Source organism: Dromiciops gliroides, chromosome 2 (genome assembly GCF_019393635.1).
Source record: "Dromiciops gliroides isolate mDroGli1 chromosome 2, mDroGli1.pri, whole genome shotgun sequence".
Lineage (NCBI taxonomy): Eukaryota > Metazoa > Chordata > Mammalia > Microbiotheria > Microbiotheriidae > Dromiciops > Dromiciops gliroides.
In genome coordinates, this window is record NC_057862.1 from 155,183,645 (window position 1) to 155,327,823 (window position 144,179).

Genomic DNA, 144,179 nt, shown 5'->3' on the forward strand with positions numbered 1-144,179 from the left:
CAGCACAATGCCTGGCTTGTAGTAAGCACTTGTCATGACTTGAAGTAAATTGAATTTAAGTGAAGCAGGGCTATGCAAAGTCACCAGTCTCACTCTCTCCTCCAGAGCCATCTGGGTACAGTGGCAAGAAATAGATCAGAACAGCTGGAGATGACCCTGGATGTTTTAAGGTAAGTGGGGTTAAGTGACTTGCCCAGGGTCACACAGCTAATAAGTCTGAAGTGAGATTTGAACCCAGGTCCTCCCAACTTCAGGGCCAGTGCTGCACTTAATAAATGTTTAGGCAGTGCATCAGATAGAACACTCTGCTTGAAATCAGAAAGACTGATCTTCATGAGTTCAAATAAGACTCTGGGCAAGTCATTTAACCCTGTTTGCCTCAGTTTCCTCATCTGTAAAAATGAGCTAGAGAAGGAACTGGCAAACCATTTCAGGATCTTTTCCACGAAAATGAGGTCACAGAGAGTCACACACACCTGAACAACAAAGGTTTATTGATTGATCCACCATCTTTTAGAATGCTGTAGAGGGGTCCCTCTGGACTTCCTCCTGACTCTTAGGTTCTAGGATTCTATGATGATGGAACTGGGGATAGGGAAGGTAGGAGGTCATGTGGAGTTGTGAGAACAGGCCAAGATGGGGGAGAAACCCAGAACAGCGAAGCCAGGGCCACACAAGAAAATGAACATCACAATTTTGCCTAGGTGCTACACCCACTGCTTCCTCCTTCATACTCCCTTTGACTTCCACTAGAGACAAACAGATTACAATCATCTCTCTCTGTCTCGCTGTCTGTCTCTCTGTCTCTCCCCCCCCACCCCCCCCACCTAAATGATTTCTTATGTATAGACCAAGATCCAATTGGTGAGTGTTTATTTTCCTTCCTGAGAAAGTTTCATTTTGTTCAAACACTCACATTTGGTTGAATGGGGGTGGCTTTGGGATGTGGGATCCAAGGCCCCTCAGACCTCTACTTTGACACTGATGATACAGAATGAAATGAAAAATCAAGGACAAGACTCAGAGAGCAAAAGATTAAAGGGCAACTGAAAAAATGAGGAAATAGAGCTCCCTGGCCAAAGGGTAGGCGTTACCAGCTTGTTTTATTTATATTTATATGTTACCAGCTTGTTTTATTTATATTTATATATATATACACACACACACATATATACACATATATGTGTGTATGTATATGTGTGTATATATGTGTATGTATATACACATATGTGTGTGTGTGTGTGTAAGCATCAGACCTCTGAAAGAAAGAAGGAAAGAATGAAAGAAAGAGAGAAAGAAAGAAAGAGAAAGAAAGAAAAAGAAAGGAAGGAAGGAAGGAAAGAAGGAAAGAAAGAGAGAGAAAGAAAGGAAGGAAGGAAGGAAGGAAGGAAGGAAGGAAGGAAGAAAGAAAGAAAGAAAGAAAGAAAGAAAGAAAGAAAGAAAGAAAGAAAGAAAGAAAGAAAGAAAGAAAGAAAGAAAAGAAAGAAAGAAAGAAAGAAAGAAGGAAGGAAGGAAGGAAGGAAGGAAGGAAGGAAGGAAGGAAGGAAAGAAAGAAAGAAAGAAAGAAAGAAAGAAAGAAAGAAAGAAAGAAAGAAAGAAAGAAAGAAAGAAAGAAAGAAAGAAAGAAAGAAACCAAAGCACCCACCAACTTCTTCATAAACTGCTCCTCTGAATCAGTAGTGGGGAAGATGCAGCAGAGGTGAAGACAAAAGGTAGATAGTCCTGATTTGTCTACCCTCGGAATAGCTCTGTCAATGCCTAGAGCTCAAATTCCTTTCTTATGAGGATAACCAAGTTTGGAGGTGGGAAGATGGACCAAACTTTCAACTTTGAGTAGGAGGTTAAGGGAGGGTGGTGGTAGTAGAGAGGGTAGTTTGCTCACCTGCCCAAAAGAAGAACCACCAGGTGTGGTGAAGAAAGAGGAGGGGAGGGGAACAGCTTCGTTAATCTGACCTGGCCCAGACAGCTGCTTCCTGGCTTAGTTTCCATCCACAGCTACATTCAGTAAGCAAACACTAAGTAAGGACCTACATTCCATGTGCACTTCCCCCAGGCTTGGTTCTGGAGGCCATGCAAAGAAGAATGGTTGGAGCATCTGCCCTCAAGAAACTTGACAGTCCAATAGGCAGAGTTTCTTCCTCCTTGAGAGAGGACAGTATTAGTGGAAAATTCTAAGTCCCCATCCCTATCTCCAAACACTTCCCAGCCTAATGCCTGAAATTCTAAAGCCTTAGGCTGTGAGTACTGTCAACATGGAAAAGCCGAATGGATCTCAGATGCCCCAAAGTCCAAGTCATACCTGAATAAGAATCTCTTCTATGACATACCTAACAAAAGGTCATTAGTCTATGCTTGAAAAGCTCAAGGGAGGGGAAAGCCACCACTTCCCAAGGCAGCTCATTACAACTTTTCAATGGTGGGAAAGGCACATCTACTATGTGCTTGGCATTGTGCTAAACATTTTGCTAATATCTCATTTAATCTTCACAATGCGATTATTAGCCCCATTTTACACTTGAGGAAACTGAGGTTAAATGACTTGCCCAAGGTCGCATGGACAATAAGTGTCTGCGGGGGAATTTGAATTCAGGTCTTCTTGATTACGGGCCTAGCATTCCATCTGCTCTATCAGTTGGGCCACCTAGCAGCTTCTTTTTTTTTTTTTAAGTGAGGCAATTGGGGTTAAGTGACTTGCCCAGGGTCACACAGCTAGTAAGTGTTAAGTGTCTGAGGCCGGATTTGAACTCAGGTACTACTGACTCCAGGGCCTATGCTCTATCCACTGCGCCACCTAGCTGCCCCTACCTAGCAGCTTCTTTATGATTATCCCTTCCATATTACAACTTTCCTCATCGCAATTTCAATATATCTTGATTTGGCATAAGAAATTAAATGGGAATTTGGGGGGAGTTTTGGGAAAATTGTAGACAGCATGCAAAGGCCAGCAGATGACACAAAAAGTTTAGACACTCAGAAATGAATAAAATATATGTATAGTGTTGTATAATGTCAATATAATTTATCTTTTTATATCATAATAATTCAGACTTCTTCTCTGATGGGAGGGGTCAAAAATTTTAAGTAAATTTTCCAGATTGCAGGAGTACCACACCCCTAACCTCCATGATATGGAAGGGATAACTATAATTGTTAGAAAATCTTCCCTTATACCTCCTTTCCAACTTCAACTTTCCTTACATATGTAACTTAGGTTCATAGATTTAAAGCTAGAAGGGACTTCTCTAGGTCTGTTTCCTCATTTGTAAAATGAAAAGGTTGGATTAAGATGACCTCTAACATCCAATTCCCCCACTTTATGGATGGGGAAGCTGAGGCCCAGTGAGGCAGAATGCAATGCCCAAGGTCACACTGGTTTTAAATGACAGAGGTAGGATTGGAACCCAGGTCACCCGACTCCAGACTCTGCCCTCTGGGAATAAACAGACCATATCAGCTTCCTCTCCTACATGTATGTCAGTCCTTCAAACACTTGAAGAAAGTGATCATGTTCCCCACCTAAATCTTATCTCCTCCAGATTAAATGTCTCTAGTTCCTTCAACTAATCCTCAAGAGGCCTGATTTCCAAACCATTTATCATCCTACTTACCTACTTCTCTGGGCATCTGCCAATTTATCAAAGGCCTTCTTCAATGTGGTCCCCAGGACTGAGCAACAAAACCACTACTCTGTGCCCCGGAGGTGCTGGACAGAAGCCAGTGGGACAGACAGTCTTCCTTCCTTTGAGTATGCCTCTAAAACTTTAGTGCGCCATAAGCTCAGAGTGGTTTGTTTGTTTTGCCTGCTGTTATAACTTGCAGGTCTCCCAAACTCTCAGATCTTTGCTAATCACAGCAATTATTAGGGAGACCTACTGTTTTCCTAATAAACAGAACAGAACACAAAGATATGATCTTTCTGTAAGTATACTTTGCATCCAGCCAGGAAAGGACACAGAAGATAGTACAAGCTAAGGGTGCCAAAGCCAACACTAGAGAGCAGAGTTTTGCAGTGACCTACAGAAAGGCCAAGATATTAGACTTTTCTACCCTGTCTTCAAACTAAAAGCTGATCTCTTTCCGAAAAGGTAAAAGGGCTGGAGGGTTGTCCAATCACTCTCCAGACTCCTTCAAATAACTGAAGGGCTTTGAGATAAATGTAAAGTGTAGCACTTGATGCTTTTATACTTTAAGTAGGAAAGGAAGATCTGGTTTGGGGTGAGAAAAGGAGGGAAAAATCAGTTGGCATCTGTTAATTTATTGTATTACAAATACAGTAGTGCTGTTACTTAGTACAATGTTTGGCACATAGTAAACACTTGATAAATACTTGTTGATTGATTGATTGATTGATTGATATGAGTGTCCTGGGTGAAGGGAGAGGAGAAACAGCACAGAAAGGTAAGGCTGTATGTGTCAAAGGCTCACTCCTCCCCTATTTCCTTTGGGACTTTGCCTAAGTCACTTTTTATTTCTCTGAATTTCAACTTTCTGACAAATTAGAAAGTTGGACTAGGTTATAGCACGTAGCTTCAGAGTTAGAAGGGACCCAGAGTACAGAATAAATGATTTCCCAAATCTCTTCCATTGTGATTCATGGACTGCCATGGGATGCTACTCTCGTTCCAAGAACTTTTCAAGCTTCGCCCATCCTTTTATCCTAACTGCCAACCCAGTGGGTATTCACTGGTTGTGCTGAGCCATCCACCCCCTTGCTGGGTGATCACCTTTGAGAAACTGTTGGCTCAGGGTTAAGGGTACAGTATCCAGAAAGTACAGCTAAGCTTACTGGACCCATGTGAGATTTGAACCATGTCTTTGATTTTATTCACGCCATGCTCTAGCCTCCTAGGATGTGACTGAGTACAAAGCAGGTACTCCATAGACTGATGGGTCTACTCTGGAGCGAAGGGGAGAATGAAAATGGAACCTGGATGAGGGAGGGCCAAGACAAGTGGGAGGTATCACCACTTCAAATGTTCTTTCTAAGTCAGTAGTATCTAAACAGGATGCTCAGCAATACTCTACCTGAGCACTTAGCCAGAGAAATGAATAGAGAAATGTGTGTGAGAACTAGGCCAGCCCCAGACAGGTCACAAACTCCAACTGTGTGTTCTCACCGAGCCTATGTTTAGAATCAGAAACAGTTTACAAACATCTGTCACAGGAACAGTAAAAAGGTTGGCAGTCTTTCTTCAATATCTAATTCCAGGACAGGGAGAATGAGAGAGGGGAGAAGGGAAAAAGAGAAAGTAGAGTAGAGAGAATAGAGAAACCTGAGCCAGTACCAACTCCTGCCTCTGCCTATTTGAGGCATGTTTCAGCAGCCCCTCTTTGGTAGAGATGTCACCATAACACTAAGACCCCAGAGTCATGCAAAAGAGGAAAGAATAACAATGGCTCCTGCCCCCAGTCTGCCTATCTCACCCTCATGGCATTTGGGATGGTGATGCCTCCCAACTTGGATGAGCCAAAGCTGGCCACTCATAATAAGAGATCTATTAATGGATGGTCACGTAAGTGAGAATAGCAACATTTCCCCCCTCTGTTTTGAGATAAATAGTCTAGGAGGAAAAGTTGCAAAATAAGACCAAAAATTGCCATCAGTGGGCTGGTAAATCTAGTCCCTTTCCACAAGGTTTTGTTAACTCTTGAGTACAATTATCTCCAGAATTTGAGGGTGACATTAAATGCAAATTAATTTAAAAGGAAACCTAATTTTAATTTAATAATTACATAAGAGGGCTTTAGCTGCATTTCTATATCATATGCATGAGCAAAGGACCATGCTTGTGAATTTTTAGGCAATTTTCAATTTCAAATGTTACCACTCTTCCCTTGGAAGTTAGATACATTTACCTTCTTTTTATTGTGCTTGGACTTGCAAGTCCCCCCTCCCCTCCCCTAGCATTTATCTCTATGGTCTCTAATTTAGCTATGCTTTAGGGCACACAGTGGTGCTGGCCTTAGGGGTCAGGAAGACCTGAGTTCGAATTTGACTTACGCATTCACTAGCTGTGTGACCCTGGGCAAGTCACTTAACCTGTTTGCCTTGGTTTCCTAATCTGTAAAATGGGAAAAATAATGCCTACCTCCCGGGACTGCTGTGAGGATCAAATGAGATAATAATTTTAAAGCACTTAGCATGTGTCTGGCCTAAAGCAGGCACCATATAAATGTTAGGTGTTATAACTATTATTAGGCAGAATCAGCCTAAACTGTTGGACAAAGAACCAGGCCATTGAACCAAAAAGATCTGGTTTAAGCACAGCTTTTGACATACCAAGTTACTAGAAGTCACAGGGAAGTCATTTAACCTTTAAGTACTTCCAGGCAACTAAGAGAGATTAGATAGTTTTCCAACTTCATCCATGGTAAGTTTCTACTCACAAGATGTCTTTCTTTCCATCACTGCTTTTGCTTACAGTATCACTTCAGTGATGGGTTTTCAATTGGTCCCTTCCATTAAATAGGAATGATCTTTGAGGTGACTGATAGAATCCATTTTTATTTGGCCCTCTGGTTCTAATGGGCCTTGGCAAGTTTTCATTTATGATTTCTTCAAATATGGTATCTAGGTTTTTCTTTGATGGTTTTCAGGAAGGCTGATGAATCTTTAATTCTTTATTCTTAAACTGTTTTCCAGGTGGGCTGTTTTTAAGTCAATACCTTACACTTTTATTTTTAAAATATTCTTTTGAGTTTGTTTTAATATTTCTTGTCTCCCAGAGACATTGAATTGTTTGCTCCATTCTAATTTTCAGGGAGTCTACTACTTGCGTAAGTTTCTACCATCTATTCCAAGTTATTTATTCTCTTTTCAATTCTTTCCTCCATTTCTTATTCACTTAAAACTTCATTTTTTAAAAAAAAGTTGCAACACTTTTTCTAGCCACTCTTGGAATTCTTGTGGTTAAATCATCCCTGCCCTCCCCAAGCCTCTGCTCATATTTGTCACGGAATTACTCTCTTCTTCTAGGTTTACCTCATATCCCCCAACCCTTAGTATATGTTCATTGTTTTCTTCTGCTTACTTCTTATCCCCTCTTACTTCCTGGTTTGGCACTTTGGGTCAAGTACAGGCTCTGCTCTCTCCCACAATCCTATTTCCTGGACTCCTGCTCTTGACTCCCACTTTCCCTGGTGTGCCTATGATCAGAGGGCTGGCACATTCCAGGCCCCCCATGATTTTTGGTCAGAGCACTACTGCTTTCTGCCACCTCTAGAACATCCTTGAGAGGGTGGTTTTCAGTCCCTGGAACATCATGTGGGAGTGATGTGAGCTTAAGGCCCCTACCCCCTCAATTATCACTATCAGAACACTGCATGTTTATCTGTGCTCATTCTGACTTCTCTAGCAGTGTCACTCTCCCAACACCTGCAGACTCTGGGCTAGCTTTTTGTGCAATCTTGTGCTGGATATAGGTGCTTACTATCATTACCTCTTTGGATTTCTTAGTCATCATTTTATCCCTTTTAGATCTTTGCTGTGGGTGTATAGAGAGAAGGGAGCCAGATGGAGGGATAGGACATCTTGGTAATAGACATTATATACATTGATATATTATATAGACATATATTAAAGACAGATGTAGACTATATAGAAAGATGAAGACGGGCATTGTGGGTAAGACATCATTATATATGAGGTATAAGACATCCATATATGTGTGTGCATACATGTGAGACAGAGACACACAGAGGGAGGGAGAGACAGAGAGGGAGAGAGGAGGAGAGCGAGCGAGCACTCTTCTTCTATCACCAATTATTTCAACTAGTGATTAGTATGACCTTTGCCTGTTCCACTAAGATATCAAAGAGGATTCAAAGTAACATCATCCTGAGAGGTAAAAGGGCCTCTTCCAGCCAATCTGGGTATCTAACTCTAGCTTCAACACAGACTGATGGCATAGTGACAGGCAACCAAGTCTTCACATGCATGTAGCAGTTTAGTCACCTACTCAAGCTTCTGAATATTTCTGAGGTAGGCAGGCAGGAACTGAGGTAGCTAGCTAGGTGGCACATTATCTAAAGCACTTATGTGAGTTTCAGAATATTGCCTTAGGCATCTACTAGTTGTAGGATTCTTAAGCAAGTCACTAAATTGCTCTGTATGTACCTCAGTTTCCTCCACCTGTAAAATGAGGGGGTTGGACATGGTCTCTAAGGTTCTCTTCTAGTAGTCCTAAATCTATGATTCAGTGATTATTGATGTATAATCAATAATAAATTGATGTAACTGAAGATGACTAGCGCAAAATCAAGCAAGTTGGTAGCAAGTAGGGATTACTACATCCTGCCTGGGTGCCTGGATTTGGTAAGAAACCTATTCTCCACATTCCTCTCTTACCTGGGGTGTCTTTTCCTTTTTTTGGCCCCAGATCCTCTTCCTGGGGGCCCCTGGTGGCACACACAGCTTAGTCTCATACAGCACTGGTTACCATAGATATTGCATTTGGTGTTTCATAAGAAACTCCCCCAGGTTGCTCCTTCTCAAGCTATTGTCCATTTTATCAACAAAGGAAGTTGCCCTTTTAAGGACTTAAAGGACCCATTTTTGTTTTGTTTTAATTTTAGAAATTCATTAAGTTGTTTGGCAGAAAGGAAAGGCGAAATCAGTGGCCCACTTCCCTGAACTTGAGGGTTCATTTTTAAACAACTTGTAGGTTTTTAAGAGATGAAGCTTGAGTTTCACTTTAATTTCCATTTAACCTTTCTTTTCTCTAACCTACCCACACCCAACTCCCCCAATACAGTTGAGTTATAAACAGCTCCACACAATCTGCTGCAGACTTGTATTGTAGTCACATTACCTCTCCTCACATCCAGCTACCACCAGTTTTTATGGACACCCTCTTTCCAAAGGAAATGAGACTTTTCCTAAGTGTCGGTAACTTCAAAGCGTGGGTTTAAGTAGCCATGGGTTTAATAATATGAACTAAAAATGACACCCTTTGCCCTAAGAAAATGATTTAAATCCTAACTTCAAGTAATAACCATCCTTCTCACCCTCCATAGCTCTGAACCACACCCCCCTCCCAAAGTATCACAGGAATTAGTGTCTGGAACCCAAACTCAGAGATCTCTTTTATGACAAAGGTCATTTCTTGGAGCAGACAATGTGTATAGAAAATATACACACCGTGAAGGCAACTGGAGACACCTCCCCAAACCACCCCACAAAAAACACCATTCTGGTTTCAAGCACTAATTGGCACACAAGGAAGTCAAGTAAAACACAAACCAACCTTTAAATATTAGACTTTTAAAAATATAAAAACAGCTCATTACAATTACTTCTCATTTTTTCTCCCTTTTTTTTTTTTTAAGAGTTGAGTCCCTTCCATTCTCTTCCCTCCCTCATGGCAAACACCATAGTTGAGAGGCAATGGCTAAACATTTGGGATACAGAGAGACGCAGAAAGAAAAGCTCCCCCTTACCCCAAGAGAGAAAGGTCCATAACACCCACCTCTTCATCCTTTTTATTATATATAGAATGTTTTTGCCCTAGAAAGAACTTTTAAGACAGGTAGTTTTCATCATATCCCACCCCCTCGTTCCTTTTGACCAGATTGAATCAAAAATTTAAAAATAATCCATAAAAATGTAGTATAAAAATTCTCTTCCATATGCTACATCACTGGGTGAGCCCGTCCTCTACACAAGGACTCACAATGGCCATTAGCTTCATCTTCATTTAAAAAAAAAAAGAAAAAGAAATTTTAAAATGAATCAAAATAAAAATGAAAAACAACCAAAACTCCTTTTGGTACAAAAAGTGGCAATAGTAGGCCCGAGTCAGGCTGTTTCCAATTTCAATCTGTTGGAGCCAGTAACAATTGACTGAATGCCAGGAGCCTAGGTTGACCAAAAGTAAAGTGACCCTTCCATATGTACTCCCAGGCCAACAAACTCCCCCTCCCCCTTTTTGAGAAGTGGAAGAGAAAGAACAGTGGATGGGAGAGGGTAAGAAGATGCCGTTAAAAAGACCATCCATTCTAATTCTTGATTTTTATTCAAATACAAAAAAAAAAAAAAATAAAGGAAAAAACCCACACATTAGTTGCTATTTTCTCTGGTAGCTCCCTGAGCTGAGTTTGCTATGCTTCCTTTGAGATTATTCCTTTTATAGGCTGTGTCCAAAGATGAAAAGGGGCTGGAGCAGGAGTTTGCTGGGACTTTCTAGTATCTCCAAAACATCCAAAAAGAAAGGAAAAAAGAAAAAGAAAAGAAAAAGAACAAGTCCATAGAAAATCGGATTGTTTCTGCTGATGCTCTATTGGTAGCTGGCATCCCGACCCACATCCTGTCAGCCCATACAGTGTTCAAACATTTGACTCACACACTGAACAATTCACATGTACAACAGGAGGAACAATGCTGACCAGTGGATGCCTTTTGTTCAATCTGGTAAACCAGCTGTGGGTCCAAAAAGGCTATTTTTTTCCTCCCCAACTGGTCCGGTTTCCCACCCCCAAACCCCATCTCCCACGACCCCTCCCCTCCTCCCTCCCAGATAAGAACTTCTTTAAAAAAAAAAAAAAAAAGCCACCACCATCAGTGGATTACAATTACAGCAGACAAAATACACAGCTAGTGTACCCAGTAGGAAGGAGTCTCTTCCTTTTCCCTCTTGTCCAGTCTTATTTATTTGTCCATTATTTACATTTTTCACAAGTCTTGTGCACTGCACAATTGGGGGAGGGGGAGGAAAGCATCCCCTCCAAAAAAAAAAAAAAAGGCCATCCACTATAGTGCCACTGAAGCGTAGACAAATGAGAACTGAATAAAAAGAAAGTGAAAGAAGGCATAATTTGTGAGGGTTTCCTTGGGTGCCAGAGCCGAAAACATCCAAAGAAATCCATTTGCATCATCTGCCAGGGTTTTTAAGAGGGGAGGAGGGGGGAAAAAAAATCTATCCAAGTTGCTGAAACGTATCAATCCATGCACATTAGTCCCAGACCGTGACGTGGCACATCCCCTCTCGGCTTGCCAGAAAAAAAGGTTCTGAATGCATGACTGCCTACGCTTCATTCTCCCGACATCCTTCAGTGAGCCCTTGCCCATTGTATTGTCAGAGCTGGGGTCTGTTTTTCCCAGAGTTTGACAGCCCTGTTAGAATCCTTGTTTAGTAGATGACCTCATAAACTGTGGCCTTCTTGTCACCAGAGCCTGTTACAATGTATTTGTCCTCTAGCTGAAATGTCACAATCAAGACAGATGAGGATTCTTTAGACTGGAGAGAGGAGAAGGAGAACAAGGATTAGCAGGGAGGAGATGAAGAATAAAAGGGTGGTGGGGGTGGGGGGGAAATCAGATTACACATTATTTTCTCTCTTGTCTCAGTTTCAATGTGATTATGAATTAAGACAAAAACCTCTCTGGAGGCCCCATTCTCTATCATTTGAAGGAACTCAGTAATGTCAGTAAATTTTTAAAAATCCACCCAGAAATAGCTGTAATGATCTGAGGGCCAGATTCATCAGCTAATGCTTCTTACAACACACCTTCTAACTCTTTTCATGCAGAAATGGGCTAGCTCATTAATCAGGAACAATATGATCTTTAAAATTAAGGCAAGAACAAAATTAGAGAGGGTTGCTAGCTTTCATAACAAGTAGCTTCATAAAAAAAGGTAAAAGATGTAAAAAAAACTGCTTCCATCTTAACCAAACTTGTCTAAAACAATTTTGCTTTGATTTTGAAGGGTCCAAGGCATACCCAAGGTCTTAGGTTATGTTGTTCGTGCCCATGACAGATGCTTAACTACTTGAACCTTGCCTAGTATTGTTCCAGAGCAAGGAGGTCTGGAGAGATTTTTAGGGATCCGTGAAATTGGTCGGGGGGGGGGGGGGGGGAGGAGAAGAAATATATATATACATATATATATATATATATATACACACACACACACACATCTCAAACTGAAATTTATTATTTCCTTCAATTATGAATATTTAAAAATGCCAAAAGAGGCACGTAAAAATATAAAAAAGGAAGAGCCCCTGACCAAGAAAATTTCAGGGACAACTCCAGATAAATGGAGCAGAGTTATAGGGCACACTGGCCTGCCTCTTTGCTCTCAAAAATCTTAAGGTGGCCTTTGGCCAAGAGCAATACGGTTTTGGCTATTCATAGGGAAGTCCAATCTCATCATTTTTAGGGGCTAAGAGCCTCCTAAGTCAATAAAAACCCAAAAGGGACACTGCTTTAGGATCTATCAGGGATGGAATGCTGGGGGAGGAGGAAAGGTGTATTCAGGGGTCCTCTCTCCAGATATCTACATGCACAAGTCAATTGCAATGGCACTATGTATCTTGAACCTGGATCCCTTTTTTGCCCCTGCTTTCATCACACTGACAGGTAGGATAAGGAAGTAGGAGGATCACCATACCTGGAATATGCTAGCACCATACGGCGTTCTCCAGGCATTGAGAAGATTGTCTTTCCCCGTGCTTACAAACCATTTGCCTAAGTGACAAAAAGTGAGAGATGAGTCAGTTTGTAGTCTATCGTCTTTAGAGGCAAACCCATATACCTTGCTCCTCCCCAGTGCCTGTTCCAGAGGGAACACATACCCAGTGAGTAGGAAACTTCCCATGCAAAGTGTATGTAAATAAGAAAATGAGACACCAAGCTATAGTTTTCTCTTCAACAAGAGAAGGTATGGGTAGCTAGGTGGCACAGTGGATAAAGCCCCAGCCCTGGATTCAGGAGGACTCTTCAAATGCAGCCTCAGACACTTGACACTAGTTGTGTGACCTTGGGTGAGTCATTTTAGCATCACTGCCCCAAAACAAAACAAAACAAAACAAACAAAAAGACACAAGAGAGGGTAGACTAGGGTGGCTGGGGAAATGAGACTGTCAAGACTTATAAGTAATTTTTGGCAAATAGATTCATAAATTTGTTTTTTGTTTTTAAATATCAACAAGGTCAACTGGACCAAAGTCACTGTTGAAACTGGGAAGGTATGAGTTACCCTCCTCCTCCCACAGTTAGCTGGGACTGTTGCAAGCAAGGAATTCCATGAGTATCCTGTCCTATAACATCCAAACTTATTTCCTATTCCTAGGAGAGAAAAGGTAGTGTTGTAAAAAGATCAATGAGCTTGAGAGTGAGGAAAACTGCGAGCTACTTTTTCTACTGACAGTTCTGCTGCTGAGCTCTTTGCAACCACCCCTTACCCCAAGGGATACCCCCTTTTTAGGCCTCAGTTTTCTTATCTGCTAAATGACAACTCTAAACCTTTCTGACTGTAAAATGCTAGGATTTCAATATTGTTGCTGTTGTCAGCCTTGGGATGCCATCCATCCTCTTTGAGAACAATGGATAAGCAACAACAGGGATTCCTCTATGAAGATTACTTAAAGTTGTCTTTTAAAAAAACTTTTATGAACTTAAACATAAACATTCTGATATTTCAAGAACGAAAAGGATTATGCAAGAAATCTTCAACTTCTTTTGTAGTATACAAAAAGTATAAATTAAATACAAGGTAGTAATAAGTTACCATTTGTGTCTCCTTCTGAATATTTTGTTTCCTTTTCTACTATCGTGTTTATTTTTTGTGTTTTTTTCCTTTTAAGTTTGTGTTTCCCTGAGTTTTCCAAGGATGTGTTATGATTACACATACTCATGTGTGTATGTAAACAAACACATGTATGCACACTTTAAAAAGAGGAGGCAGCCTCGGTCTTCATGCTCTTGACTTTAAGATTAGAGTGTCAGAGAAAGAAGGAACTTCAGTGGCCACTGTCCCAACCCTTTTCATTTCAAGACAAAGAAACTGAAGTGCCCAAGTCACCCAGATATAATGTCTCAAGAGCTGGACTTGAACTAGGGCTTTCTAACTCTAATGCTAGTCGTGCTTTCTCCGCTGACCACAATGATTTGGTCACACAGACCAAATCTAGCCAACAGCTGCGGTCTAGGTCTTCCTCTTAGCCAGGCCGAAGAGCTAACTCTGGGTGGAGAAGTCTTTTCCCTGCTAGAGTTGGTATGGTGGGTCAGAGGAAAGAACTGACAGCCAAAGAACCTCAGGAGCATTTTGGGGGGGATGGGTGGAGAAGGGATGACTAAAGTGATACCCCCTCCCCCCATCTCTTACCACAGTAGGCAAATTTCAAGGAGAGCACACAGCTCTCATGCAGGTGCAGCTGGTATTTATCTGGTTTGGTATGATGCAACACTTCCACATTGCTGCTTTCCATGCCTACAGCCAGCCACTCCCCAGTGGGGCAGTAACCTAAGGAGAAGATCTTTAAAAGGAAAAAAAAGGCATCAACACTGAATATGAACAAGTCTGTTGGCCCCCAACTAGGTCATAAGGAGTCCCCTTTCACCTCAAGTCCTTCGATCTTATTTCCAAACACCACTTTACATCTGGAATCCCTGTTACTCCCTCCCCCTACCCCAAAACAGCCACCATTTGCCAAATAGACATTTTTCTTACATTTTGCACAAGGCTGGCTAAAAAGCATCCCCCCGCCCCTTCCTTAGGTTTTGTAGATGAGATGAGATGTTTGGATTAAGGCCCTCCTTCCAAGATAATCCCTATTATGAGGATTGGTTGAGATTATGCTTTGAAAGGTTTCGAGCCACATCATATTCAAGGGGGGAACCAAAAGCAAGCTAATGCTTAGTCTGATTTTCCTAAATTTGGAGCATAAGGAGAATAATTCCCAGTGCCAGGGCAGACAGGCAAAAGTGGAAGAATGGGGGCAGGAAGAAAGGGGTTAAGAGCCTTTGGTGGCTCACTGAAGCCAATGCTACAAAACTCAGACCTAGACCTTAGCTTGTTAGAATCAGAAACAAGATTTTAGCCTAATTTCCAAAGAGCTTACCACTGTAACATGCATAGAGAAAAAAGATCATAAGCTACTGGCCCCTGCCCCTTAAGGAACAGGGGATAAGTTTTAGATATGGTTTTAAATACAGGGGGAACACTACAATATTGGAGCCAAATTACAAGCATTTTCAAAGGGCAAAGAAGAGCTGATATTTGATTGGCACAAGTAGGATGCAGTGTATTTCCATGACCTATATTCAAGAAGGGATCAAAGGGAAAGCTATCATCAAGGAAATGTGTGATTGAAAGGTGGAATGGTGAGGGGGAGATATTAACATAAAGATAGATCAAGGTCAGGTGTTCCACTGGTACAAAACAGTTTGATGTATACATGTTTTCTATATACACATTTACAATTTCCTAGTAATGGTGATGTCACAGGCATGAAAGGTATGTACATGTGAATATGTATGTGTGTATGTGTGTCAATGAGACTGTGATCAGCAGCTCTATCTACCTTTCCCAGGTACCACTAGACCAAATGACTTGTTTATCTCTTAACTATCATTTATACCCAACAACAAGCCTACCACCTTTTCCAACAGAGGAAATAGCCACCTCTTTTGAGATCAGAGATCACAATCTATTCAACTTGTCATTAGTACTAGACTCAACTTGCATGTAAAACTCAACTTGCATGTAACATCACCAGTCTGGAAAAAAATGGACCCAGTATGTATGATCAACACACAAGTCCATAGGTAAGAGACAACTTGAAGGGTCGCACAGACAGAAGTCTTTGCCTACTAAAAGCGAAAACCCTGTGAGCTGCCTGAGGGGTTTGGATACTTACCTGGGAAGTGAAATCATGTTGCTGTAGCTGTCTGCCTTCCCTCAAGTCCCAGGATCGGACTGTGTTATCTAAGCCGCCTGTCCACAACTTGGTGCCATCGTGAGAAATATCTATACAACTGGCACCATCTGTGTGGCCCTGAAATTGCCTGAAGTAAAGAAAGAGAAAGGGAGAGAAGTGAGGAAGAGGAAAGAAATCAACCTTGGGTGGGGGGAAGGGAGAATCACAGAAGGTTAGACCTTGAAGGAGGGATAGGGATGATCATTGAGTTCAACCTCCTCATTTCACAGATAAAGAATTTGAGGCCCAGAATGGGGAAGGGAATGGTCCAAGACAAAGTGATCCAGATAAGACTGGGAAGTCACCAAACTCAGGTTTCCTAAGTCTAGTACTTTATTCTACTTTACCAGCTGACCAAGTTAGCTCTGGTGCCTCTAGGACACAATGCCCACCCGAGGCAGGTCATCTGCAGGTTATCAGTTGCACACAAAAGGCCAGCCCCGAAGGTACTTCGTTTTACTTCTGATTAGCTCTAACTTTTGGTACGCTTTTCCTTACATTTGAATACTATCAGGATCACAGATTTAGAACTTGAAGGGATCCAAGAGGCATGCAGTCCAAACCCCTTCACTTTACAGAAGAGGAAATGGAAGCCCAGAAAGTTTAAATGAGTTCACACATGATAAGTAAACATGTTTTCCTTCAAGAAGAATCTCTCTATATGGAAATTCTAAGTAGCCTCCAAAAACAAAAACAAACAAACCAAAAAAACCATGGATCCCATGTAATGCCATTTGACCCAGGGCTTCCCACAGAGTAAACACTTGATAAGGAGGAGGGATAGGAGGAACTGAATAACGTACAGGTTGGATGGCCAGAGGAAGGAAAAGCTGGCTCCAGGACACAGTGCCTGGAGGATAAAATGGAAGCCCTTCCATTTCCTGAACCTCTCAATGCAGTGTTTGAGGCTCTCTCTGTCTTGGTATAGTGTCAGCTTATCATTCCTACCTTATTGCCTACTATTGTCCTATACCGGGGGTTATTACATTTGGAGCCTTTGAGCTTTTTTTAAATTGATAACTGTATTTCAAAGTAACTCAATTCCTTCATGATCCTATCCATTAATTTAGGCATTTTAAATAATATTGTGAGGAAGGGTCCAAAGGCTTCAGCAGGACAAAAAAAAAAAAGGTTAAGAACGTGCTGCTTCAGCCAGCTCTATCTACTCTATGTACCCAGAACACATTGCATAGGAATTATGGCCTCTGTACCGAGTATGGCAAAGTGACGTCACACACTATCCCTCCCACCCAGAATGCCCTTCCCCACCCCCCCACCTTGCTCGGCCAGAACCTCAGGCCCTTGCTTAAAAAATCTCACCTTCTCCAGAAGCCTTCTCTGATCACCCCAAACTTCCTTTCAGTTGCAAACAGCATTTTACAATAAAAATCTGTATTCATTTTTTGTGTGTGCATTTGGTTTACCTAAGACAGTTAAGTTCCTTCACATTTTTAGAGTCCCTGCTATAATTCTGTACAAATTAGGTCCTGCTACCCCTCACAAAAGAAAAAAAACATCAGACATTATATAAATCACCAGATATGGTACCCTAAAACCAAGAACCCAGGTGGTGAATAGGTTTTGGTTTTTGTGTGTGTTTCTGCGGTGGCAAATGGGGGGAGGGGGGTTATGTGACTTGCCCAGGGACACACACAGCTAGTAAGCTGTCATGTGTCTTGAGGGCAAGATTGAACGACCCGGCTACTCCTGAATCCAGGGCTGGTGCTTTTTAGCCACTGCGCCACCTAGCCGCCCCTGGTTTTGTTTTTTTAATGAGGAAAAGGATGGGGGTGGTAGGGCCCATTTCTCTGTGCTACCACAATCTAGTTCCTGTCCTTACCTGACCAGAGTTTGGTTGTGAAGGTCCCAAACAGCAATATTCCCATCACTGCAACAGGAAAAACAAACTTTGGCATCAGGGCTGATGGCCAAAGCATAGCAGGCTGGGGCAGAGGATGTCAGCTCAGCTTTGATTCTAGGTGTTGGTGATGCCAGGTCCCAGATGGTCAGGGTGCTGGCTTCACCACCCACAATGAGCGTGCGTCCATCCGGAAGGAGCTTACAGGAGCGGATGTAGTTATCTCGGTTCTGGAGAAAGGAGGGTAGAATGTCAGCAGTCTGGGTTCCCCTACTCCAGGCTCAAAATATTTTAAAAGGGAAGAGAATTCCTATCACCTCCACAAGATGCTTTCTATGTTCTCCCACCCTACCCTCCACCACCAGGACCTTTAGTCCTGAGAGGACCAAAGACAGGCAGCTTTTTTCCAAAATCAAAATAGAAACTCCTTCGACCAAGATTTCTTCCCTTTCCTTCCTCCTTCCTTCACTCCCTCCCTTCTTTCTTTTCTTCCCTCCCTCCCTCTCCCTTCCTTGTTAATTAACCACCTGCCTATACTAGAGATTTAAAAAAAAAAAAAAAAGGAAAGAAAACAGAAACAGTCTCTGACCTCAAGGAGCTTACTGAGGAGACATGATAAATTTCTGAAGGATGAGGAGGGTTTGGATAGGAAAAGGACATTCCTAGCTAGAAAGAGCCATGAATCAAAGTACAGAGAAAGGAATGAGCATGATAAGCAGGCTGGGCTGACAGAGCAGAGGGGAATGGAGATGGAAAGGGGTTGTGTGTTCCCAGCCAAAAGAAGAGAAGAGAGAAACATAAGCCCCAGTTACACTAGGCTTATACACAAGAGTCCCTTACCAAGCAATCAAGCTGGGAAATGGGGCTTTTGCTCCCTGGTTGGCTGATGTCCCAAATTTTCACACATCCTTTGCCTCCAGTGTAGACATGGCGGGTGGGGTTGCTGATGGTCACAGCACATACCACTTCCCCATGGCTTAGCGTGTTGATCTGTCGTGCATGCCGAGGAATCCCAGGCCCAGCCAGGGCATCGTGGGGAAAGGGGACTGGCTGCATCTGGCCATCAGCACTCACATGAAAGGAATAGGCCCTGAAAGAAGAGGGCACCAGGGAGACAGGGGTCAGATCGAGATCAGAAATTGACATAAAGCACTGGCCCTGGATTTAGGAGGACATGAGTTCAAATCCAGCCTCACACTTGACACTTACTAGCTGTGTGACCCTGGGCAAGTCACTTAACCCTCATTGCCCTGCCCCCTCCAAAATCGGCATGACCTTATTCTCCCCTTCTGCATCTAAAAGTCAACAATGGAAAGCAGCAGGTTTTGGAGGTATGGTCACAGGGTGGTAGTAGAGGAAGGGTGATAATTTCTCTTCTAGGTGGTTATGTATAGACACATAGACAAAACATAATATGCTGATTTGTTTCAGATAAAGTAAAAATTAAAAGTAAATAAAATGATTTTAACCACTCATTCTCAATTAGCTCAGTATAAGTTATTTATTCACTTTGGGAATTATCTATTGCAGAATTTTTATGTTCCCCCTCCCCCTTGTGCATGTATTCCCCATGTTTACCCATACTTTAAAGGCCAACTCATCCAGATAAGCTTTTCATTCCTCCCCCCTACTTGTCCCTACTCGTGTGGGAGTTCGTAATGACCTTTCCCCCCAACCTTTTAGGTTTTATATAGCATTGCTCTGTACTATTTCTGTCCCTTCATCACATCATATTAAATATTACAGTCATTGGTGCCTTTATCTTTTTTCCATTACAGCTTTTCAAACAAAATAAAACACCAAAGCTCGGAGATGCTTCTCTGTGGACAGATCAGAGATTTTCAAACCCCTGGGCATCTGGAGTGAGCTGACCTCTGAGCACTTTTGGAGTCTGGGTTTATTCTAGACATTTTTTCTGGAGCTAGAGACAAATTAACCCTATGGCCCTTTGATGTTCAGAGGAAGTGCTGCTCAAGAAATGGGGTTAATAGGATCCTAAATAAAGACCCCGCACCTCCGCCAGCTGGTTTTCTAGGAACAAAAAGTAAAGGCCAATACCTAGATTCAGACCCTGCTCCTTTTTCTACCCACAGGTGGGATTTGGAATGGAGGAAGTCAGCAGTGTGGGGGGGGTGGGAGTGGGATCTTTTAAAATTGGATGACGGCATGGAGGAACAGCAGGGTTAGGCAAAGAGTGAGGTGATCCAAGTCCCAGTCTCAGCTAGGTGACATGTGTACATGTGTGCGTGTATATGTGCATGTGTGCACATATATGCACATACAAATGTGTATGTGTATGTAAATACATGTGTGTGTTTGGGCATATCACTCACTTCTCCTTTCAGGTGTTTGGTTTCCTCAATTTTAAAATTATCAGATGACTTCTGAGTTCATTCCCCAAATCGTTTTTTTTGTTTGTTTGTTTTTTGTTTTTTGTTTTTTTTTAGTGAGGCAATTGGGGTTAAGTGACTTGCCCAGGGTCACACAGCTAGTAAGTGTTAAGTGTCTGAGGCCGGATTTGAACTCAGGTACTCCTGACTCCAGGGCTGGTGCTCTATCCACTGTGCCACCTAGCTGCCCCCCAGATCGTTTTTTAAAAAAAGTTCTCCAGTTTGTAATGGGGTGGCCCAGTTTTTCATAATACTGGCTCATGGTGCCCTGATCAGAGTTCGAATTCCACCCTATGCCCAATGGGATTTAGTAAGAGTCAGAAACTTACGGTTTTCCTCCAGGAATGGAAGCAAGGCTTGAGGGCAGTCCAGTGGCCCTCATTGGGGGGTGGGGGTCAAAACCGACCTGTGAAACAAACATAAGGCATTAGCCTTCAGTGAAAATTACAAAAACAAAAAAGCACTTTTTTGTACATTATTTAAACATTTCAAGTTCCTTTCCACATTTGTTACCTGATTGGGCCTTGCTTTGTAATCACCCTTGGAGCTGGATGGGACATATATTAATGCCCCTGTTTGGTAAACGAAGAAACTGAAGCCCAGAAAGTGGGTGACTTACCCAAGGTCACACAGCAAATTAGCAGTAGAACTAAAACCACAACCCAAGACTATGAACCAAATGCCTTTTCTAGTTAATACCAACTTGCCTTCCTAACTTAAGTGAAAAACACCTAGGGAACAAAAAATGGTACCACGTATAAGGGATGTTAACAGAAGAGCTATTAGAGAACCAAGTTCACAGAGCTCTTCCCCATACCTTGTTCTCCCTTCCTTCATCATGGCATAGCCTGGTGAACATCACTGAGTGCACACTCACTCCAGGTAAAATGTAATTGGGAGACAAGAGAGCCAATGTTCTCTAGATAAATTCCCCTTCCTTTCACTCAATCGATAAGTATTTATTACTTTCAAAACTGCCCTCCTCATCTGGGCTGGCCTTCTGCCAGGCACTAAGGATACAAAGAATGAAACAATCCTTAGTTTCCAGGAACCTACCCAAATCTAACCCATCCCTCGAGGCCAGGCTCAGGTCTGACTCTTGCAGGAAGCCTGCCTTGACTAGAGTCTACATGGAACTGTCCTTTCTCCAAATTCCTACAGTACTTTAGTTCTAATACATACTCCAATACTAACATCATCACCACCACCAAGTTGTTCTTCGTATGAATAAATAATATGATGTCTGGTCTCCCCCAAAGTTTAAGACGTGCCTTCTTTCAGTAGGATAAGGGCACGGCACACAATAATTAATAAATACTTGATGACTGTCTCCTGTTTAAATGAGAAATGTTAAGACCCATCCCCCCAAGCTCATTTGTCTAATGGGAAACAACATTAATATGATATAAACATAAATGATGGTTATAATCGTGTTAGACTTACAGTTTACAAAGTACTTATAAATTCATTATCACATTTCAATAACCTTGGGGTGTGCTGCTATGCACAACTTACAGGAAAAGAAATTGAATAGTGTCTTGTCCAAGGTACTATTTATTATCTCATGCACCCTAGATGAGATCAGGTATATTTTAAGGACTGGAGATATCATACTTAAATATTCTCTATAAGGCATAGCCCATTACATGCACATAGATCAATACCTCCAATACAATTTCCAATAGCTCCTAACCCTTCCTTTAGAAAACACCTCTTCTGTAATCTAGGGTTGTCAGTTTACTTAAGTCATATAAACCTTGGAATTGCAGGGAACATTAAGACGTCATTTTATCTATACTTGCCAATCTACAAAATTCCACAAGTTCTCCACATGCTCCCTACAGTTCTAATCCCTAAACACCAGAAGGACTGAGAACAGCCCAAGGTTGAGTAGTGATCTACCCAATCAATGCTAGCCCAACAACACCCCACCCCCATTGAAAGGAGCCAAAAGTTCTACGTACAGCTCCAAAGCTCACCATTGGTGATCGACCATAGGCAGCAGCGGCCGCAGCACTCATTTGAGGTGGGATTTGGTGTAGGCCCGCATAGGCCCCTGGGCTGGTGAGCGACCCATTCATCTCATGATGGCTCATCATGGCAAATGGAGCTGCATAGGAGCCAATAGAGATGGGAGTCCGCAGAGTGGATGCTGAACAGAAACAGGAGAGTATTCACATTAGAGGGCTTCTTCACATCTCCCACCTTCTTCTAACCATTTTGATAAAATCCTCCCCAAGAAGCAGAAAAAGGACCCTGGAGTCAGGAACATTTGGATTCAAGTGGCAAGGATGTAAACAGCAGAGCATTTAGCAAACCCAGGTCACAGACCCCTTTCCCATCCTCTTTCACTCCCTCCAATAGGGCATAACTTGGTGGATTATCACTAGGTAACACACTCGCTCCAGGCAAAATGCCATAAGTGTAAGATCCTAGAATACTATTTTGGGCGGGAAGGAACCTTAAAAGTCCAATCCTCTCATTTTACTGATGAAGAAACTGAGGCCCAGGAAAGTTAAATTGTCCAGTGTCGGCATCAAATAGTGGCAGAGTCAGGATTAGAACCCAGTTGCAGAAAAAGGTACAGGGCCTGCACTGATGGCTTCCTCACTTGGGAGTACCCTAAACCAATGAAATCAAAAGTCCAGAGTTCCTTTCCCTGGTTAGACTTAATGGTCTCTGAGGTCCTTTTGAGTCTATAAACCTATGATCTCTCTTTGAAAGTCAAGGCCTCCAGGAAATTTTCTCTGGTAAAATCCACTTGACTTTAAACTATGAATGACTTTGGAGATCAGCTGGTTTATTTTATAATTAAGGATATTAACGTATAGAAAGGTGAGACCTACAACCACATAGGGAATTAACTGCCTATTGGAGCCACAATCTAGCTTTTCCAATTCCCAGTCTTGTGCTTTTCCTACCCACAACCCCTTGATTTACAATCCTTTGTACTTGTTGGCATATTCCTAAACTACTCATTGTGAAATATTTCAATGTGTCTGTCCTGGATCTCCAACTAGAGTTCAGGCTGCTCAAAGGAACAGAAGCTATGACTACCTTCTCTGAATTTTGTCCAGAGATACTTTATATATGAGTCACTGTAAAACAAATCAAATGTTAGCTGACCCATGCCTTGAAAAATCCTCACCCTTATCTCTGTCAGGACCACAAGGACAGGGGAGAACACCCAAGAAAGAAGACTCTTATCATCAGTGACTACCCCCCCACACACACATACACACATCTCAAACCCCAAGGACCCACATCTCTACCTAGGGGATCCATGCCAGATGGTTTGCCTGGCATCGATCGGAGCCCCGGAGTCGTGCTTGTTCCAGGAGTTGGGGCATCATTCCTTGGAGTTGGTGTGTTTGACTTGAGACCAGGGGTGGAGGATTTATCATTCTGGAATCAAAGGGAAGAGAAAAAGGAAAACATGAAGATCCCCCACTCCTTTGACAGCAACCTACAAGAGCCAGCCTTTTCGGACAGTGCATTACGTTCACCCTCCCTTTCCGCCCAACACAAAATAAACCCAAGAGTCACTGAAGCTCTTTTGGGTTACTTGAAAAATCTACATCTACATCCCTCCTCCCGCTGCCAATCATCAGCAAATAAGGAGCAGCAAACACCACCTACGTGACCAAGGTCTTTTGTCTTAGAAGAAGGAGTGCTACTGGAGGAGGCGACCGAGGCAGGGCTATTAGGAGCATCCTTTTTCAGTCCTCGGGTTTTATCTATCCCATTTTCAGGAGGGGAGTGGGCTGGACTGACCCGGGGTGTGGCTGGATCCTAAAAACACAAGAAATGCATTTATAGCAACTGCTATGGTCAAATGTTCAAATTTATAGTTGCTGGATGGGAGAGAAAAATAAGTAATTGATTTGGACTTGGTCAAGTCCAGACCCTGCAAACAGACCAGGTTCAGGGATCTCTATGTTCCTAAAGACATTTTGGAGGTATAACAGAGATTTTAGAATACTAATTAGAGCTGAAAGGCAGCTAAGAGTCTAACCCCATCAGTTTACAGATGAGAAAGATAGAGAAGTGAAATTATTTGTCCAGGGTCATAGGATTAACTAGCATCAGATTTGGGATTAGAATCCAGATCTCACAACTCCAGTGGCCAGTGCTCTTGCCGTGATCTCTAACCTGCTGGGACTGGTTTTATGGAAGAACGTCCACACCTTCCTATAAACTATGGGCAGGAGCCTGGGTTAGATGGACCAGCAAATTAGTCAAGTATGTTTTCCCTTTAGTACATATTTTAGTATGATTTTGGTTATCTATTTCAGAAGAGGTGGCAAAGCTACCCATCCCAGAACCTTCAAAAAACCCCACTTTTAATATATCTAAGAATCACATTCTTCCTTAGAATGCGAACAAGAAGCTTGATGGGGATACAACTCTGCTGATCCAGATATTTAATAGGGGGCCATGAGATTTAAGGCCCCTTTTACCTCTATTCATATATGGTCATCTGTCTCTGCTATGGCCTTGCATCAGCTAAGGATTCTCAGAATGGATTTCTAATCTTAGTCCTTTGTAAAACAAAACAAAACAAAAACTTCGTTTTTCTTTTAAACATCCTATTTACAACACAGTCCCTCACTCACCTCATTGGACACATCTACCACAAGGTCATCACTCTTGTCACCATCGCTATCCTGCAATGTAAGAGGAGGTCAGGTAAGAATTGAGAATACCCTCCATGCTTACCTCTGAAACAGCTGCCCTTTCCTTCAAAACACAGCCCATTTCCAAAGGACAACTTACCTGAGTAACTATCCATCAATTTGATCACTCCTACTCTGCAGCCTCTCTTTTAAATTCAGTTTGCTGTACACCAATCTGTAATAGTATTATGTCTTTCCCTGCCTTAGTAACAGTTAACATGTCCTGCAGCCTCCCCTAACATAGAACACAAATAACCCCAGGGATTGTATATAGTAACTACTCAAAAACGTTATTGATGAATGACACTTTTACTCATCTCTTCCTTATAACAAGGGGTTATTAGACACAAAAAAGATAAGCCAAAATATAAGGCACCAAGTACTACATCCAAAGTAAGAAGACCAGACAATCAGTGCCACTGGAGCTTAGAAAGGAAAGAGATAAAAGAAAGCAGTCTGTGAGCAGGGTGGTGAGAAGGGTGGGGCTTGAATGGAGTCCTGAAGGATGGGAACAGAACACCTGAGTAAATGAGCAATGTTGAAAATGAGGGCCAGAGATCTGGGAGTTCCCTCTTTGCAGGAAGGAAAAGGAGGCTATCACTCACTATCTGAATAGAGGCTTCAAGACCACTAAAATAAAGGACAGCTTTTAGATAGTTTCCCTCACCCACTCACTTCCTCTGCTAGAATATATTAGAGTCTCACCATGTTACTGTATATGTTAGTCTAGGAACAAGGTCCTTCAGTACTTTTTGTCCCATAAAAAGGACCCATCTCATACCCACAGGATGTGTTGTATTGTCTTGAGCGTCAGTGAGGTTCTATTATAAATGACACCTATTGGCACTGGTCTTGGATTGTGTGGCTGGCACCTCTACACTTTGAGATACAGGTTAAAACTATCAAGGTTAGGGGGCAGCTAGGTGGCACAGGAGATAAAGCACCAGCTCTGGATTCAGGAGGACCTGAATTCAAATCCAGCCTCAGACATTTGACACTTACTAGCTATGTGACCGTGGGCAAGTCACTTAACCCTCATTGCCCTGCCCCACCCCCCAAATCTTAAAAAAAAACCAAAAGTGGAAGAGAGCACTTCCATACATGCAGAAGAATATATATAAAAAAAAAATCTACACAAAACCAGGAATGTCCATTTCATCCTATTTGTTTTGTGTTTTTTTAAAAAAATATGTATTAAATTCTACACATTACTTTCAAAACTGCCCTCCTCATCTGGGCTGCCTCCTGAACTTCCTGATGTTTCTCTTCTTTGAATTATTTTGAAAAGAATGGTATAATGGCTGGGTTTTTTTTTTATACCATCACTGTTGTCACCCCTTCTTTACCCCACGCCATTTTGCATAATTAAAAATTAAGAGGAAAAATTAATGTGTGTGTGGGGGGGGAGACCCTTACAGACAAGATGGCAACATGGAGTTTGAGGGCAGGTGTATGGAAATGGAGGTGATGCTGGTCAATAGTCAACTGTAGTCTCATCTACACTGATGGGCAGTTGGAGAAAGGGGTTTTGTGTAGGATAAGATTCATGAAAACTTTAGCATATGAACTTTTTATCCTTAGTGGAGAGAGTCAGTTGTATCTTCTGCCTGCTGCTCTTTTCTAGGAGGTCCTGTGGATCCCACTTAGTTGCCCAATCCTCAAAGTAGCAGAGCCTAAGGGCTACACTGCCCTTGGGAGAGGGCCCTAGGCCTTCTCTCCTCTTAGTCTTCCCACTCCCCAGAAGATGACAGTCCCACCCAATCAGACCTACATATCGACTCATGCTGTCTTTTTCTTCTGCTTTTCTCTTCTTGGAGTCGATGCCATAGTCAGTGGAACTTCGATGCTTCTCGCTAGCCCTCAAGCTTTCAGAAGGAGACACGGAGTTATTCTGAAACAAAGAGATTGATCCTGCCATTAGAAAACTTTTTGTGCCTACTAGGCAAGTCCATTTACAGAATGCACTGGTGCACATTCCCACGGATTCACAAACACACGTATACTTTTTATCTTCCCATAGAAAAGTCAGAATTAGAAGTCTCATCTTACAAATACTCTCCCCAGACTAGCCTGCTAGCATTTTAATCTAAATATCTGGTGGGAACACTGCTAACTTTGTCCAAGCTATCCATATAGAAATACTAGTGAGAACACACACAACACGCTCTTATTCCTAAAGAAATCCAAGTTGGCAGACAATCATTCATGTTTTAAAGATGGAAAACTGGGGTCCCAAAAGGTCAAGTGATCTGCCCAAAGCCACAGAGCAACAGAAAGAGACAGGAAACAGAGCACTGGTCCCCAAAACACCTCATGCTTTCACCACTGAAGGAATCCAGGCTTGTAAGACCAGCACTTGGAATTGTGGGGTCAGAGGATAGAGAAGATGTAATGGCTAAAATGAATGTACTGCTCCTGAAAAATCTATTCTTTTGCTACAAAACAAAGAGGTGCAGTGTGGGAAAGTCTTTAAGAGAAAACACATGGGGGACATGTTTTCAGGGAAGATCTAACTAAATCAGTACATCATCAATGGCCAGGAAGACCTCTCCATGGTGATTAGAAGAACTCTGGGAGCTGAGCAGTGGGAAATCGATGGGAAGTGACATTAGCCAATGGATTATTTTGCCTGTACAATAATGTTATACACAATGTCATTCTGGGGGTAATTTTGGTGTTTATATTTCATGCCCCTCCTAGATCCAGACCCCATGACATTTCTTATGACCCTGAGGATAAGTCAAATCTTTCTTGAGATTGAGTAGGTATAACAACAACCCCAATAAATAGCAGATCACATTTCTATATAGAGTGGACAGAAATGGTTACTTGAGGGCAATTCCCATTCACCCCCAAAATTTAGTAGCAGTGCCCCAGGCCTGTGTTTTCATTTGTATGGGGGAAACTCCCTGCACAGATGTAAATCAGCGACTCGTCTGTAATTTATCTTTTTAGAGAGTTGCCTGGGAACAATGAGAGGTTGAGTGACTTTGTCCACAGTCATAAAGGGAGTATATATCAAAGGTAGGACTTAAGTCTTCCTGACTCCAAAGCTTCCCCCGACTTTACCTTCTGCTAAGGACCCACATCCTGGCTCATATATACAGAGAGAGGGGACAGTGAGAAAGGGAGGGGTGTGTGTGTGTGTGTGTGTGTGTGTGTGTGTGTGTGTGTGTGTGTGTGTTGGGGGCAGCCCAAACGATGCTGTGGTAACAGGAGCAGCAGCACAACGAATTCATTTCCTAAGCCCGCTTCTGTGCAAAGCCCATCCCTGCCAAGTTTCTGCCTGGAGCAAATTAAAATGGCAGAGTTATAAAGCCTTGAACAGAGAGTGGAGGTTATAATGGAAAGTGCAACTCAACCTTAACTACAGCAGTGCGAACGGGCAATGCTCGAACACAGATGCAATTCAATTAGTTCCTACAAGCGCCGGCAGAAATTACCATCATTTCAGCTCTTCTAACAGTGGCTGCCACCCCATGCTAAGTAGAAATGTTTTTAAGCTCCTCTGCTTCCCTTTTCAGATGGGGAAGAAAGGGAGAACGAAAGCAGCTCATGTTTCTCCTCAGTACCCAATAAGTAGCTTTGGATAACACGGAGTCCTTTCTTCTCAAGCAGTCAGGCTGAAAAACCTTGCAACTACCAGAGAGTCATGTCAGGCATTTAGAGGCATCGATCCAGTCCGCCTTTTGTCGGCAGGCGGCCAAAATACTAAGTATTTTTTATTGCTTAGACTAGGCAAGGAAATATGAATGAATCTATCTGTGATTATCCTCCATATTAACCCCCATCGGGAAAACTTCCAGGGGCCAACCCCTCCACACACCCTCTTTCACCACCACCACCAGCCTCCCCCTCAGCTGAAATATTTTCTTTTCCCTTTTCCCTTCCTCCCTGGATGACCTGCCCTTTCTTGATGACCTGGCTGCCAAGGGACAGATTAATGCCCTTCCCAGCCCCACCCCAATGCACATCAACCCCCTCTCTTCCCCTTTCCCTTCCCTTCTCTCCCCTTCCTCCCCACCCCCCACCCCCCCCCAGCTCATATGGCATTTTGATTCATCTTCATCTGATGCTCCAAAGGCTCATTTGTGGCCTCTCTATTCTGAATGCCTGAAGTGCATGGATGACAGGAGTTCCATGCAAAGGGAAGAATTTTAGTAGGGTAGAGTTTTTTTGTTTTTTGGTTTTTTTTCCCCTTGGGGGTTTTCTTTTTTAACAGAAAGCTTTCATCTAACTGGGCATGAGGCCCAAAGAAAAAATAAATAAGTAAAATAAAAATAATAACAGCAAAATAAACAAAAAAGGAAAAGGAGGGGGCTATGGGAGGGTAGGTTTGGGGAATGCCAAGAAGTTGGATTTCATTAAATCTCTAATACATGCAAAGCACTGTCATGCACATTTCATTTGTGAGACAGCATTGGTGCACAACAAAGGGTGGTACCCTTGGAGTCCATGAACCTGGGTTCTAATCCCAGTTCTGCCTATGTGACCACACAAGTCACCTCACTCTTCAGGCCTCAGTTTTCTCATGTGTAAAATGAAGAGCTTGGACTAGATCACCTCCAAAGTCCCACCAATGGCATAATCTATGATCCTGTGCTCTTCACAAATACCCTGGGAGATAGATAGCAGCCAGGGTCATATGTTCTTATTCCCCTTTTATAGATGGAAGAACTTGAGGCCCAGATGGGTAAAATTACTCCCTTCAATGTCACACAAAATACTGACAGAGCTAGGACAACTGATTCTTTGGCTGCCAGTGATTTTCCCCATGTACTACACTACTTCCTCCTTAGGGAGGGGGTATGGGGGTGGGGAGTGTTACAGTTGATAGAGGGTTGATAAATCCAAACATTGTTCCCTAGCCAGGTTACTGAAATGTATTCTTTAAAATGTAACCAAATGAAAAAAAAAATGTAACCAAATGAAAAGACAACATGAACACAGAATGCCTAGTACAAAGATGAAGAGTTCTTTTTTTTTTTAAAAGGATGGGGGTGGTGGGGAACCTGCCCAAAGGCAACAATTGCCAGCAACCAATGCTATTTAGATGGTTAGTTAACTGCTTGACCTTCCAAGTCCTACTTAACACAAAGTAATAACCAAAGCCATCCCAACAGATCAGATGGCCCAAGATAAAAAGAACAGTGATCAGAAATTAAATAGCTTTGCTAATCACTGGAGGGTTTTTTTTCCTTATCCACAGACTCTAGTGCATTCACTCTGGAGGTTTATTCACTTGAAATGGAATCTCAGGGCCTCGGTGTAATCAAAAAGATTTAAAAGGAACCTTAGAGCGAGTAGGCCTGGCACCCACTAAAAGGCATCCTGGAAAGACAATGGGGGTTTGCTAAGGTTCCTTTCAACCAAACTGAAGCAGAATTATAGGAGGGGCGGTGGTGGTCATGCGCCCTTTCTCAACAATCAAACGAAGGCTGTTTTCTCCCTTCAAGAAACAGCGGGTAAGAATCCAGAAGATGGCCTTTGAAGCTTGCAGAGCAAGAAAATAGCACTTGCGCACGCGTGCGCGCACACACACACACAAACACACACACCCATAACATAGTCAGAGGCAGGTCACTTACCGCGCTAGATTCTCTCTCTTTCCAAAATGAAGCCCAAGTCAGAGGCAGGGTTGTGAATCCAAGATAAAAGGAAGACAGGAAAAAAAAAAAAAGAAAACAAGTTCAGACTGAGCCTAACATAATGCGAGCTGGCCTTTCGCTTTGCTGTTTTGTCTCCTTATTAATAGGTGGCAGTCCCAGTTCACTGAGTTCCTTGGGGGTTGACATAGTAATGGCCTTTCTGATTGTCTGTTTAAAAATTAATCTTTCTGGGCTCGAGTGCTTGCACTGGCCCTGACCAACTCTTGACTCTCAGATACACCAAGAGGAGACAGAGAACTGAACAATTGCCTTTTACTCTTTAAGAATTAAGTTCTAAACTTGGGCAAGTTACTTGACCTCCTTTAGTCTAATTTTCCTCATTTGAAAAATGAGAGGAGGGGGGTGTACTAGATGACCTCTAGGGTCCTTTCCAGCTCTAAAAGTAGGAATTCTCTGACCTCTGACCTGAGCCTGAGAGCCCAAGTTACTCAAAAGACATCTACCAGGTTAACAAAGGAACTGTAAGCAGACAGAAGGGGTGCTGGGATGGAAAAAGGTTTTTCACATGCTTCCCACCTGGCCAGAGAAAGCCTAGGAGCCATTGCTCCCAGGGAGCCAGGCAAAACACCAAAAAAACAGGGAAGCCTGCAGCCAGAGCTAATCCAGACATGCAATATAGGCTGGAGCCTTCCTGCTGTTTGAGACCAAAGACTGAGTCAGTGGCCAAAGGGTTAAATTGAGGGCTGAAACAAAGATTGCCATTTTCAAAGCAAATTCTGGGGCAGAATTTGCATTCCCTTCATCATAGTCCCTAGGTGATATAAAACAGGAATCAACAGCCTTTTCAAAGGAATATTCTATGGGGCTACCTTAATCTTTGGAGTTTTTTTTTGGGGGGGGGAGGGTATTGAGGGAGGGCACTGATTACAGACATTTCCTGATTCAAATGAGTGGGTACTGAGAGGAAATGTAGTTCTATCTGCAAGCTCATTTCTAAAGAGAGTACACAGGTCATCCACCCAGCAAGGTAGAAATAAATGGGTGTCTGTTTCCAGGGGTAGCAACATCATGCATTGACTCAAATATTTATCAAACACCTACAACGTGCATGATTCTGCTTGGAAGAAACTATGGGAGATGCAAAGATGAACTAAGATACGGTCCCTCTTACCCTGGAGGAATTTATAATCTACTAGGCAGCACAGAAAGCACACAGACCAAAGAACTATAAGTTCTAGGGTGGAAGTGTGCAAATAAAATACCAGAGGGGTTCAGAGGTTAGAGAGATCACATCTCATTAGAATGGAATATCTAGGAAAGCTTCAGAGGAGGTGGCATTAGATATGGCCCTTGAAGGATGGATGATTCTAACAGATATGGGGAAGCTAGGGAAAAAAGCCAGAGGACTCCACTCCAGGAAACATGAATAAATCTGTATATAAATGACCAACTCCTTAAAGAGAGAAAGAGTAGGCAAGACAGGTGATGTTTTACCTAGTACCAAGTATATTCAAAAGAAACCAGGATCCAAGAGTCACTGTCGTTTAGATGGGGAATAGAAGATAGAACTCCTTAAAATGTCATTTAAAGAAAAGCAGAAGCAGAAGAATCTTTTGGGGCCATGCCTAAGACTTGTGAAAAACATGGCAGCCAAGACCCCTAAGAGTGTCAAGACTATTCCAATTCTGAGCCCACTGAGAAAGGGTGAGGGAAAAGGAAGAGCTAGTTTTAATAGGGTAACAGGTTCAGCTCATTAGGTTCCTTGGGAATAACACAATAATGGCTTTTGTATAAGGTTTGTCTGTTTAAAAATTAACCTTTCTGAAATCAATTGCTTCAATTGGCTCTTGCCAACCAGGAGGTTAAAGTAGAGACCACCAGGATCTGTTGGGAAGGAGAAGAGAATGGGAACCAGGCACCTTAAGGGAATTACTTGTGCTTTTATTCATGGTAGGGTTGGGAGTGTGGGAAGAATGGGACTTTTAAAAAAGCATCTCTCCCTCCTAGATCTACCTGAAAGGGCGGGAGACAAACTCCTAATTGAACTCTATAAGCCTGTCTGGTTCACTGAGAAGCCAAGGGCTTGGTCCCTACTCCACAAAAGATTGTGAAACCCTGTGGTTCCAGTGCTAACTCTTTAATCCACATGATTCCAAAACCCAGGAAGGGGAAAAAAAAAAAAAAGGGGGGGGGGGGGGAGAAGAGAGGCTCAACTGGTCACGCCTCCAAATTCCTTGCTGGTCTCAGCCAGAATGGAAAGAAGCACACTTCAGTGCAAGCTGAAGAGGATGGGTGTGTGCATCATTGGGGTGAAAGGTACAAAGGAAGAGAACAGAGGATGTGGTTATGGGAATAGTTGAAGGAAACAAATAGGGATGGCTGGGCAGAGAGCCCAGCTATGAATAGACCTAAGGATCAATCACATCTCCAAATCTCCAAAGAGAGAGACTTAGAGAGCCACTCTCCAGGAAGCAAGATGTCTCCTATCTCATTTGTCTTGGGTCTGCCCTACTCTCCCCACTTCAAAGTTCATTAATTAATCAATCAATCATTCATCCATTCAAGCACTGATTGAGCCCCTACTCTGCATACCTAGCATCATGCTAGATTCTGTGAAGAATTTGGAAATTATAGGAGGTCCTTGTCCTTTGAAGAAACAGTTACCTATTTGGGAAGACAAGACAAAGATGTCACAGAAGAGCGAATACTGATTTAATTGTGTTGGCTAGTGGGATATGGGGCTGGATCAGGTAAGCCAAGGTCCCTTTTTCAACAATGATATTATATTCTATGACTAATATAGTCATGGTTCAGAAAAAGGCAAGACTTTTAAGGGCTGAGGGTGTGGTGGGGAAGTTCATAGAGGAGGACGGTTTTATAGAATCATAAATTCAGATCTAGAAGGGACCTTAGAATGCTAAATCCCAACTCCTCTCATTTTATAGATGAGCAAACAGGGGCACTGAGAGGTGAAGAACTTGCACAGGTTGTAAGTGTCTGAGTCAGGACTTGAACCTGGGTCTCCCTGACCCCCAAGTTCGATGCCCTTATGCTACGCCTCATTCACTGTAAATTGATGGGTGAGTTTTAGATAGGCGAACGTAAGAGGGAGAATATTATTCCATAACAGACTGTCAAAGTATGTGGAAATTAACATAGCATGTTCATTGATTACCGAGGAGCTGCTTCTGAGCATAGCAGAAGGTATGTTTTTTGGAATAAGAAAAGTCAAACTCACACATGATTCCAATTACTTTACTGTCCTGTTGGTCTTAAAAGGAGTAGGATAAATATACAGTTCTTAACAGCTCAAGAGTAAAAAACTGTGGCTCCTGTGTCTCTTCCCAACCCCACAATAGGACTCAGCTCCTAAAGGAATCCTCCTTCCTCCTCCCCACCCCCTCCTCCTCTCCCTCCCTCTCCCCCCTTTCCCTTCTATGGCCTTACCTCTGTGATCCAGCTCGTGATGGTTTTTCTCATCTTTCACAGTCAAGTGGGCTTGACTGCCAAGGGCACCAAGCGCTAACAGCCCTGAGCTGCTTCCTGTGACTGGAGGGATGCCTGGTGGCTGGAGGCCCGAAGGGTGAGGCGGCAACTGGACAGGGGGACCATGAGTGGCGTGGGAGAGGTGCTGGGCCTGGAGCTGCTGCTGCTGTAATAAAGCCAGCTTGGTAAGTAAACTGATGGGGAAGTAACGCATCAGGAAGATGTTAGAACAGCAACATCATAATACAAGTGAGTGGAGAAGGGGCAAATCCTTTTTCATGCGCTCATAATTGGGGGGGGGGGGAAGAACAACAGAGGGAGGGGTCAGGGTAGAACAACCCGAAACCTTTGACCAAGGCTGAGACAACATATTCTTCTCTCTGAAGGAACATCCTGAATTAATGGACTTCAATTTAGATAAGAGATTTCTACAAACACTCCACCACATAGATTCAGGACAGTATTTTCAATGCCTGTTTCCAAGACAGCAATAAATAATGCATGCTTTTTAAAGAACAACCCGAGTTCATCAAGGACTCCCTCTTACTTCAAGGGAATTCATTTTAACTCTTCAGGTATCCCAGTTCTTAGGCCATAAAAAAAACAATGCTGGCAGCCCAATATAGTGACATTCTTAGGAAAGCCTGTAACCTTGGAGTTTTTGTGGCTCCCCAGGAAGGTTCATGTCTGTAGGGCTAGAATGAAAACTTAAGAGTTATACAGACTGAGGGAAGATTGTCTCCTGTGCAGGGCAGGGTCGGGGTGGAGGGAGATGATTGGAGGTGGGGGGCCAGGGGAGAACCTAGATTCACACTGATTACCTAACCCAACATCGCAAAGGAACCATCCTAATCCCATTCCAATCTAGGCTACATTCTACCAGTTCAGGCCCACCCCAAAACTTCTAGGAAAGATATCCATTGGAAATGCAAACCTCCCAACCCCATGCCCATGGTGAATAAGCCCCTTGATGGCTAGCACCACAACTACGGTTAGAAACCGTCACAACACGCTTGGCTATTCATCAGGACTGCACCACAGTCCATCACAGCTTTGTGGACCAGGCCGCACAGCACTTCCTTTTGAATAAGGACTGAAAAATCATCCTGGGCCTGGGGAGAGATGGTATTATTGATGACCTGCCCAGAGCTCTTCCCTTTCAAGAGATTTTTAATGTCGGAGGGAATGGAAGGAGCGAGAGGGGAGGGAGAGAATACAGAGTTCAGGTGGTCAAGCAATCAATAGCATTGAATTCTTGTCGGACTGGGATTCATTTTTAACTGTGAGGCGGTATCCTGATGGGCCACTGATATGCTGCCTCCTCCCCCTAACTCAATAAAAAAATTTCCATCACGCAGGCTAGAAATGATAAGGGTTCAGATATTCGGCAATCATGATTTTTAGGGTCAAGAGCCAGAGATTTTCATTTCCTCCCCAGTGATGACTCTAGGTTGTGGCTCCTATTCCTATCATAGGCCTCAAGCTTCTGTGTTAAATTCCTTAGGCAAAGGTCTGATCATGTCACTTTCCCCATTCAAAAAACCTCAGTGGATAGAGCAGCGGCCCCAGATTCAGGAGGACTTGAGTTCAAATATGGCCTCAGACACTTAACAATTACTAGCTGTGTGACCCTAGGCAAGTCACTTAACCCCAACTGCCTCACCAAAAAAAACAAAAAACAAAAACCTCAGTGGCTCCCCACTGCCAACAGAAGTATAAAACACCTCAACCTGGCATTTAACATTTAATGTCCTCTACAAGTTGGTGCCAATCTACCTTCCCGAATTAATTTCCCATCACTCACCTTCATGCACTCTGTATTCTGACAGAAGTAGTCTATTAGCTATTTCCTGAACCCTATATTCTGACCCCCACCTTCATGCCATAAGACAGGCTGCCCCGGCTCAAATGGGGCAACCTCCTTTTCCTCCAACTTTTAGAATCCTTGGCTTCCAGAGCATAGTTCAGGTGCCCCCTCCAGCAAAAAACCTTTCTGGTATTTTCAAACCTCAATAGGATCTCCCTTTTTTTAATTGTCTAGGTACGTGTTCTGCTCTACCCTTAAAATGTAAAACCCTCTGAGGACCATGATGTCTGGTTTTTTGGTCTGTCCCCAGCACCTAGGCATAGGGCCTTAATTAAAGTAAGCCCTTAACAGATTAATAACTGGATACATCCACATGCTACATGTTCCCCAACATTCCCTTATTTCTTTTTTTTTTCTTTTTTTTTCTTTTTTTTTTTGCAGGGCAATAGGGGTTAAGTGACTTGCCCAGGGTCACACAGCTTGTAAGTGTCAAGTGTCTGAGGCCGGATTTGAACTCAGGTACTCCTGAATCCAGGGCCAGTACTTTATCCACTGCGCCACCTAGCTGCCCCCTCCCTTATTTCTTTTTGTTTTGTCGTTGTTGAGTCATTTTAGTTGTGTCCGACCCTCCATGTCGCCATTTGGATTTTTTGTTTGGTTTTTTGTTTGGTCTTGTTTTTTGGCAAAGATGCTAGAGTGGCTTGCCATTTCCTTCTCTAGCTCATTTTACAGATGAGGAAATAGGGTTAAGTGGCTTGCCCAGGGTCACACAGCTAGTAAGTATCTGAGGTGGAATTTGAACTCAGGTCCTCCTGCAGGATATTAATTGTCACTCAATCAAGAAATCTTTATTAATTGCATACCATGGGCCAGAATGTGCTAAGTGTTGCAGATACAAATGCAATGACTGAAGCAATCCCTGATTACAAGTAGCTTGCATGAGCTAATGGGAAAAACACTCACAAACCATGCTCAATGACACCTGGAATGAGGGAGGAAGGGCCACTGTCACCCTTAAGGCCGCAAAGCAGCTGATGGGCTTGTAGTAGAAAATGCACCAGACCTGAGGGTAGAAAAACCTCTGTTCAAACCTCAGTATGGCCACCTAACTATAACCCTATGGCTTTGAAGTTCAATGTCCTCATTTGTGAAAATGGGGGTAATAATAACTACATTGTGAAGTTGTGAGGAGATTGCTTGGTAAACTAAAAAGTTCTACTGAAATATAAGCTAGGGGGCAGCTAGGTGGCGCAGTGGATAGAGCACCGGCCCTGGATTCAGGAGGACCTGAGTTCAAATCCGGCCTCAGACACTTACTAGCTATGTGACCCTGGGCAAGTCACTTAACCCCCATTGCCCCGCCAAAAAAAAAAAAAAAAAAAAAGCTATCCATGCTGATTTCAGCAAAGAAACTTTGTGCCAACTTACAGATATTCTGAGAGGATGAAATGAAGATACCTAAAGCTGTGTAATCTGAGATTAGTAGGCAAGTCTACCTCTTCCAGGAAGTTTTCCTTGACTAATTAGAACACAGTTGAGGGATACTCTTGGTTCATAGCTAGTTTTAAATGCAGCTCCTGTCATTCCATCACAAGAATTTCCTTCACTATTTACATATAATTACAATGTGGTTTTTTTCCCCCCAAATTAATTAATTGGTTTAGACTTGATTCCAGAATTAGTTCAATTTTGTCACAGGTGTTAGCACATCCCTTTCCTTTCACAGTCTGTCCATGGACAGGAGCTAAATTAAGTCCATATACTCCCAGAGGGGACAGGGACCATGGCTTTTAAATTCACTTTTCACATGGGCGATCTTTCAAGATAAGGGTAGAATAAAATTATGCCACTTTATGCACACATAATTCTTTCCTTAATCCAACACAGTAGTAACTGATATTTATGTAGTGCTTTCAAATTTACCAATGTATTTTACAATCATCTTATTTGACTTTCTTTACAATATTAAAATGAAAATCTTACAGGTATTTTCCCCACTTAACAAATGAGGAAACTGAGACCCAACAAAGTTAAATGATCTTTCCATGGTTGTGTCCCACAACTATCAAGTATAAGAGGCAGGATACAAACTTTTTGCTTACAACTCTGAGTCTAATAAATTTTTCCACTCTACGCTGCTGCCTCTAGAAATATAATCAAAACTTCCTTTATTCAAGAAGGGCAGAAGGTAAAGAGGTCAGCAGCCATCTCTTCTTCTCTCTTATTTTTTTTGGCCTGGTTCCAATTTAGACAAAGCATTAGAGGTTTAAGACTGACATCCTCTTTTCCTGGTCCAAAGTGGTTCATAGCTAGTGTGGATCCATTACAAACAATAACAACAATCAAAACAGGAGACTTGTTCTAAACTTTGTGATCTTCCATGTACCAAAGAGCCTTGTAATCCCCCCTTCCCCACCCCAACCCCAAGCCACACACATGCACACACACACACACACACACACACACACACACGCGCGCGCGCGCGCACGCACGCCATTCTTCAAGTCAGGAATTCAATGCCCTCGAATGGGAACCAGCTGACTTGTTGAATTGCACCTTCACCCTTCCCATCTCTCCTTTGCAAGCCTGACCATCCACTCTCACACTGTCCGTAACATAGGCAGACCCAATTGAATTGTAGGCCATTTTGACACATAAGATGGAATTAGCAGTACACCTAAGGAATGAGCAGGATGAATGTGCAGGAAACTTGCCCCATCTCTGATTTCAGCTGGGGTTCTTCAATCGGGGAAGATCATAAACAAAGGCATATACTTTCAGAGGGGTAGTAACTGTTTGGGGAGAAGAAAAGTTTTTAAGACCAGCACATTTCAGAGACAAAGGGCATGTAATCCTTTCACATTCCTAAATGTCTGAATGGCTATGTCCTCTTCACATGTCTAAGGAGATCCGAGCTAATAAAAGGTACTAGACACAAAGTGGATTGTTTCAGTTGTCCCTATGAGGGGAATATAGACATAGAGCTGGAAGATCCCATCCTATGTGTGTCTAGACAGCTGAATCAGAATTCAACTAAGCAGAATCCAAATAAAGATGGCAGGCAAAGAATTCAGTCAACGTATACAAATATTCAAAACCCAAGAACTTCTCATTGAAGCAAGACCACATAAAAGGTAGGAGTTGGCAGATGGCTGGTGGGAGAGGCAACTCTGCCTTGTCTTTCGATGGAAAGGCCTTGTTGCTAACTCTTTGGTTTCAGATCTTATTGTTGTTCAGTTCTTTTCAGTCGTGTCTGATTCTCCATGACCCCATTTGGCGTTTTCTTCATAAAGATACTGGAGCAGTTTGTCATTCCTTCTCTAGCTCATTCTACAGATGAGAAAACTGAGGTAAACGGTGAAATGACTTATCCAGGGTCACACAGCTAGTAAGTATCTGGGGCTGGATTTGAACTTGTGTCCTCCTGCTTCCAGGGCTAGCACTCTATTCACTGAACCACCTCGCTGCCCACTGAGATCTTCTATGGGTTGCCTTCCCCCTACACAATGAGTTAGTAGCACTTAACATGGCTAAGACACTAAGCTAAAGTCCTCTCTTGGCTGGGAGCATGTAAGAAGTCCTCTTCTCTTCCAAGAACTTGCATTCCTTGAGGGTGTAGTCTTCTATTATTGGTCATAGCTTCAAATAGCTCTAGAGTACCAGGCAATAAGGAAATAGTTAGCTGGACCACCTTACATGCCCCCTAATAAGGGCCCTAAAGAAACTTGCTTCCAAGAGAGTCAATGTCCATCTCCATCAGGGCTTCTCCATTTCAAGTGAGGCAAGATCTCCCATAAACTTCAGCCAGATCTCAAAGGTACCCCTCAGGTGGGAGGATGGCTTGATAGACAAGCCAAAAGATCTCAAAGCAGAGCCGGTTAAGAGAGGAACGGGACATAGATAAGTTTTCAAGAGGTGGGAGCCTTTGCAGCACACTAGTATAAATCACTTCAAGAACTGCACATGGTTCTCCCCATAGCCATGTTGCAGCTTCCAGTCTCCAGTTTCCCCTAATCCTTAGAACACCAGGATTTTCCTACAAGACAATAAAGATACTGCAAAAGAAAATCGAAACCACCCAGGCATCCTGGCCCCAAACAAGGGGGAATGTGTGTTAGAAATCAGCCACTGCTGGTCTAAGAAGTCGGGTTCTCCCCCTTCCTTCCCTGTTTCACTCCAAACAAGAGAGATCTTGGGAAGCACTGCCCTCGCAGAGCAGACATGTTTTCCTTCTCAGGTGTCTGGTGAAGGTGCCAAAGAAATATGGTTCAAGAGAAGACACTGAAATTGATGAGAAAGAAAGGTCTGGCGGAAGATCTTGCATGTAGAGTGTTTAATGGGATTATGTACATCATGCTTCATGCCTTTGTTAACAGATTTAATGCTTCACCACTTTAAGTCACCACTTGGGTTAAATTTAGTAAAGTAGTCTAATCATTTCCAGAGCTCTGACCAAATCAAGGGCTCCATTTCACAGGAGAGCCAAAGACAATGTCCTAGATGCATAAAATTAACAGTTCTTGACCTCAAAGGAAAGGAAGAAAGATTACCGACTCCCAGTGCAGGTTACAGGGGCCCTTCTTTCCTATCCAACATTTTTGAGCAAACAACTCTCACTTCCAACTTGCTTGTTTGTGCTTTAAAAAAAAAAATTTAATCAGTTGGATCTACTTCATTGCACTCCTTAATAATGCTCTGTATCATCCCCTTATCCCAATACCACATGAGGGCCAATAAGCTAAATAAGGAGTCTACCCTCTCCCTTTAAAAACTGATACTGTACAGTGGGGATTTTTAACCTATTTTGCATAGTTGACCCCTCTAGTCTAGTGAAGTCTGTAGACACCTGAGAATAATTACTTTAAATACAAAAAATAAAAATACAGAAGATAACAAAGCAAGCCAGTTATATTGAAAGTTATCAATATATACATACATACACACAGATTGATAGATAGATAGATAGATAAAAAATAAAAATACAGAAGATAACAAAGCAAGCCAGTTATATTGAAACAGTTATCAATATATACATACATACACACAGATAGATAGATAGATAGATAGATAGATAGATAGATAGATAGATAGATAGATAGATAAGTTCAGACTCCAGGTTAAGAACTCTTGATCTATCATTAAGAATCATCATCCAGGTAACATTTTAAAAGAGAAGAAAGCCTCTGAGGCTAAGAACCAAGGGAAAAAAAAAAGAAGTTTCAGTTGTGAGCGGTCCCAGGAAAAAACTGTGACCAGCGAGTTAAAAGTAAACTTAGAGGCTGGATTACGAATAATTTGGCAGGGTCTCTAACCCACTTCTGGAAATACAAGCATGGCCTTTAAGTCACTAACCAAGGCTAAATTGTCTCCTGAAACTGCCCCCACCACCCCCAGGCTCAGGCTTCCTCTAGGAAAGGGTTTGAAGCTGGGGCTCAAGGAGAAGGGTGGAGCTACGGCTTACTGCCATCAGCCAAGCCTCCTCTCCCCTCCTTCCCCCCCCCCCTCCCCAGTTAACTAGAACAGATGCAATCTTCTGGCTCCAGATTTGTTCTTAGGACACTTGAGTCACATGTGAACTGGGCAAAGTGGGTGGGGCTGACAGCCCTTGCCCTTCCCCCCACTCCTACTTCCTAATAGAGGCCCCTCCCTCAAAAAAAATGCAGCAACAATAAAAGGAACTAGCCCTCCAGACTGGGGGGACTCCTGTCCTCCCACTATTAAGGCCAAGACCTTTCCTATCCACTCCCCACCCTCTATCTCCTCCCCTCTAGCTGATGAGCTTCAGATATCTTCACTGGAGTCTCTGCTCGGTCTGGGCTTCTTCTAGAAGAGATAAAGAACGGCTTGACTGGATTAGCTCTCCTCCTTTGCTGGAGTGCAGTCAAGCACAGCCCCCTCAGATCAGGCATGCCTCCTCTGCCCGTAATTCCTGCCTTGTGAGACTCTGTCAGAAGGAGCGATTAAATGGCTGCCTGCTTAATGACAGGACTATGGCTGCATTCAGACAGAGCCGGAGAAGCAATTACCTTGAAAATGGGGGTCACAGGCCCCACTCGTTGGCTTAATTGAATTCCAATATCTGCCTCTAGCTGCCTTGACCTAACTTGTAGCTTCCTAAATACTACTTAAAGGAAGCTCAGCTAATCAAAGCATACAGTCTCAATTTTATTCTGTTCTTTAAAAAAAAAGTAATATTCACCAAGCTGTCCTTATTCCAAAAAGGAAAGAAGGGAGGAAAGATGGGTCAAAAGGCAGTTTTGGGAAAGAAGGAACAGGGGAGGGGGGGGTGGAAATCTGCCACAATATGAGGTGTGACTACACTGAAAATGATGGCAGGAACAAGGAGCAGGTCTGCTTTTAGAAAATTGGAGTGGGTTTAGGAGCTCTAAGAGCAGAAAGACACCACACCAGAACCCCTGCCCAATCAGTTCCCAAAATAACCTTCTCCCCTTAGATCCCCAAACATTTCATTGCTTGACTAAATGAAAAAGAGAATACATTATGCAAACACATCACTCTGGGGTCAGCTGGATGTCCCAAGACTTACTGTTCTAATCCTAGTCCTGTCACTAACATGCTGAGTGGAAGCAGGCAACCATTTCCCTTTCTCTGGGGCCCAGCATCATCATCATCTGTAAAGTAAACGTGGTAGTCAGGCAATTTCCTAGGTCCCTTCTGGGTTTAACAGTCTATGCTTCAGGGGCAGCTAGGTGGTACAGTGGATAAAGCGCTGGCCCTGGATTCAGGAGGATCTGAGTTCAAATTCAATTTCAGACACTTGACACTTACTAGGTGTGTGACCCTGGGCAAGTCACTTAACCTCAATTGCCTCACCAAAAAAAAAAAGAAAGAAAAAACAGTCTATGCTTCTTTCCTTTGACGTCCCCAGCCTATGCCTCTGAGATGTAAGGCCTAGGAAGTCTTTTAAGTATTTCCTCACATTCTTGCATTTCCAAGGTTCTTGGGCTTTCTGTTTGTTGGCCCAATTATCTGTCCATCCTTCTCTTTGCCCTCTCCATGATAATTAATAAGGTGAATATTTACCCTAGCCACAGCATTTAGTAAACTCCTGGCTAAGCTAACCACCACTCATCAATGGCATTTAGATACTTCCTTTTGGGGAACGGACCCTAAGTACAAACTTGTTGGGTTGGTCATGCAGACAATCACTCAAAGGATGAGTGGTGACTCAGTCTTCTTATCCTAAGCAAATAGTCAGCAAGCCAACATCAAAAAGTTAGTGAGAGGCAGTGTGGTAAGGTAGAAAGAATACAAAATTTGCGAGACCCAGGTTTGAATCCCACCTCAGATACTTGCTAGCTCTATTGATCATGGCTAAGATCCTTTGCAAACATCAAAGTACCACATGCGTGATTGCAGTAGTGTTACAACTGAAACTGTAGCCTCAGAATGAGAACTCAAGTGTCCTACATCAGGTCCAGTGCCTTCTAACTATACTATACTAAAAACCCAAGAGCCATAAAGAGGCTTTTGCTAAACATGCGAAAATCGTCAGTCTTTTTCCCTGGCTGAAAAAAAGACCGAGTATAAATCAGTAAGGCAGCAGCTTAGTAGGGTGGCTAGAGGCCAAGCCTCAAAACCAGAAAACCTGAGTTCGAGTCCCACCACTAAAATATGTGAGCAGTGGGACTCTGGGCAAGTCGATTAATTTCCTAGTGCTCCAGGCAGGCTCTAATTTGCAGAGAAGGTGCCAACAGTTTCTTTGTAAAAGCTCCAACACCAAAAAGATACATCTCCTATCCCTATAAGACTGCAGAAGGGAGAGGGGGAAAGATTTTTTTGGAATGAGCAACCTAAATATTTTTAGGCTCACATCAAACTTCGGTACTTAGATAGGAAGCAGGAAAGATGATACAGACATCTGATCAGTCCAATAGGTGAAAATTGGCAATCCATCCCCCCACACACACACACACTGGGCAGCTTGTGTAGCACAGCAACATTTACATGCATAGCCCAGATTACAATGTTAAGACCTAAAGGACCTTCTGTGCCAGCTGAGTCTGCCACCTCTAGGCCAAGAATCCCAGGTCATGGCTGCAACATAACCAACATTGACACAGGCCACTTGATGCATGGAATATTGAAGCAAAAACCAATGTTTCACAGCACAGTTCACATTAACAGTACAACAGAGACAGTTCTGATCCAGGTGGCTAAAAGAAGGGTGAACCTTGCCTAGAGAAATAGCATTGAATGCTGCCTGGCCCCCCAAAGGCAGGAGGATGTGCCATCTTGCAGCCAGGGTCTAAGTGTGAGGACCACTTCTTTAAGTCCCACTATGCAAAGGCTTTTGCAGTGTATTTGTTTTGACTGGTCAAAAAGATGACTACAAGGGGCAGCTAGGTGGCACAGTGGATAGAGCACTGGCCCTGGAGTCAGGAGTACCTGAGTTCAAATCTGGGCCCTCAGACACCTTAACACTTACTAGCTGTGTGACCCTGGGCAAGTCACTTAAACCCAACTGCCTCACTTAAAAAAAAAAAAAAAAAGATGACCACAGGCTCCCTTCATTCACCTTGGGTCATGGCCACTTTGAGGAAGTAGGGGGAACCTGAGGAAGCAATCAATTGTCCTCCCCTTGAAGGCTAACAGCCACACCAAATGAGAAAATTTAGAGGCAAGAGTGAGATCCAGCTGTTTTCAGCTACCTCCCAGACTGGGGACTGGGAAACAATTTGGAAAAACCAATTAGGAAATCCCTAGTGGGGTCCAGAGGGAGGGTTCAAGCCCACCATTCTTTGAGACCAGCTGAGTTCAGGGTTGATCTCTGCCTATGGTAAATGAGAGGAATAAAAGGGATATACACACGGTGAGAGGCAGATTGGGGAGTCCACGTACCCCGATGATGGCATTCAACTCCGTCATGGTCACCTGCTTGGCTCGTTCCACAGCCTGTGCAACTTGCTGTTGGTGCTAAAGGAAACAAGGGTATATGCACATCCATTAAAACAAGCCTTAGAATACTAGATGGTCCCTACAAGTGACAGGAAGAAATCCAAATCAAAGACTTTGGACACCAAGTTTACAAGAACCATCACTGTTTCCCAGTACCTCTTCACCTTAAAAAAAAAAAAAAGCTTAGAAATATATTGCTAAGATGTTCCTAATTTGCTCACATCTCTTTTTTCATTTTCTCCAAACCTATATAGAGCTAGAGTTTGTAACTTTCCTTATATGTGTCACAGACTCTTTTGTCAGTCTGGCAAAGCCTATGGACTTCTCAGAATAATGTTTCTAAATGCATAAAAATTCAATATGCAAGATTACAAAGGAATCCAATAATATTGAAATATAATATTATTGATTCCTTTGTAATTTGTGTACGTATATATATATAAAAATAAATACAAGTCAGATAACCCCTGATATAGAACATAGAATTTACCACCTCCCAATCCCTCACCTCAAACTCTCTTCTTTCCTACCTACCCACCCTATGCATGAAAATGACAAGCAATTCATCCTACAAGACACTGTATGCCAGTACAAAACAGAAATCCATCTGTGATTGGATCATGAGGCAGTCCAATAGGACTAAGAAGGGACTTATCCCACCTCTTCACTTTACAGAAAAACAATAACCACCACAAGCAATACTTTAAGATTTTTAAAGAATTTCAAATGTTATCTTGCTTTCATGTTGCTAACTTTTGAGGCCAGAGGACAAATGTGAATTGGAAGGAGGAGAAAAGGTGCCATTTTTAAGCCCCAAATGCATGTAGTGTGGAATATCTATGGAAGTCTCCCCCAGAGCACAGCATCCCAGCATGAAATTTGGGATTGAAGAGTTTTGAAGCACCAATCCCACAGAAATATGCCTAACAGTTGACAATAAAATACATGTAAGACCCAAAACAAGAACCAGGATAGAATGAGAACAGAATTATATGAAGTGACTGCTTGGACAGCTAGATTGGCGCAGTGGATAGAGCACTGGCCCTGGAGGTCAGGAGTACCTGAGTTCAAATCCACCCTCAGACACTTAACACTTGACCCTGGGCAAGTCACTTAAACCCCAATTACCTCACTTAAACAAAAAAAAAAAAAAAGTGACTGCTCTTCCCACCAAACAAATCAGTAACCCCCACACTGGGAGGCGGTGTAATAGTCTGAGGTCAAGAAGACTTGGGTTCAAAACCCCAGCTCTTCCACTTACCTACCCATGTCACCTTTTGCTTTGGTTTCCTCATTAATAAAATGGACTGGGCTGGATGAAGGCCCCTTCCCAACCAAAATCCAGTGACTTCTATAAACTAGAGTCCAGACGAGTGCACCCAACAAACTCGCCTTGATCTAGGCTGGCCATTTATTGAGGTCATTTTGCTTGACAGAATTTGTTTCTCCCCAGAGATGACATGGATTTACAACTGGGATGAGACTGTGGAGGTCATCTAATTCAACTCCTTCATTTTTATAGATAAGAAAACAGATCTACAACCCATACATCTTCATAATTGTGGGCAAGGGTTGCCATGAACTGGCAGGGAGTAAACCAAAGGCAGCCAAATGCCCCAGTTGACTGTACACCAAAGCACAATCAATTAACCAGGAAGAGTACAGATGGAAAGAACTTCCTCTGTGGGAGGGCAAGAAGGAGCCCATTTGCCCCAGTCATTTAAACCATGTACTTTTGCAAGTGCCTGTCCCTTGAAACTGCTTCAAGTCTCTTCAGATCCACATTCTCAAAATCAAGACAGTGACTTCTGCCGCCATTCAAGAAACAGTGACTAGGAAATTCATTAGATGTTTTTAAAGGCAGGAAAGAATGGGGAAGAAAACATATCTTTACCTCTTGTGACAGAAAAGGCATGATCTGAGCTAAAATTGTGTTCAGTCTCTTAGCAATCTCTGTCTAAAAAAGAAAAGGAGATCACATTAAGTTTCACACATCAACTTAGGAGCATAAATCAAGTCACTAAAATGTCACAGGCAAGACTAATTCCAGACTCCCAAGCACAATGTAAAGCTGCATTCTCTTTTAACAAGCAATAGCAGTAGCCCTTCCCTCTGAGTGAGCCAACCCGAGGTTGGGTAGAGGGAGGTATCTGTAATAGGAGTTCAAGTTGGAAGGGACTTTGAGAGATGATTTGCTCCTCCTCCCCTCCCCTTGTACTTATATTCAGAAGAACAGGAAGTCAATAGGCTGGGTCTGACCACCAGGATTCCTCTACCTACATTTCTTGAGAAGCTGATTTCTTATCAAAGACATTCTATTGTTTTACAAGAACACACAGTGGTTGTTCTTAGGTAGATTTGTTCAAGGTCTCAAATAAACTAGAAGATAATACAGTGAAATTTCTGCGTACGGTTGCCAGGGAGCCTGGCAATTACGAGGATTGCCAGGGGTGACCTTTCCAATGAGGCAGAACACATGACCACCTGACCAGCAACACAGCATGATCTTCTAAAGGCAAAAACAATCTCCATACACCCACACAAATTACCTCCTCAAAAATCCAAACCTTAAAATTCTACCAGGAAGGGGGCAGCTAGGTGGCACAGTGGATAAAGCACCGGCCCTGGATTCAGGAGGACCTGAGTTCAAATATGGCCTCAGACACTTAACACTTACTAGCTGTGTGACCCTGGGGCAAGTCACTTAAACCCCCATTGCCCTGCAAAAAAAAAAAACAAAACTACCAGAGAGATTTTTTTTTCCCCGTTAGATTAAAAATACTTACAGGGGCAGCTAGATGGCACAGTGGATAGAGCACCGGCCCTGGATTCAGGAGTACCTGAGTTCAAATCCGGCCTCAGACACTTAACACTTACTAGCTGTGTGACCCTGGGCAAGTCACTTTACCCCAATTGCCCCGCCAAAAAAAAAACAAAACTGTACCAATTTTAAAATATGCCAAGGTCTCAAAAACATCCCAAATAAAATAATCCCTGAAAGTAAGGAAACTGAGGCAGACAAATTTAATCACTTGCCTAGGGTCACACAGCTAGATTTGAACTCTGGTCCTAATTTCAGGTCCTTCTCCCTATCTCCATTGGACCAGCCAGTTGTGCTTGTTTAATCAAGCTAGTGGGAAAGTTTTGTCTTCTGTTGATGGACAACTCCTAGGCCTTTCTGATTGCTGCTTATTATTTTTTTTAATTTCCATATAAATATTTTATTATTTTCCAGTTACATTTTAGAGATAGTTTTCAAACATTTGTTTTTATAAAATTTCTAGGTTCAAATTTTTCTCCCTGCCTCCCCTCCCTCTCGATTTGCTGCTATTATGAGGAACTGGGCCAAGAATTAACTTTAAAAGTACTTATCAGAGGGAATTCAACAAAACAGATTCAATTCAACAACATCTATTAAGCTTCCTCCCACCCACCCTACCCCAATCAGGTTTGACTATCTCTACTTAATCAGGGTGTCAAGATAAGACCTAACTACGGGATAAATTAAATGAGCATAATTTTAAAGTTTTCAAGTGCTTACACAGGCACCTGGCTTTGCCCCTATTTCATGCCCTTCTTGCTCTAACCAGATGTGATTTCTGGCCTTCCCCTTCTATTCCACGGTAGGTTATTATCTTTGAACCGTAAAGAAATAGAACCTCTGGCCCTAGAGAGAATGATGGGTAATTAAATCTAGAGAGATTTTAGCTATTGAGGAGGCCCAATTTAGGTACTTATTTACAGGCCTAACCTGCATAGTTTTCTTTTAAATCAAGTTTTTATCATTTTGTTGTTATTTAGTTATTTCAGTCGTGTCCTGATTCTTTGTGACCCTATTTGGGTTTTCGTGGCAGAGATACTGAGTGGTTCACCATTTCCTCATTTTACAGATGAGGAAACTGAGGCAAACAGGGTTAAGTGACTTCAACAGAGTCACACAGCTAGGAAGAGTCTGAGGCTGGATTTTAACTTGGGTCTTCCTAATCCCAGTCTTGGAATTCTATCTACTGTACTACCTCTTTGCCCTTTTATCATTTTATCTGGCTATTATTTCTGAATCTGTGCAGTCTATTTTCCCTGCTAATTGACACCCTAGAAATAACACTGATGGGGGCAGCTAGGTGTTGCAGTAGATAAAGTACCAGGGGCAGCTAGATGGCACAGTGGATAGAGCACCGGCCCTGGAGTCAGGAGTACCTGAGTTCAAATCCGGCCTCAGACACTTAACACTTACTAGCTGTGTGACCCTGGGCAAGTCACTTAACCCCAATTGCCTTACTAAAAAATAATAATGATGATGATGATGATAAAGCACCAGTCCTGGATTCAGGAGGACCTGAGTTCAAATCTGACCTCAGACACTTGACATGCACTAGCTGTGTGACCTTGGGCTAGTCACTTAACCCTCACTGCCTGCCCCCCCCAAAAAAAAACCCGAAAAGAAAGAAATAACACTGGTAAGAATGGCATCTTCTGCACTGTAATAGTCCCAAACAATTTTTAAAATTTCCCATGTAGGCACTATGGATCAAACTCACTGGGCCCATTCTACAACCCTTGGTTAACTCTCAGCCAATAAGGAACCTTTCCTGATTCATGGGGTTGGTGCAGGAGAATCATTTTTCCCACATTTCCACTTAATTCTCCACCAAGTGAGAAAACAAAGAATACAATATTCCTGGAACCTTATTCAAAGTTGACACATCTCTTTCCTTATACAAGCCAATCTCTGCATGAAAGAAGTATTGTGGAAGGAGGGAGGGAGATAGAAGGAAGAAAGAAGAAAGGCTCACACTCCTCGTGGTATTCCAAACAGTTTTCTCTTAAGATTTGATGTACTAGGGGCAGCTAGGTGGCGCAGTGGATAGAGTACCAGCCCTGGAGTCAGGAGGACCTGAGTTCAAATCCAACCTCAGACACTTAACACTTACTCGTTGTGTGACCTTGGGCAAGTCACTTAATCCCAATTGCCTCACTTTAAAAAAAAAAAAAGCTGTGTGACCCGCAAGTCACTTAACCCCAATTGCCCTACTAAAAAAAAAAAAAAAAGTTGTCTTTAAGATTTGATGTACTGACATCCCTGTCCAGACAACTAGAAAACTTCTTAGCAATGAAACCAACCTAATTGGGAATCTTCACCCTTTGGTGGGTGAAGGGAAGAAAGTACAGACCCAGCCAAGGACTGCAGGGTGCAGTCATCCAAACCCTAGAGCTCCTGCCAACAACACATGCCAGTGGCCCGTGGTTTGAGGAGAAATGTCTATTTGTGGGCAAGTCCAGGGTGAGAAGGAGTGATAGTAGAAACAGGAGGTACTACCAAGTGTTGACATACCAACATAAGGCTAAATAAGCCCTTCATTAAACAGAGAAATGGCCCCAGCCACACCTAACCAACCTCAGTGGGACCTCTGGCAGCTGCTGCTGCTGTCTATACACCTCCTCTTTGGGAAGACAGCAAAGAACGTTTCAAAGTTTTCCAGCTGGCCATGACCTAGCCTGCAATTAAAGCACTCACTTTTGTGGATGAAACATTCTCCCTGTTGCCAGTTTCCTTTGGCAAGCCAAACTAGACTTTGAACACAACTGGTCAGTGTCAGGGGCCTTAATGCTTTAATAAAAAATGAAAAGTATTCCCTTCCCCACATCCTTCAGAGAAAGAACAAAGGGAAGGCCACAGGAATTTAAGGCTGTAGCCTCCCTGAAGGCTGGCCATCCAATCTTCTCTATATAATTCTGTGCCTCAACTCTTGCAGTACCTGGTGTGGTCCCCAACATCAGCGGATTACCCAAAGGGTAAAAATGACTTCAGCAAGCTCTTATATCAGCCAGTTGAATTTGACTCTCCATTGCTGAGAAATCAGCTGAGGTTGTTTGGGAGACTTTCATAAGCAATACTAATTCTCTCTCTGCTTCTAACCACTCAAGGAAGCAACTTCTGACCCTCTTCCTTCCTTCCTTCCATGATCTTCCCCACCATCACTCCAACACAACTCTTCCAGGAAGACTGCTCATTTAGAGTAATTCGCATACTTGGTGTCCTGAGTTTCATGGTACTCAGGCTCAAGGTTCAGACAGTTCGAAAAGGGAGAACCACCTCTACTAGGGACAACACCATAAGAAAGAACCCCTTTGTTGACATCACAAAGGATTTGAGTTGAAACAACAACAGGCTCAGCTAGGTGGCACAGTGGATAGAGCACTGGCCTGGATTCAGGAGGACCTGAGTTCAATTTTGGCCTCAGACACTTAACACTTACTAGCTGTGTGACCCTGGGGCAAGTCACTTAACCCCAGTTGCCTCACCAAAAAACAAACAAAAAACCCCCAACATAATAGGACTGCCCAGGGGGATTATTCCTGAAACAAGAATAATCAACATTCTCCTACACATTATAGGTTTCCTCTCCTCTGCATAATGAAATCCCTGTAATTGAAGGGTAAGGGGGTGAGAGAAGGAGAGAGGAGGCAATCAGGGTTAAGTCATTTCAGTAATGTCTGACTCTTTGTGACTCCATTTTTGGGGTGGCAAAGGTACTAGACTGGTTTGCCATTTTCTTCTCCAGCTCATTTAACAGATGAGGAAAACTGAGGCAAACAGGGTTGAAGTGACTTGCCCAGAGTCACATAGCTATTAAGTGTCTGAGGCCACATTTGAACTCAGGTCCTCTTGACTCCCCGGCCACCTAGCTGCCCGTCTGCCTCCATTTTTAAGTCTTTTCTTTTTTTTTGGTGAGGCAGTTGGGGTTAAATGACTTGCCCAGGGTCACACAGCAAGTAAGTGTCAAGTGTCTGAGGCCGGTTTTGAACTCAGGTCCTCCTGAATCCAGGGCTGCTGCTTTATCCACTGTGCCACCTACCTGCCCCTCTGCCTCCATTTTTAAACAGAAAATTTGAATCAGAAAATCTGTGTATGAATCCTGATTCTGCTATTAACCAAACCATGTTGTGCTACTGAGGAACCTTAATTTTCCCCATTTGTAAAATGAAAGGTTTAGGGGCAGCTAAGCGGAGCAGTGGATAGAGCACCGGCCCTGGATTCAGGAGGACCTAAGTTCAAAACCAGCCTCAGACACTTGACACTTACTTGCTGTGTGACCCTGAGCAAGGTCATTTAACCCAACTGCCTCACCAAAAAAAAGAAAAGAAAGAAAGAAAGGTTTAGGACTAGACAAAACTTCAGGTTCCTTGTAGCTCTAGAACTATAACCCTAGCTTTTTTGAAGATTTTTTTTTTAAATGATGATGTTTGAGTGATTAAAAAACCCAAATATCTAATTCATTTCCTGATATATCTAAACCCAAATCCACAAAGACAGTGTATGCAATACTCCATATCAGTAGTTTCCAAGTCTCTAATGAAAGGAACCAACCACTTTCTCTTCTCTAATGCCAGAATCGATCACTACAGTTATATCTGGTGTTCATTTCAGGACACTCATAATTATCTTGTCATTAAGCTACTGTCTCATGGTTATTGGTGCAACTATTATCAGCCCTGTCTTACAAATGAGGAAATTATAAGCCTAGAGAGGTTAGATGACTATCCCCAAGGCTAGAGAAGGGCAGGGTCTGAGTCTGAATTTGACCTCAGGATCTCAGACTCCGAGGCCAGTGAACTTTCCCACAGTACCATGCTTATCTCTAAGGGATTTTTGTTTCTTTGTTGTTGGTTTTTTTTTGGGGGGGGGGGTGTTAAGAGGAGCTGAGGAGGAAAATGTCCCCTGGAGTTAGAAAGCAGTACTTGATAGATTGATTGATTGATTGATTGATTGATTGATTGATTGATTGATTCATTTATTTATTTTGCGGGCGCAATGGGGGTTAAGTGACTTGCCCAGGGTCTCACAGCTAGTAAGTGTCAAGTGTTTGAGGCCGGATTTGAACTCAGGTACTCCTGAATCCAGGGCTGGTGCTTTATCCACTGCGCCACCTAGCCATCCCAGTACCTGATTTTTTAAAAAAGAATCTCCCAATTTCCATAACATTGTTGTTCGGTCATTTCAGTAGTGTCCGACTCTGTGACTCCATTTTTGGGGTGGCAAAGGTACTAGAATGGTTTGCCATTTTCTTCTCCAGCTCATTTAACAGATGAGGAAACTGAGGCAAACAGGGTGAAGTGACTCGCCCAGGATCACACAGCTAGGAAGTGTCTGAGACCAGATTTGAACTCAGGAAGATGAGTCTTCCCAACTCCAGGCTCAGCACTTTTATCTACTTCACCACCTAGCTGTCCAACCTCCATGATACCAAGGTTCAACTTTTAATAAAATGTTTAATAACTTAGAATCCTTTGGAAGAGTGGCTTTTGAAAGAAAAATTACCACAAGGGTTAATAACAGTGGCCTCTCAGATTGAAACAGCTGTTAAAACAGCCCTTGATCCAACTCCAACAAGTTCTGAACATCAGCTCGGGGAAAAAATAAGAACTGCTCCTTTGACAATGGAGACTTGGTCAAAAGCACAAATTGGAAGGAGATCAAAGGGTTCAAAAATTCCTTTTGGTAATTCAGAGCAATCTGTTATCAATAGAGTGCACACACAGGCTTCATTAGGTCAATCGACATCCTCTCCACCATCTTCTTCTTACAAATTTTGACCTTTCAACAAAACCCATCAGAAATTCGCGGGAAAGATAGAGTTAAGGTGTCTGAAAATCAGCTTCTTTGGGAGAGCACTTTTAAAAAGAACACTTTGGGATTCTACAATCTGCCTTTCCCCCTTCCCCATCTCTAAGATTTTTTTTCCCCCATGTATAGTTTAGCTTCAAGCACTCAACTTTTCCTGGTGGACAAACCACAGGGACTCCCCTAGGAACAATGGAGATCCCTCCTCCAGTTAGAGGAGGTAAACCTTAATCTGTATCCCTCCACTGGACTTAGGGAACAGACTTTTTGGAAGTCAAATGGCCCAATTCTGCCTTTTAATAAAGGCAACTAGCATTTATATTCTGTTTCAGCAACTACAAAGCATTTTTCTCACACCCAGCACTAGAAGGTCAGTAACGCAACTATCATTTTTCCCTTTTTACAGCTGAGGGAAACTGTGGTACAGGGAGTTAAACAGACTTCCTCAAGGTCACACAGCTTAATGAGTAAATCATGTATTTACATTGGCAAGAGGTCTTTAGAGATACCAGAGAGATGTTTCCATCCTGCAGGCCCCTATTCCAGTGAGTTCTTGCCTGAAAGCTCTATGAGATGCTCACTGTCTTCGCCATTAGAATATCAACTTTTTTACTAGGCCCCCAAATCTATTGAGCTGTGCGTGCCTACCCTTTGACCCAGTGATACCTCTACTACAAAAAGATCAAAGGAAAAGGAAAGGATCCACGTGTACAAAACTATTGATGGCAGCTCTTTTTTGTGGTAGCAAAGAATGAGAAACTGAAGGAATACCCATCAATTGGAGAATGACTAAACACGTTAACAGTATGTGTATACATACATAGACCTTTTGTGTGAGTGGGATGGAATACCATTGTGCTATAAGAAAAGTTGAAGGGAATGGTGTCAGAGAAACATAGGAAAATTTGTATAAACGGATACAGAGTGAACAGAAAAAACAGGAGAACAAGTTATGCAATAATAGCAATATGGTGAAGACAGACTTTGCTGATCAACGTAATAACCAGCCACAATTCTGGAGGATCCAAAAGGAAACTTCCTATCCACCTCCTGAGAGAGAGGTGATGGACTTGGACTGCAAAACAAGGCATATTTTCCTCAAAGTCAGGGCCAATGGGGGAATTTGCTTTGTCTGAGCACCCGTGTTTGTAATGGAATTTGTTTTCCTTGATTTCTCAAATTAGATGTGGGGGTGAGAGGGAGAGAATGTGGATCTGGAAATAAAATAATTTTTTCCCCAAAGAATAGAAGCCTTTTGAAGGTAGAGACTATTTTTTTCCTTTTTTTAAAATTTTTTTTTTTAATTCCCAGTGTTTATTCCAATGCCTGGCACATAGCAAGCCCTTAAGAAATGCTTTATCTAGACTTTCCCAAAGTTACACCAGTATTAAATTCCAGAAGCAAGGTTTCAGATTCGGTGTTCCTTCCACAACACCATCTCATGAAGTCTTATCAAATGAGATAATGTATATACTGGGCCTTGTTCACCTTAAAGGGCTCTAAATGGGCTAGCTGTTATTGTTGTTATCGTTATTAATCATCATCATCATTATTGCCACCCTTACTAGCATCCTAGCTGTGTTTGCAGGATCAGTAATCAGTTTCCATTTGAGTCTAGAAAGCTCCAGGTGAGCCGTCTTCATCTTGAATTGAAAATATGTTCAGAAAGAATCGGGGCAGCTAGATGGCGCAGTGGTAAAGCAACGGCCCTGGATTCAGGAGTACCTGAGTTCAAATCTGGCCTCAAGACACTTGACACTTACTAGCTGTGTGACCCTGGGCAAGTCACTTAACCCTCATTGCCCTGCAAAAAACCAAAAAAACAAAAATAAAAAACAAAAAAACCAGAAAGAATCATGGCCTCCAATGCCAATGTTACTGACAACCAGGTTGCCAGAGATTAGCCAGCAACAGTCAGATATTTGAAGATTTCAGAACAGTATGTCCTGGGTAGCTTTACCTTAAAGTATTCAATTACATATGTTAGGTATTTCTAAAATGATAAGTCTTTGATAGAGCTTGATTATTTATCTCTAGGATAACCTTTTTTCCTTCTACTCTTGGGCAGCCAAGTGGCAGAAAGCTGGGCCTGGGGTCTTCCTGAATTCAAATCTGGCCTCAGACACTCACTAGCTAGGTGATCCTGGAGTCACTTCACCCTGTTGGCTTCAGTTTCCCCATCTATAAAATGAGCTGGAGAAGTAAATGACAAACCACTCCAGTATCTCTCCTAAGAAACCTCCAAATGGGATCATGACTGAAAAATGACTTAAACCTTCCTTTTTAGTTAATTGTTCCTCAAACCAAGGGTTGTTTTTTGTTGTTGTTGTTGGGGTCTTTTTGTTTGGTTTTTTCTGGAGGGGGGTGTGGGAAGAAGCAAGGATGGAAATAAAACTGGCCCTGCTGATTTGGCAGGACCTGGGCTAAGAGGCAGAGGCAAAGTCAAAAGGACTTGAACCTCTGAGGAATAGTACTGAGGTGTGGGTGTTGGGTTTGGGTTTGGGTTTGGGTTTGGGCTCAGCCTTCCAAGAATGCATGTCACTTGGGCTGTGGGCCTGAGCTCTAGTAGAAAAAAACAGCATGGAAAGTTGAAGGCTCAAGGTAAATAAATGATCCACTTAGCAGCAGCAGGAGATAATGACCCCTGCAACTCATGGGGCTGGTGAAGGCTTCCATCACAGATTGCTAAATGATAGGTGATCCTCCTTAAAACCCCTTTTAGCATTGACATATTGATCAAATTATATATAACTACAACTCCATTAAATATTTGTCTTCCAAGGGAACCTATTGAATTCTTTATGCAAGGAGAACTAAATGTATTAGGCCCTACAGCCTTCCAATGTTACTGTTTACTGAGGATTTCTGCCCACCCCCACCCCCACCCCACCCCCAACCTTTAACCAGCCCTAGAGGCAGTAAACTAATTGGTGACAGAAGTGATCCCAGCAATTATGCCCTTAAGGCAGAATTCAAAATTTGGCCCCTTGCAAATTCATACTGGTTAAGGATTATGGTTAGTGAGGGAAGGCTGATGCCAGTTTAACACAGACATATTCTTCCTTGTCCTACCCCATTTTTACATTTAGGTTCAGTGAGTCAAAGGAAAAGCCTGAAAAATGAGTCTAGGGTTTGCGCATTATGACCGTGGGTAAGTCATGTTCCCTATGTGGGCCTCAGACAACACTGTCAAAGGAGGGGGTTGGCCCAATCGGTCTGTATAAAGTCTAGCCAAACTGGACCCCTCATTGCTCTCTCCATTGCCTGGTCTCTCCTAGAATGCCCTGCATCATCATTGCCCGTTGAAATCCTACCCATCCTTCCAACGCCTAGCTTAAATGTTGCCTCTCTTCCATGAAATCTTCTCTGATGTCCTTAGCTAGAAATAAAATTTCTCTCTTCCAAACATCGTCGGCACTAGTTCTGCCTTACTCACTCCACATGAACTATTTTTATTATAATTAATTGTGCATACCCCATCTTCTGTCCCTTTTAACTCCCTGATGGGTGGGATAAGGACCTAGCACGGTGCTTTGTACATAGTCAGCATCAAATCATTTGTCCCTTATGGCTCTAAGATTCTTTTGATTCTATTTCTATTTCTCCAAAAGTTTACAGGCATCGGGGCTTCCTGTTAACAAGATGCAATAATCTTTAAATATTTGTTCACTTTAATTTCTCAGTTCCCAAACACATTTAAATCTGCTTGCCTCTCACCCCCTACAATTCTCCCCTCCCATACCCCCATTCCTGCTTGAGGTCTATCAAGCTCTCAAAGAGCTCGCTTGTATAACCAGAAACAGGGGAAGCTTTCATAGGATATACTCCCCCGCCCCCCCCCCACACACACATACATACCCCCAAACACTGCCCATTCATCCGGAATCCTAAAAACCAATAGGGCCCTCTCTGACAGAGCCTCCTGCTGCTACCCACCCCTTCAACATCTCCCCCTTTTAACTCCACCCCCCCCCCCTTAGCTTAGCACCATCAGCCAACTCCTGCCACAAAAAAAAATCTCAATTCATCACTATGGGGTTGCCATGACAACCCCCAGCCACCTAATCCCCTTAGAACATTATGCAAATCTCCTTCTCCCAGCAACAGGCTGCTTTTTTTTTTTAAGTAAACTACACAGAGGTAGGTCATTAAATTGAATTTTGGGGTCTCTCTCATCAGAAGTAATGCTGAGGTTTTTTTTTAATTATGGTAGCTCCCCTGGGAGAAGGAATTTGGCGGGGAGGGAGGTGCCCAATTGTGCTGCAAAGAGCAGGGGGAAAGGGAGAAGCAAGTGTATTAGCTATTAGTGTAGGAAAATGAGAAGCAAACCAAGCCACCCTTATTTGGCATACCCTTTGGCCAGCTGCCCTTCCCACTTTTTTTTTTTAAATTACAACCTACCTCAAAGGGCTATTATGAGGAAAGGGCTTTGGAACTTGTCAAGTGCTATATAAGTGTGAGCTATTATTAACTATTATCATTGTGAAATGAAAAGGGCAAAAGACTCCCCTAACTCTCCCCAGTCATGTGCTTCAGTTTAGCTATTGTATTCACTTATAAAAACATGCCTTTTTTCTCCCTTGAAGGTTTATCCCGTGCCCATCCTCAATGATCAGGCAATATGAATGAGAAGCCCCCAAATCACAGAGCTAAAAGGGACCACTAGAAGTCACCTGGGACAACTAGGTGGCCAGGTAGACAAGTGCTCAGCCTGGAGTTGGGAAGACATATCTTCACAAGTTCAAATCTGGCCTCAGACATTTACTAGCTGGGTGACCCTGAGCAAGTCACTTCACCCTGCTTGCTTCAGTTTCCTCATCTGTTAAATGAGCTGGAGAAGGCAATGGCAAACCAGTCTAGTACCTTTGCCAAGAAAACCCCAAATGGGGTCAACAGAGAGTTGGACAGGACTGAATTAACGAGTCACCTGTTCTACCACTTGCAAGGTCACAAAAGACACAGTGCCCAGATGCTCAGACTTCTTCCATGCCACATATGGCAAGACACTTTTACTTCTTGGCAACTAGGTAGTGCTGGAATGGGTATCAGGAAGACCAGAATTCGAATCCTGCCTCAGACATTTTCTAGCTGGGTGACTCTGGGCAAGTCATATATCCTCTCTCAGCCTCAGTTACCTTATCTGTAAATGGGGGATAACAATAGACCCTACTTTCAGAGGGTCATTTAGCAATGAAAACAATGTACGTAAAACAGTTTGCAAGCCACGGTAGGTGTTTGTGTGTATGCATATATACATACACATACACACACACACACACACACACACACATAAAGTTATTATTGCTATTACTTCACACCTTGAGTCCTAGAAGTTCCAGGCCTTTGTCCCAATTCACTTTAATCCTGGTCCAGGAGAATCCCTAAAATTCCCATCTCCTCCCCCTAGAAGCCTTTGTAACTCAGTCCCCCATATGGGTTCCTCTCAACATCCAGGTATACATATACTTTTTTAAAACATTCCCCAGGGGGCAGCTAGGTGGCGCAGTGGATAGAGCACCAGCCCTGGAGTCAGGAGTACCTGAGTTCAAATCCAGCTCAGACACTTGACATTTACTAGCTGTGTGACCCTGGGCAAGTCACTTAACCCCAATTGCCTCACCAAAAAAAAAAAAAAGAAAACATTCCCCAGTGACTCCTGGAAGAGAAGTCACTTTTCTTGATGTGGTTTTATCGGTGGGAAAACTCTAACCACTTTCCTCCCAATCTGTCTTCCTAAGACATGCTTGGGAGGCCTGGGATAGACCCTTCTTTTCTTCCAGTTGAAGGGAGATAGCCTATAGAGAGGGAGAACTGGGCAGAGTCCTCAGATGCCTTGGGCTTAAGAAAGTCTCCCTGAAGAGCTCCAAACCTGCAAAGGTTTCTAAAACGCTGAGCAGGATTATCTGGATAGATTCCTTGCCGGATCACAGCTCCCTGAGAAAATACACATGCTGTAAAGCCCTACACACAAGTACCAGGTATCACCGAGCACTGACAGAGTTCAAAGCCAAGAGTTTGTCGAAAGAACAGCAAAGCTGCTTTTGAGAGTCTTAAACACAAGTCTTCTTCAAACCAAAGCAAAAGTCAGCTCCCTCCCCACCCCCCCAAAGTACTCCAGGTGAGGAAAAGAAGGGCTCAGCTTTTCTAAAGACTTAAAAATATTTTTTTGAACTAGGATAGAGGAGAGATACCACAACTATATATGGGCACTGAGGAAATATACTTAGTGCTGCAACAACTTTTCTTGGGGTTTTTTTGTGCTTTTGGGCAAAAGACAGTAAGATAATCACATGACTCAGTCCTAAATGTCCCCTAGTAAAATGTGGACCCTTGAGTATAAGTATTGTTTCCATTTTTCTCTTTGTATCCTAGTGCATAGCACACAGTAGGGAATTAATGAACATTTAAAGAATTAGACAAGCACCCAACATTACATTTCCTGAGCTTGGGAGAAATTCCCGCCCCCCCCCCCCCCCCCCCCCCCCCCCCCCCCCGCAAAGGAAGAGCAGTTAAGAATTTGTAAAATTCTGGATTCAAAACTCTTTCAAGGCCTTTCTGAAGTCTACCACCAGTGAAGGGATGCCCTCACAAATCTCTGGCTTGTTCAGAGCCCTGAAGCTTCAGTCCATACATCACTTGCCACATCCTATGTGTGGTCCTATAGTATAAACTATTTAATGTAATTAAGTCTTGTTTCCACTACTGCTAGAATGAGCTTAAGGAGACCACTGATTTCCCTTGTATCCCATGCAATAGCACTGCACATGATTGGGTACATATGTAACGATTGGAATAACGCCACCTGCTGGATACTTACTGTAGAGGAGTTCTGCCCATGAAGGGAAGGTCTTTGAGGGCAAGACCAGGAGTCAGGAAGTGACGCGGGCTAGTGGGAGGAGGAAGGAAGAGACTGGCGCTCAGTCTCGCTCTCTTTCCTCTGGACTCTGGCGGAGAGCGGAGCTAGAAATGTGCTCTCTCTTTAATAGATAGGAATCTAGGCCTTTCTCTCTCTCTTTACCAAATTCTTATTCTCCTTAATAAATGCTTAAAAGTCTAACTCTTGCTAAAGCTTATAATTTATTGGCGACCACTCATTAGATATTTTAGACAGACTAGCTAGAATTTTAACCCTTAACAGATGGCTGACCACGAAGAGGAAAGCTAACCCTCAGTCTTCTGATCTGCTGGTTGGGTAAGAAATTTCCCCTCCCTCTCCCTTTAACTGCTAAGTACTGGCGCACTGGCTGTGTTTTCCTTTAAATTTTTTCGAATGGACCTTTTAAACTCCCTAATTATCCTATTTTTGATTTTAGTCTGTTTAACCAGACAAATGGGAGATAAGATCATGTTAATGCTTTGTTTTTGTGGATTTTCTATTTTTCTTTTTATTTTTGTTAAAAGAGCCAGCAACTTACTCACACAAGGAAATATCTCTCCCTCTCCCAACCATGCTTTTTCAGAGAAACCTGAAGAGATTCCTGCAGCTTTTCCCAGTTCTAACACTAATTGTTGCTTTAATTTTGCATGCCTGGAGGCAATGACCCACCCTCTAGAAGCTTTTAATCCCCTAGCACCTGGAGGCAAAGTGGGGGAAGAGGAATCCAGGCCTGAGTTCAAAATCAAGTCTGATTCAAATTGCTCTGGTCCCTCCCCTCCTCTCCAGACCCCACCCTCTACTCCTCCTATGGCCAAGCCCATAGCTTCCCCTGCCTGGGAAGTCCAGAGATCTGGTGCGCATGCTCAACTTTTTCTACCTGCATTTGCAGCTTCAGGCTCAGCCCTTCCCCGGCCTGGCTGTGCTTTTGAGACAATCTTAGAAAGCTCTTTAAATTCCAGATATGCTCGTTTTGTTCATAATTTTGCTAACCTGCTTTTGTCTTTAATTAGTAATCTTATAAAGCATTTGTATGGTGAAAAGGCTGACAGACAATATAGAGGGGTTAAAGAAGAAAAACTTAAACTGAATAAGAATGACAACCATCAACATAGTTCAAGACTCTGCTTCTTTTGCCATGGAAGGGTATATATTTTAGAGAAATGTAGAAGTAAGCAGCAAGGTATTGATGCGAGTGTTGGGGATTTTAGATATCGGAATCAAAAGTGTTCTGAATTCACTCAGAGTATTAATGTCAGTTCAGAGGTTACATAGGATTTCTATGCTATTACACCTACATTTTGAAATTAATGGTATGGGTTTATTTTCATAGAGATTTTCATGCTTTTGAGATCGTGTCTTATACTTAGTTTCTAAAACAAGGAGAATATTTGTAAAAGCTTTTTATAGTCATGCGATCAAGTTTATATTTTGTAATACTCTTATTAATATTAAGTTCATATTCATTTAGATTTCCCTAGTTTGAATTTCATTGTCTTTTATTATTCCACGTGTATTTTCTTCTATTCATTCATCTATCTAATTTTGAAACATGGTTTTGATTTCATAATACAATGTTAATTCTAGGAGTATTGTGCTCCCATATTCTGAGTTGTTTGTTTTTGTTATTTTTTTTCTCAACTGATTATTTGATCAAACTCTTTAAAGCATTTCCCTGGCAAATTGTTTGCCATGGCAAGTGTAAATTGATTCTAGAAGTATTATTTTTGATAAGCATATTCCAAAAAAAAAAAGAGGGGAACATTTGTAAAAGTTGTCTTTGAGATTGTGTTGTGCTTTAACTTTTATTTAAATATGTTCAGATTTTTCAAAAAAGTAATTGTATACTAAGTAAAAAAAAGGGGTATTATTTGAAATTGTTGCATAATTATATATTGTGTTCTGAGTCAAGATGTATTCACATTTTTTGCAATCATTTATTATCCTCAATTTTTAAATCCATATGAGACTTGGATTATGGGAACTTATCATTTAAGACATTAATTGCCTTTATTCTGAGTTATCAGATGCCAGTTGGCCAAGATGCCATCCAATCACAAGAGGAATACATGCAAGAGTAGACACTGAACTGTCACATGAGGGGAGACATGCACGAAGTCAAGGTATGGCCAAGGGAACGGCTTTTGACAAATGTTGAGGTTGGATTCTCTTGGTTTAATATTTTATTTTATTTTTCCCCACAATATTGTACAGATGGCTGGAAGTATTGATCCCACCCATCTCACTTCTACACCTGGCTTCTATGCTCCCTCCTATATGCCCTGATGCCATGGACCATCTCAATCCCATGCATCTGATTAAGTCTGACTCAGTTTCCTCCAATATGTTCGGTGGCATGGACGTATATTCCATCCACCTATTTTAAGCCTGGCATACTGTATGGGCAGTACATATTGCTCAAGTGTGGGAATGCTCATATCCTATCATTTCTCTGTTCTTTTATGGTAACCCCCATAATTATCTCAGGTGTCATGATAAATACAGTGTTGAATTTGGCCTTGACACCTGTTACCAATTATATTAGATTTTTTAATTTCTCATAATGGCATGAGGATAATTAGGCAGATGATGCAAAAAGTGATGAAACAAAGATAAAAAATTATTTTTAATAATTAATATCGCAGCAATTGTCTTCTCAATTACCCTCCATAAGGGGGGGACTATAGTAATATTATAATTTTAAAGAATGGTTCAATTTTTGTTTTATTATATGTTTCATGTGTAACAACTAAGATTCTGAATTCCCTTAGACATGTTTTTGAGAACTTTCATTGTTTGATTTGATTATTGACAAAGCTATTTTAAAGTTGTGTTAAGCTCAATTTTGTAGGAAATTTTCCTGGCTGATTACCAGCATCCACACATCAACCCCTGAAAAGACTTCCATTCCACGACTACACCTAGAGGACATCTGAGAAAAGACTTTCAGAGACTTTAAATGAACAGTTTTGATTTGTTCTTTTTGTTGGTTTTTTTTTCTCTTTCTGTTATAATATACACCATCTGTAACATGTATTCTCTGCAGAGGCCCTCCCTTTGCAAGACTAATGTCAAAGCGTCGGTTCATGAGGACAAAAAAAAATTGCCCCTCTGGACAAAACTTTCCTCTCTTCCTTTTCTATATTGTTGTTCACATATTATTAGTTAGCAATAGTTATCATATTGTTTTTACTGTTCCGTCAAGGAAACATTTTGTTTCTTGAGGAACAACAGGGGGGACTGTAACGATTGGAATAACGCCACCTGCTGGATACTTACTGTAGAGGAGTTCTGCCCATGAAGGGAAGGTCTTTGAGGGCAAGACCAGGAGTCAGGAAGTGACGCGGGCTAGTGGGAGGAGGAAGGAAGAGACTGGCGCTCAGTCTCGCTCTCTTTCCTCTGGACTCTGGCGGAGAGCGGAGCTAGAAATGTGCTCTCTCTTTAATAGATAGGAATCTAGGCCTTTCTCTCTCTCTTTACCAAATTCTTATTCTCCTTAATAAATGCTTAAAAGTCTAACTCTTGCTAAAGCTTATAATTTATTGGCGACCACTCATTAGATATTTTAGACAGACTAGCTAGAATTTTAACCCTTAACACATAAAAGGTATGAAAAGGGTATTTTAAACAAAGACCAAAGAATCCCCCAAGAAACTGACTCCTGTCTGTCTACAAAAATATCTACCTGAGGACAGCTAGGTGGCACAGTGGATAAAGCAGCAGTCCTGGATTCAGGACCTGAATTCAAATCCAGCTTCAGACACTTGACACTTACTAGCTGTGTGACCCTGGGCAAGTCACTTAACCCTCATTGCCCCCGCTTAAAAAATAAATAAATAAAAGGATAAGAAGAAAATAATTATTTCCTACTCTTCAGGTTCTGGGCACAAAAATGAGAGCAGGGGTGATTCGGGCTGCTCTGGAAAGGAGACAAAATCTAAAATTGGAACCAGCAAGATCAAGAACCCACTTTTCAACTGGACTTCTACTAAGTGTGCAATGAACCCCATTATGAGCCATTACTCACATTGGAGAACAGTTGAGCTTTAGGGTCTTTGCCTCAGCAGGGCAAAGATTTTAAAAGCTAGAAACTGGGTCCTAGTTATCCTTCAGTGAGAAGAAAGAATGAATTCTGGGTGGAGGAGAGTCAGGAAAACTTGAGAAGTGATCCTGGCTCTGCTACTGACCACTGTGTGCAAATCACTTTACCTCTCTGAAGGAGAGGGGAAGAGGGAGGGATTTGAACCAAATCTCTAAGGACACTTCTTCCTCTAAAACTTTCAGGATCTCTAAGATGGGGGCAGCTAGGTGGCACAGCAGATAAAGCATGGGTCCTTGATTCAGGAGGTCCTGAGCTGAATTCCAACCTCAAACATTTGACACTTACTAGCTGGGTGACCTTGGGCAAGTTACTTAACACTCATTGTCCACAAAAAAAAAAAAAAAAAGAGAAAAGAAAAGAAAGGATCTCTAAGGTGGCCCAGAACAGCTGGAGCTGTGCCGGGCCCAACAAATATGAACTGAACTGCAGGGCGATAACCACATGGAAGGGTCTTCCAGAGGAAATTCTGTAGGAAAAGGAATGAAATCAAATGAGGGATAACAATAGCTCATAATTATATGATGCTTTAAGGTTTACCAAATGCTTCCCCCACAATCCTGTGAGGTGGCAAGCATCGTTTATTCCCATTTTACAAATGAGGAAACAGACTCAGAAGCTTGCCCATGGGCACAGAGCTAGAAAGTGTTCTAATTCTGAGTCTGCCACTTCCTGGATGCCAATATAGTGCTTTTTCTCCCATGTCAATACTGTCCAGGAGAAGAGAGGTCCCGGAATGACAGGATTTCTGAGCTGGAAGGGGAACTCAGAGATCACCAAGCCTAAATCATTCATCTTCTTCCAAAAGCATTTATTACATTTTCATCAGGCAATTTTGCCTTAGCTGAGAGCTGGGCATACAGACATACTCAGTGAGACTTGGAGCGATTTGTCCAAACCTAAAGTTTGTAAAGTCAGCAAGGATAAGCAAGCAAATTCTGAAAATTCAGTCCCAGCTCCCAAGAGATTTAGCATTTATTATGGATGGTGTCTTTAAGGTCCCACTCCTACCCAATAACCACAAGGCATGGATGGGCCAGCCTAATCTTAGTTTCCCCCAACAGGCACTCGGTCCAGATAGCATTCCAGATCAATGACACAGTTTATCCTCTGGGGCCATACATGCAAAATGCATGCTTTCCCTTCCTCCCCACCTGCCCACAAATATATATATAACATATATAATACACATACACATACACACACATCCCTCCTCTGAAAAGCCTATCTCCACTAAAAAAAAAAAAAAAGACCAAAAAATGAAAAATGGAAGAGGAAGAGGAAGGGGGAGGACATGAGAAGAAACAATCTTGGATGTAAGTCACTGGAAGCATTTGTTGAAAACAAGCTATTGTCCCTTTAAGCATATGAAAACAAGGCCCTTGAGTTGGCAGTTCTCACTGCGGTACACAATTATGGGTACTTTCAGCTGTCTAGCACTCTTTCAAGAGCTCTCTTAAACCAGACTGTCAATGGCATGTTGAAAGCTATTCTGCTGGCTGCTATCATTAATAGCAAAGTGGAGAGCTATACTGATGAGAATTAAATATGAGGGAGGGGGGTGGGTCACAACCAGTCATTACAGAATTACCAGTATCAGAAAGGAGACACAATACCACACTTTGGGGAATAAAGTCCCAACTAGTATATTAAGTCCTGGGGAGCTGGGACTTCCACCAGCCTGCTGCCAACTCAGATGACAGGGAAAGAAAAGAATTTCGACCCCAATAAGGCTTCAGTAGATGGAGTGAGGCCAGACCTGGATGGTTGGATCACCTGGATTCAATTCTCTCATTTGCGGATGTGACTCTGACAAGGTGGGAGCTTGGCCCAAGGGCACAGTTAGTAGATTCTCAGATCAGAGCTAGAACCTAGCCTGCCCTCTTCACTATGTCACTGGACCATAATTGGACAATTATCAAATACCTAACATGTCCCTCGCCCTATACAAGATACTATGAAAAATGTCCTGACCCTAAAGTTTATGACTTAATTGGAAAGACAGGCCTAAAATACATAAATCAGAAGGATTATAAAAGAATATACTTGAACTCCAACTGTGTTTAAAAAAACAAGACAAAGGGGCAGCTAGGTGACGCAGTGGATAGAGCACCAGCCCTGGAGTCAGGAGTACCTGAGTTCAAATCCGGCCTCAGACACTTAACACTTACTAGCTGTGTGACCCTGGGCAAGTCACTTAACCCCAAATGCCTCACACACACACAAAAAAACAAGACAAAATAAACAAACAAACAAACACCCTGGGTTACTAAGGAAGGCAAAGATTTTAGAGTTTGGCCTGACTCACTCAAATACTTGTACTTATTTAATCTTTGCAGACAACCTTAAGTGTATTTTTTCAAACTATCTTGGACTCAAATCATATTACCCAAGGTTCTCCTCATCCCCCTCAAAAACAAACAAACCAATCAACAAAGCCTTCTCCAAATTGGATAACCAGAATTAACTCACTCTAAACATATCAACTATTTATCCATCATCTATTTGAGGCATCCAAAGAGTATCAATAATGTTTGTTGTTGTTGATGCTTCCTGTCCCTTCCTAACTCCATTTTGGGGGGTTTTCTTGACAAAGATACTGCAGTGGTCTCCCATTCCCTTCTCCAGATCATTTTACAGACCTGGAAACTGGGGCAAATAGGTTAGAGTAAATTTCCCAGGAAGTGCCTGAGGCCAGATTTGAACTCAGGAAGATGAGTCTTTTTTACATCAAGCCTGGCACTCTATCCCACTGCACCACCTACCTGTCCCTCAACATATATATCCTACATTCAGGGTCATAGGGCTCATGTAAAGTATCTCCCAGGAAATCCCTATGGTCCCTTTTCCAGCACCTGAATGGCAAAATATTGAACCACAGAATTCTGGGGGTAGAAGCTTCAATCTACGGTACATTTCACTTGAAAAGAACTGAAACCTAGATCCAGTTAAGTGACTTGTCACATAGCTAGCTAGCCAATGGCAGCAAGGTGCAGGACTAGAATCCAAGTCTCTATCCTCCCAGGCCCCAGACAACCTGATGTGCTAAAACTTTATCCCCTTCCCAGGGGAAGTTTACAAGCTATCTTCACTCTCTGCAGGAAATCTACCTAGGATAACTAGTTAGATACATGGAGATTACTTTTAATGCACTTTTAATCATTAGTTGTACAAATATTTGAATCTAACTAGCAATTCAAAACATGATGAGTGCAAAGAGGGCAAGCTGACACAGTTATAAAACTTTAAATGAGGTACTCAGCACTTCTGCATGCTAAGTTGATAGCCTCAACTCCTTTAGATATTAATATAAAAAGCCTGTGGCAGTCTAAATACTTGGCTTGCTAACAGCCAAGGAGTGAGTCTTCGATCTTTTTCTTCTGTCTCACTAAAAAGCCCTTTTACTGAAGTCTGGTGGTTTATGGAAGAACAACATTTTCCTCTGAGCACATAATGTTGCTTTGAAACCAAAATGCCTTAAATCTCACTCTTAAAAATGACTCAAATAATGAAGTTGGATTTGTGATGTCCTCAATGACAGCATATCCCCAATGAGAGCAGATCAGTCTTTCCATGCCTACCCATCCTGTAAGACTCATTTGTCTAGATCCTCAAATAACTTTTGCCAAGGGGGTGGGGGAAAGGGTGTCCATCCAAAGTGCTTAAAGCTTTCCTTCAATTTTCCTGATGTGAGAATACCAATGAAGCATGAATTGTCCCTAGGTTGTTCCATGAACCCCCCACCCCCACAAACACCCCCAAAAAACTACAACTAAATAAAGGATGAGTGATAACAATTGACCAAATTCAATACCCTGAAGTATCAGTAACCCAAAATATGATCATTATCATCACCATTGTCCATTTAAGGAGGAAAAGTTCATCAGCTTTCTGGGATTTGTCCCTCAATTAGCTTTGTTATTTCTGGATGCTACTGGAAAACAACAGGGAACAAGAAAGATGGGAACTGGTAAGCTCTCAGCTCTCCTGAATCATCTTTGACATTCTGCCTGAAGGCTGGGGGTTGGACCAGATGACCTCCTGAAATCCTGGCAAGGGCAGCAGGGCTAGGCCAGCCCTCCAGATTTTGTAATTTACACTTTGACATAATTAGGGAGGGAGGCAGAAGAGTGGGAGGGGAAAACCATTTATTAACCTCCAAATAATCTGAAGATTAGGAGAGAGGAGGAGAGACAGAGACAGAGAGACACAGAAGAAACAACCAAATCCACATGGAAGCTTGTAAATAAAACCAAAATAGACTGAGCTCACATCATTGGCTGCCCGTGTCAATCCTTTAGGGCCCATCCAGCCAAACGTGTGTTTCCTACCTAATTGGCATTTCCCAAGGAAACATGAATGAGCATCCTTTTTTTTTTTTTGTCCAATTTGAAAAAGAATCTAGTTGTGGTGGGGGGGAGGGAGGGCATAGGCTCTGTGGATTGAAGATCTCAACACTTGCAGAAGGTGCTATGTAGATAATGTATTATATAAATGTACAAGACAACCCCCCTCCCACCCCTCTACTTAAAGAAGTACCCAGCCAGTTTGTTCCAGGCAGATGTAATCACACGAACAGTCAAGTCTAGAGGGCAGGACACTGCATGAATAATTCAGGCACTCCAGTCACTTGATTGTGTGTGCAGATAAAACACCAGTCAACCGCTAAACAGGTCAGCTGATAAACTTGTTTGCTCAGGCCTAACCACCATCCACTGAATGCACCCAGTACCCACACTACAATTAGTGGCAGGATTTATTTTGCAGAGCTCTCACAAGCCAGGGGAGTGACAAGCCCTATTAGCTTATGGTTGCATTTATCATCACAGTGTTTCCTCACCTCCTTATGCCTTTGTTCTTGCATTGCCACAGGGCTATTTCACCCAACTTAGAGATTTGCAAGTTAAAGCTACAAGAAGTCTAAGAAACAGAAAATACTCATCCCTGATGGATTCTGCAAAACCCAGGAGCCAGTTCCGGTGGAGATGGGGAGAGAGAACTTCACTGGGGCAATGACTCACAGGTAGAGTGAATTCCCAGATCAACCAGAAAAATTTGGAGAAGGCTCTTTTAACCGAGAGGCTCTTTTTCTCAAAACCATTGCAGGCCAAATGTGTTAAGATTTTGAACTAGCATTTTTCTGGACCTGGGATTGTTACAGAAGTGATCACTATGTAGACATTATACACCAAGCAAAGCAGGATTCATTAGGCCAAAGGGCCATCTTTTTTTATCCACTCCTACTGGGACCACAGGAGCCCAACACAAAGCAGAACTCAACATGCAACAACATATAACGCCTTAATTATAAGGCTCTTAGGATAACTGCTGCTATAAATTTTAAACTTGGGTGCAATTACCCTCTTTAAACACACCCAAGAAACTCAGCTCTTGGGGAAAAGGGTGTGAAGGGAGACAAGGAGTCACGACGATAGGACTTCAGTTTCCCTTAGGCCTGGGCCTTTGCTTCCCCACCCCCACTTCCACTAACACACTCAGGCATTTTTATTGCACCAGCATCTAGTCCAATCTTACCATTTTACAGATGAAGTCTAGAGGTGAATTTGCCCAGTCACATTAAGTAGCAGAGCTGGAACCGAACCAAGTCCAGCCCTCTTTGTTATACCACACTCCCACAAATGTTTCCCACATTATTCCCACAAATGTTAAACTTTTTCAAATAATCCCATTACAAAGCTGTATGGTTGGTTTTAACCTTCCTATCTAGAAGCAGCATCCTAAAAGGGCTCATTAAAATGTTACGCTAGTCTTAAACTTCACTGCCTACAGCCTTCTGGTTAGAATCACCAAAGGAGTCTCTACCAAACTACTCAACTGCAACCTTTTAGGATTTTACAGGCATATACATGACATAGGGGCAGCCAGGTAGCAACAATGAAGAGAGCTGAGCCTGGAATCAGGAAGACTCGTCTTCCTGAGTTCAAATCTGGCCTCTGACATCTACTAGCTGTGTGAACCCGGACAACTCACTTGACCCTATTTGCCTCAGTTTCCTCATCTGTAAAATGAGCTGGAGAAGGTAATGGCAAACCACTCCACTATCTTCACCAAGAAAACCGCAAAAGTTAGTCAGAAAGAGTTGGAACGAACTGAAACAACTCAACAACAACAAAATACCAGGCCATCCACTTGGGAACCATTAAAGAGGTATCTAGATGTGGTAGAAAGGACAATGGTGCACTTAGAATTACAGGAACCCTGGTGTCTTCTCAAATAGAAGGGGTTAGACTAGCTGACCTTAAGGTCCCTCCCAACTCCAACATTCCAAGACTCCCTATTATCCTCCTACCTGTGACACCTTGCATAACCCGAACAGAATTTAAACCTCATAGCCAAGTTAAATTTCTAGTAGAAAGTCCACTCTAGCAGAGTTGCCAAAAGTCAGTATTAGCCAACAACTTTAGAACACCAATTGTGAAAGAGACCAACCAGCCTTCATTATCAGTATGGGCTCAGTCAATGCAAATCATTCCAGAGGCCAAATTACTGGCAGCCTCTTTCCTCCAAATATAAATATACCAATGGCCTCACCCTTTACCCCTCCCAGGGACAGTGCCAGATTACAGATATGCACTGAGATAATGGATATTAGTATTTGTTCAGTTTGAGGGGTATAGTAGTTAGAACAGGGACCAAGTAAGATGGTTTACATATCCATTAAACCATGTCCCTACTAGGGACACTGGTTTAACTTCGGAATTCCAAAGTGAAGCACAACCCTAATGGAGTTTCTCCCTTAATTCTGAATGAGGAGTGCTTTTAGAAGTAGTAAGTAGTTAGGGTAAATAACCAGGCTTAATCTCAGTGGCTTCATTCCTGTAAATTTTACACTCCTGTGCCTGGGGCCTTTAGGCCCCTTCCAGTTATCTTATCAAGGTAGAACATCACTTTCCCTCCCCCCCCCCCCCACCAAACCCTCCAGCACTTCCTTTAGAGAATTTTACATAAAAGCAGATAAAAAGTTGCAAGCCACCCCACACACACACTTTCAAGATGTAAAGGAGATAGACCTAAGGAGTGCCTCCATCTTGTGTACAATTCCTCAATTAGGTATGGCCTAAATGTTAAATCAGATGCCTCGGACGATTAGGTAGCATTCTCTGTAATGAATTAGAGAAACCCAACTCAGCAGTTTAAGAAAACTAGGTGGCCTACAGTCACCACTTCAAGCAGTAGTTGGAGTTTCGTGTCCTCCTAGATGGGAGGGGGGGGGTGTTGCTGAGGGAGCTAGCTAACCTCACTTCCCAAACTGGAGGTTAACTCAGGAAATTCCACAGACACTGCAATTCAACCAAGTTTCTCTCTTTTAATGTATTCTTTTCACAGATTGGGAACAATCACTTACCTGTTTGTGCATTTCAATGTTCAGACCATAGGACATTTCATAGTACTGTTTAAAAAAAAAAAGCGAAGTGTTCCCATTAATGATGAACCACACAGAAATCTATTCATTCTTCAAATGCTGCTAGTGACGAGGAAGGTTTTGGGCCAAACTGTACTTATGATAGGTTTGCCAAGGAAGTTTTAAATCAAAACCAATAGCCCAGCCTTAGAGGCCCCAGAAGCCAACAATGAACAAGTGTTTCTCCTACCACTAAATGGAACATATATATAGTAAGAATAGCGATCACCCTCCCTTCAAGCAGTAGTACATGTGCCACATATCCTGTTGATACAAGGTTCGAGGTCAACAGAGAATATTATGTACACTGGGACACTGCTACCTCTTTTCCTCTAAGAATTATTTATTTAGCACAGTGTCAAAGGCCTCTTATGTGGAAAGCAGTGTGGGGGAGAAGAGCTTAAGTGCCTTCTATGGTCACTTACAAACTGAAGACTAGACTTGCTGTGATAATTTCAGAGATATTAAAAGAAGAAACATTCCACCTACTGCCCCCGAAAGAAGATTGGGTGAAAAAAGATTTCTCAAGTTTTGTTTTGGCTTGGTTTTTGTGGGGAGGACAGGGGCTGACAGTGGGGATGTAATAAGTATGGCTATCTACAAAAGCAGTTCATTCCTCTTTAAAAGGGGGCTGCTGAGGGAAGGAGGTCAGAATGGTTTATAAGGGCTTTGAAGGCCAGACCCGACCCTGAAGGCCAGACCCCCTCCCCTGGCTTTACCAAAAGAGCAGTAAAGTTACCGAACAGATTCCAAAGTTCGGACTTTACCCAACACAAAGGCAGACTGACCCTGGATATAATACTGGATTGGGTCAACCAACCACTGGAGAACATCTGGGAAGTGTCCAAAGTAAAAATAAAAACAAAACCAAAAAGACACTAGAGAGAGGTCCAGTTTGTGGGGCAAGTTCTCCTTTTGATTCTAGCCTCAACAACTGGGAGCTAAAGTGTTTCCTTTATTAAAGCAGCATTCCCCCTTTAATGTAGACAGAGGGATTTTGCTGCAGAGGATCCTAGACAGAACCCAGGAACCCTGGGGTGACAAGGATAAAAGGGGCAAAGAATCAAATCGGAGACAGAAGGTTTGTTCTCAGTTCTTTGCCAAATGCCCACCTTCCTCTCCTCCTCCTCCTCCACACACACACACACACACACACACACACACACACACACACACACACACCGTTTTCCTCTACACAGTCCCTAGCTAGGTTCCATGTTTGGGCTCCAGTCTGACTTCACCTCTGATGTCCACCCCACACCACCCCCACTTACTCCTTCGCCCCCTCCCCTAAACTCTCTCACTTCCAACTCCTGGGCCATTCGGTAAAGCAGCTCTTACCATAACATAATGGCGCTGCATTTCAGTCTTCTCGTTCGCCAGCTTGTCGTACTCCACTTTGAGACTATAAAGACCAAAACCAGATAATTTTCAGAACCTACCCACAGCCATAGAGTATTTTAGGGGGGTGGGGTTGGGGAGTAGAAAGGATTCTAGTAAATGTGCAAGGCGAGAAAGAGGACTTTCCAAGTCACTTTTCTACCTGCCCAGGACCCTGTCCAATTTCCAGTTTGCATCTGAGATGCAACTCATCGACATCCGACATCCGTCCCCCCGTCCCCCCTTGCAGGGGGCAAGGAGGAAGAACGAGAGAAACCTGCCCCTCCACTCAACCCTGCCAAAGAAACTGGAATATTCTCAGAAGGGTCAACTTTCTCAGAGACTTAGGGCTGAGGGAGGTCTGTCAGTAAAGAAAGTGGTGCTGAAGAATCCTAAAATCAAAACCTGGTAATGAAGCAGGGATTGATCTTCACCCTTGAACCCCCTTTAAAAATTACCCCAAACTCCTCTGGGAATAAGAGGATGGTATTGAAGGTAGAGAGTGGGTCCTCCGGGTGACAAACAGTTAAAATGGGGCTGCTCGGAAACGGGAAATGAAAAATTGCACCCCAAGTCTCTTCTCCGCGGGGACTTCTGAACCCCTAGGTAACAGGGAAAGAGTGTGTGGAGGGACCCTAGGGACCTACCTAGCTCCCAGACTCCACCTCGGACCTTACCTGTGATATTGAGCTTGTAAGAACTGGAATTCGTCTTTGATTCGATCACAGGATTCGGCCACAGTAAATTTAAATCCCGGCTGCCCGGGTTGATGGGGAGCCTAAAGTCAGGGGAAGACAGACGTAGCGAGAGGGGAGTAAAGAGATCAGCGAAGAGATCCGCACAGGCAAAGCAGCCACCATCTGCCCCCTAGTCCTGCCTCCCTTGATTACTTAGCCTTGGAGATTCCCGACCTCTTACCCTCCATCCGCGCGGCTGCTCCGGTCTACACAACCCTCCAAACCAGATCCTCCCCTCAGCTCCAAGTTTCTTAGCTACCGTGAGAAGAGGCGCCCCAAGCACTACCCCCCATTAGAGGGCTTCCATCCCGGCAGCATCCCAAGGAGGGAATGGGAGGGGGATGACACTGTTTGTTTAGATGCAGAGGCAGGGGCGAGTGGGGGGCAGAAGGCGTGTATGTGTGAAAGCACTTCATCCTACACCAGCCGCACCAAAGCGCACCAGAAGGCTTTAAACCATCTCGGTCCGCCAGTCCGCCAGCCCTCCCCCGCCCTCCCCCCCCCCCTTTCCTCCCTCTTTGTGTTAGAGCGCGCACACACACAGACACACACAGACACACAGACACACGCGCGCACACACAAACCATAAAGGTAACAAGCAAAATGGAGGTGCAAGATAAACAGCTTCATTTACCCTCCAATGATAGATGATTAAATAAATCGAGTTACAATTACTCACCGGATGTCTGCCTTGCGGATACATCGCAGGGAGGGGTCGTGATTCTGCGAGAGTAGGTTGAAGCACAGAGACCTGAACCCGGGGAGGTGAGGGAGAGGGGGGGGCGGGGAGAGCCGGACCAGGGGGCGGCAGGGAAATTGAGTGGTTTCCCCCGCCCCCCCCCACCCCACTCTCGGAACAATATCCCAGGCTCGGGAACCAGACACAAGTACAAACAAAGAGCCAAGGAAAAATTAAGGGGAAAAAAAGTCCTTCCAGAAAGCGAATGGGGAGGCCGAGGCCGAGCTTGCTGGGGGTGGGGAAAGGGGGTCTCCTTGTCTTTGTCTTGCTAGGGCTCCGCCGCCAGCAGCCGGCCGGTTTCCCTCGAGTGCGAAGAGGGAGTCAGACTCCGGGGGTTCGTAGACATCCTTGTCCTCCCCGCGGATTCACCGGGGGAGGGTGCGGTGTCCTGCGTTGGAGTCCCAAGACCCGTGGATGCTGCTACTACTGACCTCCTCTACCCCCTCCTCCGAATCACCGCCGCCGGGCTGGGAGGGGGCCACTACCAGACAGCTCCACCAACCGGAGCGCTCACAAGATCCCCAACGTATCCGGGGCTCTGGGCTAGCTCCGAAGAAAGCCCTCCCGGAGGAAGAAAGGATGAATTAAGAACGACCAAGGTGGCGAGTTGAGGCGGTGAGAGTGCCGAGGAGTGAGGACAGGAGAGCTCAGTTCAGGCCGTTTGACCACCCCCCCCCAACCCCCCTCGGAGAACCCAGCTGCTCCTCCGCGGTGGCTGTGGCTTCAATTCCCTTCCCGGAGCTGGAGAAAAGCCGCTTCTAAGTAGATTCGATTCAACTGCTTGGCATCCTAACTCCACCAGGCGCAGGAAGGAACTAACCAGGGTCCACTCCGGGGAGAAATTCTCTCTCCTCAAAGCCAGAGAATGGCAAATCCCGAAGACAAGAAAGCCCTCTTGCTGCTGCCTCGGAAGACGGGCAAAGGGGAGACGCTCAAGAGGAAAAGACCCAGCAAGACAAGAGAGCTCTGTGGCTTTCCACTCGGCCCCTCTCCTTTCCTCTTTCCTCTACTAACCCCCAAAACACACACTCACACACACGTACATACGCTCACACCAAAAAAAAAAAAAAAAAGTGCCCCGGACCTTGCGGATACCACACACAGACAGAGGCTAGGGGGACAAGCACGAGGTCTGAACTGCCGCGAGAGCAGTTCCAAATAGGGACTGAAAAGTAACAAAATAATGTGGCAGCTTTGCCCGGCCTTGGCCAATGGGAGCGCGGAACCCCCACGTGGGGCGGCCGAACTCGGCCTGCGAATGGGTGCTTGCAGGGGCGACGTCACAATGCCCTCTTGTGTCTAAAACTATGCACGAAAAGTAGCAATCAGCCTCTACCCGCTGGTGACTTTCGCATGGGAGTGAAAAACAGCGCTCCTCAGATCAAGAATTAACCGAAAGACATATAATAAATAGATATATATTATGGTCCTGGGCTGCTAGGGTGTTTTTCCCCTCCTCTTTTTTTCCCACGTTCCACTAGCAAATAATTATTTGGCGGGAGGGAGAAGGAAGAGAAATAACAAAAGAAAAAAAAAGGCATCTTCTCTACAATTCTAAAAAAACCTGTGGCTTGTAATAATGTATCAGTTTATTCTGCAGCGGCAGCGAACGATTCCTCCCTCTAATCTCATTAGGTCTGCAAAGCAGTCCAATTAGATACTATAAAACAAACAGAATCGCTTTGTCACTTTTATGTTTTCAGTTCACAAGATTTAGTGCGGATAAAATGGTTGTTCCCAAAGTTGCTTCTCCCCCCCCCCACCCCCATTTAAAGATGTGTTCAGAATAGCCAGGAGGCCCTTTCTTTTCCTCAACTTACCACCCCCCACCCCCGCCCCATTTTCTCTTTCATGCTCCAGTCTTTTCGCTAAGCAAAATAAACACCCGCTTTGATGTGAGACGGGTAGTGAGGAGGTCTGAAGAACTCCTGGTTGGCGGCTAACAAAAAATGGAAACAACCCGGTTCCACCCGGACTACCTGTTTCACTCACATATCCCTGAACTCTGGTCTCCTTTCTAGTCTGAGCAGTCCTGGTCAAGTACTTGGGTAACCATCATTAAAGTTACACACTCACCAAACATTATTTGAATATCTCTGGATTCTCACTACAAAGTAGTGCTTACTGTAGCGTCTATGGGATAGTAGGAGACAGTCCCCCCCACACACACACACACACACACACCTCTCCTCAGTCAGAGAAGCTATCCACTCTCGCAGCATTTTATTAAGCCTATTAGAGAGGAGGACTAAATTTACTCCATACCTATAGGATTAGAATGCTCTAAGACAAATACAAGACTAAGGGTTTGACCATGCACCTCCTAGTACAATTTCGCGCTAAATTAACCTAGAGCGTTTTCTGGGTGTACAGTAACAGGGTTCTGAGTGGGAAAGACCAACTATCTCCGGGGCTAGCCTGTTGCTGCCATTAGTTGGGGGGGCGGGGGGGGGGGGACGGGAAACCGTAAACCCATCACCGATAGTCCTTTATCACTAAATCTCGGGGTTACTCCAGGCCGGATATGGAGAGGAAAAAGAGAAGGCCTTTAGTGTGTGTGTAATTAAAAAGAAAAGACACCGTCTTACACCCCCCCACACTTCTTCCCTCCCCACACACAAACCCTTCTTCCTCCTTGTACAAAGGAACAAAAACCTGGATTCTCAAACATAGAACCATCAGGGTTGAGCAACCAATTGTGGCCAGGTGAAAGCCAATAACTATTCTCTCAATCTTTTCCCCAATCCTCTCCTCCCCACCCCCACCACCTCTTCTTTTATCATTTCTGTAAATCATCAATAAACCATGTCAGCTCCGGGCTAGAGGAGGAAAGGGCTGGCGGGCAGGCGGACAGGCGGGCAAGCTAGCAAAAAGGATCTTCCCCAACATGTTGGCGTGGTGGTACAATTGGAGAGAAAGAAGAACCGGAGAGGACACGCGCAGCGCAATCGCGAGCTTATTTCCTCGGCCTGGATCTATATTTTCCTCTCATTAAGAGCGGAGATTGGCGCTTGCATCTTAATGAGGAGGATGCGATCTCTTTTCCAACACAGGGAGTCCAGGGAGGGAGGGTTGAAAAGGGAGTTACACGTGAGTGCCTCAGTTTCTTAAAGAGTTAACACTTGTCTCTCTGCTACAAGGACCTGCCAACACCACATTTTAAAATCTATTTATTTATTTACATAAATATAAAAATAGTGTATGGAGCTGAAAGAGAGAAGTGGAGAACCCGGTTCGGCAGATGCAAACATCTGGCTACAGCATCTATTAGACACAAAATGGCTCCTCTCTCTATCTTCTTCTCCTCCCCCCCCCCCTTTTCTTCCCTCCCCCTTACGTCACGGGTGGGCTCACCCTCCCCGTCTCACCCCTCCCTTCCCTCGCCAGGTGCCCCACGTGGGATTCGCCGACTCCGCCCCCCGTCGAGGCTCCATGAACCAATCATCGAGAGCTGAGATAGCTGCCCTGCGCCAATTGGTGCAGTCGGTGGGGACTGTCTTTCTCCAGCAGGGCTTGTCAGTCAAAACCACGCGGGGCGGGGAGCGCTGACAAATGCCTGGGCTTCTGAGCCTCCCGCTTGCAAATAGTGCTTGGAATGGCTGCTTAATTAGCTTTGAATGGCTTTTCCTTCCAGCTCAAACAATCTGTCACTACCATGTGGTATAAAGGAGCCATGCATAAAAAAGTAAGCAGAGGCTAAATATCAATTTGATTTTGTGTATCAAAGGAATATTTTATTTTTCTCCCTAGTAATGAAACGTATCAATTTAAATAATAAAAGGTAAAAAAATACACACATACCAAAAAAAAAAAAAAACCCTCAGTCGTCCTCATCTCAACACACATGAAGCAGGTAGTTTCTTCAACCCACGAAAAAGGAGCCTGACTCTCGTTTTTGTTGTCGTTCAATCTGGAAAAGGAGGGGTTGGTTTGGGTAGGATGGGTTGGTGTGCTCACAGTGGAGACAGGGCAAGAAAGATAGTGTTGGGAGAGGGGTTAAATGAAAAGGTACCCTTTGAAGATCGCTATCAAAGTGAAGATTGTTAAGGCCTTGTAAAAAAAAAAAGAGGGGGGATACCACTCTAGATCTCTATTTGGGACGAAAAGAACTAAGGGATAAAGAGGGGAATGTAAGGGAAGGGGAGAGAAGTAATGCAAGTCGCACGTTTATTAAATATAATGCCTTCAAGATGCAGTGTCCCCCATGAGGGTGGAGGGAAAAGACTGTTGTGGAAGAATACTACAGAGCAGGGCAGCGGTGGGGGGAGGTAGGGAGTGGGGGGCTGCTCTGGGCTGTAAAGGTAGGTGGAGAATTCTGGCTTAAAGGAAAAACAGGCTTTGAGCTCTAGCCTCTGGTTCTTGATGAGGCCCATACAGGACTATTCTTCGTTTTTTCTGAAACCAGCTTCAGTTCATCTTGTTGCTCTTGGGATAAACCACCTGAGAAGGGTCAGAAGTGTTTAGATACTGAGGTTTCCAAAGCTCCGATCTGAATTCACCTCAATCCGTCGCCCTAAAACAAATCCTCCGGTTCTGGGATTCCTGTCTTTAAGAACAAGCCATCTTCTTTGGAGAAAGGGAATCGAGGAAAAGCTAAGGAGTACAGAGAGAAGAGGTCAGGATTTCTTTTTAAACTTCACCAACCCTACTCTACCCTATACCACAAGGCAAGTTGAGCCAAAAAATAATAATAATACATTTTTAACCTTGGTGTTTGAGAGAGGAAAAAGAAAACATACACACAATCCAAGGCGCTTGACAATTATTAAAAAAAAAAAGTTCAAACGTCTCTGTCTCCAGTTCTAATTGGAAACGTTTCAACTGTTTATGTTACAAGAAGTGTCAGGGTCATTTGCTACTGGAGAACTGACTTTTCATTGGCTGACTAATTGAGTACCTTGGAGTCCACCCCACGTGGGAGAGGAATTCCTGGCTCACACAGGAGTCACCAGGGTAAGAAGGAAATCCAGGCCTGGATTAAAGGAGAGGCAAAAACATTTTTTTTCCATGGGGGTGGGTGGGGGCTTGCCCCAGACTTGAACTACTACTGCTACTGATTTTGTGACTGGCGTCAGCAGATCTGTAAGGCTCTGGCCTTTTATTTTCAGGAGTGATCACAGCATCCATTTTTATTTTAGTTTGCTTGTCTTTTCTTTTCGTTCTTTCTTTCTTTCTTTTTTTTTTAAAACCTCTCTCTCCTATCCCTTCCCGAAATAGAGCTGTCTGGCTTGGCAGGTTCAGGGGTTGTAGACTGCCTGGTTACTTTGATTTTTTCAAAGAGCAATGCTCAGATGTCCTAAAGAGGAGAGATTATCTCCTTTAAAAAAAAATTCCAGGAAATCTCTCCCTTGGTTGAAAGCTTGGTCATTGTCTCCTTTATTGTTATTAATAATAAAGGGTTTCCCTTGTTATTACTGTTATCTTCATCTTCACCACTACCATCAGCCTCTTACTACACACTAACACCCCAAAAATAGATCCAGAGGAAGAAGCAATTGACCCTGGGAATAATTCAGAACAACCAAGCATCCGGATTCCACCCCACCCACGACCCTATCCCAACCTTACCTTTTAGTGTATTTGAAGGATCTTACTGCCTGTGGCCTATGATTGAGTATCTTTTTTTGGGGGGGGGGGGGCAGCAAAGGAGATGCCTAAGCCTCTTCCCAAGATGCTCCAGGGACTCTTTTTTTTTTTAACCGGGCAATGAGGTTAAGTGACTTGCCCAGGGTCACACAGCTAATAGGTATAGAGTGTCTGAGGCTGGATTTGAACTCAGGTCCTCTTGAATCCAGGGCCAGTGCTCTATCCACTGTACTACCTAGCTGCTCCCTCCAGAGGCTCTTTATCCCCTTCCCACTACCTTTGCTTTCTAAAATAATTTGCCTTATTCATCTTTTTTTTTTCTAACCATATGGAGATCTATAGCTTTGCTGTTTGTGATATCAGTAAACTAGAAAGAACTTAAATGAACCATAGGATTTGCAGATGGAAACAACTATAGATATCATCTAATCTGGGGTTCTTAACCTTTGTGTGTGTGTGTGTGTCATAGACAGACTCCTTTTCAAAATGTTTTTAGATGCATATAATAAAATATATAAGATTACAAAGGAAGCCAATTATAATGAAATGCAGTTATCAAAAAGTATTTTTAACAAGTTCAAGGACCCCAGATTAAGATTAATGTTGATCTAATCCAACACTTTCATTTGACAAATAAAGGAAACCAAAACTAAGGAAAGGACAGTGATTTGCCCAAGGTCCAGAAAATAATGAATTGCAGGACCAGGATGACCAAAGGTTGGGGGAATGTTGGGAGATTCCTTCACTTACTCATTAATTTATTCAACAAAACAATTATTATGTATTTATAGAGTTTAGGTAAACTGATCTGTGCTCTCACTGAGTTTATTATCTATTAGGGTAATAAAACACTAACAGAGATAACTATAATTCACCATATTACATTATGCATGAATCAGAGAGGTGAAAAACAAAGTGACCCATGAGATCCCTGAGGGAAGATCCTCTAGAATACTGGAAAAAGGGACCTTTGATTTGACCTTTAAAGGATGGGTAATTCAGCAGGTAATGGGAAAGGGGCACCAATTGAGTAGTCTAGTTTGGCTAGAGAGTGTAGGGAACTGAGGGAAGTAATATGACATGACTGGAAAAGTAGGCCAGTGGCAGATTGTAGGGGTCCTTCAATACCATACAAGGCATATTGGTGCTGTGAAAAGTGCTTACTATCAAGAATGACATAAACTTAAATGTGGGGAAATGTAAAAAAGTCTATACAAAAATGACATAAAGTGAGAAAAGTAGAACTAGACACCTTCTATACAAATCAAAGACAGTTATGAAAAAATCATTCTAGAACCAGAAGTTATGTTTATTATCAATAAGCTGCAGTAAATCTATGTATATTTTATTTCTTATTGTCAAGCTGATGAACATAAAATTTTAGAATTAATATACCAGGACTTTTTTTTTAATCCATAGGAGATAGCTGAGTATCTCTGGTATCCCATGACTGATATTTATAGGAGAGGATAATATGTATGGAAATAGCAATCCGACTTAATAATTTAACAAGTATTTGTTGGGTACCTACCAAATTTTAGGTGCTTCAGGCCATATTAAGAAATAGGGCACTATTCTTGACCTCAAGGACCTTGCAGTCTAGGTGGAAAATAACATATACTAAAAGAGATAATTATGGAAATTAAGGGAATGCCTGTCAGTTGGGGAATGGCTAAATAAGTTGTGGTATAGGATTGTAAAGGAATATTGCTGTGCTGTAAGAAATGAGCTGGTTGATTTTAGAAAAACATGGAAAGACTTGAATGAAATAATGAAAATCAAAGTGACCAAAACCAAGAGACCATTGTCTATAGTAATAACAACATTGTTCAAAGAAAAATTGTGAACAACCAAGTTATTCTGAAAACTATAAATAAGCAAATCAACTATAAAGGGCCAATGAAGGAAGATTCTATCTGCCTCCAGAGACAAAACTGATAAATAGAAATACATGTAGTTTGGATTTACATATATTTACAGATCTAGATGGGGTGGGGAGAGATGGAAGAAGACAGTTCAGAATGCAAAATGTAACAAAAAAATTAATTTAATTTTTAAAAAGAGATAACTAACAACAGAGGAAAGGATGCTGAGACAACATAGTATAGCAGAAAGAGCAAAGACCCTGGGATTGGACCTTGGTTCAAATCTTGACTGACATCTGTGTGATATTGACCTTAGGTCCCCACCCCCATGCATAAAAATCAGTAGAGCTAGATCACCTGTTGCTAATTTTTTGTGTGTATGTAATAAATCCCTTTGGTGGTCTGAAGAAACCTATAGACCCCCTTAAAAGAGTCATATTTTAAATGCATATATTTTTTTAAAAAAGGATTGCAAAAGGAAACAATTATGTTGAAATACATATATACTCAAGTATCATTTAAAAAAACAAAAACAGTTCATGTACCCAAGTTAGGGATCCCTGGATTAAATGATCTCCACATTCCCTTTCTTGCATTAAATTTATTATCTCCTGTAAGTGCAAATGAGAGATACAGATGAGAGATAAGTGTAATCTTTGTTCATAGGAGAGAGACAAAGAAAAGGGGGGGGGGGAGGGACGGGGACTCTTCCAGTCATGTCAGGTTACTTCCTTCAGTACACTCCACCTTCCAGTCAAACTAGATTACTCAACTTGTACCCCTTTCCCATTACCTGCTGAATTTGGGAGCTCAGGCAAGGTTCAGGAGTAGATGAGAGTTAAGTTAAGCCATAGGTAATGGGGTAGGATTTGGATAAGGCAGAGAAAAGAAGGGAAGGCATTTAAAGTAAAGGAAAAGTTGGAAAGGTAACAAAGTTAAAGGAGGAACAATTGATTTGGCTGAAGTCAAAGATTTACTTGCAGAAGTAGTTGGAAGTAAGAATAAACTTGCTAAAATATGTCCCTCAAACCTCAAGTAACATTCTCACTTAACTAACTAGCTGTCCCCAGTGCCATTACTCATAGTAACACCTTGATGATCCTTCAAAGCTTCAGCCAGAGAGGAGGTAGTGTGTAAAAATTGGGAGGAAGGCCCATTGGATGTTTGCTCATTTTCCACAAAGAGGAAAAAAACCAGAAGAGCAGACTCCCTGTTGAAGGAAGGTGAAAGTTTCAGAAGTTATGTATTGCTGACCTTTATTGACAATTTTCTAATTTTCCCATCTTTGATTTCTGTAGTGGGGTCAACACTTATTGAAGTGATCTGGCTTCCTAATTAAAAGATTTGTGAGGTTTCTTTCCTTCTTAAAAATTAAAAGTGAAGGTTTAGGAGATTAAGAGATATTTCCTTGTTAATGAATCTGACCTCAGCTTTATGCTGATGATGGACGGGAGGTTGTGTTCAAATAATTCAAGGGAACAACTCAACTTGGGCCAGGACAACCTGGGTGGGAATGCCAATGTACTCTGTCAGGTTTGGTTTGGTTTTGGGGGCTGGAGGGAACCTACCAAGGAGTTTTGATTGATAACACTGAAAATGATTTTTTCATTGTCTCAAGTACTTGGTTCTGTGGAGAATATCAGAACATGATTTAGCTTAGAGTCTAATTGGGAAATAAGCATATTCCTGGCCCATGGCAGGATAAATATTCAGATATGCCTTATAAAAATAAGGCTTCCAGGACCTAAAGAAATGGAGGTACATGGTTCTTCCTTTTCCTATTGGACTCATTGTCCAGAGAAGGGAGGGGGATCTCTGAGTATGTTGGTGACCCTTGAGAAAAGGAGGAGAGTAGAAAAGGATGAAAGAAGACTTTAAAAGTGGAGTTAAAGTGAGAAAGCAGGAGTTACTGGGATATGTGACTGCCAGGCCACTCCAGATTTTGCAAGCCAGAGAGAACTTCTGCAGAAGAGTCATTTGGAAAATCCACTCAAAGAAGCAGGACAGTTTTGTTTCTACCATCTTTAATTTGATGTCCACTTGAAAAAAATAATCAGACTATATAGTTTCATGCATAATTCTTTTTATAATCTTTTTTGTCTATTATATTTTGTCTTTTTATCATCTTTTTGTCTATTAAATTTATGTTTGTTATGTTCATAATTTTTTAAAAAGAAAAGAAAAACATGAACTCAACTTTAATATGTTACCTTAGATGTGGGCATGATGCTTCTAAATATGTTAAAAGCTATACCTCAATATCATCTGGTCCTTACATTACTCCTCTAAAAGAGACTGGACAAAGATCCACGATCCTATGGTTATTTTAAGGCCACTAGGTCCTACAGCGGATAGAGTACTGGGTTTGCTACCAGGAAGACTCATCTTCCTGAGTTCAAATCTGGCCTCTGATGCTTACTAGTTCGGTGATCGTGAACAAGTCACTTAACCCTGTTTGTTTCAGTTTCCTCAGCTATCAAATGAGCTGGAGAAGGATATGGTCAACCACTCCACTATATTTGCCAAGAAAATCCCAAATGGGGTCATGAAGAGTCAGACATAACCAAAATAACTGAACAAGAACAACTTGATTAATTTGGTGGGCACCATGGGTATTCAGTGAGGTGGAAGAGACTGGGAAGAAAATTTGAACTAAATTATATATAAACTTTGATCCAATGACACTGGTCTCCTTTTCCCCAAACAGGAAGCTCTGTCTCTGGTACTAGTCTCTGACTGTTCCCTCCCCTCCCTCCCCCATGCCTAGAATGTTCTTCTTCCTTCTCATCCCCACCTCCTGGCTTCTCTGGCTTCTTTCAAGTCACAACTAAAATCCCACCTTCTGCAGGAAGCTTTTCCCAAGCCCTCTTAATGCTAGTGCTTCCTTCTGTTGATTATCTCCTATTTATCTTGTATATAGCTTGTTTGTACATAGTTGTTTGCATTTTGTTCCCTCTACCTTACCCCTATTAGATTGTGCACTCCTGGAGGACAGATTGTCTTTTGCCTTTCTTTGTATCCTTAGCACAGTGCCTAACACATAGAAGGTGCTTGATAAATGCATTTTGACTGACCTACTGGCTGGTCCAGTTAGCAAAGCCTGACTGTCTCCTTAGGAGAAAAGCAGGGTAATAATATAAAAAGTCCGTTGCCTCTGGAGTCAGATAATTTTTACCTCTGTCACCTTGGGTAAGTCACTTAATCTTCTAGTGCTATAGTTTCTTCATCTGTAAAACAAAAGCACTGATGGTCTCTGAGGTCCCTTCCAGCACTATTTCTATGATCCTAACATTTGTGTGTGGGGGGGGGGATGGCAATGAGGGTTAAGTGACTTGCCCAGGGTCACACAGCTAGTGTCAACTGTCTGAGGCTGGATTTGAACTTAGGTCCTCCTGAATCCAGGGCCAGTGCTTTATCCACTGCACCATCTAGCTGCCCCCTCCATGACCCTAAAATGCCAACATCACATACAATCCATTGATAATTCACCATGCTCCATTCTCCTAGCTGTAGAACTTCATTTCCTCTTAGTAGGCTTCTGGGACTCAGCTAATGCTTGAGAGAAGCTCTCATATCCTTTTGTAAATTTGGTTCTCATGTTGGGAAGTGCCTATAGATTTTGGGGGATTTCCACCAAGCCATTGGCTTATAGCCCTACCTAACTAACATTAAATGACATACAGCATGGTCTTCCCACCCCCAGTATATCAAGACTGACTCCCTTCTAGCAAATGTGTATTTCTTGATATTTCAGTATAAAGTCTAATTTAAAGAAAAAAATAGAGACCCCCCCCCTGCCCTGCAAATGAATAAACATCAGTCACAAAGACAATATAAATGCCCCCAACGACTTATAGTCATAGAGGTGAGAACCTCTCTGGCAGAGGTCCCTTCTCCAAGCACTCTGATCTAATCAGGTGATGCCCCCCCAAGGGCTTGGAGTAGCAGGAGAAAAGGGGAGCTGGTTGGGGGAGTTTTTTCCTCCTTTTTCTTGCTGTTCTGAAGAGCTGTCCCTTATGTCTGTGATGCTCTCCTTCCTCACACTTGCCTGGCTTTCTTCAAGATTTGGCTCAGATGTCCCCTTCTGCAGAAGGCCTTTCTCATCACTTGTGCTAAAGCCTTCCCTGCTAAGATCTCTTCTCTGTTTCTTGTATCTATCTATGGCATGTTGGACCTCTATTAGGAAGCTTCTTGGAGGCTTCCCCCCTCCCCCTTTGCATCTCTGTTCTTAGCACAGTGTCTGGCACATAAGCACATTAAAAATTCCTGTTGGGGGGTGGCTAGGTGGCGCAGTGGATAAAGCACCGGCCCTGGATTCAGGAGTTCCTGAGTTCAAATCCGGCCTCAGACACTTGACACTTACTGGCTGTGTGACCCTGGGCAAATCACTTAACCCCCATTGCCCCCCAAAAAAAATATTAAAAAAAAATACCTGTTGACTGTCTGACGAATGAGGAGACAGGAATAGAGGCAAAGACCCCAGCAGCAGCTATATTTGGATAAGCGATCCTATAGACACATCAATTATAATGATGGTTACCATCACCTTGTTTTCAATTTCTACTCCCAAGATCATTCATTTTCTTGTTTCCCTTACTTTGGGGGTTTCTAACATTTATCTTTCACATCTGCTATCATGTACCTGACAGATGTGGGGCAGGCCCTAAAATTGGGAGGACCCAAGTTCAAATCTTACCTCAGATACTTATTAGCTGTGTGACCCTGGGCAAGTCACTTAACCCTAATTGCCTTAAACATCTGGGGCCATCTCCAATGACCCTGTTATATATCTTGCCACTGGACCCCAGTGGCACTGGAGGAGAGGTTGGTGACCTTGCACAGAGCCTCCCTCACTTAAATCTAATTCATCGCAAATCATGATTTCACACTGATGTCATGGTCCTCTTTGAGAACAACAACAACCTATTTAGTGTCTTTGTCTGAGAACCCTATATTTTTATCTTGTTTCAAATCAAATATTTGGGTTTAAAATTGGTTTCTGGCAATCAATATTTCTACCTTTTGTAATAATATACATCTATTTACACTATAACATGCTTTAGTTAGACAGTTCAGCTATGGGAAGAGAGTTCTGAGCTCAGGGAAGAATAACAGATTCTCCAAGTTGGAAGAGACCTCAGCAACCATCAAATCGAACCCTACTTAAACAAGGAACTCCACCACAACATGCCTGACAAGTGTCCATCTAGTCCTAACCTGAAGACCCCTAGTGATGGGGAGTCTACTACTTCTCAGGGCAGCCCTCAGATAGCTTTGATAGGAAGTTTCCTCTTACAATGAGTTGAAATCTAGTTCTTTACAACTTCTACCTATCACTCCTAGGTCTTCCTTCAGGAGCCAAGAAGATAAGGTCAGGTCTCTCTTCCAAAGGAGTCTCTCAAAACTTCAAAACCTGCTAGGATGTCTCTCCGCCATCTATTCTTTTCCAGTGTAAACATCTTTCTTTCAATTCACCCTCATATGGTAAGGTTTTGAGGCCTTTTCCCACCTTGGTGGCCCTTCCGTTGATGCTCTCTAACTTAACCAATGTCCTTTCTCAAATGTGATCCTCAGAATGGAACAGAATTCCCCAGATGTGATCTGGCCAGGATAGCAAACAGTAAGACTGTCACTTGTTCAGTCCTGGCCGCAATTCCGCTCTTAATGCAGCCCAAGATTGCATTAGCTTTTTTGGCTGCCATATCACACAGAAAAGTGGCGTTTGTTTTCAGAAAAGCTAGAGAGCTTGTATATTTTTTTTAAAAGAATCCAATGTTTCCTTATTCACATATTCCAAAGTGTTATATTGAGTGCTTACTGTGTGCATAAAATACTATGCTAGGAGTGAGGAAAAATAGAGAAGAGATTTAAGAACTCATTTCTGCCCTCTGAGAGCTTACAGTCTATTTGGAGAAACAAAACTTGTAGGAGTAGTTGAGAAACGATCCAAAGTAGAATGTGATTTTATGAGAAAATCAGTGATAGAGAAAATATACCCCATAAAACTTACGCAGTGGGCCAACAGCTAGATGGTACATACAGTGGGTATAGCCTACTCTTCATGCACAGTGTGACCTCCAGTCCCTTTGACCCTTGAATTCTCTCCCTGGCTATCTACCTTGTACTAGATACTCTTTCCTCTTTTCCTCGTCTTGACCCCTGGGTGAACCAATTCAATTCTACACTGTCCTCTCTTGAATCACTAGCCACCTTATCATATCACTGATTATGCCCTGTCAAGACTCAGCCTTGGATCACTCACACTATTCACCACCTTTGCTCCTATACCCATACTGCTGAACAAAAGTGGGAAAATTCTTGCCACCATTATGACTTGGTCCATTACAAAATTTGTGTTATATAACCTTAACTGGATCTTTGTTGCTCTACCTCTCTTGTCAACTCACTATCTCACTTTCCATAGAGTATCTTCCGAACCTTTTCATCCCTTCTCAAATTTCCCATGCCCCGCCCCCAGCTGAGATGATTGTTTTGTATTTAAGAAGGAAAAAAGGGAGCCATTTACTGTGAGCTCCTTCTTCTCCCCTCCTCCTCATCTCCTATCACTCATATGCCCTCTGCAACTATCTCCTCTTTCACTGCTGTCTCACATGATGAAGTGGCCTTTTTCCTTACCAAGGATAACCCCTCTACCTGTTCAAGTGATCCTGTTCTATCTCCTCTCTTCCAACATCCCATCTTGCTCTGTCATCCCCACTCTATCATTTATATTCAATCTCTTCCTGTCTCCTGGCTCATTTCCTGCTGCTGACAAACATGCTCATGTCTCCCCCATTCTGAAAAAAAAAACCTCCCGCACTATTGTCCTCTACATCTGCCCTTTGTGGCTAAATTCCTTGTAAAGACCATCAATAGATGCCTCCACTTTCTCTCCTCTTGCTCCTTACTTAACCCATTAATTAATTAATTAACCCTTTACTTAATCCAGCTCCCGACCTCATCATTTCACTGAGACTTGTCTTTTCTCACTCTTCATTCTCCTTGACCTCTCATAAGCCTTTGGCACTACTGATCATTCTCTCCTCTTCCTCTTCCTCCTCCTTAATACTCTTTTCTCTCTAGGTTTTCAATGCCCCCCTCTCTTCTGTTTCTCCTCCTACCTATGTGAGCACTCCTTCTCACTCTTCTTTGCTGGTCCCTCATCCAGATCATGCCCATCAGCCACAGGTGTCCCTGGGGCTTCTGTCCTGGATCCCCTTCTCTTCTCCTTCTATACAACTTCACTTGGGGACCTCACCAGCTCCCATGGATTTGATCACCATCTCTGTGGTGACAATTCTCAACTCTACATATTCTATACCACCCTTTCTGCTGATCTTTGATCTTGCATCTCCAATTGCTTTTCAGATATCTCAAACTGGATGTCCAGGAGACAATGGAAACTAAACATGTCCAAGACAAAACTTAATATCTTTCTTCCTAAACCCTCCCTCCCCTTCCCTGTTACTATAGAGGGCAACACCAGCCTCCTAGTCCTTCAGACTCGAAACCTAGGAGTCATCCTGGACTCCTCACTATCTCTCATTCATATCCAATCTGTTACCAAGTCCTGTTGATTTCACCTCTGCAATATCTCTTCAATATGTCCCCTTCTCTCCTCTGACACTGTTACCACTCTAGTGCAGATCCTCATCACCTCATGCTTGGATTATTGCAATAATCTGCTGGGAGATCTGCTTCCCTCCCTTCTCTCCTTACTCCAATTTATCCTCTATTCAGCCACCAAAGTCATTTTCCTGGAGCATAAGTCTGATCATGTTACTCCCCTACTTAATAAATTCCAATGGCTCCCTATCACCTCAAAGATTAAATACAAAATGCTCTCACTGGCACTCAAAGCCCTTCTTAACTTAGCTCCCTCCTACCTTTCCATTCTTATTAAACCTTATTCTCTGACTTATACTCTTGGACCCAGTGACACTGGCTTCCTAGCTGTTGCACAAACAGTATACTCCATCTTTCAGCTCCAGGTCTTTTCTCTATCATCCCTCATTGTCTAGAACATTCTCCCTCTTCAGCTCTGCCTACTGACCTCCTTGCCTTGCTTTAAGTCCCAACTAAAATCCAACATTCTACCTGAAGCCTTCTCCAACCCCTCTGAATTCTAATGCCTTCCCATTGTTAAGTGTTTCCTTTTTATCCTATAAATTTGATTAGTACATATTTATTTGCTTATTGTCTTCCCCATTAGATTGTGAGCTCCTTGAGGGCAGGAACAGTCTTTTGTCTCTTTTTGTAATCCCAGCAGTTAGCACAATGACTGGCACATAGTAGGTGTTCAAAAAGGTTTATTTATTGGTTGATTAATAAAGCACTGGAGTCGAGAATAGCTGAGTTCAAATCCAGTATTAGCTAGGCCAGAAGTCAGGAAGATATCTTCCTGAATTTAAATTTGATCACACAAACTTACTAGCTGTGTGACCCTCAGTAAATGCCTTACCTTCTATCTGCCTCAGTTTCCTCAACTGTAAAATGGGAATGATAATAATAACACCTACCTTTCAGTGGCTATTGTGAGAATCAAGTGAGATAATAAAAAAAGAAATTAACATAGTTAGTCAACAAACATTTATTATGCACCTACTATGTACCCGGCACTATGCTAAGTGCTAGAGACAAAAAAGAGGCAAAAGATTGCTTTTGATCTAATTAGAGAGACAACCATCACAGGGAAACCTGTATGTACAAACTACACACACACACACACAATATAAAGGAAATAATTAACAGAGGGCAGGCATACCTAATGTAGAGAAGAAATAGAGCTAGCATCCATGTTATAGACTTAGACTCAGGAAGACCTACCCTCAAATCCTACTGGAGACATTTTCTGGTTGTGTGATCCTGGGCAGATCCGCTCATTTCTTCATACCTCAGTTTCTTCAGGCAAGTAAGTGGTACTGTTCATAGAGCAGCAGGTCTAAGTTAAATCCAAACTCAGACACTAGCTGTGTGACCCTGGGCAAGTCATGTAAGTCCAGTTACTTCAGTTTCGTCATCTGTAAAATGAACTGGAGAAGAAATGGAAAACCACTTTTTTCTTTGTCAAGAGAACCCAAAATGGAGGCAGCTAGGTGGTGCAGTGGATAGGGCACCGGCCCTGGATTCAGGAGGACCTGAGTTCAAATCCAGCTTCAGACACTTGACACTTACTAGCTGTGTGACCCTGGGCAAGTCACTTAACCCCAAATGCCTCACACAAAAAAAATAATAAAAAGAAAAAAAAAAAGAAAAGAAAACCCAAAACGGGGCCATGAAGAGTCAGACACAACTCAGAACAAGTTGAAGGCATTGACCTCATGACATCTAAGTTCCCTTCCTGTTCTCAATCTGTGATCCTTTGTCAGTAAGAATATTTAAATCTGCCATGTTTTGCTTGACTCTGGCTTCTCTGTTTAATTGTAATGTTCTGTGACAAGGACTAGAAATAGAAGCAGCATCACTAGAAATTTTGGCTCTCCCCAAGTAAACATTCTGGAAAAGGCCTTTTCCTTTATTATTTTCCAAGCAAACATCTTTGGTATTGAGGAAAGAATACTGGATTTGGAGTAGAAGGAGCTGGGTTCAAAACTTGCTTCTGATGATCACTGCATATATCATTTTCCTGAGCCTCAGTTTCTTAATATGTAAAATGGAAGGTCTGGGCTTGGCCTCAAAGGCTTGCTCTATCTTTTTGAGCATATTGCTTCAGTGGAAGTTAGATGAGAAATGTGTCATTTCTCTGGTTTATTCTTTTTTTTTTTCTTTTTTTTTTTATGGGGCAATGGGGTTAAGTGACTTGCCCAGGGTCACACAGCCAGTTAAGTGTCAAGTGTCTGAGGCCGGATTTGAACTCAGGAACTCCTGAATCCAGGGCCGGTGCTTTATCCACTGCGCCACCTAGCCGCCCCCTGGTTTATTCTTTTTAACTCTGACAGTCTCTCTAGCTCTAATTTAGTTCCTATGACTTAGGTTTTCTGACTAATTCTACCTTTGGGTCCCTGGTCCTAACTCTAGCTTCTCAGACTGATTCTGATTCAGGTGCTTTGTCTCTGGCTTCCCTTCTCTGACTTTCAACTCAATTCAACAGTTATTAAATGCCTTCTGTGTGCAAAGTACTCTAGTGGGTACTGGAGATATAAAAATCAGAAAAAAATTTAAGACCCTACCCTCCAGGGATTTACATTGTACTAGGAAGGAGAAGTGTGGCATGTAAACACATTCTGCCTTAGTTTTAGCCCCTTTGCCTGTCACTGGCTTGATCTCATTGGTTCTGGCTTTAACTTACTCTCCCATTGGTTTTTGCTCTTTCTCCAAGCCAAGCCAAACCACAAAAGACATTATCAAGCAACAATTGAGCAATTGATCTTCTGCAAGTGAGCAGCCTCCTTCAAGTTCGGGGGTTTGGCTGTGGTGGGATTTATGGGTAAAATGGGGGAGTATATGGAACCTCAGTAATCTCTGATCATTCTCAGAAAACCTAACAGAGTCAGACCACTGTCCCCTTTCTCCTTCCACAAATTCTAGATTGATCACTTTGGGTCAAAAGTCCTGGGGTTGCTTAGGTAAATACTTTTGCCGCTAGCTTTCTTCTCTTCCTCTTTAAGTGGAATGCTACAGGGTAACAGGGAGGTCAGTTTCTGGTGAATGAATGAGTGTAATAGGAAGCAAATTTGATTATGCCATTAACGGTAACATAAAGTGGAACTGTGAGCTCAGCCTTCTGGGAAAAGGGGCATCCTTTCAGGTTCTGAGGAAAATACCAGAAGGCTGATACAGTAGTGTATGAGAAGTCTTGACATCCACCATTTCCTATGGGTCACTGACAAGGCTGTCCCTTGCAGGATCCCTGGCACAGAACAAATTACCCTATGTTCCCTCTGTACTTGCTAGGGTCCCACCATTTTTTTTTTTTTTTTGCCCAGACCTATGACTACATAGGTGTGGGGAACTCTACGCTCCCAGTATAGAAACTCTGTAATTGTCTGTAACTTGGAATCTAAAAGATCCAGCTGGTGCGAGGAGAGGTTAAAGAGCTTGCCCCTGCTCATAAAACTGGTATGTGTCAGAGTCAGGCTTCCTGACTCCAGGGCCAATATTCTATTCACAGAGCCATACGGCCTCTCCTTTTTTAATTAGGCTGTCCCCAAAGTCTTGGAGCAGCTTTGGGCATATTGAAGCGCTAAGCCTTTTCAGACACCCTGTGCACAAGTGAAATCAGGTTAAAATGGAGAGTCCTGAAGGAGAAGAGAGATCAGAGAAGGGCAGCCTAAGGAAGGTGTGAAGGGGAACAATGACACTCCTACCTCCCAGTCTTGGTGATCATGGCTGAGAGCCAGGGGGAGTAAGTGTATTATGGGCCAATTATATCATATTGATCAATATATAAGTGGAGATTTTTTAAAATCAAATTTTGCTTTTAAAAACACTGGTCTAGAATTGTGTTCTCATTAAGAAAATGAAAATGCTAAAGATGAAGAGAAGCAATAACAAAAATGAATGACAACTTCACTAGGATTGAAGGAATTTTTTTAAACTACTTTAACAGTAAATTTTTTTTTTTTTTTTAGTGAGGCAATTGGGGTTAAGTGACTTGCCCAGGGTCACACAGCTAGTAAGTGTTAAGTGTCTGAGGCCAGATTTGAACTCAGGTACTCCTGACTCCAGGGCCGGTGTTCTATCCACTGCGCCACCTAGCTGCCCCAACAGTAAATATTTTTAATATAGTCATTTTGTATAATTTCTTTTCTTGCTCCATTTTTTTTTCCTTTCTAGGATCTCACATGTTAGGTGTCCAGACCATTTTGAAGGGCAAAGGCCCTTTCAGAAATTTTTTTCTCTTATTAAGTATTTCTTTTTTTCTTCCCCTTACCTCTCCCAAATAAGAAAAAAAAACCCCATAACCTATATTCTTATTACAAACAAGCAGTCAAGGAAAGCAAATTCCCATATTGAGCATGTCCAAAAATGTGTCTTGTTCTGTATGTTAATTGTGGGCCCTTTTATCACCACATGGGAGTGGAGAGAGGTCCCTTCTCTTCCCATTTCTACCTGTCAAAATTCTATAACATACTTCAAGGCCACCTTCCTTCATGAAGTCCTTTTTTATCCTCAAAGTAGATTTAATTCTCCCTTCCTACATCTTCCCCATTCTCAGCAGTTTGTACCTCTCTTAAAGCATTACCTACATCATACTTCCTGTTGTAGCTATTTATACACTTATATTATCCATCTCTCTATTAGATTGTAAACTCCTGGAGGGAAGGAACTTAAGCCCTATCCATCTTCGTATTGCCAATAGTGCCTAGGACAGGGGTTTGCCTAGTATAAGGACTCAATGAATGTCTGTTGAATTGAGTTGTCTTATTTATCTTAGGATCTCCCTGAGCCAAGAATGTAGTGAAAGATAGTAGACAATAAACAAATGGTTTTTGAATGAATTAATGAATGAATTGAATCCTACCAGCTGCTTCCCCAGAGTCAATAGCATGATTGAGGGTAGGGGAGAGGGACTGTTAGAACAGGTGGGAGTAGGGAGACATAAAGCACTGGGTTTAAACAAATCACCCTGAATCAATGCTTGTCCCTGAAGGGGGATTCTGGAGGGTTTGCTGTGTATGAGAGGCTGGGAAAGTAGATAATTTGATCTGATATCTTCTGATTATCCAAGAAGATAGAAAATGTATTTATCCAAATGCTTCTAAATTACAGATCCTAGAAAACTTTCTAAAGGGCCAGAGGCATGGGATTTGAGATCTATGGAAAGAAGCAGGTCTGGGAGAGCAGCTTAGGGAAGCCTATTCACTAGGAAAGCCTACATGACCCTCTCTGACTACAGGAACAACCAGGGACAGGGTCTCAAGGGGACAATGAGTACAGCAGCAGCAGGTGCATAATCCAAGTGCATCTCTGAATTCACAAACTTCACAAATATAACTGAAGCTCTCAGGTTCTGAGGAGGAGGAGAGGGATCTGGGCATTTTCAGTTTTCAAACTGCATAAGATTCAAGAGAAGCATCTTCATATAATGGGTGGAATGTTGGGGTTGGAGTCAGTCAGTCAACAAGCATTGCTTCCAGGCACTGGGCTAAGTACTGGGAATATAAAAGGACTTACTCTCAAGGGGCTTACATTCAAAAGGAAAAGACAACACATAAAAGGAAGTTGAAAGGAGAGGGGTATAAGAAGAAGAAGGTACCTGGCGAAGGGGCATGATGGAGGAGTTCAGAAGAGGGCAGCCCAATAGGAAATGAAATATAAATGGATATTCTAGGAGGAGCAGTCCAATCAGAAGGAGGGGTCCCAAGGACAGAAAATATTTCTGAGGAGAGAATTCCCAGGCTGAGGTGATTTTCCAGGATGAAGAGGTTGCTGGGATATGATAGAAAAGTCCAAAGGTGTATAGCCTACTGGGAAATTAAAAGGAAATGACTTGGAGTCAGGAAGAACTGAGTTTGAATTCCACTTCAGATACCGAGCAAAGGAAGCTAGTTGGTGTGAAGGGGATATTACGAATGTGGGGATCTGACCCCTTTTCCCATAGGAGTTGAGAGGAGATGATGGAAGGTGGGTACCTAGAGAAGGTTATCGCACTCATAGAAACCTTTGGGTGGTCTATAAGCAGTTGCACCTTGTAGTGGGGGGGGGGTGGATTATGGCACCATTTACAGTTATGTTTCCTTTGCTACATACTGGCACCCTAAGGCAGTATTCTAGATTTAGCTCTGGACAAGATTCATGAGATGTCTCAGCAAAGCCTAGGAATTGGTAACTACCTAGATGTGGGAAATGAGGAAGAGGAAATAGTCAAAGGTAACATCTAGGTTTTGAACCTGGGTGACTGGGAAGATAGTGGTGCCATTAAGAGAAATAGGGAAGTTAGGGAGAGGGTTCATGTTTTGTCAGGGGAGATGAAAATGGTTTGTGGAAGAGAAAAAGAGGAAGTGTTCAATGTGCTGGGGGTCTGGAGGTCTGAGTAAAGGTGAAAGGGCTTTCTTTTCAAAAATACATACTATGCACACCAATGTTGTTGGGACTGGGGATTGGTACAACCATTTTGGAAAACAAGTTGGAATTATTCAAGGAAAGTTATCTACCATTGCAGAACAAATACTCCAAGGAGGTCAAAGAGAATAAGAAAAGTCTCACATATGCACAGATATTCACAGCAGCAATTCTTGTATAAGAAAAAGAACAGGAAACAAAGTCAGTTACCATGGATTTTGAAATGGCTTAACAAACCAGGATATTTGAATAATATTTGCTTATTACTATGCCACAAGAAACAATGACCCGAATAATTCAGAGAAATGTGGGAAAATGGACATGAAGTAATCCATAAACCTAGGGATCACCAAGATTCTCGGATTACATGGACTGTGTTTGATAACCCCAGGATAGTAATTTTCTCTTTTAGGCTCATTGCCCCCTCTTGGAGTTTCTGAGGGTGATCTCTGTTTTGGCCCATATATGGGATCATAGTTCTAGAACTGGAGAAGGCCTTAGAAGGCATATAGTTCTAAGTCCTCATTTTACAGATAAGGAAACCAAGGCCCAGGGGATTTAAGAGACTTGCCCAAGGTCACGCAGATAAGACATATTGGAGGCAAGATGTGAACGTAGTCCTCCAACACTATAGCCAAAGTTCTTTCTCCTATGCTGTTTCCCCAAATGTGGAGGGCAACTTCCCTAGTCACTTTGCAAGTACTCAAGATAATACATGTAAATCAGACATAGCACAGACTTTATTTCACTCCAGTCATAGGTCTCACAAAATCCTATAAACAGGCATAGAAAATGCACAAAGCATTCAAATTGCTAATCAGTTCACCATGGAAAAGAACTGAATTTAGGGCCGGGGCTCTATCCACTGCACCACCTAGCTGCCCCCAAGTTCTTTTTTTTTTCCTTCTTCCCCCCCCACTCAGAGCCTTACAAAGACTCTCCAAGCCTCATAGTTTCAACCTATGGTTTAGATTCCCTCTGAAAGGTCAACAAACTTTGGAAACTGTTGAACAGGCAAATCTCTTCCCACTAGACTGATACTGTCTGGGAGGATCACTGGATTTTCTCTCCAAGTAAGATGCTGCTTAGTCCCTCTGTGGCCAGTTCTCTTCTTCTTTTTTTTTTTTTCAAGTGACATGACACATCAGGAAATCCCCTTCTCTCTCTAAAAAGTCCTGTCCCTGAAGTCACACACTTGGAGACTTTCAAGGAGCCAAATATTAAATTTTCATCATGAACATTTATGCTTCCAAAATCAGCAAATGCTACAAATTAGGACTTGACTTATTGTTTATCCTTAAGAAAGTGATGGATAAAATGTTACTAATGAAGTTTAAGCTTAAAAATTTATCATTCTGGGGGCAGCTAGGTGGTGCAGTGGAAAGAGCACCAGCCCTGAATTCAGGAGGACCTGAGTTCAAATGTGTCCTCAGACACTTGACACTAGTTGTGTGACTCTGGGCAAGTCACTTAACCCTCATTGCCCTGAAAAAAAAATTATCATTCCAGAAAGCCAGTTGTTAAATATTTAGCAGCACCCCTCTGCCCATGAGGCAACCCTCTAAAAATGGTGCTGCTAGAGAATCTCCTTTCTCAGGGCAGTAATCTAGATTCTGGGATTATAATACCTATTCTTGTTGTCCTTCATACTCAGAGGACCATAATGGCATCACTATGTTGGAGGCAAGATACAATGTGTCTAACTAGCTGATCAGACCAATGGAAGCTCAGAATGCTCTACCCCAGATTGGGCACAAATAGTCCACGTGAACATTTGGAGTGGAGATGTTTCTAAATTTACACATTTCATGTTTCTTTTGAGCTACTACAATTCCACTTTGCTCATAGAGCACAGCACCTTCTTTGATGCAGGTACATCATTTCTTCTGACCTTCGTGTGATTTCTTGTCCTCTGTAAAATAACCTTTTAGGCAAACATAGGTTTGGCATCTGAACAAGGTGGCCAATCCATTGGAGTTGCACTCTCTGCAATATATCTAGGAAAGTTAAAATCCTCCCTCATCCACACAAGAGTTTGGGATTTCTTGTGAATATAATCCATGAACTACCCTCTCAGCCTAAGATGTGACTCAACTTCTCCTAGGATATGGATATGAATCCTATATGGATACAAGTTTCCATTCCACATCTTCCTGCCCCAACACCGCCCCACCCCTTTCAGGGAATATGTCTTCTCTGCTTTGTTTGAGTCTGTCTTCCAAAGGTGAAAAAGGAAAAGTCCAAATGAAAGCGTGAGAGAGCTAATCTGTTACTTCATTCTTATAGGTTAAAGAGAGAGCTAGCTCTTCCAAAAAGAATTTGTCCCCCAAGTTCCATCCAGCCAATTAGTGGGAGTTCTTTGTGGCCTCTGAGCAAAATGAAAGTGAGCATGACCATATTCCCAATATGGAAATGCTCCTTAGGGGACAGCTAGGTGGTGCAGTGGGAAAAGCACTGGCCCTTCAGGAGGACCTGAGTTCAAATCTGACCTCAGTTCAAATCTGACCTCAGACACTTGAAAGTTACTAGCTGTGTGACTCTGGTCAAGTCACTTAATCCTCATTGCCTCGACCACCCCCCCCCCCAAAAAAAAGAAATGCTCCTTGGATTCCTCTAAACAAAGCCTCCTCTCTTCCCCATTCTCTCAGATTGACTGGGCAACTCATCAAATGGAACAGAGACCCCAGTGATTAGCCTCCCCTTGTACATGAACTGATACAGAATGAAGGAAGCTGGACCAGGAAATAAATAAGTATAATGAGCACAATTGCATAAAAGAAAAAATTAAAATAGCACATGGTAATTGTGATGACCAGTTTTGGTCTTGGAGAGGAGATGAGGACTTGTATATCCTGCCTTTCTTTAGAAGAGCTAGGATGTGCAATGTCCCACAGGTTGGCAGGCACAGTTACTCTATTGTTTTTTTTCTGATTAACTGGTTTGCTTTGTTATAAGAGAAGGTTCGCTGTGGGATGGGGTGAGGAGAAGAGGGGAAGAAAGAAGGACTATATTTAAAAATGACTGTTATATAAAACCAAAAGCTGTCAATAAAGTGAGCTAACCAAATAACACACCATAAAACCAGACTTAAATGAAAATCACGGAACATAAAATGTTGGAGTTGGGAGGGACCTTAGGGACCATTGAATTCAAACAACTTTTATAGAGAAGAAAACTGAAGTCCAGAGAGGAAACATGATTTACCCAAGATTACTAACAGAGGTTAGGGGGTACAAGAGTAAGATTGACCTATAAAGAGTATAGGACTTCACCAGACCTGCGGCATGATCTTAGCCCTGTGACTCTTTAGTCCACTTCACCTTAGCTCCTGCCATTCCCTGCATGTCCATTCTTTAAAGATCTTTTCAAGTGTTCCTTGTTCCATGGATCCTTCAAGGAGGTAACAGTTCTTTCGAAGTACTGACATACTGAAGAAATGAATCTCTTTTTTTAAAAAATACTGTCTTTAAAAGGTTTATTAATGCTTTCTGCTTTTGTGCTACTGTTTTTTCCTGATATTTTTCTACCATCACCATCATAGAACTCTCCTTTATAACAAAGAAAAAGCAATTGATAAGTTAAGTGCCTTCAGGTAATATATGCAACATTTTACACCCCTGGTTTAGCCTCCCTTTAGAGAGGGAAGTGTGTGTCATCATCTTCCTTCTAGGACTAAAGTTGGTCATTACAATTTCTCAGACTTAAGCTGCATTTTAGAGTTGTTTTCATTGATGTTAATATAGTCATAGTGTGTATCATTCTCCTTGTTCTACTTAGAAAAATGCCAAAATCTTCTCTTTCCCACTATATTATAAATTTATCACAGATGAGGACTGGGTCATTTTTTTTTTTGGTATCTTCTCTAGCACCTAGCATAGTGCCTTGCTCAGAGGAGATGTGAAGTAAATGTTTGTTTAATAGGGATGATAAAATTATTGCTATTTTCATGCCCTGAAACACTGTTCACTTAGGTGTCTACTTTCACAGACTTTCAAATGTATTCATTCATTCCATAGAACTTGAGAATCATAGAAAATTAGAGCCGGAAGAGACCTCCTCTCCTTCAAGGCAGTCCCACATTATGCTATGTACTAGGAACAGAAGGTTATGATAGCAAGAAAATATTGATGTTAATGATAGTTTTCCTCTTCAAAGAGTAAATAGGAAATGACCTATGTAGCAGCAATATTTACTATATGTGGCTCTTTTTTTGAGTAAGAGAAGGATGTAATTTTGTTCCCAACTTTCCCCAAAGCTTTTTATCTCTGTGGCATTCCATACTCCCAAATTTATGGGACCAGTTGTCCCCCCAAGTATTATTCTATTACCAAATTCATTTGGGAAACACTGATCTAATTAGTGCTTTCCTTTTGGTGATTAGGAAGCTAAAGGATGAAAGGACTCACCCAAGGTCACAAATAAAGTTTACAGAAGAGTCAGGATTTGAACTTTGGTCTCTTGGCTCCTGGAACACAGGTGTAAAATGGCAATAATGCTTCTTGTACTACCCATCTCTTCAAATTTAGAGTTGTAAGGGACCTCAGAGAGCCTAGTATCATAAATTTAGAGGTAGAAGGGACCACAGACATCATTTAGGTCATCTTAGTTAGCTTGGTGGTAGACTGGATTGAATGCTAGACTTGGATTCAGGAAGGCCCGAGTTCAAATTTATTTTTATATATGTTTATTTCACATTTGAAGTTACTTCCTGTTTTTCTTTTATGTGCCCAGAATTATAACTATTATAGGCTTGGGATGGGGGGTGAGGGGAATACATATGACTCAAAAGATTTGATTGTTGCCTTCCAGTGAAAATGGAAAGAAAAAGCAAATATTTTTTTGTTGTTCAGTCAGGTTTGACTCTTTGTAACCCCATGGACCATACTGGAGTGGTTTGCCATTGCCTTCTCCAATGGATTCTTTTGCCAGGCAATCAGAGGTTAAGTGACTTGCCCAGGGTCACAAAGCTAGGAAGTGTCAGAATTTGAACTCTGGCCTTCCTCACTCTAAGCCTAGTGTTCTATCCACTGAGTCACCAGCTGCCTCAAAGACAAATATACAGTCAATCAAACATTCCCCAAACTCCTCTTATAGGTAAGGGCCAAATTGATAAGAGAAAAAACTTACTTTGAAGACATATTCCCTGCTCCCTAATGACCTTATAAATGGCAGGGAGGGAGAAAAAACAAGGAAACATAATTCACTAGAACTAAAGAAAACAAAGAAAGGGAGTCATGCTGTGGTGGGTTGAGTGTTAATCAAGGAAGACTTATTATGGGAGGTGCCAAATCCATTCTAAAAGGAGGTGACAGATGGAAATGGATTGGTGGTGAGGAGAGGGGAGGGTCTTCTAGATAGGGAAATAGCATAAGCACAGGCCAGGCTCGAGCAAAACATACAAGGCTGATGATAGGAAGGAAACGGCAAGCTAGCTAGAGGTGAGGGCCTTGATAAACAAAGTTGGGGGTGGCTGTAAGCGCTGTGAGGTCAGGAATACAGGTTTTATATGTCACAGAACCAGAGTCTGAGTTGGAAAGGTGGTAGATGAGGAAGTTCAGGCAGCTAGATGGATAAAGTGCCAGTCCTGGAGTCTCGAGTTCAAATCTGGCCTCAGACATTTACTGGATAGTTGTGTGACCTTGGGCAAATGTGCCTCAGTTTCCTCATCTGTAAAATGATCTGGTGAAGGAAATGGCAGACCATTCCAGTATGTTTGCCAGGAAAATCCCAAATGGGTTCACGAAGAGTTGGACAAAATTAAGAATGACTAAAGAACAACAACAAATAATGGAATGCATGATGGGTTAGAACTCAGGAGCCCTTACTATCTGTTTGACCTTAGACTGACCAGTCCATTTCACTGGGGCTCAACTTCCTTATCAATAGGCAAAGGAGGTATTGAAAGTTATGCTGACTCTGTGACTCATTGCTCTTATTCCTGCTTATAAATTAGAGTTGGGGGAGGTTCGTTTGAGGGAGTCATCACCCAGTCTGCAGCTTTTGTATTGTTTACTATTCCTCATGATTCCTCAGTTACTCCTACTTGTGATGTTTATACCCCTGTTAAACATCATGTACCTGCCTCATCATGAACCTGCCTGCTTGGGGAAGGATCTGAGATGCAATGGCCCATGCCCTTTGGCTGATGTGGACCTATCCAGAGTGTCTTTATCTCTCTCATTAGGAAAGTTTATGAACAAAAGTTGGCTCCATCTTGAATCCCTTGCTGACCTCCAGTGATCAGCCCTTCTACTTGTTGCTACCTTGACATATTTTTTAATAAACTCCTTTTGCCTTTTTTGTTTTGTCTGGGTTTTTTGTTTTTTTGGTGGTGCAATGAGGGTTAAGTGACTTGCCCAGGGTCCCACAGCTAGTAAGTGTCAGACTGGATTTGAACTCAGGTCTTCCTGAATCCAGGGCTGGTGCTTTATTCACTGTGCTACCTAGCTGCCCGGGTTTTGTTTTGTTTTAATGAACTCTTTATCCTGAGTATTGCCTCATTAATCAGGGTGAAAGCCCAAACAAAATTTCCCTTTTGACATAGGTGTAAAGAAGTGTTTAGGGAGGAAGCAAGGCACAGAGAAGGCAAAGGACTTGCGCACAGTCATCCAGCTATTAGCTGACCTGGGACTAGACCTTAGGTATGATGGATACCCAGAAAACTGGGCGCCTTGAATTTATAGCATGAGCTTAGTTGGGAGTCAGTCGTGTTTTCTTTGTGATTAGGACCAGGTAGTGAAAAGAATCCCAAGTTAGGAATGTGGCATATTTAATACTTCATGTATCCCACTCCCCAAATAGCTCACTCCCCAAATAACTAGCATCATCATTTTCTGAACTGCTGTAACTTTTCAGTCCTAAGCCTTTCCCTCTACCCCCTTTTCTCCTCTATAAAACTATCACCTTCTCCTCTGGTCAGGAAGATGACTTCTTCTGCTGGCCATACCTTTGTGTGGCAAATAATAAAAACTTTTACTTAAATTCTTATTGGAACATGTGTGTGAGTAATTCCTTGATAGAGGAATATTTTCAGATTCAGTTTAGCAGTAGCATTAGACTTCCTGATTCTCAGGGCTTTTCCCACTAAGTACACAGACTCTCCTTTACTTTGAGGACAGAAACCAGGTTTTCCATTTCTCTTTTATCTGAAGTTGGTCTTAGTAGAGGGTTAGGCAAATGGAGGTAGGGACTGAGAGGGAGAGGTCTTTACTTACTTGAACTGAAACCTCTGGAGCCCAAGGTAAAGGAAGAGACCAGATGTAGAAGCTTTACTCCTTTCCTTCTTATTGAGAATTTTCTTGCTTGCCTCCAAGCTTGGGGAAAAATTATTTTTATTTCTTGTTTTCACAGGCTTAAATGGTTGTCCATGTCTGAGATGATTCAAGCCCTGGGTCTATCCTTTCATAAGTGAAGATAATGCAGACTCTAAAAATCTGGGGAAAAAACTGTAATCACTCGGGAATTGGGTGACTGATTCCCCAGAACCCTGCAAGCAATAATTCACCTACTTGGCTGTAGTAAGCAATGACTGATGCTCTTTTCTGGTCTGAGGCCAAATAAAAAAGTACCAACCTCTCCAAGTTCTTCCCAGTGCTCTGGCATTAGGTTCTATGTCTCTTTATGCCTCTTTCTCCTCCACTTGCTATTTTCCCCCTGTTCTGTCTCCTTTCCCTCCCACCAATTTTTTTCTCTGGTAATCATTTCTACTTGAGTATAAAAAAATATTATTTTTTTTTGTCTAAGGAAAAAGTTACCTTCAAAGAGCTTCTGATTTTGATAGACCAGAAACAAGGTCTGGGGCATTGTTTCTTGAACTTTTTGGTCTTGGGATCCTTTAAAAATTGAGGACCCCGGGGCAGCTAGGTGGCTCAGTGGATAAAGCACAGGCCCTGGATTCAGGAGGACCTGAGTTCAAATCCAGCCTCAGACACTTAACACTTACTAGCTGTGTGACCCTGGGCAAGTCACTTAACCCCAATTGCCTTCCCAAAAAACAAAAAAAAACAAAAACAAAAATTGAGGACCCCTAAGAGCTTTCATTTATGTGGGTTATATCTATTGACATTTACCTTAGTAGAAATTAAAACTGATAAATTTTTTAAATATTTATTAATTCTTTCTAAATGACAATGATAAAAGCTAGTAGGCATTAACAGAAGTAACACATTTTAATGAAAACTACCTATTTTAAAAATAATTGGTGAGAAGAGTAGCATTTAAAAATATTTTTTTCACAAATCTCTTTAATATCCGACTTTGTAAAAGACAGTTAGGTTCTCTACCTGCCTCTGCATTCAATTTGTTGTAATATATTGTAGTGGTTGAAGTCTATGAAGAAAATCCAGCCTCCCACAGATATGTAGTTAGAAAAAAAGAGAAGTATCATCATAGATAAATAGCATCTTAGTATTTTTATGAAAATAGTTTTGATCCAAATGACCTGGATCAAAAGGGTCTCAGGAATGTCCTTGGAATCCAAAAGGTTCTAGGAATCCCTGGACCACATTTTGTAGCGAAGGTGGGGAACTGCTTTACCCACACAATTTATAATCACACAACTAGTTACAATCACTTTTGAGATTTGAATTCATGTCTTTCTGACTCCAGAGCCAACAATCTATTTTTCTAAGCCAAGGGTTCTTAACCTTGCATCTATGAATACACACGTGTGTCTACATACATATATGTATATATACACACACATGTGCCCACACATGTTGTGGGGTTGGGACATGAACTGGCCAGCTAAACTAAAGATACACCTTGAGAAACAAGAGAGATAAGCTTATTAGGCATGGCTGCTGCCTGATCAGGTGCCACAGGACAGAGATAACTCCAGAAGTCCTAGGACCACTTCGCTCAAGCTTTCCCCCAACCCCAAAGGGAACTTTCCATTGTCAGGTGGTGATCACCCCATCTACTATCTATAAAAACTGTGGCCTTTCTCCTGTTTGAGGAGATACATATCTCAAAGAATGTCTCTCTGAAACATCTCCCCAAAACATCTGTCCTTGAGAGACCTTCTCTCTCAATTGTTTTCTCTAGTGCCTAAATAAAAGATTATTTTATTCTAATTGGATTTGTGTGGAGAGGGTATAATTCTTTAAAGAGGAATACCTAAGGACCCCCCCCCCATCACCAGTTTCCCCAATTACACACACATATACACAGAGATAGAGTATCTGATATCTTCTGGTTGCCCAAGAAGATAGAAAACTTATTTGTCCAGATGCTTCTGAATTATAGATCTTAGAAAACTATCAGAGATGCCAAAGCTATAACATTTGAGGATTTGTGGGAAGAAGAAATACAAGGGCAGAAGTTTAGGGAAGCCTGTTCACTAGGAAAGCTAACTCTTTTATGTTGTTCAGTCTTTTTATTTTCAGTCGTGTCTGAATCTCCATGACCCCGTTTGTGGTTTTCTTGGCAGAGATACTGGAGTGGTTTCCATTTTTTTTCCTCTAAAGCTAACTGTATTTTAATATAATTGATTTCCTTTGGAATATTCTGCATTTTCTGTATTTAAAAATATTATTCTTTTTTTTTTTTTTTTTTGGTGAGGCAGTTGGGGTTAAGTGACTTGCCCAGGGTCACACAGCTAGTAAGTGTCAAGTGTCTGAGGCCGGATTTGAACTCAGGTACTCCTGAATCCAGGGCCAATGCTCTATCCACTGAGCCACCTAGCTGCCCCTTAGAACATTATTCTGAGGTAGGGTTCACTGGCTTCATGACAAAGGGAGTGAGGGGTCCACAACACAAAAAAGGTTAAAAATCTCCTAAGTTTAATGACCTCTGACAGAGCAAATAAGGGATTGCACATTATTATTATCCTTCTCAAAGGGCCCACAGGATTCTAGGGAAGTCATCTTAGAGATTGGCCAAACCAATCCTTCTCACAGAGCTGAGGCAACCAAGGCCTGGGTAGATGAAGTGATCTGCCTGTGACAGGAAGTGCCAGAGCTGGGATTTAAAACTGGGTCTTTTAACTCCTTATGTGCTTCTCTCCTACATCAGGCTACCTTTAGCAGAGGCAAGTTATGGTTAGATAGATTAAACAACTTGTCTGAGCTTCATGGAGCAGGACACAACTCCAGGATGAACAGGTATATCAACAGGTATGTGTTAAATGCCTATTAGTGCCAGGTCCTCTGATATCAATGGAGATACATAAACAAAAAACAAACAGTTCTTCCCATCAAGGGGCTTACTTTTTTTTTTTAAAGAGAGCCAACATGTACATATATAATTATAGACAAAATAAATACATAACTATAAGATCAATATGGGTAAGACAGTGGAGTGAGTCAGGAAAGGTCTTCATTTATCACTAGACACACTCTGAAATTCCCCACCAGGACCCAGAAATAAATGTCTTTAATCCAAAAGATCCCTTTTTCCCTGGAATTTACACCTCCATTTATACCTACTGCCATTTTCTCTGATTTGATGGCTCCTCCCAGAATTCACATTTTAGAAGGGGGCCCTAGGTCAACCATATCTTCATTTCTCATCCCACCAAAATTTCAATTTTGCCATCATCCCCTCCTGCACCCTCTGGGTACCAGTCTCCTCCCTTATTCCCCACCTACACCCCCCCACCACCACCACCACACACACTTTTCAGCTTCCTTTTATGTGCTGGCTTCCCTCCTTAAAATGTAAGCTCCCTGAGGGCAGGGATTATCTTTCTTTTCTTTTTGTTTGTATATGTATTCCCATTTCTTAGCACATAATAAACACTTCATTAAAACTCTTGGACTGAAAGTATGACTGTAGAAGGAGACTAAGCTTTAGAAGAAGTTAGGAAATCTAAGAGGTAGAGTTGAAGTGAGGGAACATTCCAGGCTTGTGGGATATCTGGCACAAGGAGATGGCTTATATTAAGTGAGATTGACGGGAAGAAGGCTAATTTGACTGGATTATAGATCATGTAAAGGAGGATAATAGATAACAAAACTGGAAAGATAAATTGAAGACATATTGTGAAAGGTCTTAAAGGACAAGTATTTAACTCTAGAGGTAATAGGGGACCAATGGAGTTTGCTGAGCAGTGGAGTAACCAGGTCAGACCTGTGCTTTAGGAAAATTACTTTGGCAGCAATGAAAAGGATGGATTAGAGACAGGAGAGACTGGAGAAAGGGAGACCAATCAGGAAAGTGTTTCAATAGTTCAGGCTAGAGGTATGTGTGCCCTATTGGAGTAATCTATAAAAGTATCTCTGGCCTATAAGAGCCCATATGGAATGTAGATTTCACTTATTTCTGTCCAGGCTTCTTCTGGGAAAAGCAAAATTGCAATCCTCCTCCTGCCATGCCTCTAGGGTTATTTGGTACATACTGGCAGAGTGGGTAAATCATAAAGAATCTCTGCAATCTTTCTTCCAATCTGTAATTCATCCATTGATGGTGCCCTTGCTTGAAAGAAGTTTTTCTTCTGCAAAGAAAAGGAAAAACCAAGGCCCAAAGCAATGAACCAGAGGATTTTACAACTGGAAGGGAAAGCGATGGTTCCACTGGTAGCTGCCAGAGATTTCTTCACCAAACATGTTGGTTGATATTTTTTTGCAGCCATTAAAACTCTATAGGCTTAAAGTTAAAGGCATTATTCATTTTTTTTAAATGTAGCACCCCTCTGAATTATCCTCCTCCCTAACTGACATTTGCAGTGGTCTAGTGATCCCTAGAAATTGACTACCACAAGTTATTTTGAGTCTACATTCCTAAAACTGTAGCTCACATGCCCCCACCAATATGATTACTTTTCAACAGTCATGCAGAAAACACAATTATCTTAGAACCAAGTAATTTACTGAAATAGTATACTAAAATGATCTACATTAGAGTATTAGACTCAGGGGGCAGCTAGGTGGCTCAGTGAATAGAGCACCGGCCCTGGATTCAGGAGGACCTGAGTTTAAATCCGGCCTCAGACACTTAACACTTACTAGCTGTGTGACCCTGGGCAAGTCACTTAACCCCAATTGCCTCACTAAAAAAAAAAAAAGAATATTAGACTCAAAAAGCCTCTCCCACAAATATACCTAGAATCTCTCCTTCCCTACCTCCCCTCCCCCCTCTCTAAGGTGGCAAGCAAAAAGATATAGGTTATACATGTACAATTCTGTAAGACATTACCATATTAGTCATTTTGTATAAGAAAATGAATTTTTAAAAATGAAAGAAAGTGAAAAATAGCATGCTTCAGTCTGTGTTCAAGCAATATCAGTTCTTCCTTTGGAGGTGGATAGTATGCTTCATCATTAGTCCTTTGGGATAGTCTTGGATCATTGTATTGCTGAGAATAGTTAAGTCATTCATAGTTCTTCATCAAACAGTATTGCCTCCTCTGTGTGCAACATTCTTCTGGTTCTGCTCACTTCACTATACATCAGTTCATAGAAGTCTTTCCAGGCCTTTCTGAAATCAAACAGGAAATAGTTAAAAGAGGGAAAGCACCAGATTAAGTGGTTGTAAGGAAGGCTTCCTGTAGAAGGTGGGATTTTAGTTGGGACTGAGAGGAAGCCAGGGAGCTCAGATCTCAGAATGGAATTTTAGTCATGGGGGACCGTTAGAGAAAATGCCCAGAACAGAGAAATAATGGAGCATCTTGTTCATGGAGTAGCCAGGAGACCAGCATCATTGGATTGAAGAGTACATGCTTTGGAGTGAGGTATATGAAAACTAGAAAGGTAGTAGGGGGCTAGATTATAAAGAATTCTGAATGCTCCCTGCCAGATCCCCACCAGAAATCCATAGGAAGGCTCCCTCAAGGAATTCTTCCCCTCCAACCAGCTTCCCCATTTCTGGTCACTTGTATTCCCTGTTCCATATGTGGAATTCTACTTTCCAAGTACTTCTTCAGGGAAGGCTGGGGTTCTGGAAGCTTTGTCCTGATTCCCATATCAGGCTGCATGCACTACACCATCCATCCATGGAAACATCAGTTACAGCAAATGTAGGAGTATTGAATGCCATGGATAAGTTCACTTACCTTGGCAGTATATTTCCAAGGATGTACACATATAGATAATGAAGTTGATGCACTCAAGCATACATTGCCTGAGCTAGCTCATTGTTTAGGAGGCTCCAAAGGAAAGTGTGAGAGGGAAGAGGTATTATTAGATTACCTACCAACCTGAAGGTCTACAGAGCCTTTGTGCTGACCTCATTGTTGAATGCCTGTGAAACCCAGGCAGTACACCAGTGCCATGCCAGGAAACAGATTCATTTCCATTTGAATTGACTTAGGAAGATTCTGAAGATCATCTGGCAAGACAAGGTACTGGACCCAGAGGTTCTTTCTCAAGCTGAACTGCCAAACTTTCAAATGCTACCGACCCCATTGTTTGAATGTCAAATGTACCTTTACCTAAAAGACTATTTTATGAAGAACTCACACAAGGCAAGTGCTTACACGGAGATCAGAACAATCACACTCTTAAGGTCTCTCTGAAGAACTTTGGAATCGATTGAGTGATATGGAATATGGTGGCAAACGACTGCCCAGCAAGGCATGGTCGTATCAAAGAAAGCGCTGTGTACTATGAGCAAAGCAGAATTGCGGTAGGTCAAAAGAAACATTGAGATGTGCAGATTTAGAGACATCTCTGCTCCAAGTGTTCATGTGGACTATTTGTGCACAACCTATGGTATAGCCTCCCAAGTTCGTATTGATCTGAGCAGCCACAGTCGGACACACTGTACCTTGACTCCAACATGGTGATTTCATTTTGGTCCTCTTAGAGAAGGAAGGATGACAAGCAACCAACCTATGGATGTATACATACACATCCACCCTCCGATAGAATGTAAGAGCCTTGTAGACAAGGACTATTTCATTTTTCCATTTTTGTCTTTGTAGTACCTGTGCTAGTACAATTCCTAGCATGTAGTAGGCATTTAATAAATGCTGATTGATTGGAGCTATATAAAAATGGAATGGACTAAGGGGAAAGGGTCATCCATCACTAGAAAATTCTCAAGCAGAGCCTGCAAGACCATTTATCTGATGTACAAGTTGAACTGGATGATCCCTAAGATTCCTTTTAATTTTCACAGACTGTGAATATGAGTACATACCCCTTGCTAACTTCTTTTGACAGGGAAGGGGGAGGGTGCAAATGATGGCAGCTGTTGGTTTGGAGATCCATTTAGATTTACTTAAAGATTGGGATTGAATTTGTTGGGGAAGCCTAAGTAGGCAAAGCCCCAAAGGCAAAAGTCAAATCACCTAGGCTGCCTCTCTTTATCACCTTGATAAGTGTTTTTCCATTCTTCATTTGGAATCTGTGCTGTTGTTTTTATGTGTTAATTCTATAGATAATAGCCTGCCACTTGAACGCTATTTTCATCTTCTAAGCACTCAGAAAACTGTTAATTAATTCTCTAACACCCAGGTGAAGAAGGTAAATATTATGGGGAGGGGATAGAAGGGCAAATTTTACAACTGGTGAAATCTGGGTTTGGAGGTTAAGTAACTGGCCTTAAGGCTCACCTTGGAGCAAACAATTCAAGTGAGCAATCCTGACTCAGAGTCCATAGAAATCACTTCATCCAGTTCATAGGCTACCTGCCCAGTCACCTTCTATCATGACTAGAGAAAGTCAAAACATGATGTTATGATAGCTCTCCAACATGGCTTAGTGGAAAAACTGATAGTTAAGAAACCTGGGTTCTAATCCTAGAGCTCTCATTGACTGACTGGTTGAGCTTGGGCAAGTCACTTTCCTCCCTGAGCCTCTATTTCCTCAACTATAAAAGGAGGGAACAGGACAGTTGCTAGGTGGTCTGTAAGGTTCCCTCCAACTCTAATATTCCAAGAATCTGGGTTCAAATCCCAGAATTACTACTTGTTGTGTGAATTTGAATAAAGGACCACCTAGGTGGGTCTCAGCTTCTTCATCTGCAAAAGGAGGTGATTGGAACTGGAGAATCTCCCTTTGAGTTCCAAATCCTGTGAAATGTATTATAGCAATATACAATATTATTCTACATTTGATCCTAATGACCAATGACCCATCAGCCTCTCTGATCTGTAGGTAGGATGTGGAGAAATATGATTAAGAAGAGAAAAAAAAATGAGAGAAAGAAACAAATGTAGATGCAGCTGCCACATATCTTTCCCACTGGTGCTTCTCCTACTAGATTGTCCTGGCCATTCTGATTTTAGAAACTCAGGAGAGCCCAGCACTCTTAACTTTGTGTGACTAAAGCAGACCAGAGCATTCCATAGAACACTTTCATATTCCAAGTAGTTACTAATGATGTCTTATTGGCCAAAACTAATGGCCTTTTCCCAATCTTTATCTTTATTGACATGTGTACAGCCTTTGCCAATCACTCTCTTAATGTTCTTTTCTCTCTAGGTTTTCCTGATAGTACTCTCTCCTGATTCTCATTCTATCTATCTGAACATTCCTTTCTCAATCCCCTTTGCTGGATCTTCTTCCAGGTCATGACTGCTAACCGTGGGTATTGCCCAGGACTCTGTCCTTGACCTACTCTTTTCCCTCCATACTTTTTTACATAGTTAATATCATTACCTTCCACAGAGTCAATTATAATCTTTATGCTAATGATTCTCAAATCTACTTATCCAGTCCTAACCTCTCCACTGACTTTCAGTGTCACATCTCCAACTACCTATTTAGAATCTTTAATTGGGTGTCCCATGGACATCTTAAATTCAACAAGTCTCAAGCTGAACTTACTATCCCCCCCCCAATGTCCTCCCTTCTTCCTAACTTCGTATTACTGTTGATGCACTACCATCCCCCCAGTTACCCAGGTTTATAACCTAGGTGGCATTCTTAGTGCCTCACTTTTTCTCTCACTCATATACCATCTGTTGGCAAGGTCAGTTGATTTTACCTTCATAACATTTCACATCTGACCTTTCTCTCTAAACAGAGTCACCACTGTGGCACAGGCCCTCATCACCTCATTCCTGGGCTCCTGTAATAGCTTACCACAATGTTCTCTCTGCTCCAGCCCAACCTCCATTATTCAGCTGTCAAAGTGATTTCTGTAAAGCAAATGTCTGACCAGGTCACTCCCAGACTCAATAAACTCTAGTGGTTCCTTATCACATTCAGAATCAAATATAAAATTAGCTGGCATTTAAAACTCTTCATAACCTGCCCTCCCTCCATCTTTTCTGTATTCTAACACCTTACACCCTTTACCCCCATGTACTGTCCTCCAAGTGATACTGGCTTCCCCATTGTTTCTTGAGCAAGCTATTCCATCTCCACACTCCAGGCCATTTTTACTGGCTGCCCACCATGCCTGGAATTCTTTTCCTTCTCATCTCTGCCCCTTTTTTCCCCTGGCTTCCTTCAAGTCTCAGCTAAAATCTCTAAACCTTCTATAGGAAACCTTTCCTGATCTTCTCTAAGTATATAGTCCCTTCCCTTGATTCATTTTGTCAAATTTATCCTTTAGGTAGATTGTTTTCTATGTAGTTGCTTCCATGTTGACTCCCTCATTAGATTTTGAGTTCCTTGAGGGCCAGGTCTTTTTTGCCTTTCTTTGCATTCCTGGATGTCCATGGGACATCTGTTTTAAAACGTCTAATAGGTAATTGGAGATGTGAGATGAAAAGTCAATGGAGAGGTTGGGGCTGGATAAGTAGATTTGAGAATCATCAGCAGAAGGATAATAATTAATCTCGGTTAGGCAATGATATCACTAAGTAAAATAGCATAGAGGAAGAAGAGGTCAAGCACATAGTAGGTGCTTAATAAATACCAGTTGACTGTTTGACAAGGTCCTTCAAAATTCCTAAGGAGAGGGACTGGAAATGTGTTGTATAGGGAATTCCCTGGTGAGGAAATGCCTCTTACCAGTACAGGTTAACATCTTCATGCAGTTGCCTACAGCACTGAGTGACTGAGTTATCCAGAACCACATAAACTGTATGCATCAGAGTTAGAACTTGAATCCAGATCTTCCTGGTTCAAGGGTTAGCTGCCTCTCAATATTTATGAGATCATAGATTTAGAGTTAGAATGGACCTTGGAAGTCATCTAGTCCAGTCCCTTCATTTTAGAGAGAGCCTGAGAACCAGAGATTAGGTTATTTTGTCCATGTGGGATTTGAACAGGTATCCTCTAACTCCAAGTCCAGGACACCTTTCACTGTCACCTTTAAATCCATTCATTCCTATGTTCATTGACCTATTCATCTCCTCTGGCATCCCCGAAAATGCCCAAACTCTGTAGCTTAGCATATGAGAATAAGAGATCATGTTTACAAAATATTTTATTCTTATTTTGTGAGGAAGCTGGTGACAATAATGTTATTTTCACTTTACCAAGGAGGTTACCACCTCTGAGAAATGTAGTTTGTCCACTTGGTTTAATAGTTAAATTTCAGTTCCAGGAGTGTGAACTAATCTCATTGAACTCCATGACCAGAGTTCTTACCCCTACTCCCATGTTCCCTTTAGAAGAAGTCTACAACCTATGTCCAAGCTATCATTCCAATTTTGGTTTCTGCTAGTCCCCTGCATGACTCTTTTCTAGCAGTATTGCTCCATGTCATCATTGTATCCGCAAAACAGCATTTTCTGGTCTTCATGAATTTCTTCCTGACATTTTCTGCATATGGAACATTCTTCTCCCTCCCCCAAGTACTACTCTATCCTTGTTTTTGTTTGTTTGTGGTGCAATGAGGGTTAAGTGATTTGCCCAGGGTCACACAGCTAGTAAGTGTCAAGTGTCAAGTGTCTAAGGCTGGATTTGAACTCAGGTCCTCCTGAATCCAGGGCCAGTACTTTATCCACTGTGCCACCTAGCTGCCCCCTACTCTCTCCTTCTTAACCATCTTTCAAGCTTGGACTCAGGTCTTACAGATTCCATGAAGCCTTTCTCCTGGACCATCTCCACCTATGCTGGCCTGCCTTCCTCCATTTCTCCCTTCTTTGAACTCCTACTTTACTTATCATGTATTGATATATTACTGTATGATACTGAGATCCCGTGTGTGTGTGTGTGTGTGTGTGTGTGTGTGTGTGTGTGTGTGTGTGTGACTCATTAACTGGTTTTGAAGAGATTCCAAAAAGGAGAAACAGGATCTTGTTGGAATAAATGTAGAGCTTCCCAAGGTGACAATTTGGAAGATAATAACACTCAATTGTTAGTATAAGGTTTGGTGTATTGGCAAAATAATAATAATCACATTTTAGAGTATTTTAAGTTTAAAAAAGGGCTTCTTTTCAAGAGCCTAGTTTTACTGTTGAATAGTCACTGACCCTATTGTTATACCAAAGCAATATAATGCAATAATGATTATATTTATCAATAGAATGTCATGACCAATAACAGCACAATTATAGTTGATTCAGGGACAATTAGGATTCAAATACACAATGTGGAGACACCTAGAAGAAACCTACTTCTCCAAATTTGCATAATGTCAATCCAGCACCCAATATCACATGCCTTCTAATATATTAGGCCCTAAAGATACAAAAACAAATATGCTGGAGACAGAACTTTAAATCTAAGTCTTCCCCAGCTAAAAGAAACCATTAACTAAGCTACTACTCTAGTATTATTATTTAACCTTTCTATTGTTACTTAAATAGTTCAAATGTGTTTGTCCTTTCTCTCCCACTAGATTGCAAGCTGCAGATGGGCAAGCAACCAACCTAAGTTAGTTAAAGCAAATTTTAGGTGCTCAGTCAATATTTACTCAGTGAATGTGGATGAAAGGCTCTCTTGCCTGAGGGCCCCAGTCATTAGGAAATGTTTGCCCTAGAGGTGAGGGGGAGCATGCTCTGTTCTTCCCCAGAGGCCAGAGCTGGCTCATCAACTTTCCTTCTGCTCGCAGAGTTCTACCTAAAAATAACTTCCAGAGCTTATGAGCCAGGAAGAAACAGGTTGCCACCGCTGGCAAAGAGAATCTAAAGGGGAAAAAAGGAACCTTTAGTTTCAGAACTGGAAAGGATTTTAGAGATCATCTATTCTAACTTCTTCATTCTGTATGTGAAGACATGAATGAAGCCAGAAGTGATCTACCTGAGGTAATAAGAAACTGAGCTGGAACTAGGTCTTCTTACCCCACAAAGAAAAAAAAGGATCAATTGCTACACCTCAGCATCTGTTCAAGGGGGTCTCTCTTTTCATTTGATTAATTTTTCCCTTTGGGAAATGATTGGGGGGTTGATTTGTTTGGGGATTCTCCCTTCCTTGTTGCAATTACTCTTCTTTATATATCATAGTCTGTGTGATATGTATTTTATAATGCTATTTGTGATGTGAATATATAATATATGGAGCCCAATTCTTCATATATGTATACATGTCCAATCATATCATATATGCATGTAGTGAATGCATGCCACTTTGGATGAATCATATGAATATATGCATATATTCATTATTTCAAAAGATTTTTCTCTAGAGAATCTCTCAGTAGAGACAGGCAGGAAAACAGAGGCTAAGACACAGAGACGGAGACAGAAAGCTCTTTATACCTGGCATTAAAAACAACTGAAGAGTAAGTCCTGGAGCTGAGAATAAAAAGTTAACCCCTACCCCCACCCATTCGTTTGTTAAGAGCTCCCTAGGAATTGGAACTCCCCTTAGGGAAAATGGTGATGTCCTTTAAATGTATCTTCTTGTCTCCAGGGCCTTTCCATTCAGAGCCCATTTCCCCCTCCTCTTTTCTCGTCTCAGGTCAAATCGGGTCCTTTCTGGTCCCTTGAGCTTCCCCCCCACTTCCCCATTATAAAAACCTCCATTCAAGAAAACAGACTTATAGACTTGCTAAAAGATTTGCCCCTTCCTGGGGGGGTATTTGCATTGTAATAGGGGACCAGTAGACCAACTAAGAGAATGATTATCTGATTCTGGAATTCCCTTTGCCTGGAAATCAAATTCCATACTGCCTCATAAATGGCTTTGTTTTTACCTCTCTTTCAACTCAATTCCCATTTATTAAGAGCATATTATGAGTCCTTGGAGAAGGAAATGGCAAACCACTCCAGTATCTTCGCCAAAAAAAACCCCAATGGGGTCACCACAGAGTTGACACTACTTAACTATAACAACTATTGAGTCCAGGCACAGAGCTAAAGGAGATAATACCTGCATTGGAGGTGATTACTTTGTGGGTATGGAGGGAAGGAGAGGAGGGGAATACTCCAATACTCCACTTAAATATGAAGAGAAGTAGATGGTAGATGGAGAAGGCTACAAGTATCCCAAACTAAGAGGACCCCAAGGACCTTCCCCAGGGAGATGGCACCTGAGCTAAACCATGGAGGAAGTTAGGAGTTCAAAGAGACAGGTGAGGGGATGCATTCTAGGTCTGGAGAATGATGTGGAGGAGCAGAAATTCAGTTGGATTAGATTCACCAAACATTTATTTAGACTTGTCCTTTATGCCAAGTACTGTGAGGATTCCTAGACAAAAACAAAGGAATTTGAGTTCTGGGAAGAATTAGTAGGCCAATTGTTTGGAAGAAGAGTAGGGGGAGAGTTGTATTATGAACCAAATCTAGAAAAATGGATGGAAGCCAGATTGTAGAGAGCTTTAGAGGCCAGGTCTAGCCTGTTATATTTTATAACTAGAAGCAATAGTGAGCCACTGAAAGTTTCTCAGCTGGGGAGTGATACATTCAGACCTGTGCCTCAGAAAGATTATTTTGACTACTATATGAAAGATGGATAGGAGACAGGGAGAGATTGGAGGCAGGGAGACCACTTAAGAAGTTCCTATAATAACCAAGGTGAGATGTGGTGAGTGTTTGAACTAGGATGAGGGTTGGGTAAATGGAGAGAAAGGCATGGATTAAAGAGAGATATTCCTGGAGGTAGATTTGACAAGACTTAGTGATTTTATAACTCTTATCGTATTCTTCCTTGTATACCCACTTATCTCCCTCACTAGATAATCTCCTTGGAGGCTGGGATATTTCATATTGATCATTGTATTCACTACAGCACTGGACCTTGTTTGGGTGCTAAATCAGTATTTTTGAATGAATGTAGTATTCAATTACCTGTAGAATTTATCCCATCAGAATTTTCAGGACTTTCTTTACAAAGGTAGTATGCTTTAGTAGAAAGAACCATTGGGCTTGAAATCAGAAAGATTTGGGCTCAAATTCCCCCTCAGATACAGATTTTGTGACTCTGGGCAATTCCCTTAATCTCCTGGAGTTTCAGTTTTCTGTTATCAGTAAAATTGGGATGATAATATCTGCACCTAATCTTAGGATTCTTGTGAGAATCTAAAGAGACAATGTATGTAAAGCACTTTGCAAACCTTCAGTGCTATATAAATTAGTTATTATCATTCAATTAATCTAACTTTAAGCTTCTTCTGTGGGCAATGCAGCCCAATGCTAATGGAGAGAGCCTTGGAGTCTGGAATATGAAGTTTGAGCTTGCTTCTCTTGGACAATGGGTAAGCCCTCGAATGAATGAATGAATGTAATATTCTAGTACTCTCGGTGCTGCAGGCAACTCTCTAAAGCTAGAGGTTGATGATTTGCATTGTTAAAGGGAAATTCCACACTTCAAAGTTCCCTATAAAGATGGAAATGCAAAGACAAAAAAAAAAAATAGCTGGTGGCACAGTGGATAGAGCACCGGCCCTGGATTCAGGAGGACCTGAGTTCAAATCCGACCTCAGACACTTAACACTTACTAGCTGTGTGACCCTGGGCAAGTCACTTAACCTCAATTGCCTCACTAAAAAAAAAAAATAGATTGCCTTCAAGGAGCTTACCTCCTAAGGGAATGTGTGTGGGAGGGAGAGTTACTATGTAAGATATTGAGCCCTTGTTTTATCTGCATAGCTGAAAGAGGAATGGGGAGGGGGGAAAGAAGCATTTCAGTCTGGAGGTCAATAAACATTTATTAAGAACTAAGTGTCAGGCCTTGTGTTAAGAGCCAGTAATACAAAGAAAAGTAAAAAAAACAGTTCCTGTTCTTAGGGAGCTCACTATCTTTTCTATGAGAAAATTATCTTAAGACATTTCTGAGAGTTGAAGAGAAAACTGCCCAGCCAACAAATGTACTGAGAAGACTCCTAGATATCCTACCAGCTCATTTACAGATGACTTTTTCAGGGCTTTGAGCAAAATGGGAAAGTTGTATATTGTTTATTTGCATTATACCTGATAGAGCTGTGGACTTTGGGCTTACTACCCATAAGGAGGGCTTGATTTGAAGCATTAGAAGAAATAAGAGATGAGAAGATTAGACGGATGAAAGGGGAAATGTGAGAGTATACAAAAGACAGAATAAAAAAGTGAAAAGGAATTGAACCCAGCTGATAGGCACTGCAGCTGATGCAAGGAGCTGTTTGATTGGAGGAGAGTACTGAGGCTGTAGGAAGCTGATTGGAGAAAGAAGCTTCTTGTTAAAGAGGTGGCTGAGTTTATTGCCTTTTTAGCATTATCTACTGTCTGAGAGAGGGAAAACCCCTCAGGGACTTGAGTGCATTATCCTCTACTTTAAGGAGAAACACCTCAGCCCCAGAGAGCAGATTTGAAAGGCCTTTTAGTTTCCAATTTTGGGGGTCCATGACTTTCCACCCCAGGCTTAGGGCTGCTGTGTCACTCACAAAGAGTATAACTCTACTGCTTCACCAAAAGAGCTTAATATCTATCCCCTTACTTTAGGGCTATATGCAGGACCCAAAGAATGAGTTATAGTCATAGGGTAGCCTTTCTGGGAAACTACACCAACCTGCTGTAGTAGGAATAGATGAGGTAACTGAGTCAGCCCTGACTCTGATATGTCTAGGATAGACATAGATATGCTGATTTAAAGTCACTTATTTTTACTTCCTAATCTCTTCACCTTTTTCCTCCTACCCCCAATCTCTACCCTAGAGAAAATGTATAGGCATAATCCTGAATGGGGATATATCCCTCTTGTCTTTCTCTCTCTCTTCCATGAAGAAAAATTCAGAAAAAGTCCCTACTTAAAAATAATGGATGTTGGAGGGGATGTGGGAAAGCTGGATTGCTAATCCACGGTTGGTGGAGTTGTGAAAAGATCCAACCATTCTAGAGAACAATTTGGAACTATGCCCTAAGGGTTATAGAACTGTGAAAACCCTTTCATCCAGTAATACCACTGCTAGGTTTATATCCCTAAAACATCCCCAAAAAGAGAAAGAGACCTAGTTATACAAAAATATTTATAGCAGCTCTTTTTGTGGTGGCTAAGAATTGGAAATCAAAGGAATGCCCATCAATTGGGGAATGACTAAACAAACTCTGGTATATGATGGTGATGGAATATTATTGTGCTATAAAAAATGACAAAGCAGGATGACTTCAGAAAGCCCTGGTAAAACATGTATGAAATGATTCTATAATAAAGTGAGCAGAACGAAAAGAACATTGTGCACAGAGACAGCAATATTGTTTAATGGAGAACTGTGAATGACTTGACTATTCTCAACAATACAATGATCCAAGACAATCCCAATTGATGAAACATACTATCCACCTCCAAAGAAAGAACTGATATTGATGGAACAGACTGAAGCATGCTATTTTTCACTTTCATTTTTTTCTTTTAATCAAGTTTTCTTGTACAAAATGACAAATATGGTTATATTTTACATAATCATACATGTATAACCCATATCTGATTGTTTGCCACCTCAGGGAGGAGTGAGGGGAGGGAGGGAAAGAGGGATAAAAATTGGAACCCCAAACTATAAATAAAAATGTTTATTATTAGAAAAAAAAAGTCCCTCCTTAACTCCTTAAATTCACTCACAATAATTTTTAGGTAGGGGGTAGTACAAGCGGGCAGGGAGGGACACTATACATATACATACATATATATACACATATAAATACATACACATACATGTATGTGTGTGTGTGTATGTATGTATATCCCTTTGGCCTGGAGTCAGGAATACCTGAGTTCAAGTATGACCTCAGAAACTAACTAGCTGTGTGATCCTGGGCAAGTTACTTAACCCTATTAATCTTAGTTTCCTCATCTGTCAAATGAGCGGAAGGACATGACAAATCACTCCATTATCTTTGCCAAGAAAACTCCAAAAGGGGTTATGGAGAGTTGGACATGAGTGAAAAATGACTAAAGAACAATAAGTACAAATGGAATCCTAGGATTTTAGAACTAGAATAGAATTTAGAGCTCATCTAATCCAATACTCTAATTTTATAGATAAGAAAATCCTGAGCTCCTTGAGAGCAGAGACTGTTTTTTGCCTTCCTTTGTATCTTTATTACTTAGCATAATGCCTGGCATATAGTTGGTGCTTATTGACTGAGTGACTGACTGATGTTCAAAGAGGTTAAGTGAATTACCCAAATTCACACAAATTGGAATTATAAAGGGTAAATCACTAATCTCCCCAACTTCAGTTTCTTCATCTGCAAAATAGGGATTACTATTATTATCTTCCATTTTATTAGCTGGTCCAGTGGAAAAAGTAATTAAACTAAAAGAGGCACTCTAAACTAAATGCCAAGAATTTTAAGGGAAAAACCTGATAATCCATCCCCTTCCCTCCTACCTGTCATAATCTCCATTGCTATTCAGTATGAGTATTTTCCCCCATGTTCTTGAAATGTGACAAGCCTACATCCTCTAGTTCTTGGATCTCAAAAATTTTATTTAAAAAACTTCACACAACCATTTCTTGGATAAAATCAATGGGCAACAATCGCTGGTCCATTTGACTTTCCTCAAAGCCCTAGAAGTCCAGTGCCAAACTTCGATATTATGAGACCCTTGGAGAAAGTGGTTTTATTCTTATGAAAACCCCTTTTCCCAGGAGGTTCAGGGTTTAAATGGGAGATGTTTGCAGCAAACAATTAGGCCAGTGTATGAGGAAGATGCTGGACTACCTCCAAGGCATCATTGGTTCTTGGAGCAGCTACCAATGAAAATAAGAGAAAGACTTATCCCAGGGAAAAAATGTGATCACACAAAATAGAGCCATTGGCAAAGAAAAAGAAAATAAAAAGCAAATTATTCAAGTGTTGATTTTTGTGGTGGTATAGAGTGAGAAGACCTAGGTTTGGGGATCCTCCACTAATAGATTTCAAGAGTTGGAAGGGGCTTTCTAAGGCATCTAGTCCAGGATTTCTTTGCCTGAAGGGTCCTTGGATAGGTTTCTAGAGGCCCATGAATTTAAATGGGGGAAAATACATCTTCATTTCAATCTGATTTGTTTCCCTTAAAATCCTACTTATTCATCTTATGTATCCTACAAAGGGGTTCACATGGTATACAGACTGCCAAAGGGATTTATGGCACACACAAAAATGCTTAAGAACCTCTGCTCTAGGGGGCAGCTAGGTGGTGCAGCAGATAGAGCACTGGCCCTGGAGTCAGGAGTACCTGAGTTCAAATCCGGCCTTAGACACTTGACACTTACTAGCTGTGTGACCTTGGGCAAGTCACTTAACCACAACTGCCTCATCAAAACAAAACAAAATAAAAACCTCTTCTCTAGTCCAATCCACTCATTTTATAGGGGAAGAAACTGAGGCCCGAAGAGAGGAAGTAAACTAATAAGGAACAGGGCTGGGATTCCAACCCAGGCACCCTAACTATACATTCAGTGCTCCTATTATATCCCATGACTTCCAAACTCTACCTCATTTTCCTGGTTCAAGATTCTTTCCCTGTCTTCCCAGTCTTATTTCCCACACTCACTGGCCATATGACCCTGGGCAATTCTCTTTATCTTTCTCTTTTCCTTAGTTTTCTCACCTGTAAGATGGTTTCCTGAACTTGTTATTTTCCTTCTCTATGTCTTTGCTCATGTTTTCTCCTTCCAAATAGAATAACCTTCCTGTTCCATCTCTGCCTATCAAAATCCTCCCCATCCTTTGGCCCCAACTTAATTGCTACCTCCTCCCTGAAGCCTCTGATCACCACCAGCCCACAGTGACCTATGGAATGCATTTTTGACATTTTGTTTTTGTACCAGACCTATGATTTCCTCAGTGTGGGGGAACTCCCAGTGAGCAAACTCCTTCTACCATGGCTGATTGGCAACTGCTAGGCAACTTATGCTCTTAGAGCGTTGCCTAAAATTCAACAGACTTTTATTGAATTCCCACTCTTGGTCCTGGAAAGGAACTCTATAGAAATTGGATTCAAACAATTGTGTCCCTGTAGAGGGCAAAAAGTGTGTGTGGGGGGGCAGGGAATGCAGAGGGGGCAGATTTCAGGTAAATATAAAAAGAACTTCATACCTAATGGAGCTTATCAATAAAGGAATGAAGGAAAGCTTAGTCTAGTTCAGTGGTTCTTAAAGTGCTGTCCATGTAACTCTGCGTGTCCCCAAAATCCTTTTGGGATCCTTAAGGTAAAAAAAACATTCATAACAATACTCATGTACCCTTTAGAAGTCATCATATAAATTGTACTGGAATTGGAACATTATCACAAACAAAACTGGCTCATAATTGCCTAGACATTACATTAATCCATAAAAATTTAAGAACAATGTTTTTAATAGATGTCACCATACCAAATACTTATAATCTCCAAGCTAATTGGAATGTGTGTAAAGCTTTAAAAAATATAGAGATCTAGTGCACAAAATCAAAACCATATGGGAACAGGATGAGGTTTGTACCACCCCCCTAATCCTGTCTTCTAGTGGGGGTGCCCCAGGGATGCCTTCAATGAACCTACAGAAGAGAAACCTTTTTCCCAATACTTTTATTCAATTATAAATTGTACCATATGCAAAAGTCCATAGAATATCAAGTACAAATGACTATTAGCAGGCTCATGACTTGTCCAAAGACAATTTCCATCTGAATTCCATTGAGAAAGATGAAAATAAGATGAATTACGATATTAATAACAATCATTATAATAAAATAGGTTGCCTTGGTGAGCTCCCTATGACCAGAACTGTTAGAGAAAAAGTTGGATGGCCGTCTGGCATGGATACATTAGAGTAGATTCTCAAATTATTGGATGAGAGACTGGGATAAATCAGGGCTTGATGAATCCAGAATCAACAGTCAACAAACATTTATTAATCAACTTCTATAATGCCAGGGCTTTTGTTAAGTGCTGTGGCTACAAAGGAAAGCAAAAACAAGGTCCTTCATTCTTATATTCAAATGGGGGACCCAACATGAAAATAGCTGTGCAAATGTATACAATGAAAATGGATGGTAAGCTCAGAGGTAAGACACTAGCAATGGGGGTGGGGAGTGGGGAAGGATGAGGAGGAGAGACTGCAGAAGGGCTCTTACAGAAGTTCAGATTTGATCTGAGTGTTGAAGGAAGTCAAGGAAGACAGGATGTAGAGGTGAGGAGGGAGAGTTTTCTAGGGGACAGCCAGTTAAAAGGGATGGAAATAGGAGATAGTGAGTTGTGTTCAAGGAACAGCAAGAAGGCCAGTGGTGTGGGAATGTAGACTATGTAGAAAGATTAATGGCCAGGGTGTAGATGGCATGGTGATGAAATGAGCAGTAAATAATATGGAGGCCTTTTGGAGCCCTGTTTCCCAAAAGTAAAGTCCAAAATCAGTGTGGGAGGGAGATGGGACCGCGATAGATGAACGCTCTCCTCTTTTGCTTAGTACTAGGCTGCCATGCCATTTCCTTGCCATGATGTGTAAATAGAAAGGTAAAAAAAGAGATGGTTCAAATGGACAGAAAGAGTAGATTCCAACATATGTCCTAATGTATGGACCATATAGACCAAACATGAAGCCAACTTCTGTCAATGAATACCCATTAAAGAAGGTTGAGCCAATCTTACTGGAAGATTACTCAGTAAGCAGAGCTATTCCTCATGGAAACACTAAGAGGTTTGGGTTTAGAAGTAGTCTGCTTGAGAAACAGAACCAACAGAGCATAGCAAATAAGTCTGATCTGGAGTTTGCTAGAACTGTGGACAAGATGGGCATGTATATGCTGGTGTACTTGAGAGCTGCTATTTTTCAGAAACCAAATTCCACTGAACAAACATCAGAAAATGGAGATAGGAGTAAGGGATGGGAAGTGCTTTAAGTCTTGAAGAAATTGATGCCTACACCTACCAATCTTTCCTGATTCCTATTTGAACTCTAAGGACTCCATTTGATAATGATGATTATTAATAATGTTATGCTGTTCTCCACAAAAGATCCGAAGTGACAACTATATACCATTCATTTTATAAAAGACACTTTCAGCATATACTTATAGAGTCTATGTGGGGCCCAAGCCTCTGTAGTTTAAGGAAACAGGATTATCCCCATTTGAATTATATTGTAGTGAAATTTGGAGTTTCTGAGGTAAGTTGTAGTATCAGCAAGAAGGTGGGACACCATGGTTTGGTATGTCCAGACCCAGTAAAGAGTTGTGGAATTTCATTGTCGATTGAGAATAACTTTATTCTCGACTAAGTAATGGCAGAGTATTTGAAGCACTGAGTTTGGGCTCAAAATTTAACTCGTGATATTCATGCCTTCTGTATGGAAGTTTATAGGAAGACAGAGGACAATAATAGAAGATCAAAAAAGCATTGACGGGGGCAGCTAGATGGCGCAGTGGTTAAAGCACCGGCCCTGGATTCAGGAGTACCTGAGTTCAAATCCGGCCTCAGACACTTGACACTTACTAGCTGTGTGACCCTGGGCAAGTCACTTAACCCCCATTGCCTAAAAAAAAAAGCATTGACATCTCTGGCTCCAGGGTGAAAAAACATTCAAGGCAGAGCTTTCAAGAATCAGGAGGTGTTTCTTCCTTTGTATTCTTCCCTTCTTTGACTATGTCTGTAGTTGTAGTCCTAACTAGTGTCAGTATCAATGATGGCTGAAGCAAGGTAGCTAGAATTCCTTGGAGGAATCTCCAGGATTTCAGAATTCCATGAAACTTGTGCCTGAATATAGGGATTGCCTCAGAAGATGGGGACTGATTTGAAGAAATAGCTGTGGGAAGGAGACAGGATGACAACAATGAGTTGATGCAACTTGTTGAATGAATGGAGAATCAAATAGTGAGCACTTAATAAAGACTCACTGAATAAATACAGAATGAATTATCTTTATATTACATAATTGGCAGATTTTTGTGAGCTCCTTGAAAGCAAGGACCAAGTCTTTTCATCCTTGAGTCTCTATAACACAGGGCTTACTATATATATAAAACAAGGGCTTAATAAATGTTTATTGGATTAATTAATTAATTAGCCCATCCTGATTTTCTGGGAGCAGACAACATTCCTAATTCTTCATTATCTCCTCTTCCAAGCCAGTGTTTTGAAGTAAGCCATTAATTCCTTAGTGACCAGTAGGAACTGAATCATTTTTACTTTTGTGTCCTAAGCACATAGCACAATGCCTTACACACAGGATGCCTTCATGTAGGTTTTTTTTTTTATTTTTTTTTAGTGAGGCAATTGGGGTTAAGTGACTTGCCCAGGGTCACACAGCTAGTAAGTGTTAAGTGTCTGAGGCCGGATTTGAACTCAGGTACTCCTGTCTCCAGGGCTGGTGCTCTAACCACTGCGCCACCTAGCTGCCCCTCTTCATGTAGGTTTAAGGAAGGCCAACTCTGGGTGCCTACATCTGGAAAACTAATAGCTCATTATTAGTCTCTCTAGTACCTGAGTTAGTGTTTATAGGTTACCTCCATTCCCTTGTGGCCTTCACAGCTAGAGCACATATTAGTCATGAAAGATAGCTTCTGGACATAGCTCCAAAAACAAAATCAATTTGCAGGCTCTTATCCCAAGTCAATGCCCTGAGATCTCACGATTCTGCCCATGTGCTCTTTAATTCCCTGGGACCTTGGGAAGGCTGATACTTTAAAGCAACAGTAGGCCAAGGGTATGGAGGTGGGGGATGGGGTGGAGAATCAATTGAATGAGGCAGGCAAGAAGAAGATAGATTCCCAGGAGGCCTGATCCCCCAACAGGGCAGGCATGTTGGCTGAGTTGTCTTCTTAAATGACCATAAAACAGCTCACAATGAACGTCAACTAAACAAGGTTAAAGGATCCTTAAAAAACAAATGAGGTTATTTTTTTTTAACTTGCTGGGGAGTAAAAATTTGTCACTTCAGTAAGCATTTTATTGGTAATTACATAGTGACTTTATTTGCATATTACAGAGATGCAGCAGCCCTCATGAAAATGTTTAATGTCTCTGAAGATCGAAGAAGGAATTATTCAACTTTGGGAGAAAAATGGGAGTTAGGTAATTATTTTCTTAAAACTGGAATTTGCTAAAAATAATGCATTATATTGCCCAATAAAACCACTGAATAATAAGCAATTAATTAGAGAAGTAACTCAAGCAGGGAGCATATCCACTTGACTTTTTATTTTTTTTTATTTTCCTTAGAAGAAAACAAATTAACCCTTCACCTCCATTGGGTCTCAGTTTCCTCACTGAGAGAGATGCAGTGTGGTTCACTGGAAAGGGGGACTAGATTGGAAGTCAGGCAAGGATGGTCATAGCCATGGTTTCCACCACTAAGCTTTAAGATACTGGGCAAAACACTTTTCTTCTCTGATCCTCAGTTCCCTCATCTGCCAAGTGAGAGAGTTGGGATAAATGATTTCTAAGGGCCTTTCGTGATCTAACAGGGAATGATTCGAATTTATCAAATGAGGAGATCAGATTAAGTGGTTGTTAACGTTCCTTTTAGTTCTATCAGTTTATCATTCTGTCGTCCAGGGCCTGTGAGGGAAGCACATTCTTGACCTTTTTGATTTATTTTTTATTTTTTGATTTAATTTTTTTAATTAACAAAAATTGATTTTATTTTTTTCTCACCTTCCCCTATTTCCTCTTTGAGGCACCCCCCCCAAACAAACCAAACCAAAACAAAAAAAAACAAAAAACCCCACCAACAAAAGTCTTGTAACAATGCAGTCCATGACATTTTCTTTGAGGAAAGTAGAATGAAGGTAGGGAAGGGACCAAGACTATAGTATGTGCTTTATAAATACTGTCTTGGGGCAGCTAGGTGGCGCAGTGGATAGAGCACCAGCCCTGGAGACAGGAGTACCTGAGTTCAAATCCGGCCTCAGACACTTAACACTTACTAGCTGTGTGACCCTGGGCAAGTCACTTAACCCCAATTGCCTCACTAAATATATATATACTGTCTCACTGGATCCTCACAACATTTTACAGTTGAGGAAACTGAGGCAGGCAGAGTTGAAGTGATTTGCCCAAGGTCACACTGCTTGTAAGTTTTTGAGGCTGGATTTGAACTCAGTTTCTCCTGATTTCCAGGCTCAGCATTCTGTCCACAGAGCCAACCCAGCTGGGGTTTAAAAAGTGCTGTACTTGGAATCATTGGGACCTCAGTTTCAAAGGGACCCTGACACTTACTAGTTGTGTGACCCTGATCTAGTTAATTTTTTCTTGGTGTCAGTTTCTTAATCTGTAAAATAGATAGAGTAGCACCTATCTTATAGGGTTGTTATGAAAGTCAAATGGGACGCTTTGTGTAAAATTCTTTTAAACCTTAAGGCTTCATAGCCAGTGTTTTTAACCTAGGGATAGTTTTTAAGGGGTCCACTTTGTTTTGTTTTTGTTTTGTTTTAGTGAGGCAATTGGGGTTAAGTGACTTGCCCAGGGTCACACAGCTAGTAAGGGTCAAGTGTCTGAGGTTGGATTTGAACTCAGGTCCTCCTGACTCCAGGACCAGTGCTCTATCCACTGTGCCACCTAGCTGCCCCCTAGGGGGTCCACTTTGAAGGGGATAGGAATTACATCTTTATTTTCACTCTCTTCTAATGAACATTTAACATTTCCTTCAACTATTTAAAAACATTTTTCCGAGAAGGGGTTTATAGGATTTACCAGTTAGTCTGCCAAAGTGGTCCATGACACAAAAAAAATGGCTAAGAACCCTTGCTCTATAGAACATTGGCTGCCATCATTCACCTGATTTTACAGGTGAGGAAACCACAACTCACAGAGATTGGGATTTTTTTAAACTCACTAGGCTAATTAAATGGCAGAATTTTGATTTACACTTAAGTGTAATGTGAGAGCTGAGCATGATGGGGAAAAGAAAGTTCAATGATCTGGGATTTGCTGGGAAGCCAGAAGAAAGATCTTTAGGGGGCAGCTAGGTGGCAGCTAGGTGGCGCAGTGGATAAAGCACCGCCTTGAATTCAGGAGGACTTGAGTTCAAATACAGCCTCAGACACTTGACACTTACTAGTGACCCTAGGCAAGTCACTCATTGCCCCACAAAACAAAAACAAAAGAAATCATTGGTTTAAAAGATTTTTAATGCCTTTAGGTATGTAACCTTCTCTTGCCTTCAGCTATGATGATCCAAGTAAAGGAGGCATAACTCAAAAACCTGAAAGGTCCAGAGGCTTAAAGTCTAGTTTTCAGGAGGCTTTGAGGATGGAAGAGGCACCATGTTAGCTCTTCAAAGCCCACCAAAAGATTTCATAATTAGCATAAATCAGCTACTAAGCAGCAACATTTGGGACAAGATGTAGGGGTAGTGCAGTGTCCCATAGGTATGCATACATATTCTCCCAAAAGAATTCTAGACTTTATGATAGAGGCCCTGGATTTGAATCCTACTCCTTAACCACTTCCTCACTCTGAAAATGGACAACTTTCTTTACCTTCCTTTCCTTTCAATTCCTTGTCTGTCGAATGCAAGGGTTGGGCTACATTACATCTGAGGTCCCCTCCCACTATATCTCTTGACTTCACCTCAAGCAGGGCTGACTGATCTTTGAATTTCTTTTCCTAAATTTAATTGATTATTATAAGAATTGACCACTGAATAGAAAGAATGTTGAACTTTTGACCTGGAGTGGAATCTTGGCACAGGAAACCAACTGTATGATTACTAACTGTATTTTTTTTTAAGCTTTAACAAAGGTATATGTACTAAAAAGGCTGTATGACTAAGGGTAAGTCACCTAACCTTTCTGAGACTAAGTTTTCTTGTCTATAAATTGTTCATCATGATGGTTTTATTACCCATTTCACAGGATGATTATGAATGAAGTATAAAGCCCAGAGGTGAGTTAATAATATTAGTAATTATGATTATAAACTATTCTCAGTCATTCACATCTCTTTGTCAACTTAACAGAAAGCATTTTATTATTATTATTATTATTATTTTGTGGTGCAATAAGGGTTAAGTGACTTGCCCAGGGTCACATAACTAGTAAGTGTCAAGTGTCTCCATCCATTCTCCTCCCCTCCCTTTCCCTCCCCTCCCCTTCTCTCTCCTTTCCTCTCCTCACCCTGCTCCCTCTTCTGTCTCCATCATTTCAATTGCACCTGAAGTCTCTAAATTGTAAAAGTTCACTACTATCTGAAACCTATCTGGCAATCAATCCTGTTCCCTGTGACTTCTTTTCTATTGGAGTCTTTGGTGATTATTTCCCACTTCCATTGTTGTTTACTTTATTTAAGTTTTTGTAGGTTCATGCATTACTTCCCCAGCTAAAACCTTAGAGGCAGAAGGAGACCTCAAAGTTCCTAGTACAATCCCCTTATTTGATAATAGGAAACTGACACCCAGAGGGGTTAAATGAGTTTTTCTTTTTCTTTCTTTCTCTCTCTCTTTCTTTCTCTCTTTTTCTTTCTCCTTCCTTCCTTCCTTCCTTCTTTTCTGGATAAAGTGACTTGCCCAGGGTCACACACCTACTAATTATCTGAGGCCACATTTGAACTCAGGTCCTTCTGACTCCAGGGCCAGTCCTCTATACACTGTGCTGCCTAGCTGCCACTAAAATGATTTTCTTTTCTTTCTTTCTTTTTTTTTTTGCAGGGCAATGAAGGTTAAGTGACTTGTCCAGGGTCACACAGCTAGTAAGTGTCAAGTGTCTGAGGTCAGATTTGAACTCAAGTCCTCCTGAATCCAGGGCCGGTGTTTTATCCACTGCTCCACCTAGCTGCCCCCAAGGACCTAAAATGATTTTCTTAAGGCCATACAACTAATTTGAGTCTTGCCTCTGATACATACTACCTGTGTAAACTCGGGCAAGTCATAAACTCACAATTTTCTATACAATTCTCTAAGACAATAAATTGTGGAGAAGGTGCTGATTAGTATTGGGAGAGGGAGTTTCCTGTCTTGGGAATTCCATATAAAAATGAAATCACAGGTACAATCCTTAGCCAAGCATCGAGTTTGTTGCAGAGATGGTAGACTCCAGGTCTCCTGAGTCCCCATGCAGTGTGGTTCTCAATGGCCTATGCTTCCTTACTGAGGGAAAGGACAATATTTGAGATCTTTGGAATCCTCCATGGGGTAGCATCAGTCAGGGGTCACATTAACAAATAACTCATGATCCTTTGAGGCTCACCCCTTTGGAATAACCCTGGCGAGTTCTCCTCACCTAGGAGAGCTTTGATAAGGCTGGCCACAGGGCAATGCCTTTCCTTATACCCACTGGACTCAGGAAGATGTCTTCTAAGGGATGATGGGGTGGTACTCTGTGTCTGTATAGGGAGGAGCATCTGTAGAGTGATGTCATTGGCCCTCTTCTAAAACAAAGGGCAAACAATCACAACAAGAGGGAGGAGGGAGGAGTCACAGATTGTTATTCTTCTTCATGTGACACAGATTTCTAACAATGATGTTGTTCTGCCTTTGATGCATACTGACTTAACCTCTCAGGGCTCCAGGCAATATTACAAATTGCAGAGAAGATGCCTACCCATGTTAGTTGAGTAAGTTTTCTTACCTGAGAGTTTCCTATAGCACAAACTTGTTGGTCCCTGGACTGGACCCCTTTGCCCCTTTAAAAATTATTGAAAATCCTCCCCCAATTTTGTTGATGTGGGCTATGCCTATTAATATTTACTGTATTAGAAATTAAAATGTCTTAATATTATTATGAAAACACTTTTGTCTTCATGGACCTGTCCTAAGGGTCTTGGGGAATCCCAGGGGTCTCTGGGCCACACCTTTGAGTACCATTGGCTTATATCAATGAAATCATAAGTCCTGTCCCCCTCCCACACTCTCTTATCCTAACCATCTTGAGAGATAAGTAGAGTGGGTAGATATTATTAACTCCATTTTGTAGATAAAGAAATTGAGGCTTTAAGTGGTTAAGTGACTTATGTAGTCAGCCCAAAAACAAAAACAAAAAAAAAACAGGAAAGGGTGCTGAAACTACCAGACACTTTTTAGGTGACTTGACAGTTTTCTAAGGGAAGGCTTTTGAGTTCCATATGATGTCATAAAGAAAATGATCCCTTGGAGCTGCTATAAACATTAGATTCCTGGGCTAGATGAAGCAGGGCTCTGACCCTGATGGCTGCTTCTTGGTCTCTTGTGTTCTAGATTTCTGACTAAGCCATGCCAAGGGTCATTTGCATATTGCTGGCATCTAGCTACTCCTCTGCTGGGGTTTCTCCCACTTTCTTGAGCAAACTGAGAGCCAAGGGATTTCAGATAAAATTTGTGCTCAGCATTGTCCTTGCATGTGTATTCTGGAAATCTGACTGGAAGCTTGAGGAGCAAATTCAGAAAATCCATCATTATGCTTCTCCTATTCCTTTCTTTTCTTTTCAGTAATGGAAAAATGTTGACAAATGTTGAAATTCTGGATTTTACACAGGGAAGGAATTTGTAAAAAAAAAAAAATCTAGCTCTCCAAAGGGCCTTTTGTTGTTTTTTTTTTCCTTTCTCCCCAAGTGAAATAGTCTAATCTTTTAAAATGATGACAAATCCTTTATCTTGTTCCTTCACTAAATAAATCAAGTTTAATATGCTCACTTGAAGCTGGGTGATATTCAAGATGTGCAGGGCTATCTTAGTCTTGTCAGGTCTTCTGTTATTTGCCACCATAGAAGATGGATTTCCCTGTGTTTTATATACAAAAGGACTGAACAGGATCTGATAAAATGAGACAGAGCTGGGATGGATGGACTTGCAGCATTTGGGTGGCCTTGACTCCAAGCAAAATATACTGACGGTGACATTTGGCTATCCTGAGGCCTCAACTTTAACCTAAAATTCTCTTGACTAATGGGCAGGGGAAGGAAAGGTTGAGGGGGGCAGGATTTCATACTCAGATCACTTGCTTCCCTCCACCCCTTCTTACCTTGTCTCTGCAAATGATAATAAAGACTCCAATTTACTAATCTAGAGTAAAGCAACAACTCATTTCTCCACCATCATCCAGGAATAAGTGTTTTATATAAGTGAGTTTTCTCTGTGATGGAAACTTATTCCTTCAAGTATCAAGACTTAAAAAAAAGTTATAACCTAGGGGCGACTAGGTAGCACAGTGGATAGAGCACCGGCCCTGGATTCAGGAAGATCTGAGTTCAAATCTGGCCTCAGATACAATACTTACTAGCTGTGTAATCCTGGGCAAGTCGCTTAACCCTCATTGCCCTGCAAAAAAAAAAAAAATTATAACCTCATTTTCATTGTTGGAAATCTTCTTCTAATACATTCCATAATTCTCTGCTTTCTTAAACAGAATAAGCCCTACATACATTTGTCTTTTCTTGATGAATGAAATACACTTATTAGGAGTTTGCTTACTATGTGCCACCCATGCCTTGGGATCATTATTATTGAAGATCAGTTTTTGTCCCATTTACTAACAGAACATGCATTTAGCACCTACTGAGATAAATACCCCTCCACTAAATGTTCCCAGGCTGCTATATGGTTCTGATATCTTCTCTTAAGTTTTTTTTCTATTCTCCCTGCCCCAACCAATCCTTCTACTTACTCATTCATTTGTTCATTTGTTTGTTCATTTATTCATTCATTCAACAAACACTTTCTGTCATTGTTTGCTATGTTGCCTTTACTTTAGCACCCGACATACACTGCTTTGTGTTCATTAGGAGAGTTTGTATCTATGGAGCCTTTTCTCCCCCAGTAGACTCTAAGCCCCCAGAGGGCTGGGACTGGCTTTCTGACTTTGGTTCTGGCCCAAGTCTAGACCGCTACTCAATGTGTCTACTGGGAGTCCAGATCTGAGCTAGGACTGGGCTGTCCACGATCACATATTAATCCCTAGCTATGGGAAGGGGACTATGGAAGAGAATCTATAGGATTCCCAACATAAACAAGGAGTAAAGTATTTCAAAATGTAGTGTTTCACCAAAAACAACCCTTCAGAGGGGCCCAATGTACACAGCAGACTATTTGCACTTAAAAGTGGGAGGCCCAGTCTCAGCTTCTAGACAGAGCCTCACTGTATAAACAAGAGAAAGGCAAACAACTTCAGAGAGTCTGGAGTGACCTGACAAGGAGGTTTTCCCAACCTAGGGGGAATTAGAAATGGATTTTGGGCCTAACTGCCAGCATCTTGTCATAAATTCCTATTGGGATGATTGTGACTGCCTTATGAACTGCCTTCCACAGTCTCCTGAGGGATTTGGCAGCCTTTTCTCTGGGCATGCTGAGTTGTCTTCTTGGAGGAATAGGAATTGGGTGAGTTAGGAAGAAAATAAGAGGATTTTTTTTTGGTGGCAGTAAGCAGCATAAAAAGGATGATTTCATTGATTTTACTACTTTTGTACTAGAAGCCATAAAGGAGACTTGGGTTTGAATTCTGACTTTTTAATTTATCAGTTACCATGGCCATAGGCAGCTCTGAAGTAATGAATGGAATGCTGATGTTGGAGTCAGGAATCTCAGAGTTCAAATCCTACTACTGACATTAGCTTTTTGACCATAGACAAGTCAAGTAACCTGAATCTGTTTCCTCATCTTTAAAATGGGTATGAATATACCTGTAGTATCTTCCTCACAGTGTGGCAGTGAGTTTCAAAGTAGATACTTTAGGGAAGAGGGAGAACAGAGAGATAGTTCTTAGTCATATCACATAAATAAGATATTAACGGTCCTTTGACTTGCTTTTAGTAACCAAACATCACAAGAAATATTTGCCTACTTCAACAATCAAAAAAAAAAAAATAAAACACTTTCCAAAATTCTAAAAAAAATTACTTTTGGATAGTTTGCTGTTTGATACTTGAAGAACAACAATAACTTCATTTGGTGGTGGTGGTTGTTCATACTTTGTTTTCCAAGAGCACCAATGACATCACAGGGTCATGTCTTGACTTCCCAGTGAATTGGATTGAAGTGAGGCAGAGTTTCCAGAGCCATTGAAGCCCAGTGGCAGGATAAAAGTTAAGTCTATTGATGATGGCCAGGATGAAGTAGATGACCTTGGCATCTTTGATGTGTGACCAAGCTCAGAGATATCCACTGAACTCATTGAGGAATGAAAGGGGAGTATCCTTTGAGTCAGTAGATAGCAGGTACCAGAAGCTGGGCACACATTTTATCACTCCAGAAGATGAACCCTTGGTCTTCTTTTATGCCATCTTCCATCTATTTGTGATATGATTAGAGGTATAGCAGCAGTTCTTGGCCGGCAGCATCCTGACAAAGGTGGTATACCCAGGGTTGCTCTGCATGGACCAACCTCAGAAATTCTTTACTCAGAATTCTATTAAATTAATAAGCTTTTATTAAGTATCTACTACATGTCAGGAACTTAGTAGCTGTGCTTGGCTCAGGGGATTAAAAAACAAAACAAAAGATCAGTGCCTGCCCTCAAGGAACTTATAACCATAAAATAATGTTTCCTATTTACATAGTACTTTAAGGTTCACAAAGTACAGCATCCTGTGAGGAAGTTGGTGGAAGTATATGGCTCATTTTATAGACTGGGGACAACATGTACATAGAGAATTTATTTAAATATATAATTACATATAATTATTATATATTATCATGTATATATGAATGAATGAAGTAATGAAGTAGTTTCTGGAAGAAGAGCACAGGTCTAAATATCGAGGCTAATTTGTTAACAATAGAACTAGGACTCCCGAGAAGGGTAGGGAAAGTAACATGTACAGAAAAAATAAAAAACAAATTACATACAAAGTAATTTCTGGGAGGGAGGCACAGGCCTACTATGAAGGACAATTTGTTAACAATGGAACAGACTTCCAGAGGGCACAATGTAACAACAGGATAGAATAGGATAGGGATGCAGGATGAAGGGTATTAAACAGATGAGTATGAGGCAGCTGGGTTGCCCAATGGTTAGAATACTGGGCTGAGTGAGTTTAAATCCTGTTTCCAAAACTTATTAGTTGTGTGACCTTGGGCAAGTAACTTTAACCTCTCAGCCTCAGATAATAGCACCTGCCCCCCAACATTGTTATGAAGATCAAATGAGATAACATATATAATAATATTCTTTACAAACTGTATGTAAGGCACTATAGAAATCCTAGCTATGTGAGTAGTGGTCTGGGTAGAGAATTTTGGCCTAGACAACCTACAACTAGAAATCACAGAAATTCCAAATGGGGCTATTGGACAATGGGAGATTGGCATACCCTTCGCAGTAGTAACATTAATTTTGATTTAATCAGCAATCCCTGAACAAGAGCTGGAAAGTTGGGGAGTAGGGTATGAGAACAGAGGCGGAACTAATAGCCCAAATCAGGTGTTGGTGGAATCTTGAGACCTGACTGGTTTTCTTTTTTTGTTTGTTTGTTTGCTTGTTTGTTTGTTTGTTTGTTTTTGGAGTTTTTTTTGTGGGGCAATGAGGGTTAAGTGACTTGCCCAGGGTCACACAGCTAGTGTCAAGTGTCTGAGGCTGGATTTGAACTCAGATCCTCCTGAATCTGAGGCCAGTGCCTTTATCCACTGAGCTACCTAGCTGCCCCCCTGACTGGTTTTCAAACCCAGATCTGCTGTCTGGTTTCAAGTGAATCTAGCAATTCTGCCTGCTCCCCCCTCATCCTCCCCACTGTCTGAGCATCTAACACACATTTTCTTATCTACAACTAAAGGGCAAGGTGTGTAGGGGGTATTCACTCTCCATTCTTCAGTCAGGTCAGCCCCAAGGGCTTACACCACTAAGGAGAATAACATGAACTTCTCACTCTTTTTCACCTTCTCTGGCATGGATGACTTGCACACATTCATGTGACTGAACACCTTAGTCATCACTTCAGAGATGGCCAGACTGGAGGTCATGGTTCCAGAAACAATCGAATGAGGGAGAGAAAGTAGGGCCATGGGAGATGCTGCTGGTGGTAACTCCATCGCTTTGTGAGCTATTTCCAAAAATACTTAATATTCAATTTGAGAAGAAAAAAGCCTAAGGGGTACAATTTTCCAAGTTAATTCAGCACTGGGACTTCAGTCAAACATAGTTTCCTGATTAGGAAAATGTTTCTGTTTGGAGAAAAAAGAGTTAATTAAAAAAAATGGACACTACCATTTTGATTTCTGAATACACTCAAAGTCTTCTAGTTTAATAATAATTCATATTTATATAAGGATAATTCATGTTCCTTTAGTTTTTTAAGGTTTGCATAGCATTTTCTTCACAATGTGATATGTGTGTGATGGTGGCACAAGGATTTTTATTTCCTTTTTTTTTTTTTGGTGAGGCAATTGGGATTAAGTGACTTGCCCAGGGTCACACAGCTGGTAAGTGTTAAGTATCTGAGGTCAGATTTGAACTCAGGTCCTCCTGAATCCAGGGCTGGTGCTCTATCCACTGTGCCACCTAGCTGCCCCTTATTTCCATTTTTGAGATGAGGAATCTAAGCCCAAGATTTTCAGAGCCTGATTGTCTTCTGGCTGGCTTCAAGTGAGTTCAGCATTTTCCCCCACTGCCCTAAGCATTTTACACACAATTTCTTATTCACTCCTCAGCAACAATCCTCAGTAGTAGATTTTGTAGTCATTATTTCCATTTTAGCAATGAGCAAACTGAGGCTAAGGGTGGTTAAGTTACTTGCTTGGGGTCACTAAGCTAGTAAGTGGCCAACCCCAGATGGGAACTCAGATCCTTATCACCAAATCTAGTGCCCTTTCTCTACCACACATGGAGGGGAAGGTTAGCTGAAAAGAGTTAGGAAACCAACAATATGACCACCATCAGGCAGTCTCTTCCTTTCAGAAAGGTGGGGAGGGGAACAACAGAGAAAAAAGCACCAGAAGAGCTGTTGTTTCTTGGTAAATGCCCCTGCCAATCACAACTGATATCACCACATCTGGAAGAAGCTCTTTGCCTTCTCTCACCCAAACAAACAGGGCCCTCTCTGCTCTGTGAGCCACTAATATCTGTCTGCTTCTGGCCCCTCCAAATCACAGGGGGAGGTTGTTTTGACATTTGATTAGCCACAGAAAGTAACTTGTGAATGCTGGAATAAGAGGGGCAAGGGAGAGGGCTGCACTGCAATCCCAGCAGTTGAGCACATCAGCCTGTTACAGATACCACCATATCAGGGAAAGTAATGGTGGGCAGCTCTCCAAGAGGGAAGATAAGTGGGCTGTTGGGAGAAATTAATATGAAGAAAGGAAGTGGTGAATGAAGTCAACTAAAAACACTTTCTTATGATAGCTATGACTCATAAATTTCATTAATACACAGGGTGTGCATGTTTTCTCAATCTCTCTCGTTAGTAAACTATATTTCCTCTCGTCAGCTATTTAGTTAGATTTTAAGGGCTGGGGGATGGAGAGGCGGGGAGAGGTGGAAAAATCCCAGGGTCATTTTTATTCAGCATTTTCTGAAAGGCCCAGCTACTCCTGCTGATAAGGTCCAGATTCTCCAGGCTGGTGAAGGTGTAAGAGGCCCTTCAGGTTGTCAAGTCACATTTTGGAGCTACAGAGGGTGTCCAGTTTGGACCCAGATTTTGAGAAACTGAGGGGAGGCCTGAAAAAACCACACGGAGGCTGAGATTCTCCCAAATTGTGGGATCATAGATTTAGAGCTTGAAAGGACCTTAGATGGTATCTAATCTAACCCCTTCTTCCCATTTGACAGTTGGGGAAACTGAGGCCCAAGGCAAGTTCTGAGACTTGCCTAGGGTCACACAAGCTGTAAGTGGCAAAGCTTCAAGTCCAGTGTTTTGTTTTGGTTTTTTTTTCCTACTAAGTGATGCTGCATTTCATAATGTAAATTACCTGGATAAAGGGAAGGTTTAAGCAAGTTCTCGTTGGCTATTCCTGGATGGATGATGGGGATCTGATTATCTCTGGGATATTAAAAGAGACCTTATAGAAATAGAACTGGCAATGGGCCTTGCATAGGGTTTGTTTCACTCTTAGGCACATTGACTATGTTGGAAAAACCCATGTGCTTGGTATTTCTGGCCCAGATTCTTTAGACCTTGCCCAACCAGGGCTCTCTTTAGGGTTATTCTCTGGTAAGAGCAATGGGGGGGGGGGGTTGATTGAGGTGAAAGAGAATGCTGGGCCATGATTTGGGAGACCTGTCTAGTTTTGAATGTTAGCTCTGATGAATCCTGACTCCAAAATTTAACTATGTTGTTGAAGAACTAAGTCTCTTTACCTCTGTGAACCTTGGTTTCATCATCTATAAAATGGGCCTAATATTATTTCCACATACAGAGCTGAGGAAAGTCTTTTGTAAAGTGTGATATACACAGCAATTGTAATTACTTTATGGATCTAAATCTCAGGTCATTCTGTTTTTGTTTTCATCTGTATGATTGTTATCATCTGGTTAAGTTGATTTACCCCATTCCTTGTCTTTCTGAATGATTGTCCAGCCCCTAGTAGTGTACTTTTTTTTTTTTGATGGTGAGGCAATTGGGGTTAAGTGACTTGCCCAGGGTCACATAACCAGTACATGTCAAGTGTCTGAGGCCGAATTTGAACTCAGGTCCTCCTGACTCCAGGGCTGGTGCTTGATCCACTGCGCCACCTAGCTGTCTCCCCTAGCAGTGCAGAGTAGGGGCTGGGGGTGGGGGTGGTAAGGTTGAGTAAAAATCATACCAATTTGCTATGGAGTACTCATTCCAGAGCTACATATCAATAGGTTCTTGGTGAAGACCTTTTCTTTGATGATGATAGTAATAATAAAAATAATAACCCACACGTATATAGTGTCTACTATGTACCTACCAGGCACTGTGCTAAGCACTTTGCAATTATTATTTTATTTGATCCTTACAACAACACTAGAAGGGGAAGCTAGGTGGATCAGTGGGAAAAGTACCAGCCCTGGATTCAGGAGGACCTGAGTTCAAATCCAGCCTCAGACACTTGACACTTACTAGCTGTGTGACCCTGGGCAAGTCACTTAACCCCCATTGCCCCACAAAACAATAACACTAGGAGGTAGGTGTTATTATTATCCTCATTTTACAGATGAAGGAACTGAGGCAGAAAAAGGCTAAGAGACTTGACCAGGGCCACACAGCTAATAAATGTCTGAGGCTAGATTTGAACTCAGGTCTTCCTGACTCTAGGCCTAGTGCTCTATCCACTTTGACACCTTGCTTTGACACGAGTCAATAAATCAATCAATTCACATTTATTTAGCTTAAATTTTAAAAGAGTATTTGGTCACATTTTTGTTTCAATGCAGCAAATACTGTCCAACAAAAACCCAAATTCCCTTACAAAGTCCATATTCTGAAAACAGTTCTGCAAAGACATCGAATAGCTTGACAACTGACCCACACAGAATGAATTACTTTCTATTACCATAACAGACTCAATTGTGAACATAAAAGACAGATGTACCTCTTACCTTTAAAAGCTTGATACCAGCATTATTCACTGCTATTTGACTGGAGTTTTGTTGCCTCTTGGTATTATCTTTATTTATATTTTCTTAGTTATGGATACAGGATTTTGGGGGGAGTTTTTGGCTTTCCTTTTCTTACTTCCTACAAGTCTTCCCGTGCTTCTCTTAATTCTTCATATTTGTCATTCCACTTATCCATATTCCACAGTTTGTTTAGTCATCCCCCAATGATAGGACAAGTATTTAGTTTCCAAATTCTTGTTTTTACAAATAGCTAGGCAATGAACATTTTCGTATGTTGGATTCAATTTATTAAGCATTAGCTACATGTGCTGCTTAGGTCCTATGTTTCAAAAAGAAGACAGGGATAAGCCATGGTTGCTGACCTTGGGAAGATAATTAACAACAAAAACAACTGACATTTCTATAGCACTTATGTGCCAGGCACTGTGCTAAGCACTTTACAGTTTTCTCATTTGATCTTCACAACACCTTGGGAGGTAGGTGATATTATCCCTATTTTACAGATGAGGAAACTGAGGCAGGGCTTAAGTGACTTGCCCAGGGTCACATAGCTGGTAAGAATCTGAGACTGGATTATCTAGTCAAAGAGAATAACAATCCTCACCAAGAAAGAAAGAAAATCAGAGAACCAAACAAGAGAGTACCTAATCAAGGGCTAAATTAAGGGGTGCTAAAGCAAATAGGTGACTTTTGGTTTACCGTTGGCCAGAGAGATCAGAGAAGCCTTCTTGGAAGAGGGGCAGACTGGAGCCTTAAAGTGTGGGTAGACAGGAGGTATCTTGTAAAGGAGATCCTTTTTTAAGTAGGGGGGCCAACTGGGTGGCCTTTGGAGTGTCTCCCAACTGAAAATGTTGTGATTCTGTGGGGGTGTGGGGTGGGGGACTATTCCAGTCAGGAAGAATAACGGAAGCTGAAAGCCTGGGGGGTTGAGGTAAGAGTGTGTGGTATGCTCATGGGACAGTGAGAAAACTGACCTGGCTGGAGTGGAGGATTTGTTTATACTGGGATGCAATGAGAGAGAATAAGTACCATATAACACTTTTCAGTTGACAAAGCACTTTCTTCACAACAACCTGTCAGGTAGGTGGTATATTATGGCCATTCCTGTCTTACAAAAGAGGAAGGTGAAGGCTGTTAGGAAGGGAGAATGAGTTGTCTGTGGTCACACATCTACTTAACATGGGGCCCAGGTCCTTTGACTTCAAGACCAATGCTTCTTTGACTAAACCACAATGGAAAGGAATCCTATTAAAGTATCATATTTAAATTTAAATTAAAGTATCATAGATCTAGAACCAGAAGTGACCTTAGTGGTCATCTAATCCAAACTACTCATTTTATAGATGGGGAAGCTGAGGCTCAGATTGGTTAAGTGACTTGCTCAAGTTCCCAGGTCTTAAGTGGCAGAGCTGGGATTTGAACCCAGGTCTTCTTGATTCCAAGCACTTTCCACTGTACCACACTGCCCCTCTCAAGGTTCAGAGGATCAGAGTATAGAAGGTCACATTTTTGTGCTCTCTCTTCTCACTTCATCCATCATCTCAGAGGGCAGGGTCTTAGACTTTCTCTTTCTTTGGTCTTTTACTGTGGTGCCTAGAATGGTACCTCTGTGCTCATCTCCTAGTGGAGATATAATGACTGCTTTCTGAGTTCAAATCTGGCCTCAGACTTGCTGTGTGACCCCAGGCAAGTCACTTAACCCAATTTGTCTCAGTTTCCTCCTCTATAAAATGAACTGGAGAAGGAAATGGCAAACCACTCCTCTATCTTTGCTGAGAAAACCCCATATGGTGTCATAAAGAGTCAGATAGCCTGAATATGGCAGAACAATATAATAGAAGAGGAAGTGGAAACCTTTGAAAGATCTTCTCTGGAACAAGAGAGGACTCGTAGGATGCTTAAGTGGGCTAGTTGTCCAATTAGCTGTGTTGGTGTCTTTGAACAGTTTAGGAACATAGATCCCTAGCTTGGCGGTTAAGCATATTGTGTCATGCAATATTTGGGGTATGCACCATTTGAAGCACCAGTGGTTTTATAAATATAGTATTTGGATTATATGTTAACAATCTTTTGCATAAAAATAAAAGTAAGGTTCAATTCCAGATATTCTCTCTACCTATCATCTAATCCTTTCTTCCTATTCCCATTGCTAGCAGGATCCTGTCATCTTTAACCTAGTATATGCTAGTATACTGATTTCCCTACTTAGAGTCTCTCTTCACTTCTATCACATACCTGGCAAAATATTATTCCTAAGGCACAGGTCTGATTTTGTTACTCTCCTTCTGACAATCCTTCCCTGTTGCCTACTGAATGAAGTACTTTGTAGTCCCTCGCTCCCCAACCCATATAATGTCTTAGCCTTAGGCATTCAGGAGCTTCCAAAATCTGATGCACTCGTACCTTTATGGACTTATCTCAGACAACTAGCCTTCATGAACCCCACATTCTGGCCAACTGGTAACCAGTGGCCAGCACTGTCCTTCATTTTCATTCTACCTCTACTTCCTGAATTTTCTTAACACCTTTCCCCTCCTATGACATTGGAATATTCTTCACCTTATTTCTACCTGTCTACAGACTCATAGATTTAGATCCAAAGGGGACCTCAGAAGCCATAGAGCCCAGCTCCCTCAGTTTACAGATGAGGAAACTGAGGCCAAGGGAGGTTGTTATTGACTCAAGGTCACACAGGGAGTAAACATCAGGGGTGGAATAGCCCCAGGCCCTCTGACTTCACAGCCACCATTCTTTTCAATTTTTCACATCCTTTTTTTCCCTCCCTTAAGGCTCAACTCTGGTGCTACCTCTTCCAGGAAACCCTACTACAAATATTCTCACTCCCCAAATCTCTCAAGTTTTATAAAGCTTTAAAAAAAACAAACTTCGGGCAGCTAGATGGCACAGTGGATAGAGCACTGGCCCTGGAGTCAGGAGTACCTGAGTTCAAATCCGGCCTCAGACACTTAACACTTACTAGCTGTGTGACCCTGGGCAAGTCACTTAACCCCAATTGCCTTATTAAAAAAAAAAAAACCCAAATTTCAACACTCTATCTCATATCACTGTTACTTGTGATAATATCTTAACTCCTTCCTGGATTGTAATTCATTGAAGGCAGGAACCATGCCTTCCTTGTCTACCAAGACTTATTCATCCTCTTACCAAGTGTTTGTCTCATTGTACAGGAAAGCTGACCTGCTAGTGTATGGACATATGAAGAGGTGAGAGACATGAATCCTGCTCTCAAAGAGCTTTTAGTCTAATTGAGGAAACAAGAGACAAAGCAAGAGCTTGTGTTGCATCCAGTCTATGTATAATGCAGTATGAAATGTGCTAGGTTGGGTGTGAGAAGACTTCTAATGAAATAGAGTTGAATGTTAAATTGGTTTTGCTACCAGCTTCCTGTGTAATCCTGGACATATTGCTTTACCTTCCTGAGTCTATGTTTCCCCTCCTGTGAAATGAATGGATTGGACTAGTTCATCCCTTCAAAGACTCTTAAGGTCCACCAATCTATGATATTTTGTCATCAAGCAACAGATCATGAACTTAATTCACTGAGCTACCTTGCTGCCTTTGGGGTGGATGGAGTGGAGGGGTGGAGGGGCTGAGATATAATCATGAGAGGCCTGATCATTGTTAGAGGTATCCAGTATCATAATTTCTAGTATCAACCTGTGTTATCTTTTAGATTAGCACAAAAATAAACTGCCATAAAGAATTGGAAATTGAGGGTATTTCCATCAATTGGGGAATGGCTGAACAAGGTGTGGTATATGATTGTGATGGAATACTATTATAAAGAAATGATGACTGGGATGGTTTAAGAAAAACCTGAATAGACTTATATGAACTGATGCAAAGTGAAGTGAGAAGAACCAGGAGAATACTGTACGCAGTGACAGAAATAATATATGGTGATCAACTGCGAATGACTTAGCTACTCTCATTAATACAATGATCCAAGACAATTCTGAAGGACTCATGATGAAAAATGCTATCCACTACCAGAAAAAAAACTGATAGAGTCTGAATGAAAATTGAAGCATGCTATTTTTCACTTCAAATTTTTTTTTCATTTTTTTTCTCAGTCTGTGTTTTCTTTCGCAACATGACTAATGTGGGAATATATTTTGCATGATTGCACATGCATAACCTATATCGAATTGCTTACCATCTTAGGGAGGGAGTAAGTGGAAAGAGGGACAAAACAAATGTTAAAAATTGTTTTTACATGCAATCAGGAATTTAAAAAAAGAAAGTATTTTAAGTCCCTATTTTTAAAAAATAAAACATAAAAATTAACTGCTCTTTCCTAAGTCTTACCTCTGCTAAGGAAATGACACAGAGGAAAATGAATGGAAAACACCCTCTTCTCCTTTCTCCCCAGAATTATTTTTCTTCCTTTGTCCTGGACAAGCAATTTCTTATAAGTGGCTATTTATTTCAGTGAAAATGAATGTCTCTGTCAACTTTAGCAGATCAGCTAGAAACCAGAGTCAGTCTAAAAGTCAATCAATTTTGGGAAAACAAAGTAGAGGATATCACTCATAGGACTCATCTATCCCGGGGTTTAACTTTATTGTGTGTCCTGGACCCCTTTAGCAGTCTGATGAAGCCTATGGAAGCCATCTGAGAGTAATGTTTTTAAATGCATAAAAGAAAATACATAGAATTATAAAGGAAACCAATTATATTGAAATACAGTTTCCAGATATTAAAAAAAAAAACACAATCAAAACAAACAACTTCACAGACTCCAGGTTAAGAACTCCTGATCCAACCTGTTCATCTGACAGATGACCGCACTGAAGCCCAATACTTACAATTTTCTTTCATCAAAATTAAAATAAGAATCCTTCACATTTATTTAGTATTTT

The 144,179-nt window shown here is 41.9% G+C and overlaps 1 protein-coding gene across 9 annotated transcripts; it reads right to left on the reverse strand.

The window, feature by feature from the left end:
* Positions 1 to 9,229: 9,229 nt before the first annotated feature.
* TLE3 (TLE family member 3, transcriptional corepressor) lies at positions 9,230 to 75,468 on the reverse strand. 9 transcript variants are annotated; one of them, XM_043985149.1, is made up of 20 exons: positions 74,263 to 75,468; positions 73,524 to 73,624; positions 72,808 to 72,871; positions 71,410 to 71,454; positions 46,342 to 46,404; positions 44,391 to 44,465; positions 33,683 to 33,884; positions 30,215 to 30,231; positions 26,398 to 26,517; positions 24,567 to 24,617; positions 23,590 to 23,742; positions 23,223 to 23,355; positions 21,930 to 22,102; positions 20,280 to 20,356; positions 18,401 to 18,650; positions 17,543 to 17,790; positions 15,643 to 15,790; positions 14,109 to 14,259; positions 12,393 to 12,469; positions 9,230 to 11,234 (listed from the first exon to the last, which is right to left on the reverse strand). In XM_043985149.1, exons 1-20 carry the CDS (start codon positions 74,284 to 74,286, stop codon positions 11,127 to 11,129), a joined length of 2,280 nt encoding a protein of 759 aa, XP_043841084.1. In that variant the 5' UTR covers positions 74,287 to 75,468; the 3' UTR covers positions 9,230 to 11,126. The 9 variants fall into 9 exon arrangements, with proteins under 9 accessions (XP_043841084.1, XP_043841080.1, XP_043841081.1 ...); XM_043985145.1 differs by having other exon boundaries at positions 21,915 to 22,102; XM_043985146.1 differs by having other exon boundaries at positions 33,683 to 33,887.
* Between the last annotated feature and the right edge of the window lie 68,711 nt (positions 75,469 to 144,179).

Coding starts and splice junctions, on each gene's coding strand:
- TLE3 (XM_043985141.1), bottom strand. CDS start 74,286: ATGTATCCGCAAGGCAGACATCCG. Junction 72,872..73,523: donor TTACAAGCTCAATATCACAG/GTAAGGTCCGAG, acceptor TGGTCTTTATAG/TCTCAAAGTGGAGTACGACA. Junction 11,235..12,392: donor ATGGTGCTAGCATATTCCAG/GTATGGTGATCC, acceptor TCCTCTCTCCAG/TCTAAAGAATCCTCATCTGT.